Source organism: Geotrypetes seraphini, chromosome 4 (assembly GCF_902459505.1).
Source record: "Geotrypetes seraphini chromosome 4, aGeoSer1.1, whole genome shotgun sequence".
In the NCBI taxonomy this organism is placed as follows: Eukaryota; Metazoa; Chordata; class Amphibia; order Gymnophiona; family Dermophiidae; genus Geotrypetes; species Geotrypetes seraphini.
The window spans coordinates 183,536,665-183,680,843 of record NC_047087.1 but is presented as its reverse complement, the minus strand read 5'-3'; the positions used below and the strand labels follow the sequence as shown (position 1 = coordinate 183,680,843).

Here is a 144,179-nt window from a genome sequence, read left to right as displayed (position 1 = left end):
TACGCAGGTAAGGCTAGTCTCAGTTAGGGCACTGGTCTTTGACCTAAGGGCCGCCGCATGAGCAGACTGTTGGGCACAATGAACCATCGGTATGACCCAGCAGCAGCAATTCTTATGTTCTTATTTGAGGACCCCTGAAAAAGGCAAATACTGCCGAAACACAGCCCTTGTAGTGTCTGGATATCTGTTTACAGCAAGTGACTTTATTATTTGAAGCTATTTGTTGGCTTTTATTACATTGTGTATTTTATTTAATTTTGCATTAATAAACATCATTTTTTTAGCTTCTGGGAGTCCAGGGATTGGTTTCACATTGTTTTGCTCAATACTTGACAAAGGCAGTGATGCCCTACTAGTGCTACTAGACCTAAGTATTGCCTTTGACACCGTGGACCAACAGCTTCTGCTATGCAGACTCTCTAACCTTGGAATCAGGGACACTACCCTCCAATGGTTCACCTCTTTCCTGCATCAGAGAACTCAAACAGTCCTACTAGGACCACACAAGCCAGAACTCAAACCTATCAAAGACAGTGTTCCCCAAGGCGCCCTGTTGTCCCCCCTCCTATTTAACCTCTACATCAGGCCAGTTATCAATATAGCTCAGAAATACAACATTAAAATCCACTCCTATGCCAACAACATTCAACTACTCCTCCTACTAGGTGCAAACTGATCAGCCCAAATTGCTAATCTCCAACTTTGCCCTTCTGACATAACAAATTGGATGACAAATAATAAACTACAGCTGAATGCCGATATGACCTAACGCCTATGGATCAGAATTAAAAACGCCAAATACACCCGCCCAACACTATCATGGCAATCCATCTCCTTAACAGCAGCAGACCAGGTACATAGCCTTGAAGTAACATTGGACAGCCACCTATCCCTATCCACACACATATCCCAGGTGGTCTCCACTTCCTTCTACTACCTCTGCCAACTGAGAAAGATCAAACCCTATATCTTCAAAACAGACCTGACTCAATTCCTCTATGCCTATGTTTTCTCTTCAGGACGAATTACTGCAACTCCATATTTAATGGAGTAGCCTAAAAGGAACTCAAGTGCCTCCAGCGAGTCCAAAACGCAGTGATCCACCTCCTAAACAACCTCAACTATCATGACCCCCCCCCCCCCCATCTCCCCAGCCCTCTGCACAGAACACTGGATACCGATCAACAAATGCTGCACATTCAAGGCCCTTGTAATAGCACATAAAAGGTTCCTTGCCACCTTAGCCTATATAAACTCCAAGCTACATCTGTATGCCCCTACCCGCCCCCTCCGCTCTAAAGCAGAGAGACGATTGTGCATCCCTCAGGAAGACTTCTCCTGATGGAAACCGCCCGCAAACACTCCTACAGCCACTTCATCCCACAGCTTTGGAACACAACTCCCCCCTCAAATCAGATCACAGAACTCATTGATGACCTTCCGAAGAGCAGTGAAAGCCATTCTCTTCAACTAAAGTCTAACTGCAAACAGTTTCCTCTGATCTCTCTCCCGCCAACAACCACCAGCTGGTGACCCCCTGGTCCAATCTTCTGTAATGCCCCTCAAGGAATTTCCTATGACGGTCTTCAAGTTACTGTATTACCTAGCCTTGCCCTTTTGTGACTATATTGTATAGCAGGGGTGTCCAACCTGTGGCCCCATAAAGTATTTTGTGCGGCCCCGGTCAAGGGCGATGCAGTGTTTTCCTCTGCTGCCCCTGGGTGTTTACTGTCTTGCCGGCTCCCTCCTCTGTCTTGCTGCAACATTTGTGCGGTCCCAAAAAAAATATTTTTCATCCAATGCAGCCCAGGGAAGCCAAAAGGTTGGACACCCCTGTGGTATTGTATTGTATCGCCAAATGTACTGTCCAATGTAACTTCTGTGAATGTTGGCTTATAGCCCGTTCTGAGCTCCCGGGAGGACAGGATAGAAATAGAACCAAATAAACTTCAGGGGTGGCTTGTGGATCGATTTAAACTTTGTTTTTCATAGTTTTTGTGGGTAGGGTTCAGGTCCCCTGCCTTCCCAGATCTCAAATCGCTATGCAGCAAGGTTATTCAAAGGTAGTTATCGCAACTCTTTTGCGCTCAAAGAAACCCTCTATGGCTTCTTATGCCAAGGCTTGGAAGGCTTTCCAACAGTGGTGTGCTAGGGATCGGGTGGAGCCTGAAAAGGCTCCCATCTCACTGGTCCTGGTTTTCCTTCAGGAGGGTTTAGACTAAGGTCTGGTAGTGGCCTTCCTGAAAATTCAGGATGCAGGCCTTTTGTATTTTTGAGCGTGCAAAAGCGCTAGTTCGCTTACTGATGTGACCAGGTTTATGAGGGGGTGCTTCGTCTGCGTCCTCCCCTGCGTCTTCCTTTCCCTTCATGGAATCTTAACATCATTTTGCAGTGCCTTGCTGAGGCCCCTTTCGAACTACTGAAGGATTGTTCTCTTCTGGACCTCAAGATCAAACCTGTTTTTCTGGTTGCCATTGTCTTGGCACGACATATTTTGAAGCTCCAGGCTCTTTTGTGCAGGGAACCCTTTCTCTGGATTACAGATGCGGATGTTTTCCTCCATATTGTACTTTCATTCTTGCCAAAAGTGGTCTCGGCCTTTCATGTCAACCAGGTTAGGTTGCCTGCGTTTCATCCAACAGGTTCGGAGCACAAATATTAGATCTTACGCAAATTGGATGTCTGAAGGGTCTTGCTCCATTATTTGGAAAGGACTAATGAGTTCAGGCTGTCTGATCACCTTTTGTTCTAACTGCTGCGCCTCACCATGGCAGGCTGGCATCCAAGACCTCGATCGCTCAATGGATTTGAATGGCCATTTCCACAACTTATATCGCCCATAGCAAGCAGCCCCAAATTTTGCTTAAAACACACCTGACAAGAGGTGTGGCTGCATCATGGGTGGAATCTCGCATGATTCATCCTGATAAAATTTACAGGGCGGCTACATGGTCCTCTCGTAATACTTTTACCCAGTTTTACTGAGTGGATGTGATGATGTATTCTGATGCCATTTTCAGGACCTCGGTTTTGAGGGCAGGCTCTTCTTCCTTCCCTAGCTTACGTGGCTTTGGTATGTCACCTAGCATATGGAATCCAGAAGGGACATAACAGAATGGAAGATTAGGTTTACAGTATACCTGTGATAATCTTCTTTCTATTAGTCCCTGGAGGATTCCATATGACCTGCCCTCTCTGTGTACACTCAGTTGTTTGGTGTAGCCTGCACCTTTCTGCCTCAGTTACTCTCATTACAGGTTTGAAGATTTTCCAGCCAGTGGCCAGATCCTGTAGGGAGTTTTCTGTGAGTATGCACTTTACTGAAGGCCTTTCTTAGGGTGCTCGTTGCACAGAGCATGCTAGTTCTACATTATTCCTCAATGTTTTTCTGAGTTGCCTTTGTGCCTGTTTATCACTTGTTAATATTTCGCAGAGTAAACCAGTTTATGAATTATTTGTGTTGATGGGGATCCTCCCCCGCACCCCCCTTGTCCTGGATTGGCAGGTATGTGCTTGGCTTTGTGACTTAACTAGGATTGTTTACTAACTATCAGGCTAAGGGGGTAGAGTATGTGTTCAGAAAAGATGTGAATTTCTGCAACACCCAGGAGTGAATACCTAGAGGGGCATAATCAAAAGGAAGGTCTAAGTTTGTTTTCGTCCAAGTCACAAGTCATACAAAGTAAAAAACAGCTTAGGACACATTTTCGAAAAATACGTCCAAATTATTTTCCGTTTCGAAAATCATCTGACTATACGTCCTGACGATCTGATCGTCCAAGCCGCTAAATCGTCCATCTTTGTACCATATTTTCATCCAAGGCAAAAACACCTAGAAACAGATCTTGAGGACACGGGAGGGTCTACAAAGTGATGGACTGGACAACCAGACATGGCATCTAAATAGTGGGGTACCTTACAGGGCACTGCTATGAACTTCACAAAAAGGGTGCCATGTCTTCATCTCACTACAGCTCCCTTATAGGTCATGGTGAGCCCCTGAAACCACCTCCAGAATCTCTTTGACCCACCTATCCACCACCCCAATAGCCCTTATGGCTGCAGAAGCCACTTATAGGGCAGGCAAAAGGGTTTTGGGTTTTTTTATGGGAGTGCATATGTTTTACCAGCAATGCAGTTATTACAGTGGCTTATGGGCATAGGTCCTCCTCTCCATGGGTCCCTAACCCACCCCCAAGACGACTTAAGCTGCCTCTGTGCAGGTCCACTAGGCTTTCCTATGCCAGGCTGCCAGGTGATGATGGTCTGGAGGCTGAATTTTAAAGGTGTGATTACGGTTTTTATAGGGTTGGGGGGGGGGAGTCGGTGATCACTGGGGTAGTGTGTGGGTTTGTAGTTTGTATCTGCAGTGCTTATCTGGTGACTTTAGGTGGGTTTTTGTGATTAGACCATGTTTTAAATGGTCTAAGTCACAACATCCAAGTTCCGTTTATGGTGTACTGTATAACTTTTGGTTATACATGCAGTATGACTAAGTCTAAGCCTGCCCACGTCCCGCCCAAATCCCGCCCTTGACACTCCTCCTGAAATGCCCCGTTTAGCTATGGTCGTTCAGCGGCACTGTGAAGGCCTAGGTGGTTTTTAAATACGTCCAAAACCTGGTTTTATTATCGGCACTTGGACGTTTTTGACTGATGATCGTCCAAGTGCTAACTTAGGCCGGTTTTTGGACATTTTTCTCTTTCGATTATGAGCCCCCTAGCGTATAGAATCCTCCAGGGACTAACAGAAAGAAGATTATCGAAGGTAAAACCTAATCTTCCATTAATATGAATAGTCATCATTTGGTCAGAGAAAAATTGCTCCCTCACATGTGGACCAGCAGAAAAAAATAAGGAATATATATTGCAGCACTTTTCTGTACAAAATGTCTCCATTATCATTGTATTAGTTATGACAATGAGTTTTCTATCTAAAAAATTGCAAATAGTCATCCAAACAGCAACCGGCTTTAATCTGCCAGATCCCACAGCTGAATGACATGAGACTGACACACTGACCCCACCAACAGGACATGGGGAAGGGCAGTGCTCTATAACATCACAGCCCCTAGGTGATGACATCAATGAATGAGGGAAAAATTATGAACACAAAAGTGTTTTCAATGTGACGAGAAACAAAAACAGAGAAAATGCTGAGAGGCCACTTAAAGATTTAGGGCTTTATTCAGGACAAATCATTTTTGTTCCATAGGCAGAGAATGGGGAAAAGTCCTTTTTGAATAAGACCCTTAATCCATAAAAGGTTGCCTGACTGTGTGGGGCTAGAAGGGCTCTTTAAAAAGATAAAATCAGTGTCATTGGAAGCCTGTTGGCAGTTATGTGTGACCCTGCTCCCTGACTGAGGTTAGAACCATTGATTATCCTTTAATCCTATCCCAGGAGACAGTTGCCACCATAGGCGCCAGGGAAGGCTCCAATAGCTCAGTTGGTGTTCCCTGCCTCCTTCTTCCCGAAATCTCAAAGGAGGGATTTGTGTTGCTGAAAATTATAATTTTCTGTGGTTTCAGTTAAACAGCATCCTCTTAATCCTTAAACAATCAAGAATGAAGGAAAAAGAATGAAGCTTGCAGGATCAGGAGTGTGTTTAACACGCAGAAGAACAGGACTGTATTCAGATGATAGCATCCCTCACCACCCCATTTTACTCTGTCTTTCAAAATCCACCAACAATTCTTTTAGGATTTTAAGTTGATGCTTAGGGTGAGTGCCTAGGAAAATTAAGGCATGAGGCACAAAGGAGACTGAAGGCCTGATTGAAGAATCTACTGTAATAGATAGACACATTCAAGGAACAGCATTGTGAGCGTTCCCTTTTGCTGTCCTGCCATTGACCTCAACCCTGACCTTTAAAGACCACCCACTCTAGGAGGTGAAAGGTCATTCTGCACCCTGAACCAGTTCAGTGCTGGAACTGTCAGTGCTAATAACTTTGACGCAGTGAAGATTTGCTTACATGGCCTCTTGCCTGCTTTGGACTGAGACGCATCAAACTTTTTTCACCTAAGATGTAATGGAAACCTTTCTTGTCCACATTACCACTGTACCAAATATTCATATTCGATTTGTTTTGGCCCCAAATATTCAATAGTGCTCTAAATACATTATTCAACCTAATAGTGATTTAAATTTGAATACGAATAATCTGGGACTGTACTGTGAAATACAAGTAAACACTTGCTCTGATTTCATGTTGCTTTGTTTATTATTTGTTATGTTAAAACTCCATGCCCATTATTCTTATTCAGTTGAATAGTAAAATATACAATTTGGTATCACTCTAGCAGTAGCATACCAAAAGAGGGAGGGCGGTCTGCCCCGGGTGCAGCCCATTTGGAGGTGCTTCAATGACTCCTCTGAGGGCCGACATCGGCATCAAGAACTTTTCTCCAGCAACAGTAGCGGTGTGTCACAATTCGCAGTACCGTGAAGTTCTATGCGGTTTACAAAAGATTAAGCAAAGGTACAAATTGACTGACTTCAAGAGGGATAGAAGAAAGAGAATTAATAGGACAGGAAATTCATTGTTGAGGAAAAAGTGATCAATAGGACAAGTTAATCGCTATTGAGGGGAGAGAGATGAGTGGATTAGTTGTCTAGATGCTTTAGGAACAGGTGTGTTTTTAGACGTTTCCTAAATTCCTCATAAGTAGTGGGCGAATTGTTCTAGGTCTTTACCCCATGATGCTGCTTGGTGTGAGAAGGTGTTTATGGTGTTTTTTAAATTTGCAACCTCTCACTGGGGGGGGCAACGAAGTTGGAATGAGAGCTTCTCTTGTGTCTGTTGGCTGAGAAGGAGAAAAGGTCAGTAATGTATTTAGGGGCAAGTCCGTATAATGCTTTAAAGCAAAAACAGGCGAATTTGAACTTTACGCGTGCCTCCATCGGCAGCCAATGCAGCTCTGCCATCATCTAATATGTTACTATGTAAGAGGTTTAATATTTTTACTTTAGTTGTTTTTGTTTTTCACTCCTGAAGTCTCAGTGCACTCTTCTCTGTTCTAAGCTCCTCTCAGCATTATGGAAAAAAATGCAGGTACAGACTAGAGATGAGGGCACTGACAATTCCAAACTCATTCTTCATTGCTAATAACGAATGGGAAATGAGTTAGGAGAATTGCTGGCAGATTGAAGCTCTTCTACTAGACCCTCCCTCCTTAAAAAAAATATATATATTTTTCACCTTGGGCAAACTCACGTGCCCTTCCTATTTTTCAGGTTATTCATTTGAAATAGTGTAATTATAACAAAAACTATGTTCAAATCTCTCTCCCTCCATTCCTCAAATTAAAGCACTTATACAATTCCTGATGCTAGGACTTTGTTGCCAGGTTGCAGCCCAGAGCTGGTGCATGAATCCCTCTGGTTTGTGGTGACACAATAAGCAGACTTCAATTCTGTTGAGATGAAAAGACACTGGAAATTGGTACTTAAATGTTAATGGACAGTTATCAATCATTAATTCCCATAGTTTACAGTGTTCTTGTTTAGATGTTAAGATTTCAAATAAGCAGTGGGAAATTTCTAGAAAAAATTTAAAGAAAAGTCCCAAATAAAGAGCATTAGAAATCTAATCTAGTCTTCGGTTTATATACCGGGTCATCTCCTGACGGAGTTCGACTCGGTTCACAAGTAATTAATACCAGAATATATAATAGAATATAAACCTAAAAAAAATAAAAATGCTATTAGTGTATCACTTCAGTAGGTTCACAAATAATTAAGACAATAAGAATAAAAATGCTATTAGTGCGTCACTTCAGTAGGTAAGCCACTAAGATATTATGTGACCAGCCAAGCTTTTAGATCTTTTCAGAATTGTTGCAACTGACCTATCAATCTTACAGAATCAGGAAGTTTGTTTCAAATTTCTACCAGTTTGAACGCCAGAGATTGGCTAAGCTTCCCAACAGATTTAAGTCCTCTAGAAGAGGCTCACGATAATTTATATATCTGTGTGATCCTCGAATAGCAAGATCTAGTAGTATTCCAATATAAGGGAACTAAAGGGTCAAATATTCCATAGAGAAGCTGGTCCATCGTGCCCAGCAGTCTGCTCACATAGCGGCACTTAGGTCAAAGACCAGTGTCCTGATTGAGTCTAGCCTTACCTGCGTACATTCGGAACTTGTCTAACCTTGTCTTGAATCCCTGGAGGGTGCGTTCCCCTATAACAGCCTCCGGAAGAGCGTTCCAGATTTTTACCACTCTCTGGGTGAAGAACTTCCTTACGTTTGCCCTCTCATTCTCTCTACCTTGGAGAGGGTGAACAACCTGTCTTTATCTACTAAGTCTATTCCCTTCATTATCTTGAATGTTTCGATCATGTTCCCTCTCAGTCTCCTCTTTTCAAGGAAGAAGAGGCCCAGTTTCTCTAATCTCTCACTGTACAGCAACTCCTCCAGCCCCTTAGCCATTTTAGTCGCTCTTCTCTGGACCCTTTCGAGTAGTACTATGTCCTTCTTCATGTACGGTGACCAGTGCTGGACGCAGTATTCTAGGTGGGGGCATACCACAGCCCGGTACAGCGGCATAATCTTCTCCGATCTGTTTGTGATCCCCTTCTTAATCATTCCTAGCATTCTGTTTGCCCTTCTCGCTACCGTCGTGCATTGCGCGGATGGCTTCATTGATTTCTCTACTAGTACTCCCAAGTCTCTTTCCTGGGGGATCTTTCAGAGTACTGCACCAGACATCCTGTATTTGTGTATAAGATTTTTGTTACCAACATGCATCACCTTACAGTTATCCATGTTAAACCTCATTTGCCATTTCGCAGCCCATTCCTCAAGCATGTTTATGTCATGTTGCAGGTCTTCGCAATCCTTCTGTATATTCACTACTCTGAATAACTTTGTATCGTCCACAAATTTAATCACCTCACTCGTCATACCAATTTCCAGGTCGTTTATAAATATGTTGAAGAGCACCAAACCCTAAGGCACTCCACTCGTGACGTTTTTCCAGTCCATGTATTGTCCATTTACCCCCCACTCTCTGTTTCCTATCCACTAACCAGTTTTTAATCCATGATTGCGCACTTAAACTGTATCCTGAAACGAACTGAGAGCCAGTGAAGCTTTCTCAATAAAGGAGAGACATGGTCATACTTTCTTTTTCCAAAAATAAGTTTAGCTGCCGTGTGTAGCCGATCTAGACTATCCTGTTTAATACCCAAATAAACAGAATTAAAGTAATCCAGCTGAGCACGCACAGTGGACTGTACCAACACTAAATAATGTTCTTGATGGAATAACAATCATTAAATGTAAGTGATGAGTCCAAAATAATACCTAGTATTCTGGAGAGAAATCTATATGTAATGAAATACCTGTTTTCAGTGTGACAGCAGCAGGGAGGTTTTCTAATCTAGGCCCAATTCAGAGAAATTTGGTTTTTGCAGTGTTCAATTTCATTTGAATGGACATTGCCCACATCTTAAGTTTGGAAATAAAACAATCTATGCCTAGGACTAAATTGCTAAGATCGGGGTTGATTTCCAGTAAAATAAAGATGTCATCTGCATAAGTAAATATAGTCTCTGCAGATGTGAGACAGAAATTTTTCAATGAGGTCATGTAGATATTAAACAAAATTGGTGACAAAGGGGAACCTTGCAGCACCCCACAGGTTATTCTTCCCAATGTGCATCACTTTGCATTTATCTACATTAAATTTCATCAGCCATTTGGACGCCAAGTCTTCCAATTTCCTAAGATTTGCCTGCAATTTTTCATAATCCGCATGCGTTTTAACAACTTTGAACAGTTTAGTGTCATCTGCAAATTTAATCACCTCACTCATCGTTCCAATTTCCTGATCATTTATAAATAAATTAAATAGTACTGGTCCCAGTACAGACCCCAGCGGCACTTCACTGTTTACTCTCCTCCATTGAGAAATATTACCATTTAACCCTACCCTCTGTTTTCTATCCAATAACCATGCAAAGAAGGCCATATATTGACTGCTCCACTGTCTTCCAAGTTCACACCTCTTCAAATAGTATGCTCCATAAAACTATTAGACATAATCTTGGGGGAGATGCGAGTATTTTGATGTGACTACTTGTTGGACTTTGATATCTGCTCAGGACTGCAGTGCTTCTAATAACAACTAAGCTGGAACCGGGTAACTGAATCCTTACAGGCACCTGTGGAGACAGGCGCCCGACGTCACGCGGGTCCTTTCTCCGTGGCTGAAAAGGACGCCGCGACTGCAGGAGACTGGGGAGATGCGAGTATTTTGATGTGACTACTTGTTGGACTTTGATATCTGCTCAGGACTGCAGTGCTTCTAATAACAACTAAGCTGGAACCGGGTAACTGAATCCTTACAGGCACCTGTGGAGACAGGCGCCCGACGTCACGCGGGTCCTTTCTCCGTGGCTGAAAAGGACGCCACGACTGCAGGAGACTGGGGAGATGCGAGTATTTTGATGTGACTACTTGTTGGACTTTGATATCTGCTCAGGACTGCAGTGCTTCTAATAACAACTAAGCTGGAACCGGGTAACTGAATCCTTACAGGCACCTGTGGAGACAGGCGCCCGACGTCACGCGGGTCCTTTCTCCGTGGCTGAAAAGGACGCCGCGACTGCAGGAGACTGGGGAGATGCGAGTATTTTGATGTGACTACTTGTTGGACTTTGATATCTGCTCAGGACTGCAGTGCTTCTAATAACAACTAAGCTGGAACCGGGTAACTGAATCCTTACAGGCACCTGTGGAGACAGGCGCCCTATCTGCTCAGGACTGCAGTGCTTCTAATAACAACTAAGCTGGAACCGGGTAACTGAATCCTTACAGGCACCTGTGGAGACAGGCGCCCGACGTCACGCGGGTCCTTTCTCCGTGGCTGAAAAGGACGCCGCGACTACAGGAGACTGGGGAGATGCGAGTATTTTGATGTGACTACTTGTTGGACTTTGATATCTGCTCAGGACTGCAGTGCTTCTAATAACAACTAAGCTGGAACCGGGTAACTGAATCCTTACAGGCACCTGTGGAGACAGGCGCCCGACATCACGCGGGTCCTTTCTCCGTGGCTGAAAAGGACGCCACGACTGCAGGAGACTGGGGAGATGCGAGTATTTTGATGTGACTACTTGTTGGACTTTGATATCTGCTCAGGACTGCAGTGCTTCTAATAACAACTAAGCTGGAACCGGGTAACTGAATCCTTACAGGCACCTGTGGAGACAGGCGCCCGACGTCACGCGGGTCCTTTCTCCGTGGCTGAAAAGGACGCCGCGACTGCGGCGCGCGGCCGCAGGGCGTTTTGCCCCTTGGGAGCCCCTTGGAGACACTGGGAGGAACGGGAGGAACGTATGTATGTTTAATTATAATATGGGGAAAAGAAAAGGTAAAGCAAAGGTCTCTACGCCTATTTTGTCAGGTCCCATAGACAGACACTTAGTTCCTTCCAATGTTCTCAGCCATAGCCAAGGAGCGAATTCCCTCTCAGGAGCATCTCTTAGTCCTCCAGGTAGAACTCCACCACCTCCACCAGGTATTCCTGGTGGTTTGGAGCCCAATCCGAGCTCCATTTTTCAGCCAGAGGGAGTCTCCGAGCAACAGACATCGCCCTCATTGGTTTATGGGGGGATGCCGAAAGCCTTATCTTTTCAAGATGAGACTTTGGCTCCTAGAGATCCCAAAGCTGAACCTCAGGAAATTTCTTTGAAAGATTTATGGATAATTAATACTCGAATGGAGGGGTTATTAAAATCTGTGGTGATACAGAACGTTAAATTTTCACAGGAAGTGATTGATAAGTTTGTGAATGTTGATTCAAATTTAAAGATTATAGAAAAATCAATTAGGTCAACTGAATCCCAAATGCTTACCTTACAAGCAGTCTCCTCAACAGCTGTTAAGGATTTTCATATCACTCATTTGAAATTTGAAAAAATGGAAAACTTGCAGAGAGCAAAAAATCTGCGTTTAGTCAATTTTCCCAAAACTCATTTGATATCTCCTGAAATATTGGTTAAAAAATACTTTAAGGAAGTTTTGGGAATGACGGACACAGAAAGTTTGCCTCTAACAAATTTATATTATGTTCCCCAGAAGAAAAAAGTTTCCATAGAACCGGGTATAGATCAGTTGGAACAGATTGATTTTGATTTAACTGGTTTCTTAGAAGATTCACAGGATATAATCCAAACTAGATCTACACTCTTAATAACATGTGCGAGAGAAATGGATAAAGCCTTAATAATGAAAGCTTACTTTCAAAATAAACAAACGAAATTTTGTGGAGACAATGTATTAATATTTCCAGATGTGGCCCAAGCAACACAATTAAGAAGAAAATCCTTTTTGGTTTTGAAATCTAGGGTGTTAGCTTTGGGAGCCACATTTTATTTGAAGTTTCCCTGTAAATGTTTGATAAAATTTCAGGAAAATGATTATGTTTATTGGGATTCAATGCAGTTAGAACAATTTTTACAACGTCATGAAACAAGTTTATCTTCTTCTATCACCACGTAATTAATATTTGGAGTTTATTAGTATTTACACATTAGAAAGTTTGATCTTATTGATCATGATTATGTTTAAATATATCTGTATTATTTGCTTGTTTGTTCTCTCTCAGTTAATGTGGACTAGAGGAAATTATATAGAGGACCCTTAAGGGGCTATATTTGTTGTTTTTCTTTTTTGGTAAAATTCCTTTCTTATTATTATTATTTGTATAAATGGTAATGTATAAAAATTTGAGAAATAAAAAAAAAAAAAAAAAAAGACATAATCTTGGATAACAAGCTTGCTTACCATCAGCAAATCAGTGCAACAGTTCAACAATGTTTCCATAGACTACGTATGATTCGTTCACCATCAACAATTTTGGAACCACCATCAGTCAACATACTAATACATTCATTAATTATCTCAAACTGGATTACTATAACTCCTTATATAAAGGGATCACACAAAAAGTAATTGAGAAGACTTCAAATCATACAAAATACAGCAATAAAACTTATAATGAAGGCAAAAAAAAATACAACCATATAACTCTACTACTTATAAAGCACACTGGCTCCCCATCTCATACTGAATTACACACAAAATACTACTCCTTACTCCACTACTTATAAAAGAACACTGGCTCCCTATCTCATACCGAATTACACACAAAATACTACTCCTTACATTTAAGACCCTAAAAACAAACTCCCCTGACTTTATAAATCAACTATTAATCCACTACACACCATCCAGATTATAAAGATCGCAATCCCAACGTCTACTTACAGTACCCTCTCTTCGCCACATAAACTACGATACAACCCAATCTTCTATCTTTTCAGTAACAGCTCCCACACTCGGGAACTCTACTCCAACTTATATAAGAGAAGAAACCCAATTAAACCTCTTCAAATCTAAAATATAAACCTTCCTATTCACCGATGCTTTTGAAATCTGAAAACTTTTCTTTTGGGCTAGCCCTGATTAAAAACTTAAAAAAAAAAACCCCAAAACAAAACAAAAAAACAAAAATCCTTCAATTACTGCTCAAACAAGATCTTCCCTTAAAAATGTTACTATTCCATATATTATATTTTCCCCATATCCTTCTATCTCCAATATGTCTGTAATATCTTGTCCATAGTTTTATACTATTAGTTTGTAATTCATCTATTTCTTTTGTTGTTACTATTTTATATTCTGTACACTGCTTAGAAGTACGATAAGCAGTATAACAAATTTTAAATAAACTTAACTTCCAGGAAACATACTGAAGGGTGCAACCGCAGAGCCCCTTTAATGAACTGGGTTACATCAGGGTGAGAGGCCAAGGAGCCTCTTTCCTCCCGAGCTTGGAAACATGAAAGGCCTGTTACCTGCACTTTCAGAGAACCTGACAGCCCCTTCTGAAGTCCCTCCTGCAAAAAAATCCAGGAGTACTGAAATCAGAGCTCATTCTTCACCGCACACCGGCACTGAAAGGACTTCCAGGCCTTAGTATATAGGCTGCCCCTGGGTATGGCTTCCTAGTTCTAAGCAGTGAGGTAACGATCATGTCCTAATAACCCTTGCTTGTCAGACACAACTGCTCAAGAGCCATGCTGTATGCCCAAAGTTTCCTGAATTCTTGATAGGAATCTGTCCCTGAATGAGAAGATCTCTTTGGACCAGAAGACTGATGCCTTTGTCCCTCTGGAGATGGACTAGTTTCGCATACCATGGTCTGCGAGCCAATCAGGCACCCCTAGGACTTCCAAGCTGGGATGGATTGCATGCCTGCAAACGTCTCAACCAAATTTGGTTCATGGGTAAAACTCGTACATTCGCTCTCTGGCCAAGGTTGAACTAATGCGTCCAACCCCTCTCCTACAAGCTCAAATCTTCAGCTGTAAAAATAAGGCATCTTGGTGTCCACTGCCAAAGCCATTGGATCCAACTGCAGAAGCCACCACTGTTGAACTATAGCGTCAAATGCCTGTGCAGACGGTGACCATTCTCCTGGGTCAAGCATCTGCGACTGAGAAAGTTTGCCTGCACATTTTCCATTCCTGCTATGTGCATGGCCGAGAGCCTGCAAACGAGCTTCTGCCCACTGAAAGTGGTTGAGCTTCTAAGAGCAACGGGGTGCTTCTGGTGCTTCCATGCCTGTTGACATATGCTACTGCTGTTCAAGTTCAATTTATTTGATATACCGCAAATATAAAACCAAGGTTAAAATCTCAGCGGTTTACAATAAAAAAAGGGGGGGGGGGGATGAACACAAACAAATAAACAATACACCGACTGGACAAACATGTCTTGAAACATTAGGAAAGAGAAGAAGGGCAAGTTACAATTGAGCAGTGGGAAAGGGATGGGATAAGAACATATAAGGAAAGGGTAAAAATATAACCATTTTTGATTGCTGCCTGTGCCTATTGAATTGTAAGCAGAATGAAAAATAATAATTTGCCTGAAATTGTATCTTAAGTCTCAAGAGTAAGCTGTCAGAGCAGAGATGGTGAAGTTGAAGAATCTGGAGAGTTATGAGCAGAATGCCAGAGAGAAATAATATGCTTTAGTTGCGTCTTAAATGTCAAAAATGAACTTTCAGCGTGAAGATAATAGGGTAAAGAATTCCAGAAAGTGGGAACCATGACAGAGAATGATGAGATCCTTTGAACATTGAGGAATAGTTGTCAAAATGAATGAATGATTAATAAATGTTGTTGGGATGATTGAAGGATTTTTTACAGAGAGTATTGAACCAAGAGGCTATATAAAGAAGGAAGACCACTTGATGAAAAAGTATATTGTACTTGAAAGGGATGCGATATGAGATGGGAAGAATATGCTCATCTTTTAAGAGTGATGTAATGTGGTTGAATTTGGAACGACGATGAAGCAATCTAACTGTAGTATTTTGGACTAATTGTAGCCTATTCAACTGGTATTTTGGGAGACCAATGAGAATGGAGTTGCAATAATCAAGCTTGGACATTACCAGAGAATGTATAAGAATATGAATACAATCTTGGAGATAAATGACAAGTTTGAGACTGGTCTGTAATTGGTCACAATGTTGGAGTCAGAATTTTGGTTCTTCAGAAGGAGTTACTGTTGCTTTTTTCAATTCTAGAGGAAAACTGCCAATAGAGAGGCTATTATTCACCGTTGATAGTAATGGCTCAAGTGAATCAAGCAAACGTGATAAGAAGCAGGGATGGGGCTGGCCCCTGGAGAGGCGGAGCCAAATTAAGATGGCGGCCGGTTGCTCATGTTGAGATGCCGCAAACCTGGAGGGAAATTTTGCCTTACCATTCATGGTTAAGAGGAAATCAAAGCTCTGGGTTTTTCTGGAAGAACCTGCGGTCCCAGTGGGCCTGATGGATCTCTTCCTCGAGTGTGGAACCCAAACGTGAGACCTGGAGAACTCCTCGGCTGTGGGATGCACGTGTGCTGAGACGTCGACACTCTCCATCAAGGAAACATCTCTTTCTCCGGAGGAGCGGAGTCCTCCGAGTCGCCCTGGGGCGTTAGAGAGGAAGTTGGAGGAGGAAACGTCCCGGAGCATTCTTTTTCCTGACCAGCAGAGTATGGCAGTCGACTCTGCAGGAGGGTCAGAGAAATCTTTTAGACAGACATCAGAGCACTTGGAGGAAAAGGAGCAGCAAATCCTCAAAGATTTCCTGAAGTTGAAAGCAACTCCTCTTGCGGCCACAGGTACTGTTACCTTATCAGAGAGCTTTGGAACAAAACTTGTGCCCATGCAAAAACCCAAGGTTTTTAATATTATGGGAAGCGATATCTAATTTGCAACTATTCTTGGGGATCCAAATGCAGCAATGGTTGTATCAGAAAATTTGGATTTAAAAAACAGAGTATCTAGCTTGGAAAATAAATTGGACGGACACGAGACCAGAGTGAAAACTATTGAATCCCATATCTTAACTTGAGTTAAGGACAGTGGAAACCTTCACTTTAAAGTTGAATTGCTAGAAAATGCGACCAAGAGATGTAATCTTCGAATTATAAATTTTCCTTAGTTACCACTTATATCAGCACATGATACGTTTAAGACATACCTGACTGAAGTTTTGAAATTTCCTGAGTCCTCCTATCTGCCTTTCTCTAAAATTTACTACATACCAAATAAAATTAAGGATCAAAAACCAAACCCAGCAGAATTTATCTGCTAATAGTTTGGATTTAACAAATTTCTTAGAGAGATCTGATAATGAGGCACCGGAAACTGCTACGCTGCTGGTACAATTTGCTATTGATTCAGACAGGGAATGGATACTTAAGCTTTTTTTTAAATATAAAGATATTCCCTTTATGTCAAAGGTTGTGAGAATGTACCAAGATGTGTCACGATATACCCAAAGGAGAAGAAAACAGTTCCTTATTTTAAGACCCCAGGCTCTGCAGTTGGGTGCAAAGTTTATTCTAAGATATCCCTGCAAATGTGTTATGACCTATCAAGGGAATAGATATCTTTTTTTTGAACCTCAACAGTTGTCAAAATTTATTTCAGCCAAAGGGCAAACTGTAGTTACTTCGTGAGATCTGCTACTTCAATGTTAGCTCAATGAAGTTAAATTCAGTGTCCACCTGGTCACATCTTTATTTTCCTTAATACAATTCTTGGTGGAATATTTCAGTTAATTCATATCTCCAGCCTCCTATATTGTGGACTAATTTTACAAAACCAGTAAATTTCTTTTCCTTCTGTATATTTTTGAACTTCTTGAAAGCATGTTTCTTGCTGTACATGGTTCTCTTGGTATTTTTGAATTGTTTGAAGGATCTTAAATTGGAAAGCTGGGATTGTAATATTTCTTTGTTTTGACCAAATATGTATGTCAAAAGTTATAATATAAATAAAGAATAAAAAAAATTTTAAAAAAGAAGCAGGGATGAGATCAGTTGGCGGAGATGAATGTTTCAAGAATGTAGTGATCTTCCTCAAAGATATGCCAATTTGAAGGTTAAAGGAGGTAAGTGATGCCCCTGTACAGGTCGTTGGTGAGGCCCCACTTGGAATATTGTGTTCAGTTTTGGAGACTGTATCTGGCAAAGGACATAAGAACACTTGAAACGGTCCAGAGGAGGATGACAAAATTGGTAGGTTTGCACCAAAACGTATGAGGAGAGACTGGAAGCCCTGAATATGTACACCCTAGAGGAAAGGAGGGGCAGGGGAAATATGATTTAGACACTCAAATACTTAAAAGGTATTAACATAGAACAAAATCTTTTCCAGAGAAAGGAAAATGGTAAAACCAGAGGACATAATTTGAGGTTGAGGGGTGGTAGATTCAAGAGCAATGTAAGGAAATTCTACTTTACGGAGAGGGTGGTGGATGCCTGGAATGCGCTTCTGCGAGAGGTGGTGGAGAGGAAAACGATGACAGAGTTCAAAAAGCGTGGGATGAACACAGAGGATCTCGAATCAGAAAAAATTAAGGCCAGTACTGGGCAGACTTGCATAGTCATGTCCTTATATGACCATTTGGTTGAGGATGAGCTGGGGAGGGCTTTGATGACTGGGATGGTTTAGATGGGCTAGAGTGAGCTTTGATGGAGACTTCAGTAGATGGAACCTAAGCACATAACCGGGCAGAGCTTTGGGTTTCTGCCCAGCAATAGCTAAGAAAGAAATTTAAATCTGCCCCTGAAAGCGAAGCCTGCTTCACATAGCTTTACAGTTACATCTCCTGCCTACTGTCTGATCCAGAGCATCCACAACATACTTCACCCCTGCTATCCGAGGCCCAAGACAACTGAGTTGAGTGTGATAAGCATGTGGCACAAAGGAAGATGCGACTGCCTCCTTAATTCCTTAGGGCAAAACTTCAAATTGCAACATAAGGAGCAAAGATCCTACAACATCACTCTCCCTTCACTAGAAAGGGAGGGTCGTTTAGTGACCTGCACCACTAGTGAATCCACTTTCAGCTGAACAAACAGCTGTTGGAAATATGGCACCATCGGATACAACTTAACCATACTCTTGGCCACTAGAAGAGATACCTCTGGTGACTCCCAATGGTCAGTGACCAGCTTAGTGATGCCTAGATGTGAGGGAGAAAACAATCGGAGCCACAGAACTGCTCATAACTGAGCAATGAGAAAAAGAAGCTGGCGAACTTCCAGCTTTAACTCCTGCAGCAAGGTGGAAATAACGCTCGAAAGTGCAGAAGCCCTGAATGTGTGCACTGTAGGGTCTTCCTACTGATCTAGTGTCACCACATCTCTTGACCGCTGTCCTCCTGTAAGGAAGCAGACTCTGCCAGGAAGACTTCATCCTGGGATAAAACTGGAATGGAATCAGACCTCTTATCCTCCCAGTCCATGACAGACTGACCCTCCTGGTCCAAGTGTATGTCCTCCTGTTCGGGGCACCTGTCAAAGGGAGAAACTCTGCACCACCACTACTGGTGCGCTACTAACAGCCACTAAGGACCATCAGCAGTTCAAATAAACATTCCACATAAGGCTCACAAAATCCAGTGTGAAGTCTTCTACTGGGGGTCTCTCCGACCCCGACATGGACTCCCTGCCATCCTCTTGGGCTCTTTAGCCCCATAAGACTGTGCTTGGCCAATACATATTCAGAGGGTTCTGGAAGGGGTCTCTTCCCCTGTGGATGTTCCTCCTGTGTATTCCCAGCCCTGGAGGAGGAGGCTGAGTCCAAGGCTCCTGCCTCACCCCGTGGGCTCTGTCACATATGAGACATGGACACTCCTTGTCCGACCATCCAGCACAAACCTGGCATGATATAGGGGTAAAAAGGCCTGAGGAGTCAATCTCAGTTGGTTTTGAGCAAAATCAAGAGGTCTTTGAGGCAGATGGAGGCAAACAAACAAAAATGTTTAAAATCCAAGATAGCCACCGCAGATAAATCACACCAAAAATGGCCTGTGGAGACCTCCCTGAAGGAAAAAAAAATCATAGAGAAATTGTTTTGGAGGAAGGGGACTTGGGCTCTGGGATCAGAAATCCTCAAAATCAACTTTTAGAGAATCCCCAATTTTCCCCATAGGTTTCAATAGACTTACTCACTGTGCCATGTGGTGCCTGCCTGCTTTAGCAAAGGATTTCAGCTAGAATCAAAGGGAGAAGAGATTTGCCTCACAGATTCACTGGACAAATCTGTTTTTCTGGCTGCTAGATGGACTGAACCTTAACCCCTGGAAAAATGTGCCGCCAAAGGGGGAAGGACCATGTAGCTGTCCCACTGTTAGTCCCAGCCGAGCCGGGAAGGAGCTTACACAGTTTACGCTCAAGCTCCTGACTGAATCAGGGATGCAAGCAGCTACACAAGGGACAGCCCCTGAGCTCTAAAAAATATCAGCAGGCTGGCTAGCTTGGTGTCAGCCAAGGGACTGATCCTGCTAACAGCAGACTTTCAATTTTTATTTAAAATTTGATGAATTGCTTAATCTTAATATAAAGCTGTGAACAAATCTAAAAAAATAGTACATCACAATATTTGGGGAAACAGTGCAAATAACATAGACAAGTCACACAACACAGACAGGGCCAAGAGGGAAGAAGAGGTAGAAATACAATGTTTTAAAGGAAATGAGACAAGTAAGGGAAATAACAAAAGGGAGAGTTTAAAAAGATCAGAGCTGGCATTAAAAAGTATGACCTAACTATGAGGAACTAGCAGTCCAAAGCATCTTTAAAAAGAAAGCATTTCAACTTGCTATTAAATCTGTCGATAAGGCGTTCTTCCCTTATGTATATTGGGAGGGAGGTCCACAATTACGGAGCCACAACTGAAAAAATGTATTGTCTACGTGTATTAATGGATTTGAGAGAGGGAACAACCAACAAATGTCGATCATTGGATCTAAGTGATTTGGTGGGGGCATAGGGTATTAAGACTCTATCAATAAAGGAAGGGGCTATATAGAGTATTGATTTAAGGCTTAGCAGACATATATTGTAGGTTATTCGATGTGACACCAGGAGCCAATGAGATTTTTTGAGGAGTGGTGAAACATGGTCAAATTTCTTTGCTTTGATAGAGACATTTTGGATAATTTGTAAGCATCTTATTTCTTTTAGGGGAATACCTGTGAACATGGCATTATAGTAGTCGATTCTGGAAATGACCAATGAATTAATATGTTAAAAGATTTGGGTTCCAACCATTTTGATACTGAGCGAATTTGTCATAGTCTGAAGAATGTGGATTTGACTACACCACTAATGTGCTCATGGAAAGATAGTTTCTGATCGAAAATGACCCCTAATATCTTGATGGAAGTGACTGCGTGAAGAGTATTGCCTACCAGGGTGATAGGAGAGTCAAGTTTAACATAGAAACATAGAAATAGACGGCAGATAAGGGCCACGGCCCATCTAGTCTGCCCACCCTAATGTCTCTCCCCTACCTTCGCCCCGAGAATAGATCCCATTTGGCCTTAAAATCAGGCATGCTACTGGCCTCGATCACATGCAGTGGAAGACTATTCCAGCGATCAACCACCCTTTCTGTGAAAAAAAAATTTCCTGGTGTCAGCTCGTAGTTTCCCTCCCCTAATTTTCCACAGATACCCTCTTGTTGTCGTGGGACCCTTGAAAAGGAAGATATCTTCCTCCGCCTCTATGCGGCCCGTGAGATATTTGAATGTCTCGATCATGTCCCTCCTCTCTCTGCGCTCCTCGAGCGAGTGCAGCTGCAATTTGTCTAACCGTTCCTCGTATGGGAGATCCTTGAGTCCTGAGACCATCCGGGTGGCCATTCTCTGAACCGACTCCAGTCTCAGCACATCCTTGCGATAATGCGGCCTCCAGAATTGCACACAGTATTCCAGCTGGGGCCTCACCATGGATCTATACAATGGCATAATGACTTCCGGCTTACGGCTGACGAAACCCCTGCGTATGCAACCCATGACTTGTCTTGCTTTGGATGAAGCTTGCTCCACTTGATTGGCAGCCTTCATGTCCTCGCTGACGATCACCCCTAAGTCGCGTTCTGCTACCGTTCTTGTAAGGATCTCGCCATTAAGGATATAAGTCTTGCATGGATTTTGGCTGCCCAGGTGCATAACTTTGCATTTTTTGGCATTGAAGCTGAGTTGCCAGGACCTAGACCAACGCTCCAGTAGGAGTAGGTCGTGCATCATGTCGGGCATTGAAACATCATCTATTGTGCATTTGCCTACTACATTACTTAGTTTAGCGTCATCGGCGAATAATGTTATTATTATTTTTTTTTAATTATTTATTTATTATGCGAATAATGTCATTTTACCCCGAAGCCCTTCTGTCAAGTCCCTTATAAAGATGTTGAATAGGATTGGGCCCAAGACCGAGCCCTGTGGCACTCCACTGATCATCTCTGTAATTTCAGAGGGTGTGCCGTTCACCACCACCCTTTGAAGCCTACCTCCAAGCCAGTTCCCAACCCATTTCGTCAATGTGTCACTTAATCCTATAGAACTCATCTTGCTCAGCAACCTGCGGTATGGTACGCTATCGAATGCTTTGCTAAAGTCCAGGTACACGATATCCAGGGACTCCCCAATATCTAGCTTCCCCATCACCCAGTCAGTTTAAGTCCTTCTTTTCAAGGGAGAAGCATGTAATTTTATTTGTCTATGTAATACCTACCCCAAGTTTTTATTCACTTGTTATTGTTTGTATATCGCCTAGAATGTAGATTAGGCGATTAATCAAATTACATAATAAACGTGATGATAAACTTGATACTTCAACTTGTTGACATTAAACGCCAACCAATTAGTATCAAGTGTGACAAATTTAGCTCTCCGTCTAGCTTTGGCACAGGGTTAGCCAGGAAGAGCAGTAAGACCCTATGCAGGAGAGCTGACCAGGTTGGCCCTGCCGATTATGAAAGCGCTGACTTCCCTTGTACTAACTTTGTTGAGCCAGACAGTGACTGCCAGGGAGAGTTCAGTCCAGTTGCAGGTTACTCTCCCAAGCCTGCTATTATAGCTCAAAGAAACTCAGGAGTTAGGAAACTACAGCTCTCAGAAGGCCAGAGTCATAGCAGGAAGTTGTCACATAGGCAGACACAGCTGCAGAGAGAGTTTTCTCCCTTCCCCCTCTTCAGAGCAGGGAGGGGCGAATTGGAGGCTGTTAAAACAGGGCAGCTGAGACCCAGAGAGGGGGAGGAGCAAAGGGGGCTGCAAGGAGAGCCTCAGAGGCAACAAGGCTTGCCTCTCCAGCTGAATTCTGACGAGCTGGGCAAGGATTGGGACATGGTGGACATTTCAGTTGAGCCTGAGACTACAGCTGGGAAGCAGCTAGAAGGCTGGGAACCCATGGACATTAGCGTGCCGGTTATTCCTCAATGGAAACTGGATGCAATGGAAACAAGCTGAGCAAGGTTGGAAGTGTTTTTGCTATTTTTGTTTCTTACCTTTTTGTCTGAAAGTTTTGGGACTAAGTTTGTTTGTATGCTGAATTGTTTAAGCTTCCCAGAGCTAGCCTCTGAATCACTCAAGAACCTGAACTGTTGCCTTGGACTGTGTAACATTCCAAACTAGGCAGCATTTGTGTTCTTCCCTCTCAGCTCAGCTGGAGGCTAATTAGGTGGAGATAAGATACTGAAGGAACTTAAGACACAGAGGAGCTCCATGTGAATGAGTTCCCTTTCTGCAGGTTTTCTGTGGGAGAGCTTCAAGGTTAGCAGTTTTCCTTTTTGGTTTTGTAAAACTTTATTTTGCATACTGCAAGAGTTTTGTTTGCTCCTCTCTCCTGCTCTTTCCTGGTGAGGGAATATTGCTGGGACTATCCTAATCTCAGAGGGCTGGTGAAGAAGACTGAGGTATAAAGACTAAAGTCCAGCCAAAATCTTGTATGATTTTTGTGGTTTAAATTGGAGCTAGGCTGTTGTTTGTGAAGCCAGTGTGGCCCAGAGCTCTATGTTTTGGTTTTTATACAAAATGTATTGAAAAGTACTGCAAACTGCTAATAATACCAGGCAGTTTAACCAGAGGTCAAAAATAAAAGTACACCTTTACTTTTGGACATTCCTGGGTGTGTGCGTTTTCCCTTGCCTGGCTTCACTGTGAACATTGGACCTTATTGTTTTCACCCTAGGCGGTTGCCTAGATAGCCTGAAGAATTCCCTGGTTGAAGGGAACGCGTTGGGAGCAGTTACAGTCGTGATGAACCCAGCTCGCCTCGGTGATCAGGAGCCCGTGGGTTGCGACACAAGCCAGTGATGAATTTGTTTCAATTTCTTATTGATAGATTGGACTTCCATTGGGTTCTCACGATCTAGAGGGTGCAGAAGCTGGATGTCATCTGCATAAGCAAACATTAAACCCAATGGGCTGACAAAGGGTTATCAAAGGAGCAAGAAAGATATTAAACAGGCAGAGTGAAAAAATGGACCCTTGGGGAATTCTGAAGTTTGAGGTGAGATTTTCTGAAGTGGTATTATTAAATGAAACCATTGAGAATCGATTGGTAAAATAGAAGCGAAACCAAGCCAGGACCTGATCGGTGATACCTATAGCTTCAAGTCGTTCGAGAAGAAGGTTATGATCCATGGTGTCAAATGCCGAAGAGAGGTCAAGGGAGATTAAGAGAACGGATTTGTGATGATTCAGATGATAGTGAATGACGGTTGACATACCTAATGAATGCTCCGTAGAGTGATATTGTCTAAAACCTGTCTGGTTAAAGTGTAAAATATTTGTGTTTTTTTAAAATAAATTTCGAGATCTGAATAAATATGACTTTTTCTGTTAGTTTTGCTAAAAATGGAATATTAGCAATGGGCCTGTAATTTGATTTGTCATCTGGATTGATTTTATGATCTTTGGTGATCAGCCAAATGTTTGCTTCTTTCCAAGACTTGGGCAGAATACTTTGTTGTAGACTTTCCATTACCAATGCATGAATGAAGGGACCAAAGACTGAAAAAACTGCTTAAAGATGGATGGGGGAATTGATTCAACCTGAGAACCCTTAGTGTTGATGCTCCGAATGAACCATTCAATCTCCCTTAGACCAGGGAGATTAAATCGAGCACATTTAGCAGAAACAAGAGTTGAGTCAGTAGGACTCATATCTAGGGTTGGTGGTTTTGTTGAGGTCAAGTTTTTTCTGATGTTGTTAACTTCGTTGGAAAAGTAAGATGCGAGTTCCTGGGCTGTAGGCAGGTTGGTAGTTGGTGTATATTGTGTTTGAGGTTGGGGATTTATAGATTTAAAAATTGAATAGAGGGTAGAGGAGTTTTTGGCTTTCTCGATTGTTTTGTTCCGTCTCCACCTATGTTCTAAGGCTCTAAGTTGTTTTATTATAAGGGCGAGATCTGCCATATCAATCTGTATCTTCTCTCAGGCAGAGGTTCTACCAAGTGTAAACCTCTGGGCACCAAGCCTCCAAAGATCACTGAGCGAAAATACCTGAAAATAATAAAATGGCAGATCTGATCAAAAACACTTTTTTTAAATTTTAAACATATCTTTATTGAGAATGGCAAACAGCCCAAACAAGCAAATACAGCAGTGAAAAAACAAAAAGATATGTTTAAAAAAAACAACCCCAAACTCCACTTCTGAGCAATTTGCTTGCAGAAAACAAACTGAGGAAGCAGGAGCAGCTTCCTGAGACGAAGATAATAATTATAATAATAATTTATTTTTATATACCGCCATACCCGAAAGTTCTAGGCGGTTCACAACAATCAAGATGGAGTTGGAAAACATGATTGACAGTTTTCTGCAAGCAACTTGCTGGTTCAGATACAAGACCCTAGAATTCAGGACCACTAGACACATTGCACTAGAAACTTGGGGCTCCTTTTATCAAGCCGCGCTAGCGGGGTTAACGCGCGCGACTTTTCATCACAAGTTAACCCCCGTGCTGGCCTAAAACTACCGCCTGCTCAAGAGGAGGCGGTAGCGGCTAGCGCGGCCGGTGGTTTAGTGCACGATATTACACGCTTTAAACTGCTAGCGCGCCTTGATAAAAGGAGCCCTTGATTTTTGGACTGTGTGAAACGCCTTAATCATCTGGACCTAATTACAGATAACCAATCTCAAAACTAGAACTTATGAATCATTGTAAATATTGCTGAGATCTATTTGGATCCATACATTATGTGCAATGATAGGTAACAATGACCATATCCTGCTGTGTAAGTAAATTTGGTCTTCTAAGCATGCCACTTTATTTAAATTATAATTATATTTTATGGTATTGATATAATTGATGTAATTAAATGATATATAAAATCATCTTCAACATGGATACATTTACAAAACAGTGAATATAAACATTTTTTATCCAGAATAATATTTCAACAATGAATATTTTAATAATTCTCCAAAATTATTTAAAGCATAAATCACGCTTGTCAATTATGGCTTTTATTTTAACCACCTATACCTCCATTTCACATATACACACACATATCCATTCATACACACATGCTTTATATACATCAAGAGGCTTGCACAAGCCCTCGCCTGTCTGGCATCACCAGTTTTGGGTGCTCATTATCGTTGGCTGAGGTGTGATATCACATAAATGAGGCCCACCAACAGCAGACCTCGCATTCCCATCATTATTATGAGGAGAAGCAGGATGATGGACATGACTGGCTCCACCACCTGATTCCCAAAATTCCAGCGTGGGAAGCCCATGTTGACCAGTTGCTGATTGAGTTCTGAGAATGGTGAACGACCCTCCAGCCTGGCTCCTGGCTCTTGGGGTTGCTGAGGAGGGGCCCCTGCATTCTGTGCTGTATTATAAATAACCTGCAAAGAGGAAGAGAAATAAACAGAGATAAGTGGAAAGTTATCAACTTTTTCAAGATAAGAAAGTAACACAAGTTTATATATATATCTTTTTTTTTTTTTTTTAAATATGTTTATTGATAAGCAGCCATCCAATACAGCACAGTGAAACAATTATATAAAACAGCGAAAATCGAACAGAACAAAACGCACCCAACCAGCCAGTAGAACCATACAAAGTATATAAGCCCATGCAGAGTAACATTACAAATTCAAAAGATGACTACATGCAGCAGGTGATAAAAACGGTTCCCAGTCTGTAACAATTTCCCACCAGGGGAATCCATGTCAAGGACCATCTGCTTTTCCATTTGAAGATGTGTCATAACTGCCCTCCACTGTGCCAGGGAAAGAGGAAGTGCATCCAGCCAACGTAATAAGATGACCTTTTTCCCCATTAGAAAAGCTTTCCTTAAAAAGCATCTCATGCCCCTTGGTATTGGTGCAACCACTGTACAGTGAAAAAATAACAATTGTGGAGTGACTATACAACAAGCATTCCAGATCAGAATTATTTATTTATTTATTTATTTTAGTATTTATATACCACTTATTACCTAAGTGGTTTACATTCAGGTAGTCAAGCATTTTTTCCTATCTTTCCCGGTGGGCTCACACTCTATCTAATGTACCTGGGGCAATGGGGGATTAAGTGACTTGCCCAGGGTCACAAGGAGCAGCATGAGATTTGAACCCACAACCTTAGGGTGCTGAGGCTGTAGCTCTAACCACTGTGCCACACACTCCCTCAATTATGATCCGAAGCTCCTCCTCCCCCCCAAACTGCGCACTTTAACACAGGAAAAAAACATATGTCTCAGTGTGGCCCCAGGTTGTCAAGGGGTCAGGCATTTAGTCACAAAGATAACTGCTGGGCCCTTCTGGGAGAGACATGAAGTCTCATGATCATCTTGTAGCTGAGTTCCCAAAATACTGCGGATAATTTCATGTGGGAGGCAAATTTTAAACATTTATGCAAAAAATCGACAGAAACGGAGACCCCCAAATCTTGTGACCATTGCTGACTCAATTGACAATAGTCAAATTCCAGAAGAGCTTCCTGTAAGAATTTGATGATGATAACGTAATAGAATGGTACATTGTGAATCCAAACACAGCTTTTTTAACCAGCTCTAAAGCTTCAGAATTCAATGCTGAGGAAGGTAAGGAATTAATACAGTGCCGCAATTGCCAATAGGCAAAAAGATCCTGAGAGGGTATCTTAAAGGAGGTCTGAATTTCAGAGAAAGATTGATTAGATCCATCCTCAAGAAGAACCTGATAGATGTATTTGAAGTTTTGGATGCTCCAACCTTGAAACACAGATGACATCATACTAGGCATGAATTCTGGATTTTCCCAGATAGGCACCAAAGATGAGACATCAGGACAGAGATGAAGTAGAGAACACAGACTGTACCATGCCTGAAGAAGAGGAAGATAGACAGGATACAAATGAAAAAAGGAATCCAAATGTCGAGAAGCATGAAACAAGCTATTAAAATGGAGAGGATATATCAATTTAGTTTCCGTAGAGGTGAACAAGAATATATCTCTCTAAAACAATCATTAACATGACGGAGCTGACAAGCCGTTATAAGCAAACGTAAATTCAATAAGCCAAGGCCCCCATTGCTCTAGGTAAAGTAACCATATTATACGTCTTACCATTCCACAGAAAAGCATTCAGAACTCACAGAAACACATACGAGTGGCTGCAGAAAAGGTGAGAGGCAACATCTGAAAGATGCAAAGCCAATAAAGGAGCAATAACATGTTTTAAAGTGAAATCTTGCCCACCAAAGACAGTGAGTATGCCCACCAAGAGTTCAACTTCCATTCCATAAACTGCAATCTCGGCTGCACATTTAAAATGTACAGTCAAGAAAGATCCCTTGGAATCCAAACACCCAGATATTTAATGGCCTCTTCTGCCCAGATGAAAGGAAAACTCCCCACCCATTGGTGAGGCAGACTAGACTGTAAAGGAAGAACTACAAATTTATGCCTATTAAAATGAAAACCCGAATAGAAAGAAAATTCTTCAAAAACCTCCAACATAGGTCGTAAAGAAGTATGAGGCTTGGTCAATACCAGTAAAATGTCAACTGCAAAAGTCAATACCTTTACTACCTGCCCTCTACCTCTACTCCCACCACATCCTCGTCCAAAAGTGGTGTACGTAAGAGAGGTTCCACATATCGTAGAAAAAGTAAAGGAGACAACGGACACCCCTGATGGGTAAAACGCTGTTTCACGTTGAGAATATAAAGTCTGCAAAGCTCTCCAGAACCATCCAGATATCCCCATATACAGTGGAACATTGGTTTACGAGTATAATTCGTTCCAGAAGCATGCTCGTATACCAAAATACTCATATATCAAAGCGAGTTTCCCCATAGGAAATAATGGAAACTCGCTTTGATACGTCCCCCCCCCCCAAGGTCAGCAGCGCTGCTCCCCCCAAACTCGCAAAGACCCCCCCTCCGCACGAACCGGCACCCCTTGCCCGAACAACTTAAAAACTTACCCCCTCTCCCCCATCTGGCACCGGCACGCAGCCCACAGGATGGGCTGGTGCCGCTAGAAGGTCTTCTTGCTTCTGCTGGCCTTGAGCATGCATCTGCGCATGCTCAAGGACTTCTAATTCTCCCTCTCGCCGAGATTCTCGGCGAGAGGGAGAATTAGAAGTCCTTGAGCATGCGCAGATGCATGCTCAAGGCCGGCAGAAGCAGGAAGATCTTCTAACGGCACCTGCACGTCCTGTGGGCTGCTTGCCGGTGCCAGACAGGGGGGGGGGGTAAGTTTAAGTTGTTCGGGTGGGGAGTGCCGGTTCGCACAGGGGGGCCTTTGTGAGCGGGGGGGCAGCGATGCCGGTTATCGGGGGAGGGTGCTCGCAAATCGAGTCAACACTCGGTTTGCGAGACAAGTTTTGCGAGAATGTTTTGCTCGTCTTGCAAAACACTCGCAAACCAGGTTACTCGCAAACCAAGGTTTGACTGTATTGTAAAAGGCCAAAGAGATATTTCCAACAGACCTTATCAAAAACCTTTTCAGCATCTAGACTCACCAAGACTGTAGGAATAGAACAGGAGCAACACTGAGAAATTGACATCAGGACCTTCTGAACATTCACAACAGACTGATGACCTTTAACAAAACCCACTTGCTCCCGACAAATAAGTTCAGGAAGAATGGTCATGAGACAATCTGTTAAAAGGTGAACGAGAATTTTCAACTTCGCATTCAGGAAAGAAATAGGTCGAAAAGATCCAGAGACAGATAAGTCTTTTCCAGGCTTAGGAATCAAAGTAATCAAAGCTGTATTAGATCCCGCAAGAAATATCCTTGCCAAGATCAAAGTGTCAAAATATGCAAGCAAAAGTGCGCACAATTGAGGAAAGAGAATTTAATAAAACTCTGAAGAGAATCCATCAGGGCCTGGGGCCATCGCAGAGCTTAAAGACTTAACCACCCTCTGCAGTTTCTTAGCCAAAAGGTGAGCATTCAAAATAGCCAGCTGCACAAAAGTGAGTTTAGGCAAATGCGAGTCTTCCAAATAATGGATTACAGGACCCGAAGACGAAGGGGGGGGGAGAGGGGAGGCTGTGTACATGATACAGAAAAATTGATTAAAAACATCCATTGTATCCTGCATCTGATGTTTTAAAGCCCCAGTACTGTCTTTAATTACCAATATATACGTGGGACCCTGCCAGGATTTGACAATGCGAGACAACAACTTTCCAGCTCTATTACCATGCCTATAAAAATTAAATTTCCTATGAAAGATTTGCTTTTTTGCCTGTCCATGAATCAAAGTATTCAAGGCAGATTGAATAGCTGAATAAGCTTCATTAGTTGCAAGAGTAGGGTTACGAATATAAGATTGTTTGGCTTTCTGAAGTTGCTTTTCCAATGAGATAAAACCTTGAGAGATAGGGTGAGCCCTGGAAGACATGTATTGCAAAATGTCTCCTTGCAAAGCCACTTTAAGAGTATCCCAGAATAAAGCAGGGATATCCTGATGTTGAGCATTAAACTGACAAAATTCTTCGCATATAGTAAATCGATAATCTCAGAAATGTTTATCTTGGTGTAAAATAAGCGGGAAAATGTCAATGAAATGCCCTCAAATTTGATGAAGGAAGCTCCAACTCTACTCAGCAGAGTGCATGATCTGATATAACTGTAGGTCCAATCACAGCAGAGCAGGCACACGTGAAAAGGGATGGAGAGATTAATATGTAATCTATCCAAGACATGGAAACATGGGCACGGGACAAGTGGGTATAATCCTTCACTGTTGGATTCAATAATCGCCAGGGATCTACCAAGTCCAAGTCCAAAGCAGTGTATAAAAATGGTAAGCCTTTCCCAAGCCCCAAACTGGAGCCCCTAATGTGGGAGGAGTGATCCATAACCTGATTAAAGCTCCCAGCTAGGATCACTGGCAGATAAGTAGAACGTAATGGTACCTGGACTAGTTTCTGAAAAAAAAGTATGCTCATAATCATTAGGGGCGTAGACATCAAGCAAATAAAATCCTAGATTCGACATTTGGACATGTCATAAAATAAATCTCTGTAACCACTAAGGGGTTAAAATTATATGAATCATGGGGCTCATTGGGAAGTTTATGTATATGTATTTGTATTTGCTGTGGCTTTCTAGCTTTGCATATGCAGGTTTTAAAAGAATGTTCTCTGCTGTTCTGCTCCCTACAGGGATCAGCTGATGCAGTTACAATAGCAAGACTCTAGAGCTGACAGTTGAAGCTGGTTGGAAGAGAAGCTTTGAAAGAGGCAGCTGTGTGCTGGAAATTGCCTTTGTCATTGTGGTACAGTGGAACCTTGGTTTACGAGCATAATTTGTTCCAGAAGCATGCTCGTAAACTAATTTACTCATACTATATATCAAATCTAGTTTCCCCATAGGATGCATGGGAAACTCGCTTGATTCGTTCCACGTTCTCCCCACCTTCCCGTGGCCACTGGCGCTGCTCTACTTTACTCCTCCTTCTCCAAGGTCACGTGATGTCTTGAGCGTGTGAGGACGTCTCCTCGCTTGCTCCGGGGCTACCCTGCATATTTCTCTGCAATTACCGACATTTTTCCCCACTTTTCTCGTGGATACGCCGTCTGTTGGGACTTTCTCCTTGCATGGACAGATATATAACACGATCCCGGGATCCCATGCAGGCGAAATCGGCACGTAAAGAGCGGGAGCGAGTGCGGCTTAGTGAGCTCAAGATGGCGGCGAGCCCCGTGGCGGCGGTCTCACACCTTACGGAGACCGCGCTGAGTGATATAAAGGAGGCATTCGCTCAGGTACTGGGGCCCAAATTGGAATCGCTAACGGCGCAGATTTCAAATATTGAGACCTTGTTAGCGGCTGCGGCGGCTCGCACGACCGAATTAGAACAGCGGGTCTCCACCTTGGAGGATACCAGCACGGCTCAAGGTGCTGACCTTAGCGCATTACAGGCGCAGGTTCAAGCCCAAGCTGACAAGCTGGATGATTTAGAAAATCGCTCACGCCGCTCGAACCTGCACTTGATGGGCATCCCAGAAACGATAACAGACCGTTTATTGCTGGAGCGTTGGCTGCGGGAGGAGTTACCGCTTCCTCCTTCTATGGGGCCCCTGCGCATAGAACGGGCGCACCGCTTGGGCCCTCGCCCTGGCCTGGAAACACACCCACGGGTGGTCATCTTGAAGCTTTTGAATTTCAGGCATAAAGTGGAGATCCTACAACAATATCGAGCTAAGAGGGATGCCTTGAAATACAATGGAACATTGGTTCGCATTAGCCAGGACTTTTCTATGGCGCTGCAAGAACGGAGGAGGCCCTTCTATCCCCTTTGTGCACAACTATCGGAGCTTGAACAGAGGTTTCAATTCAACTACCCGGCCCTTCTGCGGATCCAACGTAATGGAGTCTGGAAGTCTTTTCAGTCTCCTGAAGCGGCAGCTGAATTTATCAAGCTTCTTGGCAACCCCAGTCCGGGGGAGGACTGACTATGTGGACTTTATTTACTCTGATAGGCTTGATCATGATACCTGACTGTTAGCGTTCTCTGTTTAAAGGGGGATAATGTCTTATAGGCTCTCAAGAGCTTTATATTTCAGCTGGTCGGGGTGGCCCTGGATGAGGCGTCTTTCGTGACCTGTCTTTCTCCCACATGCTGGGGGTTTTTGGGATTGTTAGGGGGTATTGGGGGGATGGGTGTTTCTGGGTGGCAGCAGCGGCATTACTAGGGCATTTTGTGTCATATCCTATTTGTTGTCTGGGGTTTAGTTTTCTAAGGTTGTTTGCACTGTCTGAATGGAGTGTGTATGTGGAGTCTTGGGGTGAGGCTGGGCGCCCTGGGACATTTCCTACTGGAAGGTTCACTTGCTATGGTGTGAATGGTGGGGTTCCTTATGGGTGACCGGACGTTACGTATACTTTCCTGGAATGTATCGGGAATTACATCCCCTGCTAAACGCACAAAAATTTTGTCTCAATTGAAGCATCACTCGGCTGATATAGCTTGCCTACAGGAGACTAGACTCATGGATTTAGAACACCAGAAACTTCGGAGAGGTTGGGTTGGGGACCTACACTATGCTTCCTCTCCAGGGAAGAGGGCAGGGGTAGCTATATTAGTTAGGAAGGGCTTGCCGTGTACAGTCCAGGCCCTGAGGTGTGATCCTCAGGGCCGTTACCTTTTGGTGAAAGTGGTTGGACCTGGGGAGCCCTTTAGGTTATTGGTGGGCTATGACCCTAATGGATATCAACATTCATTCTTTCAAAATTTGGTTAATATCTGTTTACAGGATTCTGATTGACCACTGATCTTAGTGGGTGACTTGAATCAAGTATTAGATTCGGGCATGGACCGCTCTGGGGGAACGGGAGTGGCGTCTGTAAAACAAACTAAGGGCATTCCTTATCTTTGTCGAGCTTTGGGGTTGGTGGACCCTTGGAGGTTACTTCACCCCACTGAACAGGACTATACACACCAGTCTAGAGCCCATGGTTCTTTTTCTAGAATCGATTACACTTTACTTTCTGAAACTTTGTTTGCTCGGGTCTCTGAGGCAACAATAGGCCCCCTTGAGGTGTCGGATCATCATATGATCTGGCTTGATGTTGCGGTGGGGGGTCCTGTAGGTCCTGGGTCAGGATGGAGATTTCCCTCATATCTGCATGATGATGCTCACTTCCAGGAATTTTTATTGAAAAAATGGGAGGCTTATTGTTCCTTTAATGCTCAACATATAGATCAACCTATATTATTTTGGGACACAGCAAAAGTAGTGTTACGTGGGGATATTATTGCTTATGTTGCCTCTAGGACCCGACGCATAGCGCATCGTATAGTACAGCTTGAACGTCAGTCGGTGCAGTTAAAACGTGATTTGTTGAACACCCCCTCAGTGGCTACTAATGACGTGTATAAAACAGTCCTGGCTGAGTTAAATTCCCTTATCCATGAACGTACAAAAAAATTGCTGTTTTTTCGGAAATTTCAATTCTACAAATATGGTAATAAAGCGGGAAAATTGTTAGCGTCCGTAACTAAGAGTTGGACGGGATCTAGATACATTTCTATTATACGAGAGAGCTCGGGTAAGATGTTGACTTCAGCGGTGGATATTTCGGCTTGCTTTAAAACCTACTTTGAGGCTTTCTATGCTTCACCGGGTCCTTATACGGGCCCCGATGTGTGTGACTACTTGGAGGATGCGGGGATGCCCAGATTATCGGCAGCCCAGGTATCCCGATTAGATAGACCCTTGCACCTACAGGAGATGTTACAGGCGATACAGAAATTGAAGCCCTGTACAACCCCGGGGCCAGATGGTTATTCCCCGGAGTTTTTTAAGATCTTATCCTCCTCTATAGGGGGGTCTCTCTTGGATTACTACACAGCGGTCCAGGCCCACAGTACATTTCCACGCTATGCTAATGACGCCCTGATTATCTTGATTCCGAAACCATCTAAATCGCCCACTGACATCGAATCTTATCGACCGATATTTCTATTGAATGTTGATATTAAAATTTTGGCTCGTGTATTGGCGGATAGGTTAGCGCCCTTGTTGCCTATTATTATTGTGACTGAGCAGGTGGGCTTTGTTCGAACGCGACATTCTGTACTTAATGTTCGCCGATTGTTACTGGCATTTTCCCGAGCTCAACAGACTCATTATCCCGGTTTATTAGTTGGGTTAGATGCGGCAAAAGCCTTTGACAAGGTTCATTGGCATTATTTGTTCCAGGTATTACAGCATATAGGGCTTCCTGATAGTTACTTGGCGTTGATCCGTACACTTTACTCGGGACCCACTGCCTCAGTATTGGTTAATGGGGTGAGATCCCTTGCTTTTCCTGTGGGCAGGGGGACGCGACAGGGATGTCCATTGTCCCCCCTCCTTTTTCTTTTGTACTTGGATCCTTTGCTACGAATACTTCAGAGAGATGATGAGATCGTGGGGTTGCCAGAAGGTTCTTCCCTGTTGCGGGTGTTGGCATTTGCAGACGATTTTTTACCCACTTTGGGTAACCCCCATCGTTCGCTGTCCCGAGCTTTGGACCTCCTGGATGAGTTTCACCTTTACTCAGGTTTAGTTCTCAATAAGCAGAAGTCCTTGGCGCTGCCGACCTCGTATGAGGTGCGTCAGACCTGACAGGGAGAGTTTCCTTTACAGTGGACCCCTTCCCAATTGATTTATTTAGGGGTGGTTATCCCTCAGAATTTGGACAGGCTTTATTCTGCTAATGTTTTGCCCTTACTCCGTCGTACAGCGACCGCCCTTTCTAATTGGCGGAAATTTCCCCTGTCCCTTTCTGGCCGAATTGCTCTCTATAATATGATGATACTACCACAATGGCTTTATATATTACAAATGCTTCCTATTATGTTAACACCCACACATTTATCCCAACACAACTCACATCTTTCTACATACCTGTGGCAGGGGAAACGGGCTAGGATCTCATTATTTAAGTTGATGTTACCAAGTACACAGGGGGGGGTTGGGTCTTCTGAGTGTTTCTAGATTTAACCTTGCCTGTCAGTTGCGGCATATCCATGACTGGTTTTGTAATACTAAATGTTTTTCCTTACCTGAGATTGAATGTTTTCATTTTCAACCTTACCATTTTAGCTATCTCTTACATGCTCTCCACTTGCCGGATTTGCCTCTGTTACAATCGCACCCCTTCTTACCTGTAATGCGTAAGGCTTGGAAACTGCTGTGCAAGATGTTGAAGATCCCCCCCTGTGGAACGCCTTATCTCCCCATTGCTGGTAATGGAGATTTCCTACCTGGCTTGGATTCTGCAACTTTCCGGCGTTGGACCACTGTGGGTCTTCAATACGTGTCACAAGTGGTGCTTCACACGGGTCTTCCTGTTCCCTTTGCTGAACTACAGACACAGTTTCATCTTTCCCCTGCGGATTGGTTTGCTTACCGACAACTTCAGCATTACTTGCGGACCTTGACTCCGGTGGTGTTGAGAGAGGATGTTCAAAACAGACTACAGGAAGCTCTTTGTCTTACAGCACAAGAACCCATACCGTTGAAATTCTATCATAAGTTCTTGCAGGAGCTTTCTGGTGAACTGGACTTTCTTACCTTGGCCCAGAAATGGTCGGCTGATCTTCAGGTGCCTATCTCCGATGATATGATCCGTAAAAGGCATTCGCCTGGGGAATGCTTCTATATTGTTATCAGTGGAGAGGGAGCAAAATTACAAGTTTCTACTGCGAGCCTTCTATCCACCCAAGAGAGCTCATGTAATGGGGATCAGTACGGGACATGGCTGTGGAAAATGCGCGTAGCCTATGGCATCTTTTGGACACATGTTCTGGACTTGCCCCTTGGTGTCTGCCTTCTGGTTGCAACTGGTGTCTACTGTGGCTCGGCTTTGGGGTTGTTCCTGGAGGATGCATCCAAGTTTCCTCTTCACTCTACAGATTCGTTTCCACCCGCCTCGACCAGGTTGTGCGATCTTTCTTAGAAAAACTGTGTTACTGGGCAGGAAATGTGTTCTTTTGCAGTGGCTCTCGCCTCAGCCTCCTTCTATTCAGCAGTGGAGAGCATTAATGTTACAGCAAATGTTACTGGAACAAAAAGACATTGTGGACATGACTGCTAAAGCAGGTCGGTTATTTCGTCAATGTTGGTATTCTTTTAGTTTGACCTTTACTTCTTATGTTCAACGACAACTTTGGGATATTTGATCTGTCTATTGCTCCCATTTCAACTGTGTTATTCTTTTGGAATGTTAACCGCTGCTGCTGCCCAGGAGGGGTGGGGGGGGGGAGGGATAGGGGATTGGAGTTGTATTGTGGCTAAAAATCTACGATTACTGTATCTTGTGTGTTTTCATGCTGGTTTAATAAAAACTAATTTACATACTCCTCCTTCTCCCCCCCTGAGGCCACCGGCGCTGCTCCACCTTAACCCCCCCCTCCCCGAGGCCACCGGTGTTGCTCCCCCCTCCCCCCCTCTATCCGGCATCCCCCCTGCTCGCATCGCCCCACCCCCGGCCACGATCAGGCATCCCCCACTCACCCACCCAAACACATTCTCTTACCCCTATCTGGCACTGGCACCAGCACCAATGCACAGGACATACCAGTGCCGGAAGATCTTCCCTCTTCCTTGTGCTGGGCCTTGAGCATCTGCGCATGCTCAAGGTCTTCTAGTTCTCGCTCTCTCCGAGATTCTCAGAGATCTCCAAGCAGACTTGCTTGAAGAAACTAGAAGTTTCAAGTCGTCCCACCGCGCATGCGCAAGTGCTTTCCCGCCCAGTGCACAGGGCGCGTCTCCTCAGTTCAGATAGCTAGCAGAGAAGCCAACCAGGGGAGGTGGGTGGGTTGTGAGAATAGCTGCCTGCTGTTCCTGGATAACACCTGTTACGGTACGTAACTGTGCTTTATCCCAGGACAAGCAGGCAGACTATTCTCACATGTGGGTGACCTCCAAGCTAACCAGAATGGAATGGTGGGAGTGTTGGCAATCTAGGAGAATAAATTTTGTAATACTGTTTGGCCAAACTGTCCATCCCGTCTGGAGAAAGTATCCAGACAATAGTGAGAAGTGAAGGTATGAACCGAGGACCAAGTAGCAGCCTTGCAAATTTCCTCAATAGGTGTAGATCTAAGGAAAGTTACTGAAGCAGCCATTGCTCTGACTTTATGGGCTGTGACTTTACTGTGAAGAGGTAATCCAGCCTGGGCATAGCAGAATGAGATACAAGCCGCCATCCAGTTGGAGATGGTATGCTTAGAAATAGGATGTCCCAACTTATTTGGATCGAAGGAGACAAAAAATTGAGAAGCAGATCGGTGTGGTTTGGTACGTTCCAAGTAGAAGGCCAAAGCACGTTTACAGTCCAGAGTATGAAGAGCTGATTCTCCAGGTGAGAATGAGGCTTTGGAAAAAAACACTGGAAGTACGATGGATTGGTTGAGATGAAATTCTGAGACCACTTTAGGTAGGAATTTCGGATGAGTACGAAGAACCACTTTGTCATGATGGAACACCGTGAATGGTGGGTCAGTGACTAAAGCTTGCAGCTCACTGACTCGTCGAGCAGAAGTGAGAGCAATGTTGAGCTTCCTGAAGAAGAAGGGCGGTCTGGGATGGATTGGAAGGATACTCTCTTGGAGGAAGTTCTGGTGGAAGTTGAGCAAAATGAAGAGAGTATCCTTCACTGATGATGGTAAACACCCAGAGGTCTGATGTAATTATCGTCCATTGGTGGTAAAAATGATGGAGACGACCTCCGACAGAGGGAAAAGGGGACAGAGACAGAACGACGGAGGTTATGCTCTGTTGTAAACAGTCAAAAAGGCTGAGAAGCCTTAGGAGAGGCAGAAGGTTGAGATTGCTGTTGCTTCTGAGGATGCTGCTTTTTCAAAGGAGGATGAGTATAAGGAGATGGCTTTGGAGGAAAACGCCTCTGATAGATGACAGGAAGGCGTGTAGGTTTTGGTGGAGTCGGCTTTGGCTTGGGTCTGACGATGGAAGCAAACGATTTTGCATGGTCACCTTGGTGGCCGCCTCGATGGATTCATCAAAGAGGTCATTTCCTTGACAAGGAAGATTAGCCAGACGATTATCCGATTATCAAAGATCATAAAGGGAAAATGTCAGAACCATCCAACTACCAGCCAATTGCAAACATCCCATTTCTTGCGAAAATAGCAGAAAAAATAGTCTTTAATCAACTCTCAGATTTTGTAGAATAAACACACGCCCTACACCCTAATCAGACCAGCTTTAGACAACACAATTTCACTTAACTCTCTCTTATAGGATTAACAACTAAAATACTATACCACATAGACCACCACAAATCTGCTCTACTCATTTCCTTAGATCTCTCAGCTGCCTTTGGCACAATTGACCATAATCCTATTACTTCAAAGACTTGAATCCTTTGGAGTCATTGATCAGGTACTGGAATGGTTTAAATATCATTTTGCAGATAGGACCTTCAGAGTAAACTAATAATTCAAAATCAAATAGTCACAGTTCCAATTACAGAATCCCCCATCCTGTCACCCCTACTATTCAATATCTTCTTGTCCCCTTACTTACATTATGTCAATCAATAGGCTTTACCCCATTTGCGTATGCCGATGATCTCCAGTTACTTCACCCATTGGAAACAAACGACCTAAGTGAAATTATGGACATCAACCAGAAAATGGAAAAAATAAGTTACTGGCTCCAAACAAATATGTTAGCGCTCAATATCTCAAAATCATCAACAATATTATTCCCATGCAAAGAAGGATTGCAGCTAAAATCACCCGTGAGTCTCAACTCCACACCTTTGCGCATAGTGTCATCTATAAAGCTCCTGGGAGTTATCCTGGACAATATATTAACATTTCACCAACAAATCAGTACTGTCATTCAAAAATGCTTTTATAGGCTTCAATTGATACGTTCTCTTTTCAAAGTTCCTGAGTCCTCTGCATTGAAAATATTAGTACATTCCCTGGTGATCTCATGTTTAGATTACTGCAACTCACTATATAAGGGCATCTCGCAGAAATAAATCAGATGCTTGCAAGTTATACAAAACACGGCAACAAAGCTTATTGGAAATGCGAAAAAATTTGATCATGTCACACCTCTTCTGATAAATGCTCACTGACTCCCATTCCACACAGAATAACCTATAAAATCATATGTTTAACATTCAAAACACTCCGTAACAACCAGCCAGAATTCTTAAACAATTTTCTAATTCCCTACACCCCAGCTAGAACACTAAGATCAATCACAAAATCTTTTAATGGTTCCACCTCTCCATATTATTAGCACTACTTAAACAACAAACTTCTCCGTCTTTGGAACTCATTGCCCCCGGAACAATGGGATGAACCCATGCTAGATTGTTTCAAAGGAAAACAAAAAACGTTTCTTTTTATAGATGCATTCAACCTCTAATGTACTTACCTTATGAAACATCTTCATTTCTGCTTTGGTTATCAGATGGGATCTCCCTTCCTTTTGTATTTCCCATAATAAATGTGCCTTCAGCGCCAGGGGGACCAGATGCCCCTTGAGTAACTACGCAATGCTATTGTTTTTTAATCCAGTGGGTTACTGCCACCTTGAAGGCCACCTCGCCCTTCCAATTCCCTCTTTGAATAACAGCGTAAAATTAGCCATTAATTGGATCTCTGGCCCTCTTTCAACCCTCTGTCACCTATACTCAATGAATAAATATTAATTCTTTTACAAGGAAAATGGCTTTCAGTTTCAGGCAATACAATATGCAAAAACAAAGATCCAACAAGGTCAATGTATTTTATGGTCCAACAAAATAAAGACTACTAAAGTTAGTCCTTAGGATCCACTAGTCAGCTTGGGTTTTAGAGTATTCAAAATGAATGTGTTAGAGATATTTACATGCATCGCCTATACATGGTGGAATCAGTTAGCTTAGTAGGGATTAAAAAAAGGTTTGAATACTTTCTTAACAGAGAAGTCCATAGGCTAATATTCAGATGGCTTGGGGAAATCCACAGCTTATTCCTAGGATAAGCAGCATAGAATCTGTTTTGCTACTTGGGATCTAGCTAGGTGATTGGGAACTGGGTTGGCCACTGTTGGAAACAGGATGCTGGGCTTGATGGACCTTCAGTCTGTCCCTGGGTGGCAATTGTTATGTTCTTATAGTAAATGAAATGATAGCAATAAAGACCTGAATGGTCCATCCGGTGGAAAGTAAAATGCACACAGACAATTGAGCGCAATGACAATTGAGCATAACCACAATTGAGAGCAACCACAATTGCGCGCAGCAAACTTTTCCATTCAAACTGTTTGGAATGCTCTTTTCCATTGAAGAACATAGTGATAGTCATATTAGTCTGTCATCACCCTTACCAGTTTAAGTGATCATCTTTCCTTTCATGACCTAGCTTTCTACTTGTATTTCTAACAATAAATAAAACAGCATAAGTGTCACTAAGCAAATTACATTGGTGCTAAAATGATGAAGGAATCTCCCTGCCCTGATAAGCTCACCAGCACCTATAATTTAATTTGTAAACTATTATGCAGTGGTCATATGGTAACATTTCAATGTTATGATTCACTGTTTACTTCATGTTTAATTGTGTTCATTATTAAATGGTTTTAAATGGTATTAAATGGTTTTACCTCCCTCCTGTCCAACAGCACCCCTTCCCTGCTCCCCCTGTCCAACAGTAGCCATTATCCCTTTCTTTTACCTTATGTGGAGCTATCTCCAATGCTCACACTTTCTCCCTGTCCTCCACCTCCAGGGTGCTTGATTTCCCCTGATTTCCCTCAATTTCCGGTCCTTCGCTTCCTGTTTGTCTCCCTGGACAGCGTGGGTTTTTTTTATCATGTAATCCACTGAAACCGCCGCGTGCACCGCACACCACATGCCGCAAACAGCCACACGCACCACAAACAGAATATGGCCACGGAAGCACACATCACGGTGGCAGGGATCATGCGCGCTTAGGGTTTTATTATAGAGGATTTTGTGCTTTGGGAAAAGCCCAAGATAATTGTATAAACAAAAAACTGCAGCATCCATTTTACAATAGGTAATTCAACAGCTATATCTATTAAATTATTGTATTTAACTTTGTCCTGGGGATCTGTTTTGTCCATTCTATATGTTCACTGGTAGTATATTTCCCTATATATCATTATACAGTGGTACCTTGGTTTACGAGCATAATTCATTCCAGAAGCATGCTCTTAATCCAAAGTACTCGTATATCAAAACATAATTCATTCCAGAAGCATGCTCTTAATCCAAAGTACTCGTATATCAAAGCACATGTCCCCATAGGCCACAATGTAAACTGAAACAATTCATTCCACAACCAAGGTTTACTATGGTAGCCCAGGGGTGGGTACCTGCCTGTGGGTGCTGCAGCCCTTGCAGCATTGTGGTTTCCTTTCCCCGGGGTCCCCGTGCGGCTCTCCTCCCTCTTCGGCCGATACCTTTGCCGTTCGCCAGTGCCTCCCGGCTTCTGATTCAAGCCGGCTGCCATCCCCCAGATGCATAAGCAGGACCTCTGAACTCCCCCGTCAAGCCGGAGCCGCTCCAACAACATGCGCACCACGTACAAGCACGCAGGACGTCCTGCATGCTTGTACGTGGTACGCATGTTGTTGGAGCGGCGCCAGCTTGACGGGGGAGTTCAGAGGTCCTGCTTATGCGTCTGGAGGATGGTGGCCGGCATGAATCAGAAGCCAGGAGGCACTGGTGAACAGCAAAGGTATCGGCCGAAGAGAGAGGAGAGCCGCACGGGTACCCCGGGGTAAGGAAACCACCACGCTGCAAGGGCTGCAGCACCCACAGGCAGGTACCCACCCCTGGGCCACCATACTGAGAGCTTGTGTAGCGAGTCAACACTCATTTTGCGAGACGAAAGTTTGCTGAGTGTTTTGCTCGTTTTGCAAAACACTCGCAAACCGGGTTACTCGCAAACCGAGGTTCCACTGTACTTTGTTAAATGACACAGTTAACAAGAAAAAAATAAATTATTATACAACTACTGAGTCTTGAATTGCCATGGTCATTTATTTTAACCTCAGAAATACAATGAGAAAATGATCTTCATAAACACTTTGAAAAATGTATTCTGTCATGTAAAGATTATCATGCAAATGTAATTAGCAATTAGCTTGAACACATTTTAAGAACTCATAGAACAAAAATATTCTGCAAGAAAAACACAAATAAATGTTTATAGGTGGTAAACTTCGAATCTAAACTAAACTAAAACTAAACCTTAAGTTTGTATACCGCATCATCTCCATAAAGAGAGCTCGGCACGGTTTACAGGTAAATTTAATGAGGGAAGGACATAATAAGAAATGAGAGGTTATGAAGGGGATAGCTACATTTTAAATAGATAGCTTTACATTTTGGAGAAAAGCCAAGTTTTTAGATGCTTTCAGAATAATTGGAATGAGCCAAGGTTCAGCAGTGGGGCAGGGAGGTTGTTCCAAAGCCCAGTGAATTTGAAGAAAAGGGATTTCCCTAATTTACCTGCATACATGACGCCATTTAACTAGGGGAAAGATAGTTTGAGTTTGTGGGCGGATCTGGTAGTGTCAGGTCTCGAAGAATTCCAGGATAGTGGAATTAGGGGAAGAAGTATGCCATGTAGGATCTTGAATATTAGGCAGGTACATTTAAAGTGAATCCTAGAAATCACCGGAAGCCAGTGAAGTTTTGACAGAAGTGGGGAAACATGGTCAACCTAGCCACAGTGTTCTGGATCCGCTGAAGTCTTTGAAGATTTGAATAATGTAAATAACGGAACTTACTGAATGTTACACACCTCTAGTAGGTGGCCTGGTTGGATTAGCAGAAAAAAAACCAGATGAAAGCCCCACAGCAAAAGATAAAGACTATGAGAGGAGAGGAGGGATGAATCAGGTTAGCTTGGATCAGAGGACTATACACTGTGGGCACAGAAAGAAGGCACTAGGGTCAACAGATCACAATACTGAAAACACAATATGGACCTACGCCCATTTACCTTACGCTATAAGATCCTGCGCGCTATTGTCTTGCTAACACAATCACGCGCAAGATGCTGACGTAAGGATGTAACTACATCATTGTCATACGTGACTGTGTTTTGCAAATGCATTTTTAATCACTATGGTAAATTAGATGCACATCTCCTTATGAGAGGCATAGAGGGATATGGGTGACTAAAACTACATTAGGTGTATACCTGACTGGGCCTCCGCGTGTGCGGATCGCCGGACTCGATGGACCATGGGTCTGAACCGGAGATGGCAGTTCTTATGTTCTTATGGGTACCTAGCTTCTTGTCTTGCGCGCTATTATCTTGCACTCAGATGTCTTCTGCTCTCAGTTGTCTAGCGCTCAGTTGTCTTCACGCAATTGTCCATGCACATTTGACTATGAACTGGTCCATTGGCCTTAGGCCATAGTAGGATGTTGGGATGACGGGGGATGTCAGGGGGAGGGTATAGGGCTCCATGGCTCAGCTGATCCTGGCAGGGGTTTTCCCCATCAGCTGAGCCGCCAGGAATCCCCAAAACCAGCTCAGTTGATGGGGATTCCTTCTGCCGCGATAAGACAATGTAGTTGGTGGGTATGTCTACAAAACTTGCTTTGTACGTTTTTCACGTAGACGTTTTTATTTTTGAAAATGGGCAAAAAAGGTAGATGTCTTAAGGACCAAATCTTATACCTAGCTCATTTTCAAAAATAAAAGATAGACGTTTGGCAGCTTTGAAAATGTACATTTTTCCTGCTGGGTTTGTGGGCATTTTGCACAAAAAACGTTCAACCTCAGACTTAGGCACATTTTTTATTAAGCTCCTGTGCAAGTCTGCCCAGTTCTGACCCTGGTTTTTCAATTTATTTTCTGATTAGAGATCATGTGTGTTATCCTATGTTTTTTGAATTCTGTCACCATTTTGCTTTCTACCACTTCTCTTGGGAGGTTATGCAAATTCACCATCAGTCTCCTGAAAACCATTAAAAATCAATCAGGTTTGAAGTGCCTTACCCACTGTTTTAAGAGAAATTGTTCTGGTCTTCTACAGATAACCTAGTATGCACAAGAATATACAAGGTATTTTCATGCATTGCTAGGATTGTAAAGTTTTTCTTCTACTTTTTCGCATCTTTCATTTTCTATGCAAAAATAATGAAGTCACAGATTAGTGAAATAGAAGTAAAACACATCACATGTTTATTCCACTACACACCTACTTCTGCATCTGTCAAGTTCATGACCAACAGAAAATGGATGTGGTGTTAGTGGAAAAGGAGGCTAGCAGCAATAAATCCCTTTTTCATGTAGACAATTCATTTTTAATGGAGACTAGTAAGAACAGAGACCATTCTTAGTAAAATAGATTTAATGATCAGCAGATAAGGTCAACTGGCAATCTGTGAAGCAAAAAATGTAGTTGAACTGTTTCTTCCAAGAAATGCACTGGCTTTTTGGGGGAACTTATTTCTATGGAAACACCTGTTAATCTGGTCCATTTTTGAACTCAGTATGGTTTTTATCGGTTCCACCCCCACCCACACACACAAAAAAAAAATTGGTCCCAGTCTGCAAAATTTCAGACCATTATTTTGGCCTCAGAGAAACAAAAATGATCAAGCCTTTATGCTTAATTTCTTTCCAGTATCCACTGGGTTGCAAATAATAAAAAGCAATATAATAAAATAATAAATAATAAAATAATAAAAAGCAATATAATATGCTGCCACTTAACTGCAGTGGAATTTGCAGACTCTTTCCGCAAGAAACCAGGAGTTCGGTTACAATATATTGTCAAAGCCTCTAATCTATTTCACCTTCTTACCATCCCCTCATTGAAAGATATAAGCACAATGAAGACTACAATTTTCTCTGTTAGCGCCCCCTCTCTCTGGAATAATATTCCAAATTATTTACATGAAAAATCAACTCTTGCCACCTTCAAGGTGAAGTTAAAGACATTTCTCTTTCACGATGCTTTTGTAACATAAACTGTCCTTTTAAGGGCGACTTAGAACCAAGAAAGGTTTTCACCTTCAAGTCCCCCTTCCCTTTTGTTATTCTTCCCCTTGCATGTTCTCTTTCTCTCTATCAATTGTAGTTCTAACCCTTCCTTCCCTTTTGTTCCTGTTTGTCAACGTCTTAATTGTTACTCCCGGTTTGTTTATGTTTAAAATGTATTTTATTAAGCACATTGTTTTAGCGTTTTTGTACACTGCCTAGAAGGCTTAATTGGGCGGTACAAGAAATTTTAAATAAACTTGAAACTTATATGGTTGTTTTTGTAAAATTGCTTTTCATGTAAATTTTTATCAGATTTATTCATAATTGTTCAAGCCTAACAAATACCAACCGAGTACCCCATCCAAGCTCCGTCCTTGTCTCTACCCCCATAATAATAGTAATGCATAATAACTGTAATGCAATTTCTTCCATCCATTTTTCATATACACACAATATAATCTTATTAATACATAATGGTAACCACAAAATTTAAAAACACAAAGCACACTGTACACAGAAAAAATGTTAATTATCATTTATATTCGGCAGATGACTTTAAAATATGCAATGTCACCTCAGTAACAACTATAGAAAAATAGACAATTACAGTGCAAAATATAGACAGTAGATATAAATTCTCAAAACTGACACTTTTTGGTCACTAAATTGAAAATAAAATCATTTTTCCTGCCTTTGTTGGCTGGTGATTTCATGAGACTCTGGTTGCACTTCCTTCTGAATGTGCATCCAATATTTCTTTCTTTCTTTCTCCTGCACGCTTCCTCTCCTCCAGACCTCATTCCCTTCCCTAACTAACATCTCCCTCTGTCCCTCCGTGAGTCCAACTTTTCTTCTTCTCTCCTCCACCCCCATTGGCAACATGTCTCCCTCTCTCTCTCAATGTTCGCTCATTCCCTCCCTTGCTGCAAAGGGAGTGGGGAAAGAGAGAGAGAGAGAGATCCAGGGTGCATCTCTCTCACTCCCTCTACTGCCACATCCAACATTTATCCCTCCTTTCCACCAGTCCAACATCTTTCTCTCTGCCTCCTGCACACTTCTCCTCCAGTCCTCATTTCCTCCCCCAACCAACATCTTTCTCTCTCCCTCCCTCCATGAGTTCAACTTTTTACTCTGCCCTCTCCCACCTCCAGAGTGTAGCATTTCTCCTTCCCTCCTTTCTGGCCTCTCCATCCATCTCTCACTTTCTCTCTCCATGAGTCCAACACTTTCTGCCTCCTGCACGCTTCCTCTCTACCGGACCTCATTCTCTTCCCCAACCAACATCTCTCTCTGTCCTTCCAATGAGTCCAACTTTTCTTCCTCTCTCCTCCACCCCTATTGGCAACAAATAACATAACTTAACATCGTGCTTCTTAACCACATAACCATAAGTTCTATACAGTTTACAAAAGATTCTAAACTAGAGAAAATTTAAGAATGACAGAAAGAAATTATTTAACTAGAAGCATAGCCAAATTGATAACCTAGCAGCAATAACAAAGTGAGAAAAGGCAGAGAGAATATTATAAACTAAAGATAATTTAAATCTCTCTCTCTCTCTCTCTCTCTCTCACTGCCCATCTGACTTGAGAGATCCAGGCATCTCTCCCACCCCCTCTATTGTCACATCCAAAATTTCTCCCTCTTTCATCCCCTGGATCATATGCAGCATTTTTCTCCACTGCCCACCAGCCCTATGTCCATTTTTCCTTCTATCACCACTCTGCAGCACCATGCCACATCTCTCCCTCCATCACTATGTCCAACATTCCTCCCCCTATCATCCCCTTCAATCTGTCCCCTCTCCACCACCATATCCAACATTTCTCCTCTCATCCTTCTCTCCCCAAGCATCTCTACCTCTCTCCTCTCTCTCTTTCTATGCCCAATTTTTCTCTTTCTTCCTTTCCTTCTCACTTACACACACATTGATGACCAACATTCCTCCCTTTCTATTATCTCCCTCCTGTCCCAAGTTTGTGCCCCCTTCCTCCCTCCCTTCTATGTTGAGTTCATGCCCCTCCCCCTTCCCCTCCCTGTCTTCCAGCCGTTGTCCAAAAATTGTACCCCTCCAATGTCTCAACGCGCTCCTTTTCTCTCTCCCCCCCCTCCTTTCTCCCTTTGTCCTCTTGTTCGAACCACACTGCTCCTTCTGCCTTCAATGGCTTGTTCAGGGGATGTGCAGCAGGCAGCGATTTACATGCTGCACGTGGCTGACCTACAATCCTTACCTCCGTCGTCAGTCCTGATGTCGGAGAGAAGGTTTCTGGATCAGCTACTTGTAGCGTGTAAATCGCTGCCTGCTATGCGTCCCTCGAACAAGCCGCTGAAGACAGAATGAGCGAGGAGGTAACTGGGAACACCTCCCCCACCCCCCGTTGACCTGAAAGGCTTTTCTCTGATATCAGCTCTGATGTCGGAGGGAAGCCCTGTGTGTCGGCTTCAGGAGGGAGGAGCAGGGAACCCTGGCAGCGGGTGGGGCAGGAAGCAGGAGGGATCAGCTTTGATGGACGGGCGGACAAAGAGGGAGGAAGGGCAGACCAGGATCTCCAGCAGCGGCTTCAGCTTGTGGGGCAGGCTGCAAGGAGGGTCCCCGGCGGGAGTTGTGGCTTCAATGGGCGGGTGGGCAGGAAATATCCTCTGCGGCGGCCAGGCCGTGTACCCCCAACAAGCGGCCTGCGTACCCCTAAGGATACGCGTACAGCGTTTTGAGAAGTTCTAGATCATTCTCGATGCATTTTATGATGAGCTTTCAAAGGTATAACCTACAACAAAATACCCCAGCAGTATATATATATATATATATCATAGAGAACCAGTGTAAATACTGCTATTACCCAGCCATACACTTCTAAATATAAGCCCAGACAGCTAGAAGGGCTCGGGTCTCAGAAACGGAGCCTACGCGCAGCAGTGACAATCACAAACTGAGGAAAATCAGCGTAGTACAATCGCTCCAACTCCAATCATTGACCCACATACAGATTTTTTTAAAGCAATTTTTCAAAAAGCAATTAAAACAGCTAACCCACAACCGGGTTGCAGAAAAGAAGTGCAAGCCAGAAACTAAAAAATAAGCAACCAAACTACTTAGCTTTTATGGCTGACTTTGCTGATTTGTCTTTTTAGAAGAGTGCAGTCACTAGTGTAGATTTGCCGACGCGGCCAGCGTTTCGCGGAAATAATTAATCAAAAGCATCCGCTGCGTCAGGGCCACCAAGCTTTGAAATTCTGTGACCGAGTGCTGTAATTGAAGCCTTGACTTTTTGTACATCCTGGTGGCCCTGACGCAGCGGATGCTTTTGATTAATTATTTCCGCGAAACGCTGGCCGCGTCGGCAAATCTACACTAGTGACTGCACTCTTCTAAAAAGACAAATCAGCAAAGTCAGCAAAGTCAGCCATAAAAGCTAAGTAGTTTGGTTGCTTATTTTTTAGTTTCTGGCTTGCACTTCTTTTCTGCAACCCGGTTGTGGGTTAGCTGTTTTAATTGCTTTTTGAAAAATTGCTTTAAAAAAATCTGTATGTGGGTCAATGATTGGAGTTGGAGCGATTGTACTACGCTGATTTTCCTCAGTTTGTGATTGTCACTGCTGCGCGTAGGCTCCGTTTCTGAGACCCGAGCCCTTCTAGCTGTCTGGGCTTACATTTAGAAGTGTATGGCTGGGTAATAGCAGTATTTACACTGGTTCTCTATGAGCTTTCAAAGGTAACCTTCAAAAGCTCATCATAAAATACATTGAGTTAGTCCAAAAAAGGTATTATCTTATTTCCTTTGTTTTTTATTTTATTTCTTTATATTAACTTGGAAAGTGGTCTAACATGGCCACCACACCATTTCACTCTAGATCATTCTCATAATTTTATTCTATGCTTTAAAATTCTCTGGAGGCTAGATTGTTGAGTCCAGAGATGGTCAAATGCACCACTGGGGAGGGAATACATATTCTTTTACTACCTGTCTTAGGCAAATAAATTTTATGGTTCAGGTACCAGTTACAGGAGGGAAAAAGCATTTATTTCTCCAATGGTTGAGTTTGAGGCCTGATTATTATTCTCTGATTAGCATCCTGGGCTAATATCATTCATTACCTTCTTCACATACTAACCCTTCTTACCTGTCGTGGGGCATTGTCCCGGTACTGAGCTGCCCTAACTCTTGGGTCATCATTTTGTACAATATCTCCATTGGCCAAAATCCACACCATCTTCAACAGATTTTCTTCTTTCTTTCTTCCTTCCACACCTGGAATAAATCATACACTGGCTTGAGCATGAGGGCTTCATTCCTGTCACAGTACACACAAAGTAATCCCATTTTGAAACACTATTCCTGAATATCAAAGCACAATTTCTTCCCTTTGGGCCACCAGAAACCTTGTAGAAAATAGTTTTATTTAAGTATATATATACTTATCTAGTGTCCTAAAAAAAAGTCTACACCACGATGCGGATGTGGTCCCTATTCACAAAAGTGGTCACAGAGATGAAGCGGGAAACTATAGGATGGTAAGCCTCACTTCGGTTGTTGGAAAAATTATGGAAGTGTTGCTGAAAGAAAGGATAGTGTACTTCCTTGAATCTAATGGGTTACAGGATCCGAGGTAGCATGGCTTTACAAAAGATAAATTGTGCCAAACGAACCTGATTGAATTTTTTGATTGCGTGACCAGAGAACTAGATCAAGGAAATATGCTAGATGTAATTTACTTAGATTTCAGCAAAGCTTTTGATTCGGTTCCTCATAGGAGGCTCTTGAACAAATTTGAAGGGCTGAAGTTAGGACCCAAAGTGGTGAACTGGATTAGAAACTGGCTGTCGGACAGACGCCAGAGGGTAGTGGTTAATAGAAGTCACTCGGAGGAAGGAAAGGTGAGTAGTGGAGTCCCTCAGGGTTCGGTGCTGGGGCCGATCCTGTTCAATATGTTTGTGAGTGACATTGCTGAAGAGTTAGAAGGAAAAGTTTGCCTTTTTAACGATGATACCAAGATTTGTAACAGAGTAGACACTGAGGAGGGAGTGGAAAATATGAAAAAGGATCTGCAAGGTGGATCCAAGATGGCAGATGGAAGGGTCAGCTGAGCGGTTCGGTGCAGTCGCTCGAGCGATTTTCCTGTTTCCCTTTGTCTGCGAGAGAATATTACTTTTTGCAATGCCAAAGAGGAGGGGCCGTAGTTCCGCTGGAGCCTCGCGGCAACCTGGCCCGGCCCAACTCGGCAATATCGACGAGCTCCTGCGCCGAATGAAGGAAGTGTCATTGGCGTCAGCAACTCCATTGGAGACGCCCTGTAGCAATGCAGAGGCGGTCTCCCCGGGACTAGAGATCACACTGAGTCCCGACGCAAGAGCATCTCCCCCTCTCCCTCAGACTGCCAGCTCCCCACAGGAGGAGAAGCAATCGGAAGGCGGTATGCTTCCTTCGCCAGAGGCATCGGACATCAGAGAAGGAAGTTTGGACTTGGACTCCCTACAGCTGCAGGAGAGTCCTATGGAGCCTGAGGTTTCTATCCAGAGGGTGAACCGCGAATGGGAGAGTCGCCGTCAGGAGGAGAGGTCGACTGGTGAGGAAGTTAAAACTCAATTTAAAAAATCTTTCTCTGTATTAAAGAAACCTCAAGAGGTAACTGGACGCTATCTGGGACTTCAATTAAGCCCCAATTGCTTCAGTTGGAGTAAAAAGTAAATATTCAAGAAGTTGATATTAAAAATCTTAAAAATGAACTACAAGAAGTTAAAACATCCAATGTTACTTCTAAACAGATTACAGAAACATTGGTGAGAGATAATACAAATCTGAGAAGGAAATTGGAGACTCTAGAAAATTTATCTCGTAATAATAACCTCAGATTGATTAACTTTCTTAGAGTTCCAACAACAACTCCTAGAGATATGTTAAAAACGTTATTTGACAGAGGTCTTAGAAATTTCAGAAGAATTGTTGCCACCATTTACCCAGGTTTATTATTTTCCTATACGGAGAGAACAACAACAAGGGGTAAAATTACAAGATGATCAACAGCCATCAAATATCACAATGTTATTGGAACGTTCAGATAGGGAAATGGCAGTACCGGCAACACTTCTTCTTACAGTAGCATTAGCACCAGATAAAAACTGGTTGCTTAGACTTTTCTTTAAAAATAAATTTAAAGAATTTCTTGGATATAGAATACAAATGTTTCCAGACCTGGCATGAGACACACAAAAACGTTGACGTGAATTTCTGACTTTAAAACCAGGTGTTACTTTTTTAGGGGCAACCTTTTATCTTCGTCACCCATGTAAATGTGTGATACAGTACCAAATGCAAAAATATGTCTTCTATGATCCTACCCAATTGGCAACTTTTTTGACGGCCGCTCGCCTGAGAGCAGAGACAGTATGAATGTCCTTCAGTTGACCATTTTTCACGTTTCTTTTTTCCATTAATGTTTTTTCATAATAACTCGTTGAATCTATTTCTTGGATCTCCATATTGAGGATCTCCATATTGAGGACTTGAGTTGAAGTTAAGTTTTAATTTCTTTACTATGCTTGTCTTATATTATTATAATGTATATTTGTTTATTTACTTAACTCAACTTTCTGTACAAGTGGATACTTGATAATGTTATAGAAAATCTGATATATAAATAAATAAATAAATTTTAAAAGGATCTGCAAAAGTTAAAGGAATAGTCTAATATCTGGCAACTAAAATTCAATGCAAAGAAATGTAGAGTAATGCATTTGGAGATTAATAATCAGAAGGAACCGTATATGCTGGGATGCTGGGAGGTGAGAGGCTGATATGCACGGACGGGGAAAAGGACCTTGGGGTGATAGTGTCCGAATATCTAAAGGCAAAGAAACAGTGCAACAAGGCAATGGCTGCTGCCAGAAGGTTGCTGGGCTGTATAAAGAGAGGCGTAGCCAGTAGAAGGAAGAAAGTGTTGTTGCCCCTATACAGGTCATTGGTGAGGCCCCACTTGGAGTATTGTTTTGGAGACCGTATCTGATGAAGGACATAAGAAGACTTGAAGCAGTCCAGAAGAGGACAACGAAAATGATAGGAGGTTTGCGCCAGAAGATGTATGAGGAGAGACTGGAAGCCCTGAATATGTATACCCTAGAGGAAAGGAGAGACAGGGGAGATATGATTCAGACGTTCAAATACTTGAATGGTATTAACGTAGAACAAAATCTTTTCCAGAGAAAGGAAAATGGTAAAACCAGAGGACATAATTTGAGGTTGAGGGTTGGTAGATTCAAGAGCAATGTAAGGAAATTCTACTTTACAGCGAGGGTGGTGGATGACTGAAATGCGCTCCCGAGAGAGGTGGTGGAGAGGATAAAGGTGACAGAGTTCAAAGAAGCGTAGGATGAACACAGAGGATCTAGAATCAGAAAATAATAGTAAATATTGAAGAACTAAGGCCAGTAACTGGGCAGACTTGCATGGTCTGTGTTTGTATATGGCCGTTTGGTGGAGGATGGGCTGGGGAGGGTTTCAATGGCTGGGAAGGTATAGATGGGCTGGAGTGAGCTTTGATGGAGACTTCAGCAGTTGGAACCCAAGCACAGTAGAGCATTGGATTCTTGCTAAGAAGAAAAAATTTTTTTTAAAAATTTAAATTGAATCAGGGTGGGCAGACTGGATGGACCATTGGGGTTTTAATCTGTCGTCATCTATTATGTTACTATGATGCTAGTAGAAAGACAAAAACAAAAGAAAGAAGGTATGACTCATTACAGAGCTTATTGAAGGAGAGATGACCAAAAATATTGTAGGGATGATAATCAGATCACGGGTGGTCAGCAGTTTTTAAGTTGTTGTCATGGGCTGAATTGATCCCAGTTATTCAGGGTTGGTACCTGGCCCCTGCATAGCATTGAATATCCAGGTCACGGCAGCTACCCGAAAGCTAACCACATACTGGTCAAATTTCAAATCAATGTACGGTTAGTTTTTGTTTTGTTTTTTGCTGTCCTAACTTTGGCCCTCCTTTACAAAGCCGCACTAGCGTTTTTAGCACCTGCCGAGGCAATAAGAACTCCAACACTCATAGGAATTCTATGAACATCCAAGTTTTTACCACCATGGCCAGCACTAAAAACGCTATCATGGCTTTGTAAAGGAGGGGTTTATCTGTTTATGTAACTGGTTAACGGAATGAATATCACTGCTAAGGGAAGACTGAACTAGAACGAACGCAGGTAGGGCTGGTCTCGGTTAGGGCACAGGTCTTTGACCTGGGGGCCGCCACGTGAGCGGACTACTGGGCGCGATGGACCGCTGGTATGACCCAGCAGCGGCAATTCTTATGTTCTTATGTAACTAACGTGGGCTATCATTAAAGACAGGTTATTTTACTACAAGTCATGCCATTTTATGCAATGAGATCCTGTGCTAAAATAGCATGATTTATGGTAAAATAACCCGTCATTTATAATTTATAACCCCATATTTATAACTTCCCACCTCTCTGCTGGTAAAGTGCCAGCTCTGCCCAAGCACTATTCAGACTACCCTGGCATTAACTGGACAGTGCATAGCGGTCAGAGCCAATACACAACAACAAAAAAATAGATCAGAATAGAGGTCAAAAAGTCCAATGCAAAATGTATTCACCTCATAAATAATTTAAAAAGTCTGACATGACCACGTTTTGCCCTCATAAGGACTGTGTCAGGGGCTGTAAAAAACAAAAGGTGTTATTCAACAGATTTCACCTTTTGGTTTTTACAGCCCCTGACACAGCTCTTATGAGGGAAAAACGTGGCCTTGTTGGGCTTTTAATTATTTATGTATTTATGAGGTGACTAAATTTTACTTTGGAGTTTTGGACCTCTGTTCTGATCTACTGTTATTTTTGTATCCTGGATCTTGTGGATCAGCTGCCCATTTGTTTTCTTGGGTCAGAACCAATATCCAGCAGCACTGCTCAGTTAAGTGCCACTGAACATCAGTGGTCAGGGTGCTGAGCACCATTTAACCAGGCAGAAGTCTCTCCTGCCCAGCTAAATGTCTTTAAATATTGGACCCTATGTTTTCAGTTTACTTTTGAAGGTAGTCGAAATGGGTGATTTTTGGTTATTAGGGAAAGATAGAAGATTGTGGGTGGGTGGGAATGTGTGAAGGCGGTAAGAATGAGAGGAGAGAGACATGATAGAAAGAAGCTGAATCATTAAAACTCATTTATATGTCAAGGTCAGGCTTTTAAAGCAAGAGTAAGATGTAATTGGGAACCAGCACTGATCACCAAGAAGATGTGAAGCATGAGAATGAAGGGACAGAGGAGAGAGTGTATGAGCTCCTGAATTTTAAAGAGCCTGGGAGGGGGGTGGAAAGCAAAATCCTGTATGATGGCTAGTGAACTGCCGCAGTAATGAAAACAGGAATCAACTTGCAGAATCCAACAGTAAGCACAGAATGTTGAAAGGAGAGCATTTATAGTATGTAGCTTAAGAGTTTAGAAATCAGACAAAATGAGAGCAGTCAGAAGATTCTCAGGTTCCTTCCAGAGTGAGAAAAATAAAGCAATGTGAAAATCATAAGAATATAAGAATAGACTTACTGGGTCAGACTAATGGTCCATCTAACCCAGTATCCTGCCTTCACAGTAGCCAATCCAGGTCACAAGCACCTGAAAAACCCCCAAACAGTAGCAATATTCCATGTTACCAATCCAAAGCAAGCATGTCTGTCTCAATAGCAGCCTATGGACGTTTCCTCCAGGAACTTATCCAAACCTTTTTAAAAACAAGCTACATTACCACAATCTCTGGCAACGCGTTTCAGACCTTAACTATTCTCTGTATGAAAAAATATTTTCTCCTATTGGTTTTAAAAGTATTTTCCTGTAACTTCATCAAATGTCCTGTAGTCTTTGTAATTTTTGATGGAGTAAAAAAATCAATCCACTTGTACCCGTTCTACACCACTCAGGATATTGTAGACTTCAACCATAGCGCCCCCTCAGCAATCTCTTCTCCAAGCTGAAGAGCCCTAACCTCTTTAGTCTTTCCTCATACGAGAGGAGTTCCAACTCCTTATCATCTTGGTCGCTCTTCTTTGAACCTTTTCTAGTTCCGCTATATCTTTTTTGAGATAAGGAGGCCAAAACTGAATACAATACTCAAGGTGAGGTCACATCATGGAGCGATACAGAAGCATTATAACATTATTAGTCTTGTTTACCATCCCTTTTCTAATAATTCCTAGCATCTTGTTTGCTTTTTTGGATGCTGTCGCACATTGGGCAGAAGGTTTCAGCGTATTGTCTACAATGACATCTGTGATGGTTCTTTTTTAGCTTCTCATGTTCATCATAATGAGACCAGTCCGTAACCGGATTCAAGAACATCCGAGTCAAATACGGAGAGATTGTTGAAACCCCCTTAGTGCAACATTGGCAAGACAAGTGTCACTTGTTAAGTGATTTGAAGTTTGAGATTTTGGAGACTATGCCATTATCCCAAGGGGGGAGGGGATGTTCTTTGGCAATATGAGCAATGATGGATTTTTCATTTAAACACTGTGTATCCCCATGGATTGAACAAAGAAGTAGAGTGGTGCATGTTTTTATAATGTGTTTTTAAAACACGTTTTCACAATGCGACCTCTTTATTATGCATTTTTTGTTTTTGCTTTCTGATCTTCTTGATGAGTGTTTTTCTTTAATTTTTTTAGAGCCTTCTTGTGCGACATCACCACAGCCAGCACTTTTAATATCGTTGTGGTGCCAGTTTTGCAAAGCATCTTTTCAGCTGATCATTTGTTTTGAAACTGGCATGTCAAAGGAATTCAGGTACCATCAGTTGGGTCATGGTTTACAACATTCTAGTTTATTTAAAGCATGTTTTTTTGCTACACAATTTAATGCATTCAATTTTCTTCACAGACAATCATGGGCAATTTTGCGTTATACTTGGCTTCCTGAAGTAGCAATTGTGAAACATGGCTTGTGTCAAAGCTGGGTTCTACATATATCAAGATAAGTTGTTTTACTAACACTGAGAAAGCATTGAAATTGTGAATATTTGAAATCACTGTGCCATGATTACAGCTTAACATGCACTACCGGTAAAAGTCATTTTACCGCATGGTTGCTTTGTAAAGAATATTATCTATGAGCACACAAAGATTCACTTTACTATCCTTGACTATATAGATTGTGAAAGTTGCCAATTATCAGTGAAGTTTTGTTTGTATTAACATAACCTTACCTCCCAGATATTTATGTTGTTTGCAAAACCCCTTTTTTGTTTTGGAATTTACCTACAACCATCTTTGGCATTAACTTTTTTAATATTCAACTTTCTTCAATTTTTATGCTTCCCTCTCAAATTTATCTACTGTTTCATGTCTTCCGATCTATCCATGTGCACCATCTCCTCCCTCTCTGCCCTTCCCCTCTCCTCTTTTTTCTTCCCTATTCCCATCTTTTCTTAAACAGTATTTTTCCATCTCTCTTCCCTTCCCCACCCCTCCCTGTGCACCATCTCCTCCCTCTCTCTCCATCCCTGTACAGCATCTTCTCCCTCTCCCTCCTCCCTCTGGTGATCTGACATCTTTCTCTTCTTCCCACAGTTTGGCATCACTCTCCCCTCCCCTCCTCCCCCTTTGTGGTCTGACATCTCTCAGTCCTTTTCTCCCCCCCCCCCCCTTCCCTACCTCTTTCTCCTCCTTCCCTTCCCTGGTCTGGCAAGTCTCTCTCCTTCCCTCCCCTCCAGTAGGCTAATATCTCTATCCTTCCCTTTCCCCTTCTTGTGGTCTGGTATCTCCTCTTCTCTCCTTCCCTTCCCTCCTCCCTACCAAAGTCTGGCATCTCTGTCCTCCCCCTTCCTCCTCTCCCCAGTAGGTCTGGCATCTCTTTTTTTCCCTCCCCATCCCCACGGTCCAGAATCTCTCTAATAACCATCCCTCTGCAATCCCTAAACAACCCACCCCTGCGTTCCTCTCCTCCACAGGATCCAGTAAGGCAGCTGCTCTTGCTGTCTTCGGGTAACTGGCATGAGTGAAGTAAACACGCTGCCTTCAGCGGCCCAGAAGCTTTCCCTCTGCTACTGTTTCCCACCTAGATGGGGACAGAAGCAGTAGCAGAGGGAAAACTTCCGGGCGACTAATGCTGCCAACTAATGCTCACTAATGCTGCCAACGGACCGAAGAGTGAAAGAGCGGCTGGATCCCGTTGGGGGGGGATGGAACCCCAGACTTCAGCATGAGTTATCCAAAAAGTCTCTGCGGGCTGCCATTGGCTTACGGGCCTTGCAATAAAGACCACTGCACCAAGGGCTGTATAATAAGATGCAAAGCATGCAACACACCTTCATTGTTTTATTTATTGAATTAACCGCCTTTATTAAGAGATTCACCCATTATTATGCAAATCACATAATACAACTAGCATTTAACTCTGCAAGCTGCTTTATTGATATCTTATCTGGCTGCCTGACTCATGACCACTGCTAAGGGTTGCAGGTGTCATTTTGAACCCATCTCCAAAAGGGCTGAACTGGAGATCACTCCTGCCTCAGAACCCAACAAACTACCATTTTAGAGGATTTAGTTTAATGGTCCTTTTTCTTAGATATTTCTGGGCCAGATTGATGTGGAAGGGCTGGTATTGGAATGATCATAAGTGTAGAGTTTAATTACAGAAACCTTGGCGGGAGGTGGGAGGAAGCATCATGCTAAAGATTCACCCAGGTATTCCAACCATTAGAAGGCAAACTCACTGAAGCCATTTATCAACTGAAAGCAACAAATCTGTGTAGCTTATAATTTAATCAAAACTCTCCTTAATTACAACTTCTTCACTTTTTTTTTTATTTAGCTTTTTTCTTCTTCCTTTTTTACATTAGTTCCTTATATTTTTACCTGCAATTCTGTGTGTTTCAACCAAAAAGAAATAGCTCCCAATCACTTCAAAAGGCTGTGGCGTAGTAAGGGGCAGTCCACCCCAGGCGCCATCTTGGCATGCGCACGTGGTAGTGAGGGTGCCGGCACCCATCCTCACCGCCCCCTTCCCCCCACTACCACGTGCGCATGCCACTTCCCTTCCCTCATACCTCTTTAGCGCTACTGGCGTGAGCAGCAATCTCAATCTGCTGCTCATGCCAGCGTCAGCTCTTCCTCTGATGTCACTTCCTGGACATGCGCCTAGGAAGTGATGTCAGAAGAGCCAACACTGGCACGAGCAGCAGGTTGGGGTTGCTGCTTGCACCGAGAATATTAATGAGGTACCATGAAGGAAAGAGGCATGGGGAGTGGGGGACAGAGAAGAGGGCATATGAGGGGCACAACCACCCTGGACGCCTCTCACCTTCACTATACCATTATCAAGAGACAATATAATTTAAAAAAAAAAAAAAAACCTAATCACATCACTGTTTTTGTTACAGAAACATATCAATAACTTTCATAAGAAAAAAATATTTTGCAATTTAACTTTAAAACAGATTTTCAAGCAGCAAAAATCTTCAAGCATGGTAATATCTGAATCAGCCCCTCATTTCACAGACTGTTTCCAACACAAATGCTCAGGCGCTTCTATTTAAGAGACAGAGAGAGAGAGAGAGAGAGAGAGAAAGTTGCATGATTTTCACTATTTTGGCCTACAACTCCCTGGGGTACAAATAGTTGAGTGCAACAAAATCAAATTGACACAATTGCAGGATGTTAAATAGTCTTTATAAAGAACACTACGAAGAAAAGGAGCAGTTGTAAAAGATTATAGGTTTGCATGAGGCATGGACATTTTACAAATAACCACTCTGGAAGCCCATATAAGGTATATGTCAAACATTAAAAACAGAACAAACCAAAAGAGGCACCGGAGAGGTCAAATCCAACCTGCGGTCACAAATCCTTTATTTACAGTTTGAGCCAAAGATTAATAACAAGTCTTTTCAGAAAATGTTAAAACAGGCAAAGATCCAGAAAGCAAAGTCCCGACTAAGATCCAAGTTTCGGCGACACCGTCACCTTCTTCAGGGGACAATTCTGAGCTGTTTTGAATATCTGACACAATACGTGCGGACACTGTGGGTGAAGCGCTGATAAGATATTTCATAGAAGCAGTGAAAGAAATGGTGTCCAAAGTGAAGCTAAAGATCACGAGGAAACATTAAAAACATTAAAAATAGTCTGAGAATGAATTCATGAACTGCTGACATGGTTAAATCATCTTTTCGTCAAGACATTGGCAATTAAAAAGACACACACCTTTTATTTTAGAGATAAGGGTCAAAGCTAGCCTGTCAAGTTTTCAGGATACCCACACTGAATATGCATGAAATAGATTTGCATATAATAGCATTGCCCAATTCAGGGAATAATTTTTCAATTCAATTTGGCCTATTGAATCGATTTTTTGATTTGATTTTCCCGCTCAATCAGGCATTTTTTTCAATCGTCCTGGCAGGTTTATTTTGTATCACACTAATGTCTTTAAAGATGGTATATGGGATCAAAGCCGAGAAATCCAAAGGAAAAGCAGAGTCCCATAAAATGGAGCACAGAATGTTACGAAAGGGTGGCTGAGAATCTCAGAAAACAGCTTTGGTAAATAGCATACAATTTCTCAGCCAAGACGTAGACGTTCCACATTTGCATCATTGATTCTCAAAACCTCCCCCAACCATTATGTAACACCACTGAATGGGCGTCGGAGCATTTCCCATGCAGCACTCAAGTGCACAGCTTAGTAAAAAGAGGCCTTAATGATTAATGAGGAAGAAATAACATGGATTTAACAAAGGGAAGCCTTGCTTTATGAATCAATACAGTTACTCAGTTGATACAGTGCTGGCTTGTTAGAAGGCACACTTAGGGATGACACACTTAGGGATGTAATTTAGAAAATGACACGGTGGTAGTTACCCGCGGCTAGCTGCGAGTAGCCGCGGGTAACCCGCCGAAACAAGGTGGGGGGGGAACTTGCTCACTGCGGGCACGGGGATAAGGCCATCCACTGCCCCGTGGAGCGGTGAATGACCTTGTCCCCGCAGTTAAGGGAGGGAAGGTGCACGGTCACCGGTTGCGTCAGAGGAGAAGCTTCCACCCAAACACATGCGACTCCAGGGCGGCACAGGCAGGCTTCGCCGGCATCAGTTTATTTTCTAAAGCACTGCGAAGTTAAGGGGGAGGGAGGGAGATAGGTTTCGCTGGAGGTATGGAGAGAGGGAAGGGTGTATGCTGCAGGGACGGAGACGGGGCGGTGAAGGCAACAGCGGTGAAAGGGACGGTGGGTGAAGGAGACGGGGTAGTGACGGGGCGGTGAAGGGGATGGTGGTCCGGTGACAGGGCAGTGACGGGGACAGATTTTTTACCCATGTCATTCTCTACTGTAGTTATCAACATGGGTTACAGTTAAATTGTTTTATTTACCTCTAACTCATGCCTTTGCTAATGCAATGAGATCCAGTTACTAATAACTAGGGTTAACAATAAAATAATATCCTTAACAATAGCCTACACTGATCATTTCTTATGGGGGTTGGAGTTAAGGAGTCATTGGGTAGGAGTGTAATGCCTTATTCCAGGTTGGTTAAAAGAAACAGAACAGGACTATTCAGCCAGTTTTCTTAGAAAAAGGTGAATGGTAGAAGAGTGACTCTAGATTAGAACAGCTGCCTCAGCACCCCGAGGTTATGTGTTTGATTCCCACTGCAACACTCCTTGTGACTCTGGGCAAGTCACTTAACTCTTCATTGCCTCAGGTACATAATAAGTACCTGTATAAAATAGATAAACTGCTTTGATTGTAACCACACAGGAAAAAAAACAGAATATCAAGTCCCATCTCCTTACCCTTTGAAATAGAACTGGGTCTATTACATATATTCAAAAATGATCCATGTAGTAAAAGAATCTAAGGGTAAAATGATCAGATCTGCAGATGACACAAAATTAAATTCAAAGCTGTTAAAACATCAGCAACTTGTGAGGATTTTCAGAAGGATCTTATGAAACTAACTAGGAATTTAAACAGCAAATGCATTTACTGTGAACAAGTACAAAGTGATACAAATAGGAAGAATAAATCCTAGCTAAAAGGTATACAATGCTGGGTTCCTTATTAGGTAGTCATCACCATTCAGGAAAGGATCATAAAGTCCTTGTGGAAAACACAGCAAAATCATTTCAGCATGTAGCAAAAGTAAAATGAGGAAAAACAAGATGGCACTAACTAGGTCATCTTTCTTCTGTGTCAGCAGCATTAAAGATCTTCTTGATTTACTGTCATGGACAAATTGAAGATTAAGGCCTGAACTTTTCCAAGTCCTCACCTTTATTAATTACTGTATTGATGTGGAAGACAGCAGGAGCCTTCCACCAACTTGTGCCCATCGCTAAGAGCACTGCTTAGCCTGGAAATACCATGCTGTCTGCCGATGCCTGCCATTAATAAAGACAGTCAGTGTATGTGTGACTTCATATGGTCAATGGAGATGGCCACCGGATGTCTCACTGCCATCTAAAATTGAATATGGCTAAAACAGAGTTGCTCATCTTCCCGCCTAAACCCACCTCTCCACTTCCCTCGTTCTCCATCTCTGTGGAGAACACTTTCATCCTTCCTGTTTTGTCTACTTGTATTCTCGGGGTCATCTTTAACTCTTCTCTCTCCTTCACCGCCCAGATACAACATATCACTAAAACCTGCCGCTTCTTCCTCTATATTACCCAAATCCAAACCTTCCTGAGCACACTACCAAAACATTTATCCATGCCCTCATCACCTCGCACTTAGACTACTGCAACTCGCTACTCTCAGGCCTTCTGCTTAGCCATCTCATTCCCTTCCAATCCATGCAGAATTCATCTGCATGACTTATTCTGGTAGAGCCGCTATACTCATGTTACTCTTCTCCTAAAGTCACTTCATTGGCTTCCTATCCGTTTCCGAATACAATTCAAACTCCTCTTACTGACCTACAAAGGCACTCATTCAGCTACCCCTCACTATCTCTTTTCACTTCTCTCCCCCTATGATCCCCCCATGAGCTTCGCTCAACTGGTAAGTATCTCCTACCTGTGCCCTTCTTTTCAACTAACCAACTCCAGACTACGTCCCTTTTGCTTTGCTGCACAATAAGCTTGGAACAAGCTGCCTAAATCTCTACAGTGGGATCCATCTCTGGCAGTGTTCAAGGCCTGTTTAAAAGCTCATCCCTTTGAGAGTGCTTTGACTCCTAACTCCTCTCACCTTGGGTTCTGCATCCCCTACCCTCTATGTCAGAAGTGTCCAACCTTTTGGCTTCCCTGGGCTGCATTGGCCGAAAAAATGTTTCTGGGGCTGCACAAACGCTGCAGCAAGACAGAGGAGGGAGCTGGCAAGACGGTAAACACCCGGGGGCAGCAGAGGAAAACACTGCGTTGCCCTCAACCAGGGCCGCACAAAATACTTCACGGGGCAGGTTGGACACCCCTGCTCTATGTCATGTCTGTCTGTCCAAGTTAGATTGTAAGCTCTTCCGAGAAGAGACCATCTATAAATGTCAAAATGTATAGCGCTGCGTACGCCTTTCAGTGCTATATAAGTGATAAGTAGTAGTAGGTTTGCCAGAGTCTCCTTGTAATCCTTTTCAAGGATTTGGAAAAAAATTTCTGTGGTTAGGGCCACTACCGTATTTTTCGCTTTCATAAGATGCACCTGACCATTAGACGCACCTTAAATTTAGAGGAGGAAAAAACATTCTAAACCAAATTCTCCCTGCCAGGCTCTGCACCCAACCCCACACTCCTTGCCAGGCTCTGCACCCTGCCCCCACACCCTGCCAGGCTCTGTACCCTGTCTCCCCTCTGGTGGTCTAGTGGTAGGCCAGGACAAGGCACAGGGCGGGCAGGGACAGGGCACAGATGTCAAGCAGATGACTTTTTAAAATATGCAATGTCACCTCATTAACAACTATAGAAAAAGACAAATAGTATAGTGCAAAATATAGGCAAAAGATATAAATTCTCAAAACTGACACATTTTGATCACTAAATTGAAAATAAAATCATTTTTCCTACCTTTGTTGTCTGGTGATTTCTTTCTACCCTTCCTCAAGCCCAACAATTGTCCCTTCCTCCCTCCCTCCTTCCTATGTCCCCCTCAATGCTTTCCAGCCTTTGTCCTCTTCCTTCCCCCTCCCCCTTTTTATCTGGTGATTGATTTATTTATTTCTCTCTTTCTTTCTTTCCTTCCTCAGGCCCAACAATTCTCCCTTCCTCCCTCCCTCCTATGTTCCACTCACTGCCTTCCAGCCTTTGTCCTCTTCCCTCCCTAAAGCCTGCCCACCCACTAGATTTAATTACCTCCCGCTGCACCCGCCTGGCGTTTCCCTTCCTCTACTTGCGGAGGTGAATGAGCGATGAGTAGCAGCAGCAGTGGTGGTGGGCGAGAAACCCTGATCTAAATAAGGTAACGGGGGAGGGGGGAGTTGGGTATTCTCTCCATAGGACACACCCTTTATTCCACCCACTTTTTTGGGGAAAAAAGTGTGTCTTATGGAACGAAAAATACGAGTAGTCTAACATAGTTCTTCTCTGGAGGAATAAGTATTCTAGCAGTTTTGCATCAAAGTCGCTTCATGAGGCCCTTGATTCTAGGAGGAAGAGAGGATGACAACTAACTGCAGTAGAGGACCCATTATCGACATAGCTATATTTCACATTCTGCGAGCAAGGAGACTGCCCTGCCCTGAGGCAGAATGTGAAATATAGCTATGTCAGTAGTAGGTCTTCCACAGTTCATAAGTTTTCAAATATTTATGTAATAAGAAAAGTTGATTTGGGATAAGTTGGGCACTATAAGTTGGGAAAATGCCAGCCTTCACTGTTCAAACTCAGTTGGAGGTAGAAAATGGTTGCAGGACCAAGTAAGCAGCCTGCAGCAAGAGCTGGGGGCACTAAAGTAACAGCTTCCTACCCTCAATCATCCTACTATCACCTTTGCTTTGGAGGACCTGGACTCACTGCACCTCCAGTGCGACTCTAAAACATAAGGCACAGGTCATCAGCATACGTTACAATTACTGAAGCACACGGCACATCCTCCACTGACGAGGTGGATTATGGAGTCACAAACCACCATGAAGACTAAGCTTTGGGAAGAAAAACATCAACTGTGGGTTCCACTAGCTTCAGATGGAGATCTATATGTGCTCCCCACACCTATTTGTTCAATGGATCTTTTGTGCAATTCACAGATCCTTTTCAATGTTACCACAAACTTATGGGGTACTGAGTGGCTGGAATAGCAATTTTGTGTAATATTTGGACTAAAGGCCAAAATGAATTAAAGCATAGCAAACTACCTTCAGCCCAAAAGTTTAGGTGGACCCTGCCAGATGTGCTGAGGACTCAAGAGCTTAGAACTGCCAATTGTTCACTAAATATTTCATCTAATTGTAACTATTTTCTTTTGTAAACCATATAGAACTTTAAGGTTTTGCGATATAGAAGCAAGTTTTTAGATTATGTTATAATTGTTATGAAGACTAAGAAATCACTATTAAAATCTGACCAATGACGATGTCTGAGCTGGCTTGGGGAATTTTTTGTGATAAACTCAAATGTATGTCCTATTGGAAACACCCGGGGAACCCACCGAGACACTACAAGGTACATTCACAGGACTCATACACAGACCCACTCACTCAAACACCAACCAAAAAAACCCAAAAAATCATGTAGAAAAAGCCTCAGTTTGACTTCATCTGGCAAAAAACTCCACTTAAAGTGAGGTCCAAATTGTATCAATCAAAACAGAATGAGAGACACGGTAGTAGCCCTCGTAGGAACCACCACAAAATTTCAGAACGCCAAAAATTCAAAGCATTTAAAGTGTGAGCACAGTATATAGCACACATCAAAGTCTCAAACACAGTCAATAGCAAACAGGATAAACAAAATCACTTAGCTGCAGATGGTGTCCAAGCTGTCTTGGTGCTTGGAAGACAGCTTGGACACCGTCTGCAGCTAAGTGATTTTGTTTATCCTGCTTGCCATTGACTGTGTTTGAGACTTTAATGTGTGCTATATACTGTGCTCACACCTTTGAATGCTTTGAATTTTTGGTGTGCTGAAGTTTTGTGGTTGTTCCTATGAGGGCTACTACCATGTCTCTCACTGCTGTTTTGATTGATACAATTTGGACCTCACTTGCTTATGGTCTTAAAGTGGAGTTTTTTGCCAGAAGAAGTCGAACTGAGGCTTTTTCTCCACATTTTTTTTGTTTTATTTGGTTGGTGTTTGAGCGAGAGGGTCTGTGTACGAGTGCTGCGAGTGTACTTTGTAGTGTCTGGGTGGGTTCCCCGGGTGTTTCCAACAGGACATACATTTGAGTTTATTGGATTATATATGTCCTTTCCCTAGATTTGTCTGAGTTTTTTTTTTTGCGATCCCTTGAAAGTTTGAGTGCCAGTCAAATCTGAATAGTCAAAAAAAACTCTTCTATAATAATGCTTTGAAGGGTATCTGTAAATAATAAAAATAAGAAAAGGTGAACAGTTTTGATTATACTATGGCCAATTTGCTTTTTGAATGTATTGGAGTGTGGGGATCATTTGCCTCTTGATTTTCAAGTTTCCCTCCACAATATTGAAGACTGACCACTTAATTAGACTATCTCAGCAAAGCATAAAGCTGCCACCAATTTTAGTGGATTGAGTTTATAAATATAAAAATTTATCATGTCACACTGCAGCATCTTTAAGTGAACAACGGGAAAAATTCTATAAGAGGTGCCTATATAAAGAAGAACCTAACTTAAATTAGTAAAATGGCTTCAATTATGAACACAATTCTGCAAAAGATAGGCACCTATCGCACAGTGCTTAGCAGCATCTAATTCCAAAGTAAGTGTGTTTGGGGTAGAGGCACCTCTAAGCGCAATTCTATAAAGCAGTGTTTCTCAACCTGCAGTACCTATACCCTAGGGGGTACGCGGGCTGCCTGCCGCCTGGTGTCTCCCCACCCCCGAAGCCACCGCCAAGCCAACCCTGTCACACTCCATTCCCACCCTCCTGCCACCGCCGCCACAACAGCCACCCCATCCCTCCTGCCACCACCGCAACAGAACAGGCCAGGCGTGTGCAGCGACTGCAAGTAGCCAGCCCACTAGCCTTCCTCCGATGTCAGAATTGACATCGGGGGGAAGGCTTGTGGGCTGGCTGCATACAGTCGCTGCAAGAACCTGGCCCATTCCTGTTGCGACAGTGGCATCAGGGGGGTGGGAATGGAGTGTGGCAGGGTCAGCTTGGAGGTGGGGCAGGGAGGAAGCTGCAGCGGTGGTGGCTTCAGTGGAGGTCAGGCAGGGAGAGAGGAAGAAAAAGTTGAGGGGGGATGGTGTGTTGGGTGGCAGGGTCGGCGGTGGCTTCAGTAGGGGAGGCAGGCAGGGAGAGAGGAAAAAAAAATTGGATTCATGGAAGAACAGAGAGAGATGTTGGTTGGGAAATGGAATGAGGTCTGGAGGAAAGGAAGCATGCAGGAGGCAGAAAGAAGGGAAGAAATATTGGATGCACAGTCAGAAGGAAGTGCAACCAGAGACTCATGAAATCACCAGACAACAAAGGTAGGAAAAATGATTTTAATGTCAATTTAGTGATCAAAATGTATCAGTTTTGAGAATTTATATCTGTTGCACTATATTTTTCTATAGTTGTTACTGATGTGACAATTGCATATTTTAGTCAACTGCCTTGACCTCTTTGAAAAACCCCCAAATATAAATAATTAACATTTTCTCTGCATACAGTGTGCTTTGTGTTTTTATAATTTTGTGGTTACCATTATGTATTAATCTCTTATAATAAAACTCTAAGCGGCGCATGCGCACTCTTATCGGCATGCTTCCATGATCCATAGGTCCGTGGTCGCCAAGAGTGCAGCATGTGCCGTGCTTACTATGGCCCCACACGCGGCAGAGAAATTTTACAACGCGGCACTCCCTGCTCTCCTGCAATGGCATTTTTGGCACAGCAGTTTCCCCAGATAGGAGAAGCCGAAGAAGTCAGCTGTTTGCCTGGCGTCTTTCCCTTGCTGGCAAAGGCACGGACATTGAAGAAAAGGTTGCCTCCCCCTGCCGCTCTGAAGATAAATTGGGCCCCAAATTTGGGGCAAGAGTGACTGGGGATCACTCTTGCCCAGAAGCTCCTAGACTACCAAGCCATATAAAGGTAGGCCCAGGTAGGGTCTTTAGGTGGTGGAAGGGAAGAGGAGTTGGGATCAGAAGGCCAGCCAGTCTGGGAGGACCCACCCTCTCCCAGCAAAGGGGGTTGGTAACAGTGGAAGAGAGTGATGGGGGATGGAGAGTTTTTGTTTTAGTGATTTCAGGTCAGTTTCAGTGCCAAATCTAAAATGGAAACCAAACTTTGAGTGGTCTGTAATACTAAACATGAATTCTATATTGGCAATTAGTCACATAATGGCCATCTCTTATAATAAAACCTCCCCGGCACAACCGAACCCCCATTCAGCCTCCCATCCGACCCTCCCTTAGTCCCTTGCCACCGCTCCGCTTCTCTTCCCGCGGTCCCGACAAACGTCCTGACTCCAGCAGCGGCCGCAGCACTCTAAACACGCTGCTTCGCGGCCTTCTACTGCCCTGATTTGCTCTGCAAACAAGACATGATATGAAGAGCAAATATTGGTAGATCATGGGTGCATTCAGCCATATACCTTCCAATTTCTACTTTTAAACCGGTGCAATGCTGACCTATGACTACACTGCACGTTCTGGGCTTCCATTGTGGCTATATACCCGAAATTTCACCTAAAGTCCAAGAAAAAGGCTGACATTGCTGCCTGGATGGTCTGCTGTCATCTGAAACTAAACATGTCCAAGACTGAGCTGCGCCTCTTTCCTCCTAAACCCTCTGCTCCTCTTCCATTCTCCATCTCAATAAATAACACTGTCATCGTTCCAGTCTCCTCTGCTCACAACCTTGGAGTCATCTTCGATTCCAACCTCTCATTTTCTATGCACATCCAACAAACTGCTAAGGCCTGTCACTTCTATCTCTACATCACCAAAATTCGCCCCTTCCTCTCTGAGCACACTACCCAGACCCTTGTCCACACTCTCATAACCTCATGCTTAGTTTACTGCTATCTACTTCTAACTGGTCTCCCGCAGTGCCGCCTCTCCCACCTGCAATTTGTGCAAAACTCTGCTGCACGACTCATATTCTACCAACCTCACTACACTCATGTCACCCCTCTCCTTAAATCACTTCACTGGCTCCCTATCTGCTTTCCCATACAGTTCAAGCTCCTATTGCCGACCTATAAATGTGATCATTCTGCTGCCCCTCAATATCTCTCCTCTCCTCTCTCCTTATACACCTCTTAGAGAACTCCGTTCCTCAGAGAAGCTGCTCTTAGCTGTACCCTTCTCCTCCACTGCCAATTTGTTCCTTTCATCTAGCTGCCCCTTATGCCTGGAATAAATTACCCGAGTTTGTCCACCAAGCCCCTTCCCTTATCTTGTTTAAAAGCAGACTGAAAACCCACCTTTTTGATATAGCCTTCAGTCTATAACCCCACTGCCTACCAACCCAGCCAGTAGATTAACCATTCCCCTTAATAGCATCCATGACATCCTGTTTATCAGTTTAGATTGAAAGCTCTTTCAAGCTCTTTCCTGTGATTCTGTACAGAGATGCGTGCATCTGGTAGCATTATAGAAATAATTACTTAGTAGTACTATAAAATTATTTGCTTATTAATTTTATAGTATTTCGATCAAACCTCTAATGGAGCAGAACTTTTAGTATTGCACAACAGGAATTCTATTATTTTATGTCAATGCACTAAGGCACAGCAAGGAGTATTTTAACTAGCTATACTGCAGCATGTCTCACGTACCCTAAGAAGATTGCTGAACATCAGATTGTTATATTATATAAAAAGATCCAATGACTCTGTGAGACTACCTTGAGGTTCCAGTCAGAGGAATGCTAAACGCTAACACATCCATTATATTCTATGGAAGAGTTAGCATTTAGCACGCTAAAACGGCTAGCGCGCCATATTTGCTATATCTAATTGACATTTATTAAGGGCCTGTTTTACAAAGCCGCACTAGCGGCTGCAGCACGGTAACGGCCCCAAAACCCATAGAGATTTAAAGGGCTTCAGGGCTGTTGCTGCGTGGCTTTGTAAAACAGGCCCTAAGTAATTGAAAATAAATAACCTGCTTAAATCCACTTTCTGCTGTAACACGATTTGTACAGCCTATAAACAAGAACTGAATCCCGCTGAAAAATCAAGATTAATATTTCAATTGTTTATTTGACAAGGAATTACCGTTGACATTCAGACCATTCATCTTTTACTAGTAAACACTGGACCTTCTTCATTTTTTCTTTTATTATAGTTTTGCTGCATTTTCCATTCTGCACATTTAAATTCAATAAAATTATTTGAACTAAAAAATAATTTGGGGTTGGGGCATTTTCAGGTGATGTGGCATTAGTGTGCTAATCTGAAGGGGGGGGGATAGTTTGCAGAACAGTAGTAAAGTTGCAGGGAGGAATTGGTGGGATTCTGGGTAAGTTTCAGGAGGTAGATTTTGAGGGTGAGGTTGTAGTTTTAGGGGTCAGGGCAATTGCAGAGGGCATTTTTGGGGTTGTGGCAGTTTGCTGGGTAACTCGAGGATGGAGGTGGTTTGTGAGGTGTTCCGGGCAATTGTGAGGAGGTAATTTAGATCCGTGTGTTAGATTACAGGGTGTTGGGTTACAGTGGTGTGGACAGTAATGTTAGGGATGGGGCAGTTTTGATGGCAGTATTTTTGGGAGTACTCAAAGAAAACAGGGATAGGCAGTTTGAAAGGAAAATTTCCTTTACAGCAACATCATTGTATCTAAGTTTCTATGAGCAGAGCTACCATATTACTCTTAAGCCAGTGCTGATTTGCGTGGTACTTGTAAACACCCTCTTCCCCCCAAAAAAACAAAATCTACCTAATGAAGTCAATAATGCAGATCCTACAATACATCAGGGTTGTGAGAAATACACTACAGGCTTAAAGGCTCTCTTCTAAAACTGGGCAATTCTATCTTTTAACTAGTTTTCCCAAAAGCCAAGTTTTATCACAATTTGTTAAATTCTCTGATTATTTTTTTTTTCCTTTGGCTGCCAGATCTTCTCTCATACAAATGTACCGCACCACTAGGGAGGGGGGAAAGAGGAAGGGCATATTTTTCTGGAACCCTGGTCCAATTTTGCCCGTGTTAGAACTCCATGTATCTTTTCACATGTTTTACCCAGGGTGCCAAGTGCCCCTTCATTCCATTAAATTTTTGGCACAAACGACAGATATTCGCAACACCTTTTGTTTACTTCTTTCCAACTTCCTACTTAAAGGCTTAGGAAGAAAGGCGATAACAGAATACGCCAGACTATTTACTAAAGACCCCAGTAAGATGAAAAAAAAAAAAAAAAATCGGCACGGATTTAAATCTGAGGTTCCGGACTAACACTTCAAAGCAGCCATGTTTCTGTTTCACCCTCACCCGACACCCTAACAAGCTCTTGCGCTAAAGGCTGTACAGCGTACAGGAAAACGTCACCTCATGATCAGACGCCGTGCACGGGGCAGCGCACGCCGACCATGCCCAGCGTAAACAGCTGTTGCAAGCTAGCTGCGCAAACTCCACTTCGGCACGAGCCAGAGATATTTGGTTTCCTCGCGCATACCGTGCGGAATACGTCACTGAAGACACCCCCCTGCTTACCTCTCTCCGCCGGCGCTGGAGGCGAGGAAGCCCCCACTATCACTTCTGACAAAAGACGCTACACCAACCAACAAGTCCTCTATCGATCGCGCTTGCTAGTGCCCTCTGTAGGCCTCAGGGTGAACCGCAGCACCTGGAAGGAGAAGGAGAGCTCCACCCCCTCCCTTGAGTACGGTGTCAACTAGCGTGTGTATGGAGGTTGGTTACGTGTAAGGTGCGATATATAATTGGCTAACACGCTTAATCCCTCGAGGAGGATGTCTGAAGTTGAACCAGGAAAAATAATGCAAATAAGTCTTTAAATAAAGGGCATCAATATGAGCCCTTAGTGTACAGACGGGAGATTATGGCTCGGGCTGTATCTCATAGGTGACCAGCACCAGACCCAAGTCTAAATGAGAATAGCCCCATACATCATTTAGTCCTTTTCAAAATTATCCAACCGGTGAGAATCCTCACACTCCCAGTTTTAGATCCTGGTAGACATACACATCGAGGGGAGAAAGGGTGAAAAATGTACAATAAATAAATTAATTCCCAAGAAACCAGCACCCTGGCTGAATGAAAATAAAGTGCGAAGTGCTCACAAACAATTGATGCTGAAATTCTTACGCTTCTTTACATAATGTGCTTAATGTGCTTAACAATTACAAGATTAAATAAGGTTTTTTTAATATATATAATTAGCTTAATAAAAACACCGCTAAATAACACTATTATTGTTATAAGATCAAAAGTCAAGAGATAATCAACAAAAGATAATAAACAGGAAAATACTAAGACCCTTAAGATGAAATAAATAAAGTACCTACAAAATTCATAAGAAGTGAATAAGTGAATGAGCACAACCACAATTTATATGAGAGACTAAGAAAAATACATATTGTGTATGAGAACTATGCTTTCTGAATACTTAGGGGTCTTTTTATCAAGCTACGGTAGGGGTTTAACGCACGTAATACCGCACGTTAAATCGCCTGCTGCGCTAGCCGCTAACGCCTGCATTGAGCAGGCGTTAGTTTTTTAGCCGGCCGCGGGGGTTAGCACTTGATGAAATGTCCGATGTGCTAACCCTGCTAACGCAGCTTGATAAAAGGACCCCTTAGTCAGGGCAGGATTAATTCGTTGAGGGCCCCTACGCACACAAGTACACTGGGCCCCCTGCCCCGCCCCATCCCACCATGCGCCCAGGCGGAAATAGGAAGCTGCTTCAGAGGGAAGCTTTGGGCAAGCAGCACTGCTTGCAAAATTACAGTTCCCGTTGCCTTTCTTACCCGCGTTGCTTGCTTGTCTTACTTTCTGTCGATGGGGGGCCTGCATTGCTGATCAGGAGGGGCCATGTTGCCAATCGATGCTGGAGGGGCCCATCGCCATTTGGAAAAAACAATGTTGATGCCCTCCTTCATCGGACCTCCCTGACCATTTCGGGCCCTAGGCACGTGCCTACTGGGCCTATTGGTTAATCCTGCCCTGCCCTTTGTTTCTTCTGATTTTCAAACTAGACAACAGTCCATCATGGGCTCTGGTTATCATTCTCCCTGTGGTAAATGCTCTGTATGTGATATGTCAGTTTGAGGCAATCAATGGGTTCATCCCATCACAAAGAAAATCTTCCAACTCAGGTCTCATACAACTTGTGAGTCTAAGTTTGTGGTTTATGTAATTTCCTGTCCTAGTGGACTAATATATGTGGGTTGTACTACTCGTAGTATAAAGACTAAGGGCTCCTTTTATGAAGCCGCATTAGCAGCTTCAGCGCGTGTGACTTATAATCACGCGCTAACCCCCGCGCTAGCCAAATAACTACCGCCTGCTCAAGAGACGGCATTATTACGCGCGTTAAACCACTAACGCGGCTTCGTAAAAGGAGCCCTAGGTTAATTGAACACCGTAGTTGTTTGACAACAGGCAAATCTACTGCGCCCATGGTGGCTCATAATATGACCCACCAACATGTCTTTTCTCAACTTCAATGGTGCATTTCGGAACAGATTCCTACAAGTTTCAATGGGGACAGACACACTTACCTCCTCAAGCGGGAAACTTTTGGATTTTCTATTTAAAATCGTATGCCCCTATTGGACTCAATGAAAATGTAGACAGATGTTTCACCAGCTAATTTTGTTCTGCTTGTCATTTTTCTCTGGTGGTTAATATGATATATGTTTCATTTTTTCTCTTTTTTTCTCTTATTTTGATTATTTTGTTTAAGATTTTTCTTTAACATCTATGGCACTTTCAGTGCTTTCCATTCATTTCATTAACTTCATTCATGTATTCTAGTTTTACGTTTTTTATGTTTATATGTTTTTTTTACATGATGACGTTATTTTTTACGTCACCACGTTTATCACGGTGCGTTGTTCTCATGGGTTCTCCAAGGCATTCTTAAATTCTGAAGAAGCCATTACCATTTCCTCTTTTCTAGCGTTTTGATTGTTATATGCTTGGGAAGCTCGCACCGACAAGCCTTAATAGTGGATGTCGGCTTCTTACATTATTGTTGGCAATCTCCGCTCCTGACGAAGGTGGCGAAACGGAGCTCTGTCGAGTGGTAATATTTATTCTTTGTGTGATTTTCTGCATTTGAGCTAAGTATTCTTTTTATGAATTGTGGCTACGAATGAACTTTTTTATATAGTAAGCAGTGCTACTCACTAAGGGGTACCATTAACAAAACGTCACCTTGGACATAAATCATATGGTGTGACAAGGAAGTGGCTGTAGCTAGAAGAAAGTTAAGCAGTATAGAGATAGGCATAACCAGCAAAAAAAAGGAGGTGTTGATGATCCTGTGTAAGTTGTTGGTGATGCCCTACTTGAAGTATTGTGTTCAATTTGAGAGGCTGCATCTGGCTAAGGATGTAAAAAGACTTGAAGTGGTCCAGAGGAAGGCAACAACAATGATATAGAACTTGCACCAAAAGATGTATGAGAAGAGACTGGATGACCTGAATAGGTGTACAGTACTGTAGTGGAGAGAAGAGGAGGGATAGGGGGATATGATACAGACATTTAAATACTTGAAAGGTATTCATTTTGAAAAAACTCTTTTTCAGAGAAGGAAAAATGGTAAAACTAGAGCACCTGAACTGAGTTGTGGGGTGGTCTAAGTCTACCGTGGAGAGGGTAGTTGGTGATGGAAATGAAAATGGTGACGGCATTCAAAAAAGCATGAGATGAACACGTGGAGAGGCATAATTGAAAGAAACGTCTGTTTCGTCCAAGTCGCAAGTCGTCCAAAGTAAAAAATAGCTTAGGACACATTTTCAAAAAATACATCCAAATTTTTTTCGTTTCGAAAATCGTCTAACTATACATCCTGCCAATCTGATCGTCCAAGCCGCTAAATCGTCCATCTTTATACCACATTTTCATCCTATTGGACGTGGGAGGGGTCTGCAAAGTGATGGATTGAACACCCAGACATGGCACCTAAATAGTGGAGTACCTTACAGGGCACTGCTGTGAACTTCACAAAAAGGGTACCATGTCTTCATCTCACTACAGCTCCCTTATAGGTCATGGTGAGCCCCCCAAACCTACCTCCAGAATCCCCTAGACCCACTTATCTACCACCCTAATAACCCTTATGCAGGGCCGGATTTTCCTATAGGCTAACTAGGCTTCAGCCTAGGGCCTCAAGATCAAGAGGGGGCCTACATTCAAATTGTTAGCAAAATTAAAATTATACTATTCTAAAAACAGTGAACACTAAAATACTGAACTATATATGGTGCTGAGAATAAATGTCCAAATAAGTGTTCTCGACTTTTTTTATTTATATATCACAGTAATGATGTATTTTATTATCTCTCATGTAATTTACAAACTTAAAAATGGGAGGTGAAAGGGCCTCATAAGTGGAATAGCCTAGGGCCTCTTTTCATTTAAATCCGGCCCTGCCCTTATGGCTGCAGGAGTCACATATATGATAGTAAAAAAGGGTTTTGGGGTGTATAGGAGAGTGCATATGTTTCAATATCAATGCAGTGATTACAGGAGCTTATGGGCATGGGGCCACCTCTCTATGGGTCTCTAACCCACCCCCAAGACGGTTTAAGACGCCTCTGTGCAGCACGACTAGGCTTTCCTATGCCAGGCTACTAGGTGATGATGTTCTGGAGGCACAATTTTCTAGTTGTGATTAACTTTTTTATAGGGGGGGTCGGTGATCACTGAAGTAGTGTGTGGGGGTCAGTATTATGTGTTTGCAGTGTTTATCTGGTCACTTTAGGTGGGTTTTTGTGACTCAGACCATGTTTTAAATGGTCTAAGTCATAACATCCAAGTTTCATCGATCCTGTGCTGTATAACTTTCGGTTATACATGGAGTGTGACTAATTCTAAGCCTGCCCACGTCCCACCCAAATCCAGCCCTCAACACTCCTCCTGAAACGCCCCGTTTAGCTATGGTCGTTCAGCGGCACTATGAAGGCCTAAGTAGTTTAGAAATACATCCAAAACCCGGTTTGATTATCAGCACTTGGGTGTCTTTCGTTTATGATCATCCAAGTGCCAACTTAGGCTGGTTTTTTAATTTTTTTTTCTTTTGATTATGAGCCCCATAGGATCTCTAATTAGAAAATGAATGGTATAAAATGAAGAACCAAGGCCGGTTTAGGATGGGCTGGGGAGCGCTTCAATGGAAACTCCTGTAATCCTGCAAATGACAAGATATTTTGGATAGGCATAGGGTTACCAGATGTCTGAATTTCCCCAGACATGTTCTCCTTTTGAGGACATGTCGGGGGTCCGGACGGGTTTTCAAAACTCAGCATTTTGTCTGAGTTTTGAAAAGCTTCCTCCGAAATTGTGTCGGGCAAGAAGGCATCTGCACATGAACGGATGCCCTCCTGCCCGACCAGAGCAAGTAGTGGGGGCAGGATTAGGGGCAGGACTGGGGCATAACGGGGCAGGGATGGGCGGGCCTGGGGGCAAGTCTAGGGTTCTGAATTTTACAAATGTAAAATCTGGCAATACTAGATAGGCTGGAGTGAGCTTTGACAACAACTCCAGTAGTTGGAACCTAAGGAAAGTACCGGGCAGATTCTATGGCCTATGTTCCAGAAATATCAAAGAAAAAAAGACAATTCCTGTGACTATTGGGTGGGCTGGATGGACCATTCAGGTCTTTCTTTATCTGCTGTCATTTACTATGTTACTATGTTAGAGACTGCTGCCATCTTGTGGTTGCTTACATACTCATAATCTCTGGTCCTCTGTCTAAAGTGTTGTTACTCTGGGCTTGGCAATAAAGTTGTTCCTTTGGCATGGAACTCTCAGCGGTCATTACTGATGCTTCAGAAACACCTATCTAGATTAAATTAGTCTTGCAGCATTTGTTCCACTCACCAGTTACATACAAGGGCTTTTGAGGGAGATCAGTGGTCATTAAATGTCCCATACTCCTGGAATTCTTTCCTGTCGGGGAAGGAGGATTAGTTTTCCAAGGTACATAGATTCCAGCAGAACTATATACCAGTTTGGGATTTTACCACAGAAGAAAAGTTTACCACGATGCTTCATTTAGTTGAATAATTGTGCAAAGGATATATTGAGTTCTGGTGCAAACCATATCAAAAAATTTTTTTTAAATGTTACGGGGCTCATAATAAAAAAAAATCCATCTAAAAAGTGGCCTAAATGGGTACTTGGACAATCAAAAAGCCTGATCGTCCAAGTAACCATAACCAAAGCTGGTTTTAGACATATCTAAAACCAGCTTAGGCCTTTCCCCTGCCTCTAAATGCATAGAGCGAAAAGAGGCGTTTTTAGAGGCGGGGAAAGGGTGCGAGGTGGGCGGGAGATGGGCTGACCTACACCTAGGCATACAGCAGGTACAATCAAACCTTTTGACAGGTTGCCTAGTCGGTACTTATAAGTTTTGACTTAGACCAAGTCAAAACAGGTATAAGTGCTGAAAAGGGCCCGCTAAGCTGATGGCGGCTGGCGCAATCAGCTCAGTGGCATGGCAACCTACCCCCCCCCCACCACCACCGCAATCATCATGGCAGGAGAGATGTCTCATTTCCCTTACCACGATGCAATCACCCCTCTACCCGAACTGCTGCAACCCACAGCAGGAGAGATGCCCAATCTCTCCTGCCATGGTTTGTGGCAATTCGGGTAGAGGGGTGATTGCATTGCTACAGGGGAGATAGCCAATCTCTCCTGCCGCTATGCATCACCCCCCCCCCCCTGACAATGATCCGGGCAGGAGAGAGCCCAAGCCCTCCTGCCCTGGAGAGCCGCGGCCTCCATGACAAGATTGGGGCAAGAGGGAGCCCAAGCCCTCCTGCCCCGGCAAGCCGCAACCCCCCCTTCCCTAACAAGATCAGGGCAAGAGGGAGCCCAAGCCCTCCTGTCCCGGCGAGCTGCGACCCCCCCCCCTGCCGATTACAATCGGTCCAGGAGGGAGCCCAAGCCCTCCTACCAGGTAACCCCCCACCACGGCCAACTACGATCTGGGCAGGAGGGAGCCAAACCCCACCTGCCCAGGCAACCCCCTACCCCTCACCCTCACTAAGATACGGGCAGGAGGGATCCCAGGCCCTCCTGCCCTCGACGCACCCCCCTCCCACGATAGCCCCCCATGAACCCCCAATCTCCCCCTGCCGACCCCTCAACCCCCCCCAACCCTCCTCCCCGTACCTGTACAAGTTGACTGAACAAACGGGTCCCAAGCCCGTCTGTCCAGCAGGCTAGCCATCCCTCGAATGGCGGGCCTAAGGGCCTAATTGGCCCAGATGGCTCAAACCCCACCCACAGGTAGGGCCTAAGGATACTGGGCTGATTCTGGTTGGCCCAGGCACCTAAGACCCCACCTGTGCAGCTTATGGAGGTGATGTAGTGGTATTCTAGACACAGGCAGCGGCTCTTCGCGCGACGTCAGAGAGAAGGCTTCCGGTTTAGGCGCGGGAAGCATGTAGGAGCTGCTGCCCGTGTCTTTGTGCACTGCAGCGCTGAGAAAGAGGGAGCCAGCCCGAAGGCAACGCTGCATCAATCGCACCGTGGACTGGCGGCTGAAGAACACTGTCTCGGGCCAGATGCACGTGCCGGCCCTGTGGACCGGCAGGAAATTTCTGTGGACTGGCACCGGTCCACGGACCAGCTGTTGAAGAACACTGGTCTATACCATTGTATGATTAGCTCTCTGCCTATGGGTTAGGGGACATGATGGTGGAGAATAATGGGATCACAGTACTGTCCACCAAAACTTAATTCAATACAGCGAAGTCACTAATTCAGAAATATTCACTTGTATTTTTTATATATGTGATGATTGGGTGGTGGGTCTTGCTATAGGAACTTCTGTCCTTGGCAAGACTGCACAACTCTGAGCATATTTAGTAATTTCATAGTGTGTATCACTGTATAACAAAAGGGATCATTTCATCTTATGTTGACATATCTACTTTTGATCTCTGCATTCAAAACATACACATTCTTTCTTCCCAATAATTTTTTGATTTTATTTAGGGATATTGGCAAATGTGGGAGGTAGGGGTCTTGAACATTGTGGGGGTGCGGTGTAGGGGAAGAGAGCCTTGGATTTTCTGGGAATAGGGGGTTTGGGGTGGGGGGGAGAGCATCAGGGGTAGGAATGTGCATAGGAGGGAATGCATGAGGTCACGACCAGGAACAATGGGCCACAGCTTGGCAACCTGATGCTCCAGGCTGCTAAAATAGTACTGCTTTTGGGATGGCTCACAAGCAGTGTTATTCATTTACCATGTTAGTCATCAACCTGTGGGTCTACCATAGTAAATCACCCGCACTGTGATAACTTCCTCCCTAATTGCGGGGAGGAGATGTTACTACAACTACTATTATCATTTTTATAGCATTGCTAGATGTACGTTCAAAAAATATTAAAATTGTGAAGTGCAATACAATCAGTTGTCATATTAAAAAAACACAAATTTAGATATCTGTAAGAATATTACATATCATGCATTAAGAAATATATACTGTACATACATATAAATATATTTTAATTACTATGCTTTGCTGCTTCTGAATGAAATCTCAGCTGTGACCATCAAATAACTAATGTCAGCACTGTCATTATTATCAGGGATGGCTCAAGGCAATCTGCTGCCCCCTCATCTCCTCAGGCACTAGGAATGGAGGTAGAGTTCCTCTTCAGAACTACAATAAAAGCCAAATTCTATAAACAGCATCCCAATTATAGGCGGCGGTAGGCGTCCTACCGCTGTCTAACCAGCCATTCGGGATGTACGCTTTCTAAATAAAACAAACAACCTGAGACAGGCCGTCTACACTGTAGGCATCTGTTGTGGGTATAGAGAGGTGCATAGAGACACTTAAGCTCATCCATAGCTGGGCATGGGTGTGGTTTCGCCGGAAGTAGCTTGAGGCAAGCTTAAGTAGCCCTAGGTGTCTCCCTGGGCCAGGAAAGGCGCCTGAACTGTAGGCCATTGAAATGCTGGTCTACATTTCAAATACACGCGGCTGCTAAACTGATCGCAGCAAGGAAATTTCCCTGCCATGATCAGCTGAGCGGCTGCAGCAGGGAACCCCTGAACCCCGCCACAAGCCGGCCGGCAGGAGGCATGCCCACTCTCTCCCGCCGCCACCCCTGAACCCCCCCCCCCTTACTGTTCACGGCAGGAAGGATGCCCACTCCCTCCTGCTGGCACCCCCTCAACATTCCTGGCACAAGGGTGCACAGCAGCAGAAGGAACCAGCAAAAATAAACAAACCCGGAGCTATGTCAAGAGGGATGGGAGAGGAGTTGTGCCTACTGCTTTGCTCTTCTGAGCAGGTACCAGGCACAAATCCTCCCCTCTTTACCGGGCTGCTCTGCACAGTTAGCGTCTATAATGGTGTTAGGTGCCTCCAAAGGTGCAATTCTGGTGCCTTTTGTGTAGCCACTGGTAAGCACTTCAACTTTTACGTTAATTGCCATTTCAAATGGCATTTGCTAATTAAGCGCTGGTTAGAGAATTTCCGCATGAGTGCTCCCACATTATCAGCATTATCCAATTAGTGCACACTAATCAGAATGCTTCCGTACCCATTCCCCATTCATGATATGCCCCTCACAAAAAACTTCCTCCCCAAATAAATAGTGTGTGGTTAACATGTACTGACAGGGAAATTATGAGGTTGTTTGAAAAGTTTGATAAAAAAGCAAGTTAAACAATGTAATCTCCATCGAGGGCTATACACATAGTCCAGCGAGTTTCCAGGTTTTTTTGTTTCATAGGAAAAATGGTTTACAAAAAAACCTGGAAAATCACCGGACTAAGGGCTCCTATTACAAAGGTGCGCTAGCGTTTTTAGCGCAGGCACCAGATTAGCGGGCACTATAGTGTGCGCTATCTGAAAAACTACCGCCTCCTCAAGAGGATGCGGTAGCGGCTAGCGCACGCGGGGCATTTCCGCGCGTTAAGGCCCTAACGCACCTTTGTAAAAGGAGCCCTAAGTGTATTTAGCTCTCGATGGAGACTACGTTATTTAACTTGCCATTTTGCCAGACTTTTCAAATCACCCTCGTACTACAAAATGCTGTCATGAATTTTGTGGTAAGCCTTATTTCATATGCTAAGCCCCTGTTAGAACTTAGAGTATTTTGGTGAAAGCGCCCCTTGGATTGTAAACTCAACAAGGAAATAACTGAATGTAACTCACCTTGAAATGCTACTAAACAAGGTGTAAGTTAAATATAATATATTTTAGGGCAATCATTAGCCCATGCTAAAATAAAGTTTGTAAGGAGGCAATACATTGTAGGAGTGGATGCATAAGTGAACATAATGCATGCATGTACTCTTTCCATTCAGCTACACGCATTTTCTTTATTCAGTCTGTCAGATTCAACTAGCCTGTTCAACCATCTACTTTCCAAATCTGAAAAAGGGAAGGGAAAAGAAAAAAGAAAAAGCAGAAATGAATAAAAAGCCGATTGAGTGCAGGTGAAATTAGCATTTGTTTAGTTTCTCCCGGGGTGAGCAAATCGCTGCTTCAAAGCCATGGCAGGCCTGGGTGAGGCCTACTTATTGTGGCCCATTGTATGCTCACTTCTGCTGATGACTGAGTGAACTAATTGAAGCCTCCTGTTTTGGAATGAATGGATAGATGGGAGTAGGCAGAAAAGGGGATGGAGAAGGGGAGTGGAGGTGTGAGGGAAGAGGAAGAAGAAGAGAGGGTGTGCAGTAAAATTGGGATGGGGAATTCTTTCATTAATCGAATTGTAATGGATGATCTATAGACCTCAACAGCAGTTGAAGGTTAAAGGGTTGAAAACTAGCCATGCAACTTGGTTTTGTTATTTATTTATTTATTTAAAACATTTGTATTCCGCTTTTAGCCAAAGCAGCTCACAATGAACATACACAATCTTTGAGTACACGAAAAAAATCTTAAAATTCATGTCGCAGACAAGAGCAAAAGGAGACAGAGGTCTAAATGTAAACATTATATCCTCATTCTAATAAATGATTAGATATTCAATATAAAATGAGATACAGCTGGCAGAAAAATGCATGTGCAAAAAGATAAGTTTTCAACAGTTTTCTAAAATTTCTGCTTGACTCCTTTTTCTGAACTGGTAAAAATGTCACAAATAAGAAAAGAGGATTAACAAAGGTGAGCATGTAATCAGAAAACAGCACAGTCACTCTAGAAATCAATAAACTTTTGAGTAGCAGTTATCCTACAGGTGTACAAAAGAAGCTAAGATACACTGTAATGATTCCAACCAAGAAAGCAGCTGGGGAGAGCCAAGCTGTCACTGTTCCATCACACTGACCTGCTTTCATTGGGGAAAATTCATAAACTAAGCTAGCAGTAAGAGCTGACTGTCATCTGTGTCTGACAACATTTTTCATTTCTTTTTCTATAAAAAGCATGGTAGAAAATGGACAGAGCAGCCCTTCTGCTCTCAGGGCCTGGGAGTTACCAAGAAAAATATTACACTTCTCCCTCCGTATTTGCGGTTTCTGCACTTGCATTTTCGCTTATTCTGTGACTGCTCCTTCTCTTTGGAATAGTATCCCAGCTTATTTACGCAAAGAATTAATTCTTAATCAATTCAAGATAAAGCTAAAGACATTTCTTTTTATTGATGCCTTTGAGATTTAATTGCCCTTTTAAGGGCAACCTAGAATGATTTTATTTCTACTTCCCCTCCTACTGTTTTCCCCCTAAATTGTTATCTTTTACCTTCAAAATTGTAGTTCATGCCCATTTTCCTCTTGTTCCCATTCGTCACGTTTTATGTCTCCAAAAGTCTTTGTCATTCTCTGTCTTCTTAAATTTATATTTTAGCTATTGTATGCTTTTATGATTTTGTATACCGCCTAGAAGGCTGATTAGGTGGTATAAGAAATTTTAATTAAACTTGAAACTTCACGATTTTTTGCATGCTGACTCCGCCCCCCCAAATTACATCATGTACTGATAAAAAAGATTAGCGCTTACCAACATTCATTCTAAAAATTGCTGCTTCAAATCTTTCATCCTCAAAATCGCTGCTTCCCAGCTTCCCAGTGTGCACAGAGAAAAACGCTGCTTCCCAGCGTCCATAGAGAGAAATGCTGCTTCCCAGCATGCATTGGGAAAATCGCTATTATCCTGAAAATCGCTGCTTGCCTGCTATCAGCCTGAAAATCGCTGAGATATTGCCTCTCCTTCAGGAACAGGTCAGGAATAGTTGAAAAATTATTTGCGGTTTCAATAATAAAAACGCTGGCTGTTACAAAAACTTCAAATAACATATAAAATGTTATTTGCAGTTTTTCCATATTCGCGGCTATGTTCCACCTGCATCCACTGCGAATACAGAGGGAGAAGTGTACCCCCCACTTTTACAAAACTGTGCTAGCAACTGCGGCACGGCAATGGCACTGAAGTCCATTAATTATCAGTGGGCTTCGGTTCAATTACCATGGGCCACCACAGTAATCAGTTTAGTAAAAGAGAGCCTTTGTTTTTTTTAAAGTGCAGCCCTCAGACTGCTTAAAATTTGACTAAATTGGAAAAGAGGGAAGCAAACTAGGAATGTAGTTAATTTTTACCCTACACCACCAATGTTTCTATGTTCAATGCTCTCCAAGTAAAGTTACCTGGACTACATATAATATTATGTTATGTTACGCCGAATCCTCATAGATCAGAGTTCTAGGCAGGTTATAAGTAGCTCAATATTACATAGATTTCTATATCAGATTAGACATTATACATGGAGAGGCATTTTTGATAATACATCTAAGTCTGATTTCGGACATTTTCCGTAAGTTGGAGGCAGAGAAACGGCCATTTTTGAAACTGACAACAGCGCAAGACTTCCCAATTTCTTTTTAAAATTGCCTATTTAAACATCTTGGCCGCCAGGACATCCAACCTTAGGATGTCCATCTTTGTTCATCATTTTCGACCACAAAACCGTCCAAGTTCAAAATGTCCAAATCCAGACCATTTAGACGTGGGAGGGGTCAGTGTTGTAATGGACTGGCCACATAGACATGCCCATAGAACAGCGGGACACCTTAGAAGGCACTGCTGTAAACTTCACATGAAGTGTGCCAGAAGTATATTTCACTATTACCCCCTTCTAATGTATGGTGAGCCCTCCAAACTCCCTTCAAATCTACTATACCCACTTGTCTACCACCCCAATAGCCCTTATGGCTGCCGGTAGCACCTATATGGAAGTATGGTAGGATTTTGGTGGGTTTTGATGGGCTCACACTTTCAACCATAAATGCAGTGGTTAGAGTGGCTTATGGGCCTGGGTCCTCTATGGCTCATTAGCCTACTCACTAGACTATTTAAGACACCTATGTGATGCTCTACTAGGATTTCCCATAGGTGCTGCTGTTCTAGATGGTCCATAGTCAGTGGCGCGCAAGACGCCAGCGCGCTGACAATCCAGCACCGACAATTCAGCGCAAAACAGAAGTGCGCGGGGGAAAAAGTAATTTTTTTAAGAGCTCTGACGGGGGGGTTTGGGGTGGCAACCCTCCCCCCACTTTATTGTTTAGTGTTTGCGCTGCTGTTGGAGGGGGGTTTGGGGGGTTGGAAACCTTCATTATAGAGAAAACTGAACTTTTTCTGATTTTTTTCGGGAAAAGTTCCCGTTTTCTCTATAATGTGGGGGGTTTCACCCCCCACACCCCCTGCAACGACAGCTCGAACACTAACCAATAAAGTGGGGGGGTTGCCACCTCAAACCCCCAGTTGGAGCTCTTTAAAAATTATTTTTCCCCCGCATGCTTCTGCCTTGCGCCGAATTGATGGCGCTGGATTGTCGGCGCGCTGGCGCCTGGCGCGCGATTATCCCATCACCGTTCTAGAGACAGGTATGTACTGTTTCATTCAGATTTGGGAGGGGGATGGGCGGGGGTCAGTGACCACTGGGGGAGTGTGTGTATATGCAATCCCTCCAGTGGTTGTATGGTCAATTTGGGTACCTTTTTGGCACTTAAAACACATTTAAAACAGGTCTAACTCTGAATGTCTAAGCTCCATTCAGTATGTCTTGGGAAAGGTTTGATTATTACGCAAGACGTCCAAGTTTAAGCCCGCCCAAAGCCTGAACAGAACATGCCTCCTACACTATCTCCCCCCCCCCCCCTTTTTAGGTTTGGATGCACAGCAGCTAGGACACCTCACAAGACCTCCAGAAAGATGGTTTTAAAAATCAGCACTTGGATGTTTTGGCAAGAAAAATGTCCAAATGCTGATTTATACTGTTTTTCGGATGTCGTATTGATTCAAAAATGCCCCTAATAGCATTATACATATTACATAAAAATTATGAAATGTACAGTCTATGTAGGGTAATTAATCACAATAGTAGCTGATGGTTCACATCATCTTTTCTAGGTATCCTGTGTTGGTCTCTGTTCCTTTAAGCCCTTTGGAGAGAGTTCTTAAAAAAACATAGGTTTTAGGTTTTTGCAAAATAGTGTATATAGGGTGGTTGTGTGTATTTCGGGAGGAAGCGAATTCCACACTTTTGGTAATTGAAAAAATTTCTGTGATGTTTTATATTATATATCTTTTAGAGCCAGTCTCTATGGGAGTGAAGTCTAGTGACCCTTGTTGTTCTACACAAAGAAATTTATGAGTTGCTTGAGGATCTATTCCAGAGCAAGACAGGATAAAGGCTTACCAATTTATTAAAAAAATATATATAAAGGGTCCTGGTGGATAGGGAGAGGCAAAGTTCAAGACCTAAACTAGCAGGATATTATGAGGGGAAAAGGCAAGAAGTGGGCACCAGTGGTGTGTTCAACTTTATTATTGTTCCCCACAAATGTGGAGGGGCATAATCAAAAGGGACGTCTAAATCCGTTTAGGTTCATATCTCAAGTCATCCAAAGTTAAAAAGAGCCTAAGAAAACATTTTCGAAAGATACATCCAACTTTTTTTTACTTTCGAAAATCATCTAATTATACGTCCTGCCGATCTGATCCTCCAAGCCACTAAATCGTCTATCTTTATACCACATTTCCGTCCAACATTCCGTCCAAGTCCAAAACGCCTAGAACAAGCCATGTTGGATGTGGGAGGGGTCTGCAAAGTGATGGACTGAACACCCAGACATGCCACCTAAATAGTGGGGTACCATACAGGGCACCGCTATGAACTTCACAAAAAGGGTGCCATGGCTTCTCCTCACTACAGCTCACTTATAGGTGATGGTGAGCCCCCCAAACCACCTCCAGAATCCCCTAGACCCCCTTATCTACCACCCCAATTGCCCGTATGGCTGCAGGAGCCATTTATATGCCTGTAAAAAATGGTTTTGGGGGTGTATAGGGCAGTGCACATGTTTCAGTATCAATGCAGTGATTACAGGGGCTTATGGGCATGGGTCCTTCTCTCTATGGGTCCCTAACCCATCCCCAAGATGACTTAAGCTGCCTCTGTGCTGGACGACTAGGTTTTCCTATGCCAGGCGGCCAGGTGATGATGGTCTAGAGGCTGAAATTTAAAGTTGTGAATAAAATTTTTATGGGGATGGGGGGTTGGAGATCACTGGGGTAGTGTGTGGGGGTCTGTGTTATGTGTTTGCAGTGCTTATCTGGTGAGTTTAGGTGGGTTTTTGTGACTGAGACCATGTTTTACATGGTCTAAGTCACAACGTCCAAGTTCCATCTAGGCTCTGTTATTAAACTTTCAGTTATACATGCTGTACGACTAAGTCTAAGTCCCGCCCAACTCCCGCCCTCGACACGCCTCCTGAAACGCCCCGTTTAGCTTTGGACTATGAAGGCCTAGGTTGTTTTTAATACATCCAAAACCCGGTTTTATTATCGGCGCTTGGACGTTTTTGAGAAATGTTTGTCCAAGTGCCGACTTAGGTCGGTTTTTGGATGTTTTTCTCTTTTGATTATGAGCCCCATAGTATTTATGGTCAATAAAAAGTAGTGTACATATGGGAGGTAATTATATAAGGTACATTTATTTTGATACATGCATGAATGACCATTTTGCAGCTACACAATATTGTTTAAGTACTGCCAATTTTCGATAGCATGTACTTTGCAGGTAGGTATTCACGTGGGCAGAGTTTGGTCAGAGTATGGGTAGGGCACACATTTACTGTACATATGTCTGATCCTCAGCATCAGATTAATGTAAGACAACTTCCCAAAGCTGGCTCTCACGGCCTACTAGGTCATCTAGGTTATCTGGTGCACCACTGAAATCTGTAAATCGACATCCTCATCTCCCCTCCTTCCCAGCAAAGCATCTCCCATTTCTCTTCTCTCCCCTCTTCCAGTTCAGCATTTCACTTTCCTCCCCATCCATCCACATTGCTCCTTCTCTCTTCTTTCTCATCACTCCCACCAGTGGATTACAAGGATGGGAGGCGCCCAGGGAGGTGCTGCTCCATGCCATCTTCTCTGCTCCCCACTCCTTCCCCACCCCTTGCCGTGTGATCCCTTCCTCCATACCCTTTTAAACTTCCCCGGCATAAGCAGCATCTCCAGCTTACTGCCCACGCTGGCCTTGGCTCTCCTGACATCATTTTCTGTTTCCCTGAGGCCACCATGAGCAGCAGGTTGGAGCTGATGCTCATACTGGGGAAGAGCTAGAGGTACGGGGCTGGCAGTGAAGGTGTGCATGCAGCGGGGAGGGGTAGGAGTGGTGATGTGTCAAAATTGCGGAGGACAACGGCATGCTGACAATCCCATGCCGACATTTGAGCGCAGGAGAAAAGCGCGCCGCTGCTTTGAGGCCTTCCCTTTTGCGCTCTAAGGGGGGGGGGGGAGAACTCCTCCACTACACTGAAAACTCCCGAAGACTGAAAATGGGAAGTAGAATGGGAGTTTTCAGTGTAGTCAGTTTGGATGCCCGATTCTAAAGTTCCTTGAAAATTGGATCATCAGCCCATTCTGTGGGATATTTCTTCAGGAATATTTTCATTTTGGTTGATCCTCCTTCAATCAAGAGATCAAAAAATGACTGTGTTCTCCGTGTTACAAGACTTTCAAAGGTCACAGGTTCCGTTTCATTTGTACGCATGAGACGTCGTGGAATGTCTGGTAATGGTGGACACTAAGTTTCACACCATTTGTAACTTTGTCTCTGGTGCGATTCTGTTATCATAAAAGGCAAGTGCTGCTAGGTGCTCGGACACAAACCACGGATGTCTGGAAATTGCTGTGAGCGCTTTGTTTGCAACAATTTTATTCGGATATATGCTGAGAGTAGACAACAGTTCAATGTCATTGTATGGAGCCCTAATTCCCATTGGCGCTTCATTCCATTGTCGAACGTACACAAGACTGACAAACAAAGCCAAGTCAATTACATTGCTGAGTCGTCGTGCTGTCATCTGAAACTGCTCTGAATAGGAACATCCAGTCCACGTGGCAGTCTAGCAGTTGACAGCTGACAGACTGACTTCCCAAGGAGCCAGTTTTCGGGTACAGATCTTGATTAATAATTCTCTTTCCAACAAATTTTCACTTCACAGGGGCACTCGCCAAGGCTGTCCACTCTCCCCCTTATTATTCAACCTAGCTCTAGAACCTCTCCTTTCGGCCATTCGTCAATGTCCCTCAATTAAAGGCATTTCCACTTCCTCTAGACAGATTAAATTAGCGGCATATGCTGATGACGTTCTTCTCTTTATCCAAGATCCTACTAATTCCCTTCCAGCTTTCGTCAACATTGTCTCTCAATACTCCTTACTTTCTGGATACTCAGTTAATTGGGAAAAATCGGAGATTTTTCCCCTTAATGATCATATCTCTTCCTCAGACCTCACTCAATTTTCTTTCCCATGGTCGTATGAAGCTGTGAAATACCTAGGTGTCTTGATACATAAAGATCCAATTCACGCTCAAGATCTTAACCTATCTAAAATCAAAAACATAGTCCTGAACACAATATCTCGTTGGTCTCCACTGTATTTATCTTGGTGGGGCAGGATTGCTTCCATCAAAATGACTCTTGCCCCCCAAATAAACTATATCCTCTCAATGCTCCCATCTTTATGTAAGAAAACATTTTTTCATTGGCTGGATAAAAAAATTTCTGAATTTGTTTGGAATAAGAAAAAGCCTCGAATTGCTCTTGCCAAATTGAAAGCCTCCAAAGTTAATGGTGGTTTAAATTTACCAGATTTCTACTTTTACTATATTGCATCAATGGCCAAATATGGAGCTTATTGGATCACGGACCCCTGTTCTCAGGACCCTCCAGCTTGGTTTGAGATAGAACGATTTATATGTACACCACTACATGTCTCTTGTATGGCAACAATTCCAATCCCTAGACACCTGAGAAGATACTCTCTGTTGAGTGCGACGCAGCATGCCCTTCATCTATTAGATGCGACAGCAGAAATTTCAATCAAAGATAGCCCATTTATGTCTATTTGGAACAACCCCAAACTCCAACACAATGGAAAATCACTTTCATGGAAAAGATGGCAGCGGGCTGGGCTGTGGTTTCCTCATCAAATAACTACTCAGACTTCTATTGTTCCCTTTAACACACTCTGCTCTACATACCTATTACCACCTTCCACGTTTTCTCAATGGCTTTCCCTCACTGAAGCAATATCTTCTCAGCCCCTACGATTTGACTTTGAGTCATCCATTCACACTATACGCCATTGGTCTTTACTGGCTATATCGAAAGGCAAAGCAATCTCTTTATTTTACAGCATACTAAGGGACAACTCCTTTATTTTTTCTCCTCATACTAACAACCCCTCTTACTGATGTTGACTGGGATCTTTTTTGGTCCTCGACAAATCGACCTCTCTTATCCTCCAGAGTTTCACAATCAATGTTCTTCGTCATGTGGAATGCGGTATGGACTCCTTTTCGGATGTGGAAAGCCAAACTTAAACAAGACTCTATATGCTGGAATTGTATGAAGGAGGCCGGAACCCTTGATCATATGCTCTTCCATTGTACTCCAGTTCGCTCCTTCTGGTCTCGCATTTGGGACACTATAAAACATGTTACTAACTGTTCGGATGAACTTACCTTGGATATTATAATTCTCAGATCCCAGCACCCCTGCTTTATTCTTTCGAACTGTCCTCCTAAACTTATTGACACTATGTTTGTGACTGCCCTTATGCATATATTAAAGAATTGGAAATCCTCTTCATCATTGGATTATACTTTTTGGTGGAAATCTTTGTGCATGTATCATAAATTTGAATCATATGCTTATGAGAAGAAAAATATTGCTCGACTATCCATGAACATGACACTATGCAACTCGCCTTGGAAATTCTTAGACTCCTATGTTAGTTCTATTTCATAGACACTCCTGTCTTTCTCTCTATCTCTTTCTCTCTCTCTTTCTCTTCTTCTCTTTACTTTCTCTTTTCTCTCCTTCTTTCTTTCTTTACTGTTTTCTTATAAGCAGTCCAAGTACTTTGGTTCTCTTAGAAGATTTCAAACCTAATTATAATTGATTGTAGTTACTGCTATGTCACACTAAATGTTATAAGTTTCGAGATCCCAGTGTCTTACATATATCTGAAAATATATTTGGACTGTATCTTTTCATAAAACTTAATAAAAAATATTGAACTGAAAAAAAAAAAAAAAAAAAAAAAAAAAATGATGCCATATAAAGTAATTATGTGAAATCACCTACATACACAATACAGAAGCAAACAGTGTGTGCTGGGGTGACCTCTAAATATTGTCTAATCAAGCTGAAATTTGACACATGAGTAAGACATACCAGTAAGACATACCAAGTGGACAAAAATAAGCCTTATGGAGAGAAAATTTGACAAGGATAATTCTTTTTTGCATATTACCATGAGCAAACCATTACACATACATGCACTATGGAGACATTCTAGTGGATTTGGTATATGTTGTCCAAAGTTGGATGCACAAAATTGGGTGCAGATTCTATATCCATGTGCAAATTAATTAGTTAACAAGGCATTAATACTCAATAATTAGTGTTAATTGGCACACAGATTTTCTTTCCACACTATTCTATAAAATGAAAGCTTAAATTTTAACGTGTGCAACTCAAAAGGGGGTGGGGCCATGAGAGGGACATGGATGGGCAGGAGGCATTACCAGGATTTAGGCGCTATATTTTAAAATAATGTCATTTGATTACCGTTTCGTAGCTGCAATTAGTTGAGTGCCAGCATTTATAGCAGGTTTTTGTAGGCTTAAATGCTGTGCCTCAAGTTAGGTGTGAGATTTATGCTAAGCTAGTATTCTGTAAAGGTTGAAAAATTAAAATTACACTATTCTAAAAACAGTGAACACTAAAACACTGAACCGAAAATAAGGAGAAATTCTATGCTTCGGGATCGGAGCCGGCTCCGGCCACAACAGGGCGCTGACTCGGCTTCTCCCTTTTTTTTTCTCGCCCTGGGAGGAGGATCGGGGAGGGAAAGACATCAGTCCGGAAACAGCTGGGCAAAGCCCAGCCCCGCGGGGAGAGAGGCAAAATGTGCAACCGTCAGGACAGGGCGGCCCAGACTGGCATCGGGGATGGGGGTGGGGGTTTCAGTGGAAGGGGGATGGGGATGGGAGGCAGTCAGGCTGGCATCGGAGGGGGGTGGGGGGGTTTAATGGAAGGCAGGCAGGCAGAATGGCATGGGGGGGTGTTCAATGGAAGGGGGATGGGAGGCAGGCGGGCATCGGAGGGGGGGTGAGATGAGGAAGGATGCACTGGGGGCACTATGGCCATAGGAAGGGGCAATGTTGTGTATTATGTTTGATTAGTTATTGTTACAAGTACTATATATGGTGCTGAGAATAAATGTCCAAATAAGTGTTCTCGACTTTTTTTTATTTATTATCCGTGTCACATTTTTTATAAAGGTTAGTACCAATAACAACATGTTTCATTTAACATATTGATATATATCACAGTAATGATGTATTTTATTATCTCTCATGTAATTTACAAACTTAAAAATGGGAGGTGAAAGGGTCTCATAAGTGGAATAGCCTAGGGTCTCTTTTCATCTAAATCCGGCCCTGCATACGAGTCAGGACAGCACGCCATGAAACAATGGGATAACTTCCTTGAAGAAGACGTAGAGCGACACAAGGTAAGTCATGTATGAACAATACTCATTTAAATAAAAGCATTTATAGAATAGGTGAAATATCAGTGGATCAAATGACAATTTGAATGCACAGAGGGACATAATCGAAAGGGACGTCTAAGTCCGTATACATCTATCTCACAAGTCGTCCAAAGTAAAAAACAGCTTAAGACACATTTTCGAAAAACACGTCCAACTATTTTTTTGTTTCGAAAATCGTCTAATTATACGTCCTGCCGATCTGATCATCCAGGTCGCTAAATCGTCCATCTTTATACCACATTTCCATCCAACTTTTCGTCCAAGTCAAAAACGCCTAGAACAAGCCCTGTTGGACATGGGAGGGGTCTGCAAAGTGATGGACTGAACACCCAGACATGGCACCTAAATAGTGGGGTACCTTACAGGGCACTGCTGTGAACTTCACAAAAAGGGTGCCATGTCTTCTCCTCACTACAGCTCCCTTATAGGTTACGGTGAGCCCCCCAAACCATCTCCAGAATCCCCTAGACCCACTTCTCTACCAACCCAATAGCCCTCATGGCTGCAGGAGCCACCTATATGCCAGTAAAAAAGGGTTTTGGGGGTGTATGGGGCAGTACACATGTTTAAGTATCAATGCAGTGATTACAGGAACTTATGGGCATGGGTCCTCCTCTCTATGGGTCCCTAACCCACCCCCAAGATGACTTAAGCTGCCTCTGTGCTGGATAACTAGGCTTTCCTATGCCAGGCGGCCAGGTGATGATGGTCTGGAGGCAGAATTTTAAAGATGTGATTAATATTTTGGGGGTGGGGGGGTCGGTGATCACTGGGGTAGTGTGTGAGGGACTGTATTATGTGTTTTCAGTGCTTTTCTGGTGAGTTTAGGTGGTTTTTTGTGACTTAGACCATGTCACAACGTCCAAGTTCCGTCGATCGTGGGCTGTATAACTTTCGGTTATTCATGCTGTACAACTAAGTTTAAGCCGGCCCACGTCCCACCCAACTCCTGTAGGAAGATTTATGGTACACTAAGCAGTTTCATAAACAAGTTATGTCTCTGTTAGTTTTGTCTAGGGAAAACCATAAACTCTGATCCAGGTTCAGCTTTATTGCCTGTTTACACGACACACACCCAGGCTAATGAGAAATACTTTTATTATGAAAATAGAAAAATATAATTCACAAGCCAGCTGCAATATCTAAATATTGTTCACAAAATATCTGATTACATAAATGAAACTCAGTACATAATTATCACAATACAATTGTTAGATAATTAAGTAACACTAATTGTTATACACACTACACAATTCCTTATAATAATAATAATCCCTGATTAACAAATGATTACAGTATCACACAGGTAACTTCACAAACCTTGTCCTATCACAATCGGATCCTTATCTAACCCAGCTGATAAGAGAGTAATTTCCGTATGCTCACCATCTGATTAGCCTCTCCGGCGCAAATTAGGTGAAATGGAAAACTTTCTTGTTGGCTTCAGGAGATGCAAGAAATTCCTTGTAACTGGCACACGTGTTAGTCAGTCCTGGGTAAGGCTATAATTCATCAGCAGACAAGTTCCTTTTAGTGTTGAATTCAGAGCTGTATTAGAGTCCGAATCACTCTCTCTGAGGCAGAGAGTCACCCGAGGTAACTTCACAGGTCTAATTATTAAAAGAAAAGGTCGCGTGCAGAACGCCTGTGGTAAGATGTGAGCTTCCTCGCATCCCAACACAGACTAATTATTAATTAGCACCTTCTCACTTGGATCTCATCAGATGACTTTCTCGGACCAATCCAGAAACAGAACTTAGATGAATAGCCTTTCTGTGTAAAGTATCATATATCAAAGTATCACTTGAGGAAAGAAGAGAACGGGGAAATATGATTGAAACATATAAGTACATCACGGGACGCATCGAGTCAGAAGATGATATCTTCTGGCTCATGGGACCCTCGACCACCAGAGGGCATCCGCTGAAGATCAGGGGAGGGAAGTTTCATGGCGACTCCAGGAAGTACTTCTTCACCGAAAGAGTAGTGGATCATTGGAACAGACTCCCACTCCAGGTGATAAAGGCCAGCAGCGTGACGGATTTTAAGAGAAAATGGGATACTCACATGGGATCTTTAAGGGAGTAAATTCAGGGGAGGGGATACTTGGAATGGGCAGACTTGGTGGGCTATAGCCCTTTTCTGCTGCTTTTTTCTATGTTTCTATGTTTCTATAGGATGGTAGACCCAGGGCCGTTAGACAGATAAGAACAGGATAACTTCCCCCAGAATCACACAGTCCCATTATGAAGGCACAGATGGATGTCCTTGAATACTATAACATTCTGGTACATACCCAGAATGCATCAGGCAGAAACAGCAAAGCTGTGTACTTCTTTCTTCTTGCAAAATTCATGCTGGACAGTTTCTTGCAGACATTGGTTCAGAAAGATTTCTTGCAGACAATGGTTCAGGCTTGGTGATGAAGTCAGAGAGGCCTAATCTTCAGGTGCAAATACGGAAACACCCCTACACTCCCGCCCTCGACACTCCTCCCAAAACACCCCGTTTAGCTTTGGTCATTCAGTGGCACTATGAAGGTCTAGGTCATTTAGAAATACATCCAAAACCCGTGTTTAGTATCGGCACTTGGACGTATTTGAGAAATGTTCATCCAAGTGCCGACTTAGGCCGGTTTTTGGACGTATTTCTCTTTCGATTATGAGCCCCACAGTATCTTGTGGAGTATAATTGAGAGCCCATGAGAGGCACTCCTGAAGATCTTGCAAAAATTTTAAAGTGATCATTTTGTACTGTTTGATTGTATTGTGATTAGTATTACTATAACAATACTCTTTTGAAGACAGCTACGTTTCTATAGCTTTGCAGAATACTAGCATTGCACGGATCTTCCTGGCACTTAATGTTGGGCATCTTTTACTCAATTCTGCCCATTCCCCCAAATTCTATACATATCAACTAAAGTTACACCCGCTAATTTGGCTGCACTGCAAATTGTAAAAGCGAGGTTAATGAGCCAATTGGGGAAAAAAACAGCACATTGAGGGCTTGCCATCAGCTGATTGTGGCAGAGAAATCCCTTTCGGGGATTCCTGCCGGCTCCACTGATGGGGATTCCCCCTGCCAGGATCAGCTGGAGCCCTACACTCTTCCACCTGACATCCCAGGAACTCCCCAACATCCCCCAACATTCCTGGACCCCCCACGTCACCCGACACCCTTAACATGAGGCAAGGCCCCCCACATCACCCGACACCCCCAACATCAGGCAACACCCTCCCCACATCACCCGACACCATCCAATATGAGGCAACACCACCCCCCACATCACCTGACACCCCCATACCTTTCGATGCAAAATCAGCAGAAGGTAAGCCTACATCTTGGAATGCAGTGAAAGGGGGAAGGCCCATCATTCTCAGCACACAGCCCTGAAGGCAGGATGGAATGGGCTTCCCATCTGTCGATTTTGCATCAGAAGGTACTGGGGTGTCAGGTGATATGTGGGTGTTGCCTCATGTCAGATGGTGTTGGGTGATGTGGGGGTATTGCCTGATATCAAGGGATGTGGGGGAGTTGTTGAGGGGGTCCGAGGATGTTGAGGGGAGGGGTGTAGGGTTCCAGCTGATCCTAGTAGGGGGAATCCCCATCAGCTGAGCTAACAGGAATCTCCGAAACTGGCTCAGCTGATGGTGATTCCCCTGCCGTGATCAGACAAGATAGCTGGGTACATCTACAAATTTGCTTTTGTGCATTTTTACGTGGATGTTTTTATTTTTGAAAATGGCCAAAAAAGGTATACGTCCTAAAGACCAAAATGTCTACATAGATCATTTTCAAAAATAAAAAGCGGAGACTTAGAGGGGACATGATAGAGACTTATAAAATCATGAAAGGCATAGAGAAGGTGGAGAGGGACAGATTCTTCAGACTAGTGGGAACATCAAAAATAAGAGGGCATTCAGAAAAACTGAAAGGAGACAGATTCAAAACGAATGCTAGGAAGTTCTTCTTCACTCAGAGGGTGGTGGACACCTGGAATGCACTTCCAGGAGAAGTGATAGGACAGAGTACAATATTGGGTTTCAAAAAGGGATTGGATGACTTCCTGAAGGAGAAAGGGATTGCAGGGTATAGATAGAGGGTTACTATACAGGTTATTTAATGATTAGGGTATAAACAATTTAGGTGGTGGAGAACTTACAGGTCATGGACCTGGGGGGCCGCTGCGGGAGTGGACTGCTGGGCACTGCCTTGGTCTGACCCGGCAGAGGCAATGCTTATGTTCTTATAAAAGATAGGCATCTGGCAGCTTTGAAAATGGACATTTTTTTCTACTGGGTTTGTGGACATCTCTTCATAACATCCAACCTCAGACTTAGACGCCTATTCTATAAACTGTGCCTAACTTTAGGTGCACAAAGCATGTTTTTTTTTCCATGCCAATTTTTTGGCACCATATATAGAATCTAGCCTAGGGATGGAGAACAAAGGCCACAATCCAGTCGGGTTTTATGGATTTCCCCAATGAATATAAATGAGATCTATTTGCATACAATGGAGGCAGTGCATGCAAATAGATTACATGTATATTCATTGGGGAAATCCAGGAAACCTGACTGAATTGCGGCCTTCGTTCCCCACCCCTGATCTAGCCCATTGTGTGCAGCCCTTAATGATATTGCTCCCGTAAGGCAAAAAATGACCAAGCAATGCGAATAAAATAAAAACTTACAAGTGCATTCACTCTGCAGCTCCTTAGTATCTCTCTTCTGTTATCTCTACTTATACTCCTTCTGGAGAGCTCCGTTCATCGTGTAAGTTTGAAGTTTAATTAAGAATTTGATTAATCGCCTATCAAGGATTCTAGGCGATGTACAATAAAATATGGGAGTATACAAGAAATGTTTTTTAAAAAACAATGACATATAGGACAAGTTACATGGACAGAGACAGACTACTACTATTTATTATTTCTATAGCGCTGAAAGGCATAAGCAGTGCTGTACATTTTAACATACAATAGACAGTCCCTGCTCAGAAGAGCTTACAATCTAATTTAGACAGGACATTTCAGGGTTGGGGAGGTTTTTGGGGGGTATAGATATCTGACAGCAGTGAGGGGGAGTTTAAGAGTTGAAAGGAGAGGGTAGAACTACAATAAATTCAAGAAAAGAGAACATAAAGAGGTAAAAACAAGAGGAAGAGTGGAGGAGAAGGCTGTACTTATTAATAATTGCGGCTTACTAATTTGGAAAAGAAGGTGAGACACCGATGCTCTATCTGTACCTTTCTCCTCTACTGCCAACTCCAGACCCTGTTCCTTCTATCTTGCTGCACCGTCTACCTGGAACAGACTGCTTTGAGTCAGTACGTCAAGCTTTGTGTCTGGCAGTGTTCAAATCTTGGCTAAAAACCCACTTTTTCGGAGGCACCTTTTAACTCCTAACTCCCACTCAGCTGTAAAGTACCCCTATCTGTTTTATCATTCTCTGTGTAAGAAATTCCTTAACTCCTATTTCTCCTGTTTGCTTTTATTAGATTGTAAGCTCTGTAGAGTAGGGATTGTCTCTTACATTTTTAATGTACAGAACTTCGTATGTCTAACAGCACTATAGAAATTTGTAGTAGTAAAATTTCCACAAACAATGCAAGAAGTGACATCATTTTTTTTTCCAGCTGCTCATCCTTAGTGAACACTATCCCTAAGTGGAATGGAATGGAAATATTCCTGTCTTCATGAAAAAGAAAGCAGAATTACAAGTTCTCTAGACTTCCTTTTTGCAATGAACAGTACCGCAAAATAACAGGAAAACCTCGTTTTCCCATGGTGAACTTGAGAGTCCCTCCCTAGAAGGCACGAGGTACCGCAAAGCTCCTCATTTTACCCCAGGGCTAATCTACGGATGGCAGCAGGCAAGTTAGATTTTTTTTCAACAAGCTATAATGCTTTATTTAGTTGCTGGTCTCTTGAAAATGTTTTCTGAGTCCTGGAATGCAGTGTTGGGGGGGGGGGGCAGCTGTTTTGAAGCCTGTTCTGTGTTTTTCACTGGAGTGTTTCCAAGTTGGGGGCACAAAACTCTGCAGGTTGGGGTCAGTGTGGAACTAGAGAGAGAGCCGTTACTATAATGAGAAATAAACAGCAGCAAATATATAGAGAATAATAAGAAGCAATCTATAAATTACACCAAAGAGGAATCTCTGCCCCCTCCCCCTCCCTTTGGATCATCAAAATATGCTGTCTAAGAAGCATTGGGAGCTATTGGATGCATGAATAAAATGTCAGAGCATTGAGAAAAAGAGACAGAGAGAAAGGGGTAGATAAATAAGGGTTGTTTTTTAATGGGAAGGAAACAGTAATAAATTTACAGCCAGCAGCCCCTGTGGAATTATTAATTGGGATGAAGGTTGAAACCTTGGCTTTGCCTGGTCTAGCCAGAGTGATGGGCTATTGAGTGGCGTTTGATCAATAGAGGTAGCCAGGCGCAGCAGATGGCTGGAGAGAGGCCAGGTGGGGGTCTCTTAGGACAGACACCGTGCCCATGGTCACACAGTTTTCCCTTGATTTCTGAACCCTCACCCCTCCTCCCTTCTCTTAATCCCCCTCCCTTTTCCTTTTTTTTTTTCACCTTGAAAGCCATCATTGCTGGGGGACAAGTGACACAGCCTCACGGAGAAGCAGAACCAAGTAGCCTGACAGTTTTACGAATGTCTGGGTTAAGGTTAGGGGTGCTAAATCATTGCCATGGCCACAAGGTCAGACACGCTGCCGTCTGCCGCATGCTAAGGTTTAACTTTAACTTTTGTTGGCTTGTTTGTTCACGGGGTGGTTGGGGAGGGAAGATTTTTAATTTATTTTAAACTCCTATAGAAAAACGTCCGTGCAGACACTTTTACCATATTTAAACTATAGTAACACTGGCAAGAAGTTCTGTCCCCAACTACTTACAAAATATACCCCAGAGATCAGGGGTTCTCAGATAGCGCTACAAACAGGTCTGATTCTCAGAATATCTACAACAAATATTCATGAGATGGATTTGCATGCATATAAGAACATAAGAATTGCCACACTGGGACAGACCGAAGGTCCATGAAGCCCAGCATCCTGTTTCCAAGAGTGGTCAACCTAGGTCTGAAGTAACTAGCTAGATACGAAATAATAAAAGAGACATTATGCTGCTTATCCTAGGAATAAGCAGTGGGTTTCCCCAAGCCATCTCAATAATGGCCTATTGGACTTCTCTTTTAGGAAATTATCCAAACCTTTTTTTAAATCCCGTTAAACTAACTGATTTCACCACATTCTCTGGCAACAAATTCCAGAATTTAATTACACGTTGTGTGAAGAAATATTTTCCTAAGTAACTTCATTGCATGCCCCCTAGTCCTAGTTTTTTGGAGAGAGTAAACAAGCAATTCACATCCTTTCCACTCCTCTCAGTATTATATAGACCTCTATCATATCACCTCTGAGCCGTCTCTTCTCCAAGCTGAAGAGCCCTAGACGCTTTAGCCTTTCCTCATAAGGAAGTCATCCAATCCCTTTTATCATTTTAGTTGCCCTTTTAGTTGCCCATTTAGTTCCGCTACATCTTTTTTGAAGTATAGCAACCAGAACTGCAGACAGTATTTGAGGTGTGGCCATACCATAGAGGGATACAAAGACATTATATGGTCCAAGAACATGCGTAACTTGCATAACCTGGTACTGTGGAAGTAGGAACTGTTTATGGCTCTTGAAGACTGGCATTGTGAACCACAGTTATAGATATGTGCTACCTTTTCTATAGAACTACCAAAATTCTGGTGGTTCACACTCAGCCACTTTTCCTCATTTTCCACAACCATTTCCCAAAGGGCAGGTAAAGGAGCTTGAAAAACATGCAATTTCTAAAGCTGCCATGCTGGCCAGAGCAATCCAGAAAGGCAAAAGGGGAGGGGAGAAAAAGATAAACTTCCTTTTCTCCCTTCTTTGATCCTTATTTCTTCAAGGAGTTAGTAGAAAATGGTGAGAATGGCTGCCTTAGATCACAGCATGTGTGCCCAGGTATTATTTTCTAAAATAGTAGCACTAGTTGTAGATGTAGTAGGTGCTAGAAAAGGTGCTATTGATCTAGGCAGGGGACAGTAAAGGGAAATTACAAAAAATATTGTGTTTTTGTGTGTGTGTGTGTGGTAGTGGTGGGCAGGGGTTGCTGTTGCTGCTTTGTTTACGGATTCCTGGGATAGTCCACTACTACTACTACTTATCATTTCTCTAGCGCTGCTAGATGTGCACGGCGTGCACGGCAGTCCCTGCTCAGTAGAGCTTACAATCTAATCAAACAGAAAAACAGGACAAGTAGGGCGTTAGGGAGTTTCTCAGGCATGGGTGCGTTACAAGCAAGTGGGGGTTAGGAGTTAAAAGCAACCTAAAAAACTGTGGGCTATTAGCCTGGATTTGAATACTGCCAGGGACAGAGCTTGATGTACTGATTCAGGCAGTCTGTTCCAGGCATATAGTGGAGCAGGAGAGAAGGCACGTAGTCTGGAGCTGGCAGTAGAGAAGAAGGGTACAGATAAGAGAGACTTGCCTGATGAACGGAGTTCCGGGAAGGAATATAGGGAGAGTTAAGAGACGAGAGCAATTGGGGAGCTGAAGAGTGAATGCACTTGTAAGTCAGTAAGCAGAGTTTGAACTGCAAGTGGACATGGGTAGGCAGCCAATGAAGTGACTTGAGGAGAGGAGTGACGTGAGCATAGCGACTCTGACGGAATATAAGTTGTGCAGCAGAATTTTAAATGGATTGAAGAGGAGAGAGATGGTTAAGTGGAAGTCCTATGAGAAGCACATTGCAGTAGTCTAAGCAAGAGGTGATAAGGGTTTTGGTAGTGTGCTCAGAGAGCGAGGGTCAGATTGTTTGTGTGTTTAGAGAATTTGTATGTTTTTTGTCTGTGAATCTGCGGGAGTGGTTTATTGCATTAAGTGCCCTTGTCATAAACTATACATTGGGCAGACCTCTCGCAAAATCAAAGTCAGGATATCGGAATATCTAAGTGGTATCCGAAATCAAAGAGTCACCGCCCCCCTCACAGCCCATTGGTTGGAGAAATTGCATTCAATCCATGACTTGAAATATACCGTGTTGATTCAAATTAGAAACTTTGAGGGTGATCTCTCAAGGTGTCTAATTAGAAAAGAACAACGTTTTATTTATGAATGGCATACATTAATGCCCAATGGATTAAATCATGAGATCGAGTGGTTGTCTCTTTAAGCAGCATTTTTCTCCCTTCCCCCTCCCTTCTGGTGACCTCACTTCCGGGATTTTAGGTTTTGACATGCCCGCTTGATTACTATATAAAGTTGATTTCCCGTGGTCCAAGCTCACTTTTGCCCTGCTCTCGGTCCCAAGCTGAAATGCAGAGCCTATAACAGGTATGAGATTTGAGATTGAATAAGTATGGTATATATCGATTTCATGGAAATAGTAGCAGGTTCCCGTTTATACCGGTTTTAAGGTTTATTATATTTTATAAATCCACACTGATTTACTTCACTATATTTTGGTTTAAAAGAGTCCTTCCCTGAAGAAGACAATCCTCGAAACTCGAGTCGGGGGGACAGGGACAACATTATGGAGGAGTAATGAGTGGTCGTTTTTAACTCACCATATGCACCAGTTAATTTATTCACCGCTGAGGATCATTAACAAGTGGATACCATCCAGTTCAGATAAGTTTAAGTTTTTGTTTAAAAGTTTTATTTTATTTTTCCAATTATTTGTCATATTTATATTGATTTTTGGATGGTATAGGGGACAGTGAAAACGATGATGGTCCCCCAATGAACCCCAGTTTGGTGTTATCACTAGTCACGGGTTCAGGGTCTGAGGTTTTCACAATTTAAATCAATAGTAACATTACTATCACTTAGAGCTGTGATTATAGAAGATATTTGGCTATTTGAGTATCACAGAGTTATAATTTACATCTCTCCACATTAAAGTGACTGTTTTTTGTCACCTGCTTAGAATTATAGGATAAGCAGGATATAAATTGTTTAAATAAATAAATTTTGGTGATACTATAGAGAAAGAAATGATAGGTTATGGCAGTTTGGATTTGTGCAGAGAAACAGTGAGAGGAGTCAAAGATGACCCTGTGACTGTGAGAATGTTATCTACTGAGACAGAGATTGGGGGGGGGGGGGGAGAGGAAGGATTTGGTGGAAGTATCTCAGTCTTGTCCCATATTCAGTCTTAAATGGCAGTAAGACATGCAGGGACCAATGTCGAACAGGCAGCATAAGACTTGGGCCTGGATTCCTGTAGAGATTTCTGGTGTAGAGAGGTAGATCTGGGAGTCATCACATAGAGGTGATATTGACAACCGTGGGAGAAGATCAGAACACTAAGGGAATGAGTATAGATAGAGAAAAAAAGAAGTCCTAGGACAGAGCCAATGGGATAGCAGTGGAGGAGAATCCAGCACTGCATACACTAAAAGTGTGATGTGAAATATAAGAAGAAAACCAAGAAAGAACAGAGCCCTGAAATCCAAATGTGGACAGCACATCAAGGAGAAGATTTTGCTCTACAGTGTCAAAAGAAGTGATTAGCTCTTGAAGGATGAGGCCTTTGGATCTGACCAGGAACAGGTCACTGGAGACTTTATCAAGGGCAGTTTCCATAGAGTGTAGTGGGCAAAAGCCTGATTGGAGTGGGTCAAGAATAGCTAGGGATGAAATTAAGTCAAGGCAATGGTGGTGAACAGCACGTTCAAATAGCTCGGATAAGAAGGGGAGGGGGAAAGCTAAAAGGGCAAGTAGATTGCAATGAAGGTTTTTTGAGGAGTGTTGCAATTACAGCATGTTTGAAGACATCAGGGGCAATTGCAGTGCAAAGTGATAGATTGAGGATGTGACAGATGAACGCGATGACAGTAGGAGAGATAGTATTGGAATCAGATCAGAAGAGCAGGTAGTGAGTTTGTAGGAGGAAAGAAAATGTGTAGTTTCTTCTTCAGTGATTTCAGGAAAAGAATAAAATTTGGCAGGGGCTGAAGGAGAGTTGACAGAGTGGGCTGGGAGAGGGAAAGGTGGAGGTACTTGTTTGAGAACTCATGGTTAATCTTGTGATTCTTGTCATAGAAGTACTCAGCCATAGTCTGGGGAAAAAACGATGGAAGAGTTGGAGGTGAGGGCACTTTGAGTAGAGAGATCAGTGTGACAAAGAGGCGATGAGGGTTGGAGTTGAGAGGGTTAGTCAAATGGGTGTAGTAGTCTTGTTTGGTAAGTAAAAGAGCAGACTGGAAGGAGGTCAGGAAGAATTAGAAATATAAGAAGTCTGCATGAGTGCGGGATTTGAGCTGAAGATGTTCAGCAGACCTGGCACAGGAACGTAAGTAGTGGATTTTAGAGGTCAGCCAGGGCTGGGGTTTGACCCGCCTTAAAGAATGTGGAATGAGTGGAACAAGGGTATCTAGAGCAGAGGAGAGAATGGTATTATAGGTGGAGGCAGCCTCATTGAGAGACTTATGTAGCATAGTGGTTGAGAGGAAGGGTGAAACAGTGGTGGAGAGAGTGCAAGGGTCAATAGCCTGAAAATTCTTAAATGTATTGGCACAGATTGGCTGGGTCTGGGGGGAGGGTGATGATTTGTGAAAGTTATCAGATAATGATAAAAGAGGGAAAGAGAATGGGAATTGTATACAGCCTTTTTGTGGTTACACATTCAAAGCGGTTTACATATATACAGGTACTTATTTTGTACCTGGAGCAATGGAGGATTAAGTGTCTTGCTCAGGGTCACAAGGAGCAGTGCTAGGATTTGATCCCATAATCTCAGGGTGCTGAGGAAGCAGCTCTTCCACTAGGCTACTCCTCATCTCCAAGGGGAAGAACTGTGGTGGAGAAATTTGTGATGGAGCTGTTGAAGAAGAAGACAAGATCAAAACTGTGGCTATTCTGGTGTGTAGGGGTGGTGGAGCACAGTTGAAGACTAGAAGCCTAGAAGCATAAAAGTTGGAGAGGTCATTAGCTACACACACACACACACACACACACACACTTCCCAATGCAGAAGAGGGGGGTTCTAATGGCTTGAAAATGAGACAAGCTTTAATAGCAGGATCTCAGGGTTCATGGAAAGCTGCAAACTCAGAGTATCAGGACACAATGGCACTCCATCTGCTGAGCGTCTCACTATGTCAGTGGCATGAGAAATGTCAATGAAAGACTGGGCTGGAATGGTGCTGATACCTCCTCTGAGAGGTTCACAAGAAAAGGGAACTGGCAGGTAAGATTTCATTCACAGCTCCTCTGAGAATAAAACAGAGGCCGGGAGCTGGGTTAATGGGGGCACTTGTCAATTTAATAACCCCTCTATACTGGCAAGGACAGTATAGAGAAGTTATTAAACTGGAAAGAACAACGATGGATCTTTCTTTTGAACACTTTAACTCCTGAAGGTTTAAATGAAGTCCTAGATTGGATGTTGCTGATTTAGTAATCTGATTGAGTATTTCCCTCCTGACGTCATTGGAATGCTTGACAGGTGACTATAATAAAGAAGCTTTGAAAAGACGCTGCGGGCCATATTGGATGAGAAGAATTCTAGCGGTGTGTAGTGTACCGAATAAGATTGGTATGTGGCATCTCGAGCCTGAAGAAAGTTATAAAACTTTAATTCATTTCAGGAGGGATGACTTGATATTTGAAGCTGAATCAACTAAATTATTTTGAAATATTTATATATTATTAAGAAAATTGAAAAGAAGAATAATTACATATAAGCATTTTCATAAAAATTGGGATAAATGAAGATAGAGGTGGAATTTCAGTGAAGCTCTGATTAGCTGATCAGCCATCTGAGAAGCCATCAAAAATAAGGACTACATATTAGATAACTGTGTAATCACTTGGGATCTAACTAGGTTCTTGGGGCCTGGGTTGGCCACTGTTGGAAACAGGATACTTGGCTTTAGTAATTTCTGAGCTGGATTTGTTCATCAGTTGACATTTAGCCTTGGTATTTCTTAGTTGATACAAATATACTGCTGGCAATAGGCCATGAGTGGTGGCTCTGCACAGGGCCAGTTGGCAAGTTGTAGCCAAGAAGCCTTGGCATCTGCGAGTGATGAAGCATCACAGCCTGTGCTGACAAAGGCTTCAAGAATTGAGCCAAAGATAGAAGCATGGGGGCCAATGTAGAAAGCCTCGCAGTAAAGCTGGCTCAGCTTCTATCACAAAATCAGCCTCCCAAAAATACCACTGCATAATGTAAGAAATGAGTATGTAAATTACCATCGTATTAATCTATAGCTCATTGAAAAATGTACCCCCTGGGGCCGACCTGGGCAGGAGGATCAACGGCAGTGCCCACAGTCCTTGTTCCAGCTTGACGAGAGTAAGACAAGCTGGTGTTAGGTTTCCTGCGGTTGGGCAGAGTTTCTGTAAGGGCACTATTTCTGAGCATTGGAGGGTGGTGGGGGTGGAAATGGCTAAGTAGCGCATGTGACAGCATATACATGCTATTTGTGTTGATCTTCCACGCCTATGCTGTTCCTTGTGCTCATGCCCTCTGAACACGTGGATAAAGGTGAGTCGGTTGATACTTTGTATTTGGATTTTCAAAAGGCATTTGGCAAAGTACCTCATGAAAGAACTCTGAGGAAATTAGAAAGTCATGGGATAGGAGGTAATGTCCTATTCTGGATTAAGAACTGGTTGAAAGACAGAAAACAGAGAATAGGTTAAATGGTTAATATTCTGAACTTTAGTTTTTAATGTCAACAAAAAGTGCAGTACAATTTATATACAAAGAATGATAATCAACCAAGCACTTATAACCAATCAGTATCTATACAAAAGATAAAATTCCCTCCCCTATCCATCATTACCATCTGGAATAATACCAAAACAAAAGGCAATCCCAAAGGCAAAAGTCCAGATGGGACAGATATCAACTCGGACTTTTCAGCTGCTGCAGCCCCGACTCATCGCTTCCAGGCAGAAGATGCACAGATATAGAACAATCCAGTGCTGGGCCGCACTGCTATTGGTGGGCAGCAGATGCTCATGAGCAGCTCCCGAAGAATACAGCACTCTGCCTCCATCGGCAGCCAGGAGGAGGAGTTCACGGCATAGCCCCATTCCATGGATCTGGAGACACCACTAGCCCCTCCCCAATGAGAGAGCAGATGCCAATCCATTCTAGGCAACAACCAACAGCTATCAACCATGCCTTCACTTAGTTTTTATTTAATTTTTTATTATTCTAGATACCCATTTATGAGGCTTGTTTTTTAAAAGTGCACTAAGGTTTTGATCCTAGCACACATTAATGACTAAAATTAGGATGTGTTAAGTGCAAGGAATGATTGCTACCACGTACAGGGCTCATGTAAAGATACCTTTGGCGTTGTGCCTCCCTAATCAAAAATTAGAATCATACAGCACTACTCCTCTCAGCAAAAGCAGATCCTGTTTGACGAACTTGCTGCACTTCTTCGAGGGAGTAAACAGGCAGATAGACAAGGGCGACTCAGTCGACATTGTATATCTGGATTTTCAGAAGGCGTTTGACAAGGTTCCACATGAACGACTACTTTGGAAAATTGCGAACCATGGAATCGAGGGTGAAATACTCACGTGGATTAAAAATTGGCTGGAGCATAGGAAACAGAGAATGGGGGTAAATGGACAATTCTTGGACTGGAAAAGCATCACCAGTGGGCTCGGAGCTTGGACCCATGCTTTTCAACTTCTTTATAAACAATCTGGACATTGGTACGATGAGTGAGATGATTAAATTTGCAGACGATACGAAATTATTCAGAGTAGTGAAGACACAAGGGGATTGCGAAGATCTGTAACGTGACTTAATCAAGCTCAAAAAATGGGCATCGACATGGCAAATGAGGTTCAACGTGGATAAGTGTAAAGTGATGCATGTCGGTAACAAAAATCTCATACATGAAAACAGGATGTCCGGGGCAGTACATGGAGAGACCTCCCAGGAAAGAGACTTGGGAGTTCTGATCGACAAGTCGATGAAGTCATCTGCGCAATGTGTGACGGCGGCGAACAGGGTGAACAGAATGCTAGGAATGATTAAGAAGGGGATCATGAACAGATCGGAGAAGGTTATCATTGTCGCTGTACCGGGCCATGGTGCACCCTCACCTGGAGTACTGCATCCAGCACTGGTCACCGTACATGAAGAAGGACACGGTACTACTCGAAAGGGTCCAGAGAAGAGCGACTAAAATAGTTAAGGGGCTGGAGGAGAGGCCGTACAGTGAGAGATTGGAGAAACCTGGACTCTTCTTCCTTGAAAAGAGGAGACTGAGAGGGGACATGATCGAAACATTCAAAATACTGAAAGGAATAGACTTAGTAGATAAAGACAGGTTGTTCACACTCTCCAAGGTAGGGAAAACGAGAGGGCACTCTCTGAAGTTAAAAGAGGATAGATTCCGTACAAGCGTAAGGAAGTTCTACTTCACCCAGAGACTGGTAGAAAACTGGAACGCTCTTCCAGAGTCTGTTATAGGGGAAAACACCCTCCAGGGATTCAAGACAAAGTTGGACAAGTTGCTGCTAAACCGGAACATATGCAGGTGAGGCTGGACTCATTTAGAGCACTGGTTTTTGACCAAAGGCTGCCGCGTGAGCAGACTGCTGGGCACGATGGACCACTGGTCTGACCCAGCAGCGGCAATTCTTATGTTCTCTCACAATATGCCAGCAAGAATGCATTATTGGTTTTAATTATTAAGACTAGGCAATCACCTAGGGCAGCAGCTTCTCAGGGGAAGCAGCAAAAAGCAGCTGCAGTCAGAGTAAAGCAGTAGACCTTGACATCCATGATTTATCAAGCAGGACTCCAAGATGGCTTTATGTACCTGATATGGTGTTGCTCCCTTCAGTTCTTGCTACTATGTCCTTAGTATGGTTAAAGGGCAGAGGCAAAACTTCTGTTCTGGCAAGTAGATGTCATCAGTGACGCGGCACAGGGAAGGCCCCAGTGGGGAAGGCCGCAAAGCAGCCTGTTCAGAGTGCTGCCGCTGCTGCTGTGTGGAGCGGAGGTATGGCGGTCTCGTGGTGGGAGGGTCGGTGAGGTTCTGCTGTGTGGGGGGGATGGGAGGGAGGGACGGCGGTGTTCTATACGGGATAATGGGAGGGAGGGATAGAAAGATGCTGCACAAAGGGGGGGGGGAGGAGAAAGGAAAGAGGAAGAATTGGGGTAGAAGAAAGGAAGGGAGAGATGATCGTTGTACATGAAAAAAAATAAGACATCCCTGAAAATAAGCCCTAGTGTGTATTTTGGACCCCCAAATTAATATATGACACTGTCTTATTTTTGGGGAAACACGGTACTTATGGCCACTGTTGAAAATAATGATACTGGACTAGTTGGACCTTCAGTCTGTCACAGTATGGCAATACTTATGTTCCTATTAGTGGTTTTCTTTTTTTTGCATTCTTGCTATGTTTTTATTTATTATGCGGTTTTGTTGTTTCTTTGTTTTACTTGTACTCAGCCTTGTGAAAAGAGATTGATAAATCTAATGAATTGATTTAAACATGCTATGGTCCTTCTGATAGTGATAATTCTGAGTAAAATGATCTGTTTGCCTCAGAAATTGTTCTTATTAGAACAGGAGGTGAAAGTTGTTTGCAAGAAAGAGGTTAGCTGCCAAGATTATAGCACTGTGTAAATTAAAAAGGTGTTGTTTTAATCAGCAAGGCAGTGATAAGGTGCACCCTGCCAGTTGATAAATACTTATAGAATTGTCTAATCTCAGCTTCTGGTGATAGCATAAAATTGAAGATCCAGGCTACACAAACATCAGCTTTTCTGAGGTCAGGCCTCAAGAGTTGCTCTGCTTCTTTAGGGGAGGTACACCACCCAGAGAGCTAACCTCCCCCACCCCATCCCTTATTATTATTTAGCTCACATTGCACTGCAAAAATGTATGTAAAGGACAAATAGCGTATATTTTTGTTATTTAACACATGTTATTTGGCAAAAATCGAGCACTGTTTCCCCTTAACGTCTGTTTGTAACTATGAGGCCCTTTTATCTCTGAATTCTATATATGGTGACTAAAGTTGCATGCATAAATCTGTGCGCATTGATGATTTGCTTACGCAACTTAATTGGTTAACGAGCTGATCAGCACTGATAATTGCCATTTAACAAGCAATTATTGGCATTAATTGCCAAGTGTATTCTATGGAACTATGTGCATACATTCTATCTAGGGTTACCAGACGTCTGTGAAAAATTCAGACATGTCTTCTTTTTTAAAGGACTGTCTGGGTGCCTGGATAAACTTTCCAAAATCCGGTAGTTTGTTTGGCTTTTGGAAAGCCCCGGCCTCTGGCCGCTTCTGGAGGGCCTCTGAGCATGCGCAGATGATGTCATATGCCCTCCAGACACAGCCCGGAAGTCGGAGAAGAAAGACAAGGCTTTGTGGGGCCAGGGGGTTGATGGGGTGGGGCTGGAGGCAGAACAAGGTGGGGCTAGAGGCGGAACAAGGTGTGGCTGGGGGCAAAACGGGGTGAGTCCATGCGTCCGGGTTCCGTCATCGGAAAATCTGGTATCCCTAATTCTACCACACAGATCTCAAAAGGGGTGTGGCCAGAGAAGTGGCATGAGTGGGTCATGGGCATTCTCAAAATTTACATGCACTGTTATAGAATATGCCTTCTCTGCACCTAAGCTAGGCCTGAGTATTTACACCAGGTCTTAATTGATATAAATGGCTGTGCCTTTTTGTGTTCAATATTTTTTATTAAAGTTTTCCAGATAAAAGGGAAAAAGTGAAGAACAAAAGGAATACACCATGATACAGAGCAGTGGCAATAGTAACAAGAATATAAAAACAATCACAGGACATTCAGTGAGATATATCTAAGCACATGTCTAGAATAGGAGCCCAAATCTTATTAAAGGTAGATAAAGAATTAGACTTCTCTGCAGCAACTTTTTCAAATTTTACAAGGAGGCAAACCAAATTCCACCAATAATTCACACTTAAAGATGCAGAATCTTTCCAGTTAGACAGGATAGATTTATGAGCAATTTGAAGTAAACTACACAATAATCTAGATTGATATACATCTAAATCATCAGGTAGAGCATGAGCACCGAAAATTATTGCAGCATATGTATGAGAAGATGTGATTGGTAGGTATATACAAATAATCGCCCACACCTGGGTCCAAAACTCATACACATTGGGACAGAGGTAAAACATGTGGGCAAATGTGCCGACCTCAAGAGTGCAAGACCAACATTTGTTAGAGCGTTGAACATCAATTAGGGATAACTTATGAGGGGTCCAGTAGGCCCTATGTAGAAGAAAGAACATTTGCTGAACCATGGATGAGGACCTAAGAGAGCGTCTCGTGGAACTCCATATTAGTTTCCAGGATGTAGGTGTGAATGCAGTATAAGTAGAATCCTCCCATGCGGAATGAAGGGAAGAGCAGGCTGTAAACTTATGATCACGAAGAATGCGGTACCAGGACGAAGCTTCTTTTTTTGCTCCACAAAAATTCAGGCACCATTGTAGTATAGTAGGAGTCGATGAGGACAACGAATGTGCCTTAAGAAAAAGCGATAGGCAATGGTGAAGTTGAAGCCAGCGAAAATAGTGTGTAGCAGGCAGCAAGTAGGTATCAGCCAAACAAGAAAATGGCATCAGAGCAGAATTCATTATTATCTGGGCAAACGACCAAATGTCTTTCTTAAGCCACGACTTCCACTCTATATATTGACCTTGAATTTTTACAAATGGATTATTCCATATAGAAGAGAACAATGTCGAGTTCCAGTCCAAATCTGCACAGGAATCCACAGACTGTAGTGCTGTTCCAGTGGAAGATATGATGGCGTTGTCCACAATCAAATGATTAGGAGCCATGAACGAGATGTGTTTTAAGCACTGAGATGACCATAAATTGGACTCAAGGAAAAGCCAAGGTGGGGGACATTCAATTGAAGAGTATATTAACCATTTTGAACCTTGACGAGCAAGGAAGGCTAGATGATAGTCATGAAAGCTCGGAAAGTTCACCCCTCTATTTTCCTTAGTAGCCTTGAGTTTCCTGAGAGCAATGCGTGGAGGTTTACGTTGCCATAAAAAAGCAACAAGTATAGACTCAAGTTTAGAATAAGTCTTAGCGTCCAGCAAAAAAGGAATCATGGATAAAATGTAGTTTAGTTTAGGAGACAAAATCATTTTAATTGTGTCAAGCCGCCCCCACCACGATAGTTTAAGGGGAGACCAGCGTTCAGTCAGAGAAGTAGCAATCTGAAGCAGCAATTCTGTGTTAAATGTACGGGTATCTTCAAGAGAGGGGCCAAAGAAAACCCCTAAGTATTTTAGTTTCTGTGATACTAGGTGCAAATTGAAACTTCTACAGGAATCAAGATCAACTAAGTCATTTAGAGGCAAGATCTCAGTCTTAGATATGTTTACCTTGTAACCCGATATCCGAGAATATTTTTCCAGTAAAAGAAATACATGTGGGAGAGAAATAGGATCTATATATAACAGCACATCGTCTGCATAAGCGGATAGCTTCACTTGAAAGTCACCAATACAGTATCCATGAATGGTCGATGTAGATCTAATAGCGATGAGCAGTGGTTCAAGCGCAATGTTGAATAACAATGGGGACAGAGGACAACCTTGTCTAGTCCCTCTAGACGGTTGAAAAGATGTTGAATTCGAGTCGTTGATACGAATGATAGTGGTAGGGCAAGTATACAGAACTTTCACCATGTTTATAAAAGTTGCGGGACACCCGAACCATCGCATCGCTTCAAATAGGAATGGCCACTCAATGCGATCAAAAGCCTTTTCCGCATCTAAGGCAACTGCAGTAAGAGGTGTATTTGAATGTCGGGCTTGATAGATAATATGAGCAAACAATCTGGTGTTATCCGATGATAGTCGACCACACATAAAACCGCATTGATCAGGATGGATTATTGCGGGGAGAACAGATTGTAACCTGGATGCTAAAATCTTTGCAAAAATCTTCGCATCAGTGTTGATCAGAGATAAAGGACGGTAGTTATTGATGCTGAGTGGATTCTTGTCCTGTTTCAACAAAACAATAATAATCGCTTCAGTGAAAGAACCTTGAACTCGTCCAGTAGTAATCAAATAATGGTAAAGTTGTAATAAGATGGGTAGAAGCAAATCTTGAAAAATCAGATAAAATTCAATTGTGAGACCATCAGGACCAGGCGCTTTCTTTTTTGCCATGGAGAGAAGAGCGTCAGACACATCTGCCAGTGTAATCGGAGCAGAGAGAGACTCTGCTTGAACATCAGTAAGAGTGTTATGAGGCAAATTATCCAAGAAAGGATCGATGGAGGATACATCTGGGGACTCCGAAGAGTAAAGTGCGGTGTAAAAGTGGTGAAACTGTAAGCAAATATCAGCATTATTGAGCCACAATGTACCAGCGTCATCTTGAATGGCAGGTATCAAAGTCTTTTCCGATTTTATTTTAACATATTCCGCTAATTGGTGACCACACTTATTGATATTTGCATAGTAGTAAGCGGATTTCATAAAGACATCTTTGGCAGCTGAAGAGCTGAGCAGTAAATTATATTCAAGTCTCAAAGCTTGCATAGAGCGCAAGTACGATTGATCGTTAGGACAAGATTTGTGAAGATCTTCCGCCGCTCTCAATTTTTTCAAAATTGTAGATTCCTGTTCCATAAGTTTCTTCCTTTTGGAAGCTGAATAGGAAATTATCAGTCCCCTTATATATGCTTTGAAACAATCCCAGGTAGTAGTCCAGCTCGTATCTTCGGGCAAGTTAAGATCAAAGAATTCAGTAATATTACTCCGCATGGTAGATACAAACTGTTCATCTGACGTTAAGCAGGAGTTGAAACGCCAAACTCTTTTGTGTACACATGCACCTAAATCAATGAATGATAAAAAAATTGGAGCGTGGTCTGACACTGAAATCTCCCCAATAGTGGCAGAGTCGACTTTAGCCATCAGATTGTAACTAATCAAAAAAAAATCTATGCGCGAGTAAGATGCATGTGGCGCTGAGTAGAAAGTGTAATCCAAATCTCCAGAGTGTAACGTTCTTCAAGGGTCACCAAGTTTTAGATGTTCCAGCAGTTCTTGTAATTTAAACCAGGACCTTGATTTGCGATATGGAACAGATGATTTTCTGTCTATTAGAGGGTTGAGAATTAGATTAAAATCTCCCCCTAAAATATAGTGAGAGCCACAGGAAGATGCAATAATATCCGCAATCTCATCAAAAAATGAAGGACAATCTACATTCGGTGCATAGATATTAACAATGCTAATAGGTAAATTATTAATAGACACATGAACAGCTAGCCATCTGCCATTAATATCGTTAGTGTGAGAGGTTATTGAAATATCATTACGTCTGCGGAGGAAAGTGGCCACACCACCTTTTTTGTGAAGTGCAGCTGAGAACAGTACTGGGTAGAACCCTTTTAGAGACAATTTTGGAGCTTCAGTCACAGACAGGTGGGTCTCTTGTAGCAGAACCATGTCTGGAGTAAAGCTTGCAATGAATTTCAATATCTTGGTTCTTTTTGTCGGGTTGTTAAGACCCTTAACATTGAGTGATAAGCATTTTATAGACATGTGACAGCAATAGAAAATTCCTAACGCATAAAGATTGAAAAGCATTCATAGCAGGAGAACAATTATAAAAAGCTGAAACAACAAAGGTATAAACCTGTGATAATAAGGTAGAAAACATTGCACAGTCTGTATCAGTGTAAAGTGTCAGCAAAAGCGCCAACATGGCCTAAGGGTAAGTGAGTGGCACTGGTAGACCAGCGAACCAGCTAAAAAGGAGACTAAACAGTGAGAATTAAACAAACATCATTATATAGGGAAGTAGAGTAAGCAAGCCTAACATGAAGATATCAATCATGAAAACACATGAGCATAGGCTATATGATCAAGTTCATATCTTGTCAATCGAAGAGGGCTGTATAGCTTCAAGGAACTCTGCTAATGCAGCAGGATCGGTATAATCTGTGGTTTTATTGTTATACGTAACCCTCATACGAGCTGGGAACAAGATACCAAACTTCGCCCCAATATCCTTCAGTTTAGGTCTATAAGCAAGAAATTGCTTGCGTCGTTTGGCAGATTCTTTCGCTAGATCAGGAACAAAGAGCAGCTTGGAACCCTCGAAGACAATCAGACCGTGAAGTTTGGCATGCTGCATAATAAGCATGGTTTGGCTATGACGGAGCATGGACACCACAATAGGTCTGGGGAATTTTGTAGATTGATGACGCTGATTAGGCACACGAAAAGCACTGTCAAAATCCAACTTCGTGGCCTCATTTAATTTTAGTAGTTGCAGTAGTAGTGCACTCAGAAACTCCACTAGATCGCACGCTTCTCTTCCTTCAGCCAGACCCAGTAAACGAAAACCATTACGTCTGGCCTTATTATCAGCGTCCTCCAGGGCCCGTTCTAGCTGGGAGACACGTGCTGCCTGGCGACGCAGCAATTTCAGCGATTCGTCTGTCGCTGCAGCTTTAGTCTCCAACACATCAATGCGGGTGAGAGCCTTGGAAAACTCACCCTTCAGGTTAGTGAGATCTTCTTTAATCTCCGAGATGTCTTGCTTGGCGTCGGTAAGGAGCTCGCGTATGCTACGGAGCTCAGACAAGATGGCGGATGACTCATCCTCCGACTTCCCGGCACCTTGTTTATGCGGGGAAACAGGCTCGGCATTCTTGCGCTTGCCGGGTTTGGTAGCTGACATGATCAGGTGACAAATCCCGGTAAGCACGGCAGAGAAAAACAGAAAAAAATGATGTTTGTTCGAGGCGGTAGCACAAGGGTCTCCGGAGCAAGTTCTCTAGGCTGCCATCCGTGCACGCGCTCACTAGCGCCCCCTAAATGGCTGTGCCTAAATTTTAGTCATGGGCATGGGCACTACACACATTTTATAAACCATTCAAGTTAATGTTTAAGTGAAAAGCTGTTTCTTTTTGATGAGAAAACTGAAACAAATCAGAAAATACTTTCAGCTAAATCAATTTATGCTGATTGTTTAATCTCTACTCTTGTCCAAATTAGGTTATTGCAATCTTAGTTATAGTGGACTTTCTAAGCAATTGTTTAAATGATTGTGAATAATGCAGAATACTGTGGTACGTCTGATCTACTCATTAAATAAGAATGAAAGCATTCTGTTACATCTTCTCAGGAGTCCAATGCTAGATGATCAATCTATTCCCGCAAACTGGGTTTTGCAGAAGTGTGTTACTCACAATATTCAGCACCTCCCACATTGCCAGTGGAGTGGAGTGCCCCCTTCAGTTTTTCCTTTTTTCATGCAAACTATGCAGAGGTGTTTAATTTAGTATGATTATACTACATATGGTTAGTATCTATTAGCTGTTAACCGCACTGAACTGCAAGGTAGCTGTGGTATATAAGAATTTATGTTATGTAATCTGCTCTGTTTAGTTTTTCTTATTTATGCAAATATTTTTTTTCTGAGGCGTTGGTGCCCTGAGACCCCATATTTGGGAATTCTCTTCCTGGGAAAAGACACAGGTTTCATGGAGCCGGACTGCAGCTAGAAGGGCAAAACTTTGGGTAGACCTGTGAAGCCAGCCTGCTGTGTGCTACTTCAGAGCTTGAGGTCCATGTCCCTGGGAGCCAGCTCTTCTTAATTTTTCAGAGGCTTGAGCACAGGCTGAAGGCACCCTGAGTAAGAACCCTCAGGGGATCAGGGAGCTGACTGCATATTTTGCCCCCTCCCCAATACGCTTTGAGGTTCCGTGGGGGCGGAGGTCTCTGACAGGGTTGGTCTGACTAGCATCCAGAAGATTTCCTGGTTTGGAGTCATTATTTGAAGTTTCTAAAGCAGAAAGTCCTTTCCATCTCTTCCAGCTGCAAGGAAAGCTGAAAGGCAAGTGCTTTCACAGGAGTCGGAGTCCAAAAATCTCATTTTGGAGAGTTTCTGGGGTCAAGGTTAAGGTCACCCACCTCCAAAACCCCCATTTCAGTGTTTTTTTAAAAAAAAAATTTCAAAAAAGTCTCCATGGGCCATTTTTGGTGTAATTTTTCTAGAAGCGGCCATCTTGGATTTTAAACAATCTTTTTTCTGAAGCCTCTATCTGCCTCAAAACTCCTTGATTTTTACAAAAATTGACAGGGATGGACTTCTTAGGGTGTGCTGACACCATGTTATGTGAGGTTTGCGCCAGATGGTCAGCAGAGGAGCATATATTGTACTGTGTGCCATGACACTCACAAGGGAGGAGCAAGAGCCTTGAGTTTAGTCCCATCCATGTCCTTAAGGGCTGGGGAACCACTTGGGGTTTGGGAAATGGGTAGAAAATTCTATCTGGAGCCTGAATTTCATGAAAGTGCAGACGTGTGGAGTCCATGGAACCCGCAAAAGCCTAGAAGGAGGTTTTGCAGGATTCGTTTATCTCTCCTGCAAAAGGCTTCTCCCCAGAATCTGTAAATCTCATTTTTAACAGAGACCAGGACATGTGGCTCAGCCTGAAAGCACACCACTGTTATTCCAGGGAGCATCTTCACTTCCTGTGATTTCTCCTTAGATAAGCAAGGCAGCCCCCAGCTTCAGCAACCACTCGGAGCCAGACTGGCAGGATTGGAGATCAGATAAGACTCCATGCCTCTTTTATCTCATGCCTCAGAGGCAATCCTGGAAGAATCCAGTTCCCTCTTTGGGTCTGGCAGGTAAGATGCCTCTCTGGCACTTGACCAGGGGGATGTTTCTTTGATCCATCAACTATTCCAGTTAGTCTCTGTCTACCATTTTATATTGGATGTTATTAAGGAATTGAAGCTGGATGCACAGCCCTCCACTTCTCAGTGCATGGTCATGAATGGCTCCAATGCTCAGAGCTCCTTTTTTCCAGTGCATCCATACATTACTGCCCTAGTTAATGAGCAGTGGGAGACCCCAGAAGGATCCTTAAGGATTGCAAAAGCCATATCCAAACTCTAACTGATGGCACCTAGTTCCAGCAGATGTTTAATCACCAAGCGTATGGCTCTCCCAAGTGAGGGAGGAGTTATATTGAAAGATGCACAAGATTGCAAGGTGGACATGGTTTTGAAGCTCTAGCTCTGGGAATCAAAGTGGCAGCAACAGCTTCGTTTGCTGCTTGGGCCTGTCACACCAGATTGAGATGGGAACCCTCTGCAGAGGAGGATGTCTGCCCCCAGCTAATGCTAGAAGGGGTGGATTATGTGGTAGATGCTCTATTTGACCTTATCAGGGTCATAAGCAAGGTATCAGTGTATACAGTCTCTGCTCACAGAATACTCTGGATCAGGCAGAGGGCGGGTGACTCAGTATCCAAGGTGATCTTAAGCAGACTTCCTTTTAAGGGGCAGATGGTTTTTGGTAAGGGCCTAGAAGACAATCTCTTGGCCAGAGTGCGGATCACCTCCTTAAGTCTCTGCCAGAGAACAGGCTGTGTCAACCCCCCAGGAGGGAATAGAGATAATTTTTGTATCTCCCTCTTTTCTCGCCATTACAATCCGAGTTCCTCCACCCAGAAATTTTCCAGGGTTACAGACAGCGATTTAGTAACCCCCCCAAATGCTAGCAGCCCTCAGGGTCTCGCATCAACCTGCCCTCCAAAAAATCCCAATGACATCAAGTTGGCAGCCGCACCTCAACACATTGGAGGGAGGCTGTTGGCATTTTGAAGGAAGTGGGAGAAAATTTCCTCAGGCCAAGGGGTGCTGGACATCATCTGAGTGGGTGACAAGATTGAATTTTAACGTCCTCCTGCAAATTTGTTCCTCAATTCTCCATCCAGATGACTAAAAAAAGAGGCCAAGGTCCAAGCCACACTTCAAGGGCTCATAGATATTCGGGTCCTAGAACCTGTCCTTGATAATGAATCAGTCCTAGGCAGATACTTCATTGTGCCCAAAAAAGCCATAGAAGACTGGAGGCCTATCTTGGATCTCAAGACCATTAATGCATTTCTAAGAATCCCACATTTCCACATGGAAATGGCCTATTTGGTCATTGCAGCGGTGGCCCCAGGGGAGTTACTTGCTTCTCTTTGGATCTGACAGAAGCATATTTGTATATTCCCATCCCTCTGAGCCACAGGAAATATCTGAGGTTTCATGTACTTCAGGAACATTTCCAGTTTGCAGCTTTCCCATTCTGTTTGGCAACAGCCCCCCTGCACTTTCACCAAGGTAATGGTGGTAGTTGTGGCTTATCTCCAAAAGATGGGGATCCAGGTACACCCCTTTCTGAATGATTGGATAATCAGAGCTCCATCCAAACTGGAGTGCAAGCAAGCAGTGCGGTTAGGATGAACAGTCAACTTCAAGAAGAGACATCTAGAACTGACCAGAGTTTAGAGTATCTAGGCATTCACTTTGACATGGCTCAGGGTTGCGTTTTCCAAGCGACAAATCATGGATCTCTTAGTGATGCCAATTTCTACTGCTTCAACAAGGTATCTCAAAAGGAATGCTGCACCCAGATACTTGAAAGACACAAAAAACAAGCAGCAATGCCAATCAGCCAAACACCTCACAAAGTCAGCAATTGCTCCATAAACAATGATAATGATTATTAATAATTAGTGATACGTACCCTCAGTGTGAGGAGATAAGCTAAAGAGAATGCAACAAAGTTGCAACTCAAATGCTTAGTCTTATGCAGAACAATAGAGCAAAATAGCTCACTTAACTTCCACACACCATCACAGGGTATGTTTATATGCTACCATAAAGTGTAATTAAATAATGTGAAAAAAACACTTTAAATAGTAAAAAAATAAGGTGAATTTATAGAGCAATTAAGCAAAATTATATTTTAAGCAGTGGGAGAACAGAAATGGTCTCAGACTCCTCCACAAATGTTTCAAATCAAAAAAGTACTTAGCTTCTTGTGCCGATTCATCTGTTAGCATTCAGATGTTAGAAGTTACTTGATGCATAGTAGACTTCATGGAAGATTTCTACTGCTTGACATTACCTTCAGGTGTTGGGTTCCGAGGTTGTTCCCTGGGCCAGGACACTCATGCAGCCTCTCCAGGATGCTCTTCTGTCTCAGTAGTCCCCTCAGTGACACTCTCTTCAGATGTAGCTTCCATGGGTTAGATAGCTCTAAGTCTATTAGATGCTGGCACTATCATCTTGAAGCTGGGACGTTAGATCATTTGTTATTCTATTGTCCATTGACATTTACTTTTTGGAAATCAATATGGGGTCAAATAAATAATTTGCTAGATAATCTAGTGGCATTATCTTATGGTACCGTTTTGTTTGGTATGTCAATGAGGGCTAAAAGCCAAATTTCCTCTAATAATAATTAGCTTCTACTTATTATGAGAGGTATAATTGGAAAAATTGGGATAGGCTGAACTATAGCTTTTGGTGGAATTCATTATGTCATCATATATATAAAATGGAAAGGATACTAGCTATGCAGCAGGGGGATTTTGCGAAGTTTCAAGATATTTGGGAGCCATTAACAAGATACTGTAAAGATTGAAAATAATTTTTTCCCTTTAAATATGCACATTCAAGGTAGAGGGAGGGGGGTGGGGAGGGATATTGTGGTTTTCTTATGAATGCAATTATTGTTTTGTTATAATTAGTTAACAATATGATTGGAATTATATATGTACTTCTTGTTTTAATTAGGGGGGAGGGGGAGGAAATTATTGTATTTTGAATTCTTTATGTACTTAAAGTGCGTTTTCTCTAGTGTTTATGCTTTAATTATTTGTATTGCACTATTAATGTTTGAAAATCAATAAAGAATTAGTTTGTTGTTTTTTTTTTAAAGGGTCTTAGGACCCTCCCACTGCATCCCAAGATGCATCAGGAGGGGGAAGGCCTGTAATTCTCAGCACACAGCTCTATAGGTAGCTGCCAATTTTTCTTTGGAAAGTACGGGGGGGGGGGGTGATCCGGGGATGTGGGAGGGGGATCCAGAAATGTTGGCGGAAGTGTGGAGGGTGGGGGTCTGGGGATGTCAGGGGAAGGGATGTAGGGCTCTGTGGCTCAACTGATCCTGGCAGGGGGAATCCCCATTAGCTGAGCCAGCAGGAATCCACAAAACTAGCTCAGCTGATGGGGATTCCTCTGTCGTAATCAGACAAGGTAGTTGGGTACATACATAACTTGCTTTTGTGCGTTTTTCATGTGGACATTTTTATTTTTGAAAATGGTCAAAAAAGATAGATGTCCTAAGGACCAAAACTTATACATAGGTCATTTTCAAAAATAAAAGATAGACTTCTGGCAGTTTTGAAAATGGACATTTTTTCTGCAGGGTTTTTGGACATCTTGCCTAAAGCATCCAACCTCAAACTTAGACATCCTATTGAAAATGTTCCTCTACATATATAATAGTATAGTATATGTTGGCATTGACATTCCTATGTTTAGGTGTGCCTTTATACACCATGTCAATAACAAGCTTAAGCTGACATGCTTTTATTTATTTATTTATTCAATTTTATAGCCCGTCCTCCCAGAAGAGCCCGGAACGAGTTACAAGTTTACACACATAATATAAATTAGAGTAGAAAGAGTACAATACAAGTTTAAATACATGGTATAAATTGGAGTAGAATGAACCCAGACTTTTTGCAGTAGTAGGACAATTATCATACATGGTAGGGTAAATCTGACATGAGTGTTTGGATTATTTGCAAAGCTTACATGCACCAAGTGATGCTTATAATTTATAATATTTTAAAAACTATGCACATAACTAGAAGGCATGCCCATGGCCTATCCATGTTTCACTTATGTGTATGTCTCCTTACTTAGGCGCTACCTTCTACCCTGTTTCCCTGAAAATAAGCCCTAGCATGATTTTTAAAGATGCTCCTAATATAAGCCCTACCCCAAAAATAACCCTAGTTAAGATCTACCCCTGAAGCCCTCCCCACCGAATGTCCCTGACTTCATTCCTGCCCAATTTGCCGAAAAAAATCAGACTTGGCGATTCTGCAACCCCCATCCCAGTGAGACCTGACATACCTCCGCTCCGAGGTCTCCTAAAACAGCGGGGGTAGCAGCGTTCTGAATAGGCTGCTTTGCAGCCTTCCCCGCCTGGGCCTTCCCCCTGCCACGTCACTGATCACTTCATCAGTAATGCGGAAGAGGGAAGGCCACGAGCAGCCCGTTCAGAGTGCTACTGCTGCTTTAGGAGGCCTCAGAGCGGAGGGATGTCAGTCTCACGGTGGGAGGGTTGGTGGGGTTCTGTTGCACAGGGGGTTGAGAGGGAGGGATAGAAAGATGCTGCACATGGGGGGGAGGAAGCAAAAGGAAGAATTGGGGTAGAGGAGAGGAAGGGAAGATGATTGTTGTACATGAAAAAAGATAAGACATCCTCGAAAATAAACCCTAATGCGTTTTTGGACCCAAAATTAATATGACACTGTCTTATTTTGGGGGAAACGTGGTAGAATAGTATGTAGTGTACATACTGTAGGTGCCTAACTGGCAATTACCGTATTTTCACGCAAATAACGCGCACCCGTGTAAAACGCGCACACGGGTATAGCGCGCAGAAATCACGATGATATGTACAAAAACTTTTGTATACCGCGCTCACGGGTATACCACGCATGATGCCCGACGCTCCTTTCGCCCGCCCTGACTTTCCGTGCGCTGTCCCGACTCTCCGTTCACCCCCCCTGACTTCCGTGCACTGCCCTGACTTTCCGTGCGCTGTCCCGACTCTCCGTTCACCCCCCCTGACTTCCGTGCACTGCCCTGACTTTCCGTGCGCTGTCCCGACTCTCCGTTCACCCCCCCCTGACTTTCCGTGCACTGTCCCCCCTTGAAGTCCTGTCCCCCCTTGAAGTTTTGTCCCCATCCTGAAAGCCTGATGCCCCCCCGACGTCCGATACATCCCCCCCCGGCAGGACCACTCGCACCCCCACCCCGAAGGACTGCCGGATTGGCCCATGTGCCTCAGGCCGCGCCCCCAGGTGGGACCTAAGGCTCCAGGGCCTATTCTGATTGGCCCACGCGCCTTAGGCCCCACCAGTAGGCGGAGCTTTAGGACGGATGGGCCAATCTGGCCTCATTCCTTCGTTGGCTGCCTGCCGGACAGGCGGGTTTGGCTCCCGTCTGTCCGGCCAACTACCAAAGGTACGGGGAAGGGGGGTGGGGGGTCGTGGGGGTCGCCAGGGGGGTCGCGGGTCAGCTGGGGGGGGCGGTCGGAGGTTCTTGGGGGGGGCGGTCGTTGGGGGGAGGGGTGTTTGCGTCGAGGGCAGGAGGGCCTGGGATCTCTCCTGCCCGTAATGTAGTGCGGGGTGGGGTTAGGGGGTCGCCGTGGCCAGGAGGGTTTGGGTTCCCTCCTGGCCCGATATTGTTGGGGAGTCGGCGGTCCTTCGGGGTGGGGGTGCGAGTGGTCCTGCCGGGGGGGCATGTATCGGACGTCGGGGAGTCGGCCGGGCAAGAGGGCTTGGGCTCCCTCTTGCTCCGATCGTGGATGCGGGTGCGGGTGGGAGCGCGTGCGAGCGGTCGTTCGGGGTGGGGGTGCGAGCGGTCCTGCTGGGGGGGTGAATCGGGCGTCGGGCGGGGTGGGAACTATGTTTAAAAACGTTTGTATACCGCGCTCACGCATATAACGCGCGAGGGGTATGCGCGGTAGGTAAAAACGCGTATAACGCGCGCGTTATATGCGTGAAAATACGGTAATGGTGCCTTTGACGTGCCCAAGTGATGCCTACCTCTAGACACCAGCTTATAGATTTGCTCTGCATATGATCCACGTTTCTCTATAAAGCTGCATCAGGGTAATTCCAATCAGCTTCCGCAATTCTAATCAAGCTGCAGCCTACAAATCACTTTAATAAAAATGATGTTTTGGTCAATCTGAAACTAGAAAATATATCACAGAAAACATTTAAAATTTCATACTAAAACGTGACATCTGTGGTTAGCACCTGCACTATCTTTAAATGATGTTGGATGCTGACAGCTCATATTTATATCAAAATAATATCTAATTAAGGGGTCCTTTAAGCTGCAGTAAATGCTAGTAAGCGCTTATTACCTCTTAAAATGGCTTACTGTGGGATGCACTCAGGCATACTATGGTAAATTTTCAAACTACATGTGCAAACCCGCACTTCAAAATGGAGGAGAGGCATGCAAATCTCTCTCATGAATATTCATTGTAGATATCCTAAAAACCTGACTAGCTGGGGGTTCCTTCAGGACAGTTTTGGGAACCACCGGTGAATGTACTTTGGCCCGCTTTTATTAAACCGCACTAGTGTTTCATAGCACAGGGAGCCGCGCTGAATGCCCCGTGCTGCTCCCGACGCTCATAGAGGTCCTATGAGCATTGGGAGCAGTGCTCAGCATTCGGCATGGCTCCTGGCGTGAAAAAACGCTAGCACGATTTAGTAAAAGGGGGGGCCTTTGTATGTTTGCTTCCATTCATAAAATATTGTACTGCATGCAGAAATGTCTTTTAAAACTGTCGTTCTTCTGACTAAAGTAACCTCTTGTGACTTACAGAGGTATGATTTATATAAAAGATGTTACAATGTCTTTGCTTTGCTCCCCTCACTCTGATTAACCATTGACAGGCATCTTATCAAGCTAGACACAAATGTCTACTTAGTCTCACAGAGAGCAGGACTTATCAGTGAACATACCCCTTCCAGAGCTCTAAACACCTGTTTCATTAATCTTCTGCTGTCCTGCACCATTAAGACTTCCATATTGAAACAGTGTTGATTAGGAAGACAGGCAATGAAGATAGAGGGGGTGGGGGGGTGAGGGATTTAAAAGGGAGGCAGGGATGGGGAGGAGCCTCCCTTACCTGCTACAGCTGCTACAAACACTGTGATGTTAATTTATTTTGGTTGTTCATGATAGATTGTTGACCTCAGGCCTGAAGGAAAGAATTTGCTTCTGGTCACGTCTGATGAGGTGAATCAGAATTGTGAAGCAGTGTCAGTGGCACTATTCTTGTATTTTATCATTGTATTGTCACAGCAAAAAATAAAATAAAATTCAGTTCCTTTTGCAAAAGTTCTGTGATGGGCTAGATCAGTGGTCCAGGGATACTATTCTTTGGTAACATATATGCAGCCTATCAGCTGGCTCCACATTTGCTTGATTGATCCAGTCCTGGATTTATCCCAATGTAGATCAAGTTTCAAGTTTTATTTAAAATTTGATATACTGTACCGCTTTAAAAAAAAATTGTCTAAGCGGTGTACAATATGATAACTATTAAAAACAGAGGGGATAACATTAAAACCAAAAGACGTTAATGACATATAGAAACATAATGTTAAGGGGAGAAATACAATCTATGACAGGAAAGGGCGACATAAATGGTCAGTACATGAGTAGGGGGGAGGTGCTCTTCCTTCTGCCTAAGGTCTTATATCTACTTGTCATAGGCATCCTTAAAGAGAAAGGCCTTTAGAATGGCTTTAAATTTATCTAAAGGTAGTTCCTCCTGAAGATACAGAGGTAAAGAATTCCATGCTATGGGCGCTGTTATGGAAAAAAAAAAATCTTCTTTTTGTTTGTGTCGTAAAATAGGTGTCGCGGGGATGGAATTTCCAGATGCTGGTTACTGGATCGTAGTGTTCTTCTTGGAAAGTGTAGAATAAGCAGTCTATCTATGAATCCAGGTGTGTATGTGTAATTTTGGTTTTGTAGGTAAGTAATAATATTTTATATGTAATGCAATGGGTAATCGGACGCCAGTGAGATTTTATAAGGAAAGGGGTAACATGAATGATAAGTTTGTCCCCACGAGCTCAGGCCCTGTCCCCACCCCGCCCCCGTGAACTCTGTTCCCATCCCTGAAAACTCTGTCCCTACCCTGTCCCTATGAACTCTGTCCCCGTCCCAGCCCCATGAACTCTGTCTGATCCCATCCGCACAAGCCTCAAATAATTATGATTTTATATTAAAATCATTTTAATAAAGTATACACACAAACTAATCGAAACAGCTTTTTAGTCATATCCAGGAACTTTTTAGGTCTCTTAATCCCGCTGTACGCCCAGAACTGAAAGAAGCGTTTTTGAAGAAGTAGTTAGGGCGGGATGTGGGCTGACCTAGACTTAGTCGTCCTGCAGGGATAATTGAAGGTTTGATGCGACTGCTTAGACAGAACTTATACATGGTGACTCTGGAATGCAATGCCGTCACACCTCCGCCTGGAAAACTCTCTTGACAAATTTAAAATCAAACTTAAAGCCTTTCTATTTCAAAACGCTTACCAAAATAAGACCCTTTTTCCCAGCCATTTCCAGTGATTAATGAGAACTGCTTCTATGAAGCGACTTCCCTTTCCTACCCATTATTTTCCTTCCCCTCATAACTCCCTTAAATTTTTATTTTAATTTTGATGTAATTTTGAATTTTCCCCTTCCCCAGCACCTTCTGTATCAATTTTGTCTATTGTCCTGTCCATATACTGCCCTATTTTATTTTTATTTTTTTAAACTCCAATTTTTAGCATTGTAAACTGACCAGATACTTGTTTGATGGTTGATATATCAAACTGTAAATAAACTTGGAAACTTGGAGTTGTGGGGTGTTACAATACATGGGCTCTATAGTGAAATACACGGAGCTCTGTGGTGGTGTTACAGAGTTATTAATACCGGTATGATTATGCCATAATCCCTCATCCTACTTATAATATGCACATGTTTATACCAAATCAATTGTCCTATGTATATACACATGTAATACTAAGGGCTCCTTTTACTAAGGTGCGCTAGCGTTTTTAGCGCATGCAGGAAATTACCCGCTCAATGCTGGCGATAAGGTCTAGCGCGTGCGTCAGTGTAGCGCGCGCTTTTCTGTTCATTAAAGCCCTATCGCACCTTAGGGCTCCTTTTACTAAGCTGCGCTAGCGGTTTTAGCACACGCTAGATGCTGGCGTTAGTTTTACGCATAGCGCGGGGGGCAGCGTGTGTTAGATTTTACACATAGCGCGGGGGGCAGTTAGTGTTTACGCATTAGCTGGCGTTAGTTTTTATGCATAGCGCGGGGGGCAGCACACGCTAATCTGCAACGCGCGCTAAAAACGCTAGCGCAGCTTAGTAAAAGGAGCCCTAGGTTTGCTATTACAGCTAAATACACTATGGGGCTCATAATAAAAAAATTTTTTTTTAAATGTCTAAAAAGTGGCTCCTCCTTCACCTAAAAGCCCTTGTGTTGGACGTTTGGGTCTTAGGCTTTTTTAAGGTTGATTATATGGTATAAGTTTAGGCGTAGTGGTGGTCTGGGCGGTGACAGGTCAAAAGCGCGCGACGACAAAGGCGTGCCAACAACCCAGCGCAGACAACTGAGCGCAAGCAGAAGCGCGCCAAAGAAAAACAGTATTTTAAAGGGCTCCGACGAGGGAGCCCTAAAAAAAAGGGAAAAAGTGAAGTTTCCAGTAAATGAGGGGAGTTACAACCCCACAAACCCCCCACAACGCTGGCGCAATCTCTATTAAGTAAAGTGGGGGGGTTCCCCACCAACACCCCCCATCGGAGCCCCTTAAAATACAGTTTTTCTTCGGTGCGCTTCCACCTTGCACTCAGTTGTCTGCGCTGGGTTGTCGGCGTGCCTTTGTCGTCACGCGCTTTTTTCTATGAACCGGTCTGGGCGTATAAACAGCTGAACGTAGAGGCAGGCCATTATCAAGAAAACCCTCCTTTTGGACGTTTTTTTTTGATAATGGACATTTTCCCTGCTTCTACTTTCAACGTTTAAGGCCTTAGGCCAAAAGGGGACTTAGACCTTTTTTTTGATTATGCCCCTCCACACACTTATACCTTATATGATATTGATTGTAACCTTCCTGTCCTTGCCTGATATTTAATTTTTTTTTCTCTGTAAACCACTTAGGGACTCATTTTACGAAGCCGCGTTAGCGGTTTAATGCGCGTAATAACATGCGCTAATTTGCCAGTCACGCTAGCCGCTACCGCCTCCTCTTGAGCAGGCGGTAGTTTTTCAGCTAGCGCGAGGGTTAGTGTGCGCTTAAAAGGTGCGTGCGACAAAGCCGTTAACGCGGCTTCGTAACAGGAGCCCTTAGTTACTTTGTAATTTGTGGTATATTAAATAAAAAAATGAAATGTGACATTTGAAAAGCCCTTATTAGTGCCCTCCATGTCTTGTTTCAGTCATCCTCCTGTGGCCCTGCAGCCCCAGTCATGTTTCTGTGATCTGCTGGAAGTATATCATCCCAGGAGAGTACTAAGATCTGAAAGCAGAATGAGATTGTCAGAAGCTAAAGAAGCCAGGGTATGTCATGTAAAGATAAGTGATTCAATGTTTTCAACAGCTGAGATAAAACTTTGGAATGCCTTACAGGGGCAAATACGTTTCTGTGCCGGTCGAGCAATTTTTTTAAATTTATTAAAGACCCAGCTGTTGGTAAGTACATTTATGTGAGTGAGCGAGGGATTGAGCAGTAGGGCAGATATTTTTATATATGTGTATGTAATGTATTTTATAAGGTTTATGTATGTTGTTTGCAAACCGTCTAGGTTTTTAGACGGGAGTATAAATTTTTAAATAATAAATAAAGTCCTCTCAGTCATTCATTTTTCTCCCCTTCCCCCTTCCCAAATTCCTAGCAGAAGAAGGTGGCCAACAGTATATATCCTGGAGATGCTGGACCTTCTCCATCTCCATGGTGCTCCTGCTGTCATTCTCTCTGGTTTTCAGAAACTGGCACCCCAGAGACTGTGAATAGACATGCACACACTCATTCCCCCCTCCCATCTAACTGCTGCCACCCACATACTGCCATCATCCCTCCCTGCCCTCTTCTCCACCCTCCAACTTCCACACGCTCTATCCCCACCCCTTCCTGCCACGCGGGTGCCGCTTCCCTTTCCCTGTAACTGTGTAACATTCTTGGTGTGAGCAGCAACTCAGCAACTCCTAGGCTGCTGTTGCAACAGTGTCGGCTCTTCCTCTGACATCACTTCCTGGGCACAGGCCCAGAAAGTGACATCAGAGGAAGAGCCGAGCTGGTGCAACAGCAGCTTAGGGGTTGCTGCTCATACCAGGAATGTTTACAGAGGTACAGGGAAAGGGAAGTGGTGCGCAAGCATATAAGGGGGGGCAAAAAAGGAGTGGGGGGGTGGAGAGGAGGACAGGTGTCTGCGCCCTCACCAACACAGCGCTTGGTGCAGATCACTCCCTGCCCCCTCTTACTATACCACTGAGGTCACCTTTGGTGACCATATTTTTAGAGCCCTTGTGGGCTGGGTAACATTCCTCTCTGGGCCGCAGTATGGGAGCCTCTCTTTTAGTAGTTACAAATTGCAGCTCTGTTCACAGAAAGGAAAACACAGCCCAGTTTGTCCAGTGCCATTTGTCCCATGCTGGCAAAGATAGTGAATGATCTCCATTGACTGAATTGATTTGCTCCACTGTACTGTAGCCTTAATAGTTATTCAAGTTAGAGAAACACACTGGGGTCCTTTTGTGCAAACCAACCATAGTATAACATCCGCATCTATAACAGGACAAAGTTACTATCTCACACCAACCTGTAATCTCCCTTCAAGCACTCTCCTTTTTGTAATGATTCAATAAAGAGGGGGGGAGGGGCACACTGCAAGAAATATTCCCAGACTTCTTTTCTGAGGGTTTTGGAGAAGAGGAGGAGGAGGAAACTCAGAAGAATGAAATTTTAAAAAAAAGAAGAAAACAAAAAAGTTAAAATGTGAGTGACAAGTCTGGGGTAGCAGCCTGCAGTCTGAATTGAGTGCTGTGAGGTCGTTTGTACTGAGAATGGAAACAAATGAGGTGGATTTTCATGCTTGATAGGCAGTGAATGAATTGGCATCTTTTAAAACCCTATCAGGAACTCTTTGGATTGTCATTATATCAGAGAGAGGGAAAAATAGACTTTTGAATTGTGTCCATGTGAATGAAACCCTTTGCTCAGTCTTAGTAGCCAAGGACTTTCTACCTTCTATGCCCTTAGAAAGAGGCCTTCTGCTATCAGATTTAAGTATTATCCACTACAAAATTAATTTACATCGGTATGTTTAATTGCAATATCTATCAGGAAGTTTAATGGTGCACTTTAAAGCCGGTTGTGAAAACAATGTTGATGGATGGTGAATGGGCAACTGCATTGACCCTCCAGCTTCTCAAACTGCCCTCATTGGTTGCCTTTCTGAAAATTTACATCTAAAACCATTGTTCAGACTATTGTATGGCAATGTGAAAGGAAAATGTAGGAGAAATGCATACATTTCTTTACATAATTGATATCAAGATTATTCAGATGGCTGTAGAATGATAGGGTCTGTTGCTCTCAAACAATAAAGGACTCATGGACATGAGCAAGCAGCAGTAAGAAGCAGATAATCTGCTTGTACTTCTGTCTGTCGGCAAATAGGTTGCTGTTTTAACACTTTGCTCCTTCCAGTAATACTTGCAATAATGCTTAGTTCAGCCCAGAAAGGTAATAATCCTGCAGGAATATCAGAGTCTGAATATTCTACAAGTGGTGTTGAAAACTTATCAGCCCAACCAACTAACTTCCTAAATTCTGAGTGTTATTTTGCCACAGTAGCTGAAAAGAGTGTCATCTTATTTCGTTAAGTGCCTAGGAGCCAATGACAGCCCCTGGAGACCACCTTGGCGGTCCTCATTACCTTTCGGGGGGGGGGGGGGTTCTGTTACTCTGCCTCTCTACCCAGTTTCTGAACAAAAAGGGGAACATAGATGGGGGAAGGACGAACACATACTTGAAGGACAAGGCATTTCTCTATAGATAAAAGAAAATGTATTTGGAAATGGTCACATCATTGAGAAAAGTCCTCAATGAAGTCTGAAGGTGGGCTATAGGATGGGTGTCATTGATCCAAGGGGGTGCTGAAAAGTTTTCAGCAAAACCAACCAACTTCCTAAATTCTGATTGTTACTTTGGCACTGTAGCTGAGAGTGTTAAGTGCCAATTTGCAGAAATGAAATTCTATGTTTTGACATTGTTTCAGATCATTGATTGAACCACATCCATGTCATTCTCTTCTTGGTTGGGCTCATAACTTTTCAGCACCCCCTCGTATTCTAGTCTGTTCAGCACTTATAACCCACACTAATCTCAAAAGTAGATTCTAGGTGGATGACAGTACATAAAATCCTTACATCACACATATTTCAAGCTACAAAATAGAAATTAAATAACAATTAAAAATAAAAAGTCTTTACAAATTTATGAAAACCATAATACGAAGGAATTTTTTCTCAGCTCAGTTGGAAGATCACTCCAGAGTTTAGTACCCATATATGCAAAATAATTATTTATGAAAGGATTCAGACAAACAAATTTGACTGATAGATAAGCAAGCTTTAAAAAATGTTGAAAACAAGAAGCAATCCAACCGACTGGAAAAAATAAACAACTCAACAAGCCTTCTGGTCTTATACCAAGCTGCAAGCTACAGACTGGTGGAAGTATACCTTTTATGACAAAGCTGATAAGAGTTTGTAGTTATCTCTAAGTTAAAAGATTATGTTGTAAACTGGAATCTTCTGCAACCCTCTCAACGAAGGTTTAGAAACCTACATAGCACTAAAACATGTTTGATAGACCTGGTCTCTAGGGTAAGATAAGTGTTAAGTATGCTGCTATTACAATTTGATGTCTCAGCGGCATTTGACACAGTAAATCACACTGTTATTAAATGCAAGATTATCTGAAATAAGAATTTCAAGAATGGTATTGCAAAGGCTTTTTGATGAATAGACGTTACAGAGTATTCAAAGATAGATCCTTCTCTGACTACTGGACTCCACTATGCGTCATGTGTACCACAAGGATCTCCTGTTTCACTACTACTATAAAACATCTTTATGACCATACTAATTTTGATCATTCTGAAATCTGGGGAATGGCTCTTCTCATACATAGATGATGTTTTCCTATTAATTACTGTGGATCTGAACTAAGCACAAGCATGGGTACTATGCTGGTGGCCAGAGCATAAACTAGGGTGCACGAATGGTCGGTAAGGTACCACCTCAAACTAAACACTGGAAAAAAAAACAAGCTATTATGGTTTGGGCAACACACACATACACACACTCAATTCCACCTACCATTAATCCAACAAACAGAACTAGCTTCAACATTGAGAAGATCACAAAGGTACTGGGAGCCATTTTAGATGGCGACCCATCATTCCCATGCCGAACAAAAACGCGCTGACAATCGCACACAGATAATCCCGTGCAGGACTTATGCGCGCCGGCTTAAAACTGTTAGCGCTATGAGGTGTTTGTGGGGATGGGGGAAACCCCCCCACTAAACTTACAAGTGTTCACGCTCTTGTTAGGAGAGGTGTGGGGGGGGGAAATCCCCCACTGCACTAAAAACTGCCAAATACCCAAAAAACTAAGCAAAATGGCAGTTTTCTGTGTAGTGGGGGGGGTTCCCCTCCCCCCAGAAGTGCGAACACTTGTAAGTTTACTGGGGGGATCCCCCCCCCCACACACACACCCTCACAGCGCTAACAGTAACTGTTTTAAGCCGGTGCACATAAGGCCTGCACGCGATTGTCAGCACGCAAATGTCGGCAGACTTTTGTCCGGCGCGTTTCTGTTACGGTACCTTTTAGACAGCTGCCTGAGTTTTGAAGATCATGTGAACAATTTAATCTGGAAATCTTTTCTTACACTACAGAAGTTAAGGAGGGTCAGATCTTATTTTTTCCAACAACATTACAGCATAATAGTATAGTCAATTATACTGTCCCTACTGGACTATTGTAATGCTTTACTTTTGGGAAATTCAGTGAAATTAATGAAAAAACTCCAGTTGATACAAAATTGCAGCAAGACTTATACTCCATATCACAAATCAAGATTTGATCATGTTAAACCGTTTATGGAGCTACACTGGCTACTGATAGAAAAGCAAGTGGAACTCCAACTATGCTGTTTGGCTTTCACAACAGTATAAGGAGACGCTCCTAATAGTTTTCCCAGATTTACTGAACTAGTGGGCAGATCTGTTGATCATTGTAACTCTGACCTCTTGATTCTATGATTTTCAACACTTAAAGGTACAAAATACAAGACACCTCACTGCAAATCATCTATCAAATTGCAAAAGTGTGGAACTCGCTTCCCATCCAAATTCATGCAATTACTGTACAGTATATGCCCTGTTTTGCAAAGGTCTGAAAACATGGCTTTTCAAGAAGTTTCTATTAGGGGATTGAGAGGCCTCAGACTTTACAAGAAAAGTCTTCCTCTATCTAATGACAACATTACTGATAACTTGCCATTTTACAGTAGATATCTTATCTTACATTGCATGTACGAGTGTATAATTCTATGTAGCATGTATAATTTTATGTTAATTCTATGTAGTAATATGCTGTTTGCAACCTGCTTAGAACTCCATTTTGAGATGATTTGGCAGGATATAAGATTGCATATAACATAACAACATAACCAAATAATGATTTATATATCAGCATTGCCATCTTAAAATTAACTCTCTTGTCAATCCGTAGCTATGTAATTAGTGCAAAAGCAGAATAATCCAATCATATTTTTTGCATTAAAAATCAGGTGAGCTGCTGTATTCTGAAACAACTGCAGCCTCGTTTCTCAACTATAGCATCATATCACCATACAGTGAATTACAGTAATCCAAGTGCAGTAGAATAATCACTCTAACTATAGCTCAGAAACTATTTGGCGATAAGACAGGGCAAATTACGAGAGGGTGCTGAAAAGTTCTCTGCCCAACCAAGACGAGAATGATGTGGATACGGTTCAATCAATGATCTGAAATAATGTCAGAGCTTAGAATTTCCTTTCTACAGATTGACACTTCATGAAATAACACTCTTTTCAGCTACAGTGGCAAAATAATGCTCAGAATTTCGAAAGTTGGTTGGGCTGAGAACTTTTCAGCACCCCCTCGTACTATGCGTTTACATTAGCCACTTAAAAAATAATGTTTTGAAAATAATTGCTATTTAGCCACTCCTGCAATCTAAACAAAACCCCAAACAAACCCTCTTTTACTAAAGCTGGCAGCACAGACCAGCACGGTAAATGCTCTGATGCCCATAGGAATTGAATGTGCATCAGAGCATTTGCCACGAGACACTTGGCTGCATAATTTTGTAAAAGGGGGCCATAATTTGGGATGCTAGGATGCTGATTCTCATTGCAATCATTCAGGAACAACACAGTTGTATATATCAAGCTCAAGTATCGCATGAAGAGGTGCAGAACCCCCAGAGAAGGGATTTTGAGAATCAAAATGTGACAATAAGAAAAGGTTCACTGTGGTTTTTACAGGGTTTAAGCAGGTTTTTTTTTAGTTTAGATATTTGCTTTAATTATTTGATCTATTCGTAATGCTAAATACATATTCGATATTAAGGCATGAGCCTAATATTTTGAATGAGAAGCTTTACTGGGTCAAGATTGGGTGAGATGTTTCTGAGCAGATCCAATCGGAAAGATGATTTCCTGCTCTGGCCCCGTCTTATTCACCTAAGAATGAGAAGGGGTAAAACGCGGACCTGACGGACCTCGTGGATCTAAACCCGCACGTCCTTAAAAATCTGAGGTCCGTGCCGCTTGTAGTTAGTTTCTGGCTCTGGCAGACCTCGGTGACAATTTAGCGCTGACGGATCCGTCTCAGCATAGGGAGGGAAAAGTATTAGGATCCGTCAGCGCTAAAATGTCACCGAGGTCTGTCAGAGCCAGACACTAGTGCTGGAGTGGCTCTAAAACGAATCCTTTAAACTGGTTTCCTGTAGCCCCAGTAAATCGGTTTAGATCCGCGAGGTCCGTCAGATCCGCGTTTTACCCCCTTCCCCTTAAGAATGCTGTGGCACCATGTTAGGTCACTCTTCCAAAGAAAGCAGAGGAACAGCACTTCGAATTGTTGGAATGCTATGTTGACACATTTTGCCCTGAAGAAGTAGCATGTGCCGCTACGAAACGATCATTGGCTACCTACACATAGCATGGTGGTTTTTTTTTTATTATTTTGAACACAGAGGCATTTTCAGTGATATACAATTTTCTCCACAGTGAATGTTTTTTTTATGCCTATGATGTGTGGATGGTAGAGTGGCTTTTCCTCACCAGAGAGAATGAGGCTTTTTCTTTCGCTGAAAATTGTATTGGTGCCCAGGTGATACTTCATTAGTTAGTGGGGAGTTTGTATATAGAGTGTGTTTAATTACCCCCATTCCTCCTTTTTTGTTGTTTTGTTTGTTGTACACAATAAGAAAAGGTGCACACCTTTTATTTTTTTTTTTTAAATGCAACACATTTTATTTTTTAAAAAATGCAATAATTAAAAAGAAACTAGTAAAATGCTAAGATTTAAAAGAGTCATAGAATAAAACCATAAAAGCAGCACCAACAAGTGCGGAAAATGCCATTTTGAGAGCTATAGTTATAAATATTGCACAAAAATAATGTTTTCTAATATAGCTGAACTGAAAAAGAGCTACTGCTCTGAGGATGGGTTAAAACCAACCTCAAGCCATCTACCAAAATGTGTGAGATCAATCAAAAAGAAGTCTTTCAGCCTGTTCATTATCAAGTCTCCCTCAGTTTACAAAGGCCACAGCAACCAATTCAAGCAATGATTAACCTAATAATGTGAGAGCAAAGGAAAAAGGAGGCCTTCGGGATCCTTATGCAATCCCTCAGTGCTCCAGAAGCAGTAAATTTCTCTCCTCTGTGCAGCTAGGATACTAAAAAGATCATCTTTTTTTTTTAAACCAAAGAGGTCCTAAATCTCTCAAGAAAAGAGTCGCAAATGCAGTAAAATCCACTTAAGTGAAAAGCTTAAAAATAAAAAAAAATAAAAAGAATAGGGTTCCTTTACAAAACAATTACCCTTCACTGCTTTTGTCTTATCTAGGAGGTGCTAATCCTTTGCTGTTGAATCGTCCCCAGACATATATTGTTTAAACTAATGCACTGCTGTAAATGTTGCTTCTTTTCTAAATCAAGGAGTGAATTCCTTAAGGGTCAGGGCTGGGAGCAAATTATTAACCCCTGCCCTTCTAGGCTGGATAGCAAACACAGAGGAAAACTATATTATTGCCTCTCTCCTGTCTCCAACTTTTGAAGATTCTACAAGTTTGCTGATCTTACAATAGGTACATTACCATACAAATTCCTGCCCTCCTTCTCTATTCTGTCTGTGCAGAAATGCTTTATAGGAGCAGGGAAAAAAAAAAGTTTTCCACCACTACACAAAATAATGTTATATCAACTTTTAAGGATTAATAATGAATTGTTCACAACTTAGAATGTGTGGGCGTACATAATACAATCGTCAAATTTGGCTTCTGTGGACTTTACGCCTTAGTCTCTTGTTTTAACAAAAACAAACACCTGTTTTGTTCCACTAAACTGAAGTCTACTTCATAATAAATCAAAAGATTTTGTTTTGTGAGTTTCTAATTTTCAAATGGAAGATCTATAAAGCTTCAAGAAGTAACGCCTAAGGAGTGCATTCTGCTTGCTTGTGAGCAGGGTATGTAGCATGGAAATAGTGATTTGTTTGGCAGCAGGAGGGTGCCTGGAGCCTGACAGGGGGGTTGGCAGCTTCTCAGGAGAGGAAATGTATTGCTGAGCGGGTTGGATAGGCCTGTAAATTGAGCCGCTCTGGCCTGTGAGTCTCCACTGCACGCTGTTCTCTGTTCCCTTCAGCACCATGGTCAGTGGCGCGACTCAGCCTTTCTGCATCAATCTTGAAGGCTGTCAGCTTTCACTAAGGGGCCGAAGCTTTCAACAATTTAAGCGTAAAATTCAGCTGAGAAACGTGTTCATTGGGAAACCGGGCGAAGGTGCATGGCCAATCTGTTACTTTTTTTTATACCCTCCAGTTGAACTTTTCTATTCAATGCCAAGGTAATTAGAGGCAATTCAATTATAATGGAAATTTGGGCAGCATGCGCTTCGAAAATCAAAACATGCATTAAAAACCTTTTAAATATGAAGCTGAAGACGATAGTAGGCCAAAGAAGAAGTAAAGACATTTGGTTTAAGCCACATAACTTTTTTTTTCTACAAAAATAATTAAGGGCAATGTTTAAGAAGTGCATAAAAGTGCAACCGTTTGTTAAAGAAGAAATTAATGTACTATGACGGTTGAAAATGCAAATAATAATATTATGTGAGCAAAGAATTCTGCAGACAACATCACAAGCCTTTCCCCCAAATTTGTTATTTTAACAATACTGAATATGTTCCACACTTCTTGTAGCACAAATTTGCCTGCCTAAATTTTTCTGGGGATTCCTTCCAGACCAATTACTAAAGGATGGGACAGAATCATTCTTGTGATTCTTTTAATAATTTTGGAACCATTCATCCAATTTCATTCATATGTATGCCCCAGATGATAGAGTATTATATGAGCCAAACACACACTTTCTTATTACCTAGGTGATTGTGATACATTTACCTCCATTTTCTTGTATTATTTTTTTTTTTAAGGAAAACAGATCAGATCTATTCAACTGAGAAATCTAGAGGTTAGGGGTACCTCTTCACTCCATCTTTAGTTGATAGTGTCCATTTTAAAAGCTGCCTACCCATCGGTTAATGCCTGTAAGAAAAGAATAATTAATGATGAATAGTTTCTATCTTTAATCTCCTTGTTGTGCCTTACTGATACCCAAACTTATATTTCACCTTGTATTTGCTAAAATACTGTGTCAAGGGCAGTGTCTTTAGGCCTAAGCACAACAAAGCAGCAGGTCCCCTGACTGGGGAGAGAAGACACTCTATCCCCTTAATAGTCAGACATTGCAATGTAACATAGTAACATAGTAAATGTTGGCAGATGAAGACCTGCAAGGTCCATCCAGTCTACCAAACAAGATGGACAGAGATGAATCTGCCACTCTACACAGGTTTCACTTCTTCATGATTCAACACTGGTATACCTATTTCCCTTCTCACTAGATAGTATTATTAGTGCATAGATGCCAAGTTGCCCAGTTCCAGGCTAGATTTCTGATCACCCCCATCTGGATTCCTTATGGGACTTGTAGTAGAGGCCAACCCAAACTGGTGGTTTTGGTTTCGACCAAAACTGAATCTTCAGCAGGAATCCATGGGCTCGGTTTCAGCTGGAATTAGAACCGAAACAGAAAATGTGGCCCCACCCCCACTGCCATCGTCCTCACCATCACCATCACAAGATAACCCCAGAAGCTAGATCCCCACCCCTGAGAGAAAACCCAGGCTGACCACCAGCTCCACCCATCATCTCCCTCCCCATCTCATGTTGCTTCTGTCCCCAGTGGCTCCTTATTCAAAATGGTGGCCATGAGCTCTCACAGCAGTCTCACAAGTCTGTCGTGGAAGGTCACATTTGTAATTTTGGACTTAGGAATAGCATAAGCAGGAGCAAATCTAGACACTAGACCACCAGGGCATTTAAAAGGTAGGCCCAGGGATGGGGATGGGGAGGGTGGGCTGGTATTTCTCAGGGGGAATGGTAGGCTGGCTTAGGGAGGGTGGTCTTGTAGCAGTGATTGTGGCAGTGGGGGCAGAGCCATGTTTTAGGTTCCAACTGAAAACGCACAGGCATTTTCAGCAAGAACACAAACCCAAATTTCAGGTCAGTTATGGTGCTGGATCCAAAACAAAAATTCATTCAGCCTCTAACTTGTGGCACTCATTTCAATGGGCAGGATCAGGCACCATAAATCCCTCACTGCTATGTTCAAAACAGGGACTGGTCAAAAAGTCTCCAGTTTAGAACGGAGTAACTTGGCATCTCTGTTAATGTTTTTCCTCTATACTAGTGGTTCTCAACCCAGTCCTTGGGACACATCCAGTCAGGTTTTTAGGATATCTGCAATGAATATGCTTAAGATAAATTTGCATCTACTGCCTCCATTGTATGCAAATCTATCTCAAATATATTCATTGTGAGTACTCTATCCTGACTGGATAGATTTGTCCTGAGGACTTGGTTGTGAATGCATGCTCTATACAGATTGATTGTTGGTATCAAAGGGATTCCACATGGTATTAATTTAATTTAATGCAGTGTTTGTATAAACTAAACTAAACTAAACCTTAGGTTTGTATACCACATCCTCTCCACAATGGTAGAGCTCGGCACGGTTTACAGGAGTTGGGATAGAAAAGAACTACAATGAAGGGTTAACGGTCAGAGTAAGAAGAATATTAAAGGGCTTAGTATGCCAGAGATGGAGTAAGTATCACATTTTTGAGAATAACCAGGTTTTCAGATGTTTGCGGAAAAGTTGGAGAGAGCTCAGGTTCCAAAGAGGGGAGGTAAGGTTGTTCCAGAGCTCAGTGATTCTGAAGGGGAGGGAGGTCCCTAGTTTTCCTGCATGGGAAATGCCTTTTAATGAGGGGAAGGATAGTTTTAATTTGTGGGTGGGTCTGGCTTCAAAGAGGTTTACAAAAACAAAATTTGATTTATACAATGGTGAAAAATCTAATCAGGTACTTTGAGTAATTTCCCTCTCTGTCCCATTGGGCCCACAATCTAACTACAGTACCTATGAAAAGGAATAAACAAACAGTTATGATCAAACATACCAGGGATAGATTAAGGGAAGGTTGAGGGAAAAACAATACAGTAATCCAATTTAATTAAAAAACACAATAGAAGAGAAAAACTCCAAAGCAGACTTAGGGCTCCTTTTACAAAGCCGCATTAGCGGTTTAACGCGCGTAATAGTGTGCACTTATTTGCCGGCCACGCTAGCTGCTACCGCCTCCTCTTGAGCAGGTGGTAGTTTTTCGGCTAGCATAGGGGTTAGCGCGAGCTAAAAAGGTGCATGTGATAAAGCCGCTTACGTGGCTTCGTAAAAGGAGCCCTTACTGGACAGATAGGTTTTTAACAAATAAGTTTTTAGTCATTTTCTTTTCTTTTTTTTTATAAATCTTTATTGATTTACAATTGTGCAACAAATGAATCACAAATATGGATATTATAAACCAAGCACAACAAATGTATACCATTGATGCTCTATTATTTTTATCCCATCCCTTCCAGCCAATACAAATATATTAAAATCTTCATGAAACTATTTTAATCATTTTCTGAAGGTGAGATAGTTCAGTTCAGTTCTTAAGGGTGCTGGAAGGTCATTCCTGGTTTTGGTAGCAGCAAATGTGAAGAGGGTGTTGAATATTCATACTATTGTGTGAATAAAAAAATATATATATTCATTAACAAATCTTATGAAGTGAAACAAATATGACTATAAATAGTCAAAAGAGTGGGGGAGTGGCCTGGTGGTTGGTGCAGTGGGCTTTGTTCCTCACAATCTAGATTCAATTCCTATTGTGGCTCCTTGTGATTTTGGTCAAGTCACTTAATCCTCCATTGCCTTGGGTACAAAACTTAAGGCCTCTTTTACAAAGCCACGCTAGCGGCTGCCGCACGGCAACAGCCCCGAAGCCCTTTAAATCTCTTTGGGTTTCGGGGCCGTTAGCACAGCGCAGCCGCTAGCACAGCTTTGTAAAAGTGGCCGTTAAATTGTGAGCCCTCTAGAGACAAAGAAAGTACCTGCATAGAATGTGTACAGTGCTGTGTAGGTCTAGAAGTGTTATGGAAATGAATATCAGTAGTAGTAGAAAGATATATTCTCATATTTTCAGTATCTTTAGACAAATGTTGCAATTTTCTCCCAGGGAGATTTTCAGAGCCATCTATTTAACCTTTTCCACATAGCAATGTGCCTGGGGAAAAGGGGGGGGAGGTATTGTTATTATTTTCTTATAAGCATTAGCAGCTAAGCTAGATGTACAAGAGAATTTGTAGGAAAATTGGTCTAACCCATTGGAGGTTTTTATATTTATTGGCAGAAATCCAAGTACATAGCCATTTCTTGGGCTTACTGCTAAAACTGACATTAATACAAGTTAATGTCCACATTTCTGGACACAGCTGTATTAGGACTATTGTCAAAGCAGAAAGCCTACACTTTCCATAAAAATAATCTAAATAGGAAACTATCTGGATTGTATCAACTGAAGGTAAGAAAATTAACTAAAAACATAACAATAATATGAAAAATTCATTCATCTGACTATGCAACCATTCAAAGAAAATCATCTTATTTCATGTAGATTGTGGATATTTTCATCCTCAGGTACTCAAGACACATAAAAGGAGTGTCTTGATAGCAAAGGTTAATTCTGTACAAAATTCAGGCTCAGCCAGACAGGCTGCCAAGTTCTGCTGTTATTTTTCACTGTTGCCTTTTTTTGTGGGGATGTGCATGCGTTTTTTGTCTCCAAGAACCAAATTTCTTTTCTTCTACAAATTGCCTCAATAGCGTCTCTTTGCTGCTCTTGAATGAGTTCAGCTGACAACAATTAGCATCACAATGAGCCTTTGGCCTATAAGCATCTGTTTGTGTCCCATACACATTGCAATGGGGGTAGTGGGAGAATGCCTTTCTCAAAGAAAAGAAAAGGGGAGACTGCTATAAATCTACCTACTACAAATTGATTCTCTGGAAACAAAAATGCAAGATTCATGTTTTTGGTTTCAGTATTTTCAAGCCAGTATACATGTCAGACAAAATATGGGCTCATGGGAAAAGATGTATTTACTACTGGTGAAAAGCAATTCCTTGGCTTTCTAGTGTAAAGATTAAAGATACCTGATGGAAATGTCTTTTTTAAAGTAATAAAATCAAGGTTCATTTAATTTTATACAGAATCCTGATGCAGAAGTTCACTTAATAAAATGGTTCCAGTCAACAATGCGGGTAAGATTTAACTGGTGGCTATAAAGATATATTGAAACCTGATCATTAGAGAGCCTTCAGAAGAAAAGAGCTGTGTTGTTTTTGAAAACTAAGGTACAAATATAAAAATGTGAAACCATGGATGCAAACAGGCTATTTTTAGATGACTGGGCTCTAACAAGAAGCAAAAGCATAAACATCATCTCCTTTTGTTTTCTTCATAAAATAAGTTTCCCTTCAAAGTGCTTCCTCCCCCAAAACTCAACTGCAGATACTATTACTCATCCAAACCCAATACAGTGGAGCTTCCCAAACTTTCCTTAGGGAGCCCACGGCCAGTCAGTTTAACAGGATATCCACAATGAATACGAATGAAAAATTTGCATGCATTGAAGATGCACCACATGCAAATCTGTCTCATGAGTATTCATTGTGGATATCCTTAAAATCTGACTGGCTGTGGGGTCCTTGAGATAGGTTGGGAAGCTGTGCAGTACAGACTGGATGATATGTAATTCAAAGTTGCCAAGATGACCTACTTTCTGGAGGAAAATTTAAAGCAAGACCTAAACTACTGGCGACCCCATCCTGATACATTTTCTGAGTTGGAGAGCTGATTTCAATGGGCAGAATCAGGAACTACAAACACTACACTGCTATGGGATGTGAACTCAGGATCTATCTCCATCCCTGTGAGTTCTGTCCCTGACCCGTCCTTGCGAGCTCTGTCCTCATCTGCACAAGCCTCAAAAACTTAAAGTGAAATAGTACATATCTGTCTCTATGGTAGCTACAGATAATACGGCCAGTTCTAATAGAGCTGCAAGCAGGTCTCTGGAGTAGCCTTGTGGTCAATGCAGTGGACTGCAGAGAAGGGGACCCAGGCCCATATGCCACTCTAATTAGTACACTTGTGGTGGAAAGTGTGAGCCCCACCAAAACCCTGCAAAAACACACTGTACTGCCATATAGATGACACCTAGAAACAGAGAAACATAGAAATATGATGGCAGATAAAGGCCAAATGGCCCATCCACTCTTCCCATCTGCAGTAATCATTATCTCTTCCTCTCTCTAAGAGATCCCATGTGTCTATCCCATACCTTATTAAATTCAGACAGTCTCTGTCTCCACCACTTCTTCCAGGAGACTGTTCCACGCATCTATCACCCTTTCAGTAAAAAAGGTTTTCTTTAGATTACTTCTAAGCCTATCACCTCTTAACTTCATCCTATGCCTTCTCAATCCATAGCTTCCTTTCAAATGCTCAACTCATGCACATTTACACCACATAGGTATTTAAATGTCTCTATCATATCTCCCCTCTCCTGCTTTTCCTCTAAAGTATTGGTTACTGAGAGCTTGTATACCGCTACTAATGACTGTGGAGTCAATTCAGAGCGGTCCACATGAGCCTCTGCAAGGGCGCTACAATACATGAGCTCCTGTAAAGGTGTTATAATACATTAGCTTCTGTAGAGATATAAAGAAGTATACATATTGAAATATTTATAAGTCTGTCCCCATACGCCTTATGATGAAGACCACGCACCATTTTAGTTACCTGAGGGTTTACACTTACCCAGAGGCTTTGATCAACATGCCCCATCACTTCTAATTTAAAGCTCTCTACAGTAGATTAGCCAGCCTGCCGCCAAAGACACTTCTTTCCTTTGATAGATGTATACCATCCCTATTCAGCAGCCCTTGGAAAATCATCCCATGGTCCAGGAAGCCAAAATGCTCTCGATGACACCATCCATGTAGCCACACATTCATCTTCAGGATGCATGCTTCTCTGACCTGGCCCTTACCCTCAACAGGGAGGATGGACAAGAATACCACCTGCACACCTGACTGCTTCACCTTCTCTCCCACAGCCACAAAATCACTTTTGATATATTTTCAGGGGTACTTGGCAGCATCATTAGTGCCAATGTGGATGAGCTGCATCGGATAATAGTCTATAGGCTTGATGAGTCTTGACAATCTTTCTGTAACATCTTGGATTTTGACACCAGGCAGACAGCATACCTCCCAGGATATCATGTCTGGTCTGCAGACAGATGCTTTTGTACCCCTCAGAAAGGAATCGTCACCACTACCACTACCACTACCTTACATCTCATAGTGGTCATGGATCCAACAATTTTAGGGATTTCAAGCTTTGGTCTTTCCTCTCTCTGGGATGCTCTCATCTCTTCCACTTCTAGGGCAGCATACCGATTCTTCAATTCAAGGGCTGGGGGAGTCACAGTACCAATCTTGCAGAGTTCTGTAATCTGAGTCCAGCTGTCTTCCCTCAGCATAGCCTCTTCTTCCACACTGCTGGAAATCTTTGATGCCTCATGAACCATTTCGTCAATGTGCATCTCATTCTCATGAATGCTTCTCAGTCTTGCCACCTTCTCTGAAGAGAGCTTGCATGTAGAACCACTCCCTCTGCCTGGGCATTTTGTGTCTGCACAGAAACAGAAGCTGTAACCTGAGCAGCAGCTATGGTGACATGATGTTTCTCAATCATACTGTGGTTGCAGAAATACACCTGAAATAAAAAAGGAAGAACAGAAAAATCCTACCAAAGCAATGCCCTGTTCCTGGTTGGCTGAAGAGCCAAAAAATATCTGCCTTGGGATGGGCAGGGGAGAATTAACCTCAAAGGTCACTGGTAGAGTTTGATCTCTAAGAAAATCCTCAGAGTTCAGTCTCAAACTAAGAGGTTGAAACCAGCCAAAGGTCTCTCCTCAAGGAGCACTTTTTAGAGGATTCACACCCCCATCAAATATAGCACACTTGGCCTGAATTTAAGAATGTTTCAGGCCTCTCTCCACTTACTACTCCCCAATGTGTCAAAAAGGTCCTAAACAGATCCAAAGAAGCCTTTTAGTCAACAGCTCTTTTGTTAAGCAAATATATGCAAATTATATATGCAGTTCACAGGTTGCTGTGAAAACTATTTTTAATGCTGAGCCACAACTTCCCTATTAAAACCATGCTTACTGAGGGTTAGGCACGAGGCCAACATTCCTCCCCTCAAGGATCACATGTGGAGTCTGATCTCTAAGAAAGTCCTCGGAGACCACGTGATGCAGTGAGGAGAGCAGTCGTGTGATCTGCAGCTCCCGGGCCCTCGCGCGCACAGCCCTTTACTATGCACTGAAATTGGCTTCTGTGGTGTCCCCCCCTCCTGTTGGTCAGCATATGGACCACTTCATGTCCAAATTGGGGGGCTGCTGAGCCAGCAGAACCGCGGCTAAACCCAAAGAGAAAACGCGACCGGCTGACAATAGCATGGTGGAGGCGGGGCCGTCTTCGATGGCGGAGTTTACTGAAACACAACTGAGGCAGCTTACCTCAGCATTGGTGTCTGCTTTGGCCCCACAAATGGAGAAACTTTTGAGCCAAATGCTGCATTTGGAGACTTTGCTGGGGGACACGGTAACCCAAACCACGAAGCTCGAAACGAGAGTTTCGGCAGCGGAAGACTCGGCCCAGACCCTGAGTGATCGACTTGCCAGTCTGGAGCAGCGCCTGGCGGTGAGCAAAGAATGAACAGGGGACCTCGAAAATCGCTCTCGGTGGGACAACTTGCACTTTATAGGGGTCCCGGAAACGCTGTTGGATCATCAATTGAGTACTACATTTAAAGACTGGCTTGCCGCTGAATTTTCCTTGCCTGCTGGCCTGGGTTCCGTCTGCCTGGAATGGATCCATCGTGTGGGCCACCCGTAGACAGAGCGACAGAGGCCTAGGGTCGTGGTGGCGAAACTGCATAATTATCTCCATAAGGTGGAAATC

General features: G+C 42.9%; 1 protein-coding gene and 1 long non-coding RNA gene across 6 annotated transcripts; one reads left to right on the top strand and one right to left on the bottom strand.

Annotated features, from left to right (window-relative positions):
• Positions 1-25,621: 25,621 nt before the first annotated feature.
• Positions 25,622-71,175, bottom strand: FAM241B (family with sequence similarity 241 member B). Of its 3 annotated transcripts, XM_033940331.1 has the most exons (4): positions 71,048-71,146; positions 58,815-58,868; positions 49,453-49,580; positions 25,622-26,238 (listed from the first exon to the last, which is right to left on the bottom strand). In XM_033940331.1, exons 3-4 carry the CDS (start codon positions 49,540-49,542, stop codon positions 25,978-25,980), a joined length of 351 nt encoding a protein of 116 aa, XP_033796222.1. In that variant the 5' UTR covers positions 49,543-49,580; positions 58,815-58,868; positions 71,048-71,146; the 3' UTR covers positions 25,622-25,977. The 3 variants fall into 3 exon arrangements, with proteins under 3 accessions (XP_033796222.1, XP_033796220.1, XP_033796221.1); XM_033940329.1 differs by lacking the exon at positions 58,815-58,868 and having other exon boundaries at positions 71,048-71,175; XM_033940330.1 differs by lacking the exons at positions 58,815-58,868; positions 71,048-71,146 and adding an exon at positions 70,883-71,011.
• On the top strand, positions 71,128-140,391 carry LOC117358744. Of its 3 annotated transcripts, XR_004539073.1 has the most exons (4): positions 71,128-71,245; positions 124,198-124,289; positions 126,789-126,909; positions 140,352-140,391. It is a non-coding gene; the product is annotated as an uncharacterized LOC117358744 (long non-coding RNA). The 3 variants fall into 3 exon arrangements; XR_004539071.1 differs by lacking the exon at positions 140,352-140,391 and having other exon boundaries at positions 126,789-127,027; XR_004539072.1 differs by lacking the exon at positions 140,352-140,391 and having other exon boundaries at positions 71,141-71,261; positions 126,789-127,027.
• The last annotated feature ends 3,788 nt before the right edge of the window (positions 140,392-144,179 follow it).

Bases quoted from the DNA above. Each gene is read 5' to 3' on its own strand.
- FAM241B (XM_033940329.1), bottom strand. From the start codon at position 49,542: ATGGTGTGGATTTTGGCCAATGGAGATATTGTACAAAATGATGACCCA. The intron at 26,239-49,452 runs GTAAGAAGGGTT...TCCTCTTTGCAG, and splicing joins GGGACAATGCCCCACGACAG to GTTATTTATAATACAGCACA.